The 144,179-nt window shown below is 37.6% G+C and overlaps 5 protein-coding genes and 1 non-coding gene across 7 annotated transcripts; 4 read left to right on the top strand and 2 right to left on the bottom strand.

Annotated features, from left to right (window-relative positions):
* The first annotated feature begins 42,458 nt into the window (after positions 1 to 42,458).
* PRDX3 (peroxiredoxin 3) lies at positions 42,459 to 58,283 on the top strand. The gene is made up of 7 exons (XM_070945248.1): positions 42,459 to 42,590; positions 43,280 to 43,409; positions 45,081 to 45,222; positions 50,219 to 50,354; positions 55,105 to 55,208; positions 56,648 to 56,813; positions 58,124 to 58,283. Exons 1-7 carry the CDS (start codon positions 42,459 to 42,461, stop codon positions 58,175 to 58,177), a joined length of 864 nt encoding a protein of 287 aa, XP_070801349.1. The 3' UTR covers positions 58,178 to 58,283.
* A 3,630-nt stretch (positions 58,284 to 61,913) lies between these two features.
* On the top strand, positions 61,914 to 80,334 carry SFXN4 (sideroflexin 4). The gene is made up of 14 exons (XM_070945505.1): positions 61,914 to 61,978; positions 63,450 to 63,515; positions 65,742 to 65,813; positions 67,311 to 67,337; positions 67,446 to 67,500; positions 69,062 to 69,087; positions 70,674 to 70,727; positions 70,820 to 70,903; positions 70,990 to 71,052; positions 72,533 to 72,620; positions 74,066 to 74,181; positions 75,209 to 75,294; positions 76,668 to 76,776; positions 79,652 to 80,334. The coding sequence occupies exons 1-14, from the start codon at positions 61,940 to 61,942 to the stop codon at positions 79,727 to 79,729; spliced, it is 963 nt and encodes a 320-aa protein (XP_070801606.1). The 5' UTR covers positions 61,914 to 61,939; the 3' UTR covers positions 79,730 to 80,334.
* A 2,412-nt stretch (positions 80,335 to 82,746) lies between these two features.
* Positions 82,747 to 94,475, bottom strand: DENND10 (DENN domain containing 10). Of its 2 annotated transcripts, XM_070945503.1 has the most exons (9): positions 94,378 to 94,475; positions 92,250 to 92,446; positions 90,954 to 91,033; positions 89,594 to 89,742; positions 88,814 to 88,925; positions 87,930 to 88,030; positions 86,657 to 86,764; positions 84,722 to 84,816; positions 82,747 to 82,962 (listed from the first exon to the last, which is right to left on the bottom strand). In XM_070945503.1, exons 1-9 carry the CDS (start codon positions 94,421 to 94,423, stop codon positions 82,786 to 82,788), a joined length of 1,065 nt encoding a protein of 354 aa, XP_070801604.1. In that variant the 5' UTR covers positions 94,424 to 94,475; the 3' UTR covers positions 82,747 to 82,785. The 2 variants fall into 2 exon arrangements, with proteins under 2 accessions (XP_070801604.1, XP_070801605.1); XM_070945504.1 differs by lacking the exon at positions 92,250 to 92,446 and having other exon boundaries at positions 94,378 to 94,428.
* A 4,388-nt stretch (positions 94,476 to 98,863) lies between these two features.
* EIF3A (eukaryotic translation initiation factor 3 subunit A) lies at positions 98,864 to 130,550 on the top strand. Its single transcript, XM_070946467.1, has 22 exons — positions 98,864 to 98,969; positions 103,676 to 103,866; positions 104,208 to 104,344; positions 104,687 to 104,850; positions 105,110 to 105,309; positions 106,489 to 106,697; positions 107,042 to 107,213; positions 107,425 to 107,529; positions 108,992 to 109,090; positions 109,535 to 109,651; positions 110,710 to 110,895; positions 112,099 to 112,446; positions 112,944 to 113,048; positions 113,166 to 113,279; positions 114,055 to 114,177; positions 115,072 to 115,225; positions 116,570 to 116,754; positions 118,887 to 118,972; positions 121,085 to 122,031; positions 123,630 to 123,804; positions 125,518 to 125,702; positions 129,122 to 130,550. Exons 1-22 carry the CDS (start codon positions 98,921 to 98,923, stop codon positions 129,346 to 129,348), a joined length of 4,278 nt encoding a protein of 1,425 aa, XP_070802568.1. The 5' UTR covers positions 98,864 to 98,920; the 3' UTR covers positions 129,349 to 130,550.
* LOC139318901 (small nucleolar RNA SNORA19) lies at positions 109,217 to 109,348 on the top strand. Its single transcript, XR_011600552.1, has one exon. It is a non-coding gene; the product is annotated as a small nucleolar RNA SNORA19 (small nucleolar RNA).
* A 7,195-nt stretch (positions 130,551 to 137,745) lies between the features above and the next one.
* NANOS1 (nanos C2HC-type zinc finger 1) lies at positions 137,746 to 138,838 on the bottom strand. The gene has a single exon (XM_070946105.1). It carries the CDS (start codon positions 138,756 to 138,758, stop codon positions 137,877 to 137,879), a length of 882 nt encoding a protein of 293 aa, XP_070802206.1. The 5' UTR covers positions 138,759 to 138,838; the 3' UTR covers positions 137,746 to 137,876.
* Positions 138,839 to 144,179: the final 5,341 nt, after the last annotated feature.

The raw sequence follows: 144,179 nt of genomic DNA, 5'->3' as shown, positions 1-144,179 counted from the left end.
AATTTTCATCTCAAGAAGAAACTGAAGAATATACAATATATACACCATACAGTACATCTCATGGCTTTTGTGTTTACTCCCTTGTAAGCCCACAATATCTAGATCCAGAATTTTTTAAACAAAGATCTTTTGTTTTTGTCTCAAAAGGTGTGTTTTTTTTTTCAAAAAGCAACTGGGATGTTTTTTTCCCCCCTGAGGAAGATGTTTCGCTTCTCATCCAAGAAGCTTCATCAGTTCTGGCAGGATGGTGGGGGCAATGGAAGGATTAGTTTTGACAAGATGGGGGAGTGGGTTGGAAGGATCATATTTCTTTGCTGTCAACTAGTAAGTACTCTCCCTGAGAGCTCTTGATGCCACTTTGAAGTTTACCTGTGCTCTCAGGATCACCTGTATCAGAGTGCAAATGGGAGTGGAATCTTCTTGGAACTGCAGAAAGGATTGTGTTGTAGACAGGAGATAGGTGGTGTCTTAATTTCTTCCTCAGGGAAAAAAACCAGACCAGTTGCCTTTTGAAAAATCACTTTTGAGACAACTATGACCTGAATGACTGAGAATCTACACAGACATCTTTTGGTTTTGGTTTTTAAATTGCCACGCCATATAGAATGATTCAAGAAACTTCCATGAGCTAAAACGGAGAATAGCACTGTATCCCACTCAGATGAAATGCGCTTTCCAGTGCTTCCACAAAAATGGTGATGGTGAAACCAGGCAATAGGAAGATAAAGTTTAATATATATATTTTCTTAGGCCTGTGCCAGTCAACAAACCAGGAACAAATGTAAAATGTAAAGAAAGGCAGTAAGGATGCTGCTTGGAGATGTCTTGCAAGGTGAAATGGCAGAAACTAGGAATGTTTAGTCCTAAGAGAGAAGGCTGGTTGGTGGTAGAATAAATTGCTTTCAAACATCTGATAGTAATGTTACACAGAAGAATAGCAAGCCTTGCTCAACAGTGCAAGGCACAGAATAGTGGATATCAATTCTCAAAAAACAACTTCTCATTGAATATTGGTAAATGCTATCAAGTCGGAATTGCCATTCAGCTGTGGAATCAACAGTCAAGAAAAGAGGTGAGCTCCATTTTGCTGAATGTGTTAAGATACTGGTCATCAACCTATGAATCCCTGAGGGGGCCTGATGTTGTCACAGGTCCGCAAAGGGGGATCACAGCTGCTTGAAGAAATGTTATGATTTAAATCTTGAGTTAACTCTTGGGGCCATGAAACAAACAAAATGTTAAAAAGTTATGATATTTATGTAATCACTTACTGAGCACATCTAAATCATATTAAAGTAAGCAAAGTATCTTTACGATCCCCAAGGCATGTCACAATTTTGGAGCACCCCTAATGTTTGGAAATTGAAAGTTGAAAAATTTGACACGCCTTAGCACTGACCATGTAGTCATGGTCACAAAAGTTACTAAAAAGGGAGGGGGGTCCATGGTGAAGTAAAGATTGACCACCACTGTGTTAAAATATTCTGGAATCCTAGATACAGCAGAAGAATTAATTCCCCAAATGGTCGCTGCAGGTTACATCTTTAGCACACCATGGAATTTGCTCTCTCTGCGTTGTTTGGAATCCATATTCCACCACCTTGATGTGGTAATTTTTGCTTATAGTTTGGAGACAACATTTAGGCTCAAAGCAACTCTTGGCTTTGACTGATGGGCCAAGAGATAGCAGGGCCAACATCAATGAAGAGGTAGTGTCTATTTAAAAAAAAAAGCACAACCATCTGAATAATATTAACATAAATTAAGTAACTCCCTTTTTACAACCTTGTAATCCCTTAATTCAGGTTAGATTTGAGGCAACCTGGAAGCAACATACTTAAATCGTATAACATTATATTAAATTAAAAACATGGAATGTAAAATGCTTTATAAAATAAGTACAATACTGTGGCACTTTTGGAAGGATTTTGGCAGCCACATCCATGTTTCTGGCAGTCTTACATGGTGGACTTCTTTTCTATACCAAGTGTAGAAAGAAAGTAGCATCTATAGATTCAACAGCTGCAATATAGCTTGAAACCACACGTTTTTATTTCATTCAGGACACAGTAGAGTTTTTGCCCAGAGAATAAAAGCAGGAAGTAAGCAAGGAAGCTGATGGGAATTTCTAAAAGAAGAATCAAATAGGGAACTGGAAGTGCCATATTATATTAATTGTTCCTACGTTTAAACCTCAAACCTTCAGATAAGGAGTAAGATTCTGCAAGGAAATCACCCCTCACAACAATACCATAATTTTTTGCCCCCTACTAAATCATCCACAATATTAATTTTGCATCTAACATATGGCATTAAAAACAGACTGAATCTGGGGCATAATTTTCTTCTTCCTCCTTGAAAATAATCCTTCTATGAAATACATTTTCCAGATAGTTTGAAATTAGAGACAGGATTTTTGATGAGCGTAGGCGACACATAACAGAAACTCTGATAATACAATGAAGAGATGTTTTTATCCTCTCCACAACACTGCATAGCACTTAGTAAAGCCACAATGAAGAAAATTAATGTATATTAGTGTGGTGAAGAGTATGATTAGTGATGTAATACATTTACACAGACAGCTTGCCATCTCTGGCTCACATCACATTTTTAAGCAAGTTGCAACTGCCATAGGTTTGGGAGCATATTTTGATCCTAAAATGGTCTTACGCTCTCCACCTTTTAAAAATACTTTAGAAGGTTGACTGGGTAGTGGTATTTTGGACAGACATGCTACTGACCCCGCCAAAATAGTCTGGTTTTTTTTCATCACAGCTTTGGCATTGGGAAGTAGGTTTACCTGGACCTGCCTATAATTTCTGTGAATTGACTGAAGAATCTCAATGAACCCCTATTGCTCAGGCTCTTACTGGCAAGAGGCTTGGGAGCAGCTCACATGAGCCCCTTGGTAATTAGGGAGGCACGTTAGAATTAGAATCGTTTGCTAATTAATTCTTGTCATGTTTTGTCCTTTTTTTTTTCCTATCTTCAAAATGATATGATCCTGTTTTCATATATGCAACAGATTGGACTCATTGTTTGGATTCTGTATGAATCAAGGTGGTCCGATCACAACAACAGAACTTTAATCTATAGACCAAAACATCAGCTTATGCTTTCAGTGCTACAGCTGCACTTACTACAAGGATAGTCTGCGGCTGCTCTTCTGCACTTCAATGCCAATGTTGGGTGCCTTCCATGCTGGCCCCTTGCAGCACAGTCTGCTCCTCCCGAAGTAGCAATAGAAATAGCACTTAGATTTATATACTGCGTCACAATGCTTTACCGCCCTCTCTAAGCAGTTTACAGAGTCAGCATATGGCCCCTAACAATCTGGGTTCTCATTTTACCAACCTCGAAAGGATGGAATGCGGAGTCAACCTTGAGCCTGGTGAGATTTGAACTGCCAAATTGCAGTCAGCCAGCAGTCAGCAGAAGTCGTCTGCACCACCGTGGCTCAGTTTAGTGTGAGTAAGGTGGCCTCTTTCAGCCATGCCAGTTAGTCTAGGCAGCCACATCACTACCACAGTATGCACCTCATTAATAATCTGTGTTAGTAATCACACATTTTCTAATAAGTGGTCTCAGTTCTCAGAATTGTCAGTAATGACCCTGCTGGTTGAGGAATTTCTGAAGATGAAGTTCACATAACTGGAGAATGTTCATATTGTGGGTGGCTAGCTGAATAATCAGAACAAACAAGCAAGTCAAAGATGGTTGGGAAGAACAGCTGGCAATCACACCTTCTGCTTATTGATGTTTGTGGATAATGGAAAACAATAGGATTAACTGTGCTGTGACATTTTGCCCTTCAAAATCCGAGATGTCAACTTCAATCAACAGTACCCAATATGTTCAATGGCAATATATTATGTGACTTGTAGTTTAATAATCAAGACAGCATTATTATGTCAAATTTGGTACGTTCCCAGTACTAATTCAAACTTCTTCTCCCTCCTCCTCTTCCCCCTCAAGTTATACTGGAAATATGGGGAAAAAAAGCCTAGCAATATGTGCCTAAGTAGTCGCTAAAGACAAAATGCCAGTTACAACTGTTTTTTACAACAACTATTTAGTCTGTGTGATGCTTCAAATGAGGAGGCAGTAAAAAGAGTAAGCCTGGCTTAAGGAAGTCCAGGTTGGGGGTAATTTCTTCTCTTAGACTTTTGTTTTTGATAAAAAAAAAAGTAGGTAGATATAGGTTATTTATTTATTTATTTATTTATTTATTTATTTATTTATTTTATTAAATTTCTATACCGCCCTTCTCCCGAAGGACTCAGGGCAGTGAACAGCCAGAAGATAAAACACAGAGATACAAAAATTTAAAATAGATTAAAAATGAATTAAATAATTTGGCTGAATTTAAAATACCCCATAATTTAAACAGATTAAAATTTGTATTTAAAATTTATATTTAAAAGGAGAGAAGATTTAGGCCAGGCCAGCTTGATGAAATAAAAACGTTTTAAGCGCGCGATGGAAGGTGCGCAGATCCGGGATCCTCCGTATCTCCGGGGGGAGCTCGTTCCAGATCGTAGGTGCCCCCACAGAGAAGGCTCTCCCCCTAGGGGCCGCCAGTCGACATTGTTTGGCCGACGGCACCCGGAGGAGCCCCTTTCTATGGGAGCGTACTGGCCGGTGGGAGGCTATTGGTGGTAGCAGGCGGTCCCGTAGATAACCAGGTCCTAAGCCATGGAGCAATTAGTAGCTATATATTTCCTATGGTGCTTCTTACAGTTCATATCTGCTCCTCTTACACAGAGAAGACCTTGCATGCTGGAATAATCAAGGCTCGCTGGTGAGACCCATTAGTTCCTCAGTGAACATGTCCCATAGCTTGTGTGGTGTTTTTCTGAAAGGTCTTTGGTTCTTCATGAGTCATGTTCTATCAATTTAGGTGCACCTTAGTGAAAATCTAATCTGTTCCAGATGAAAATTAATGCTCTTAACAAAAAAAACAATAATTCTTTAAAAAAGATTCTAATTTCTATTTGGATAACAAATCTATACTCTATTTTATAATGAGATTGCCCTGGACATGGTATTTGAGAAAATTATAACTCCAACTGCAGTATGGAAGCCACCTGTGCAGGACTCTTGGTCTCCAGAGTAATTAGCAATGAATCCTGAAGTCATACTTGTTTACTAACTAGTTACAATGTTTGAGATAGGGGTACTTAGGGAAGGTTGTATATATTTGTGTGTGTATGTGTATGTAAGTGGTGATCAAGTGGAGGTCTTTGGCAAGATCTGTGAATTGCTATATGCAATTCAGAGATGTTAGCTGTTCATTTAGTTGCTAAATTCATTTGTAGAATCTCTCGAAAGGGATCACTGTAGTCACCATTATGAGACCTTTTATAATGTCTGAAAGGTACCAAATGAGCTTCTAGTCCATAGGTGACATTATCTTAAAAGAAATCAACTTCAGCCATGTGTGAAGAATCACAGTGTAGTTATTGCCTATCTCCTTGGAAAGAAGCTCCTAATCTTGTCTTCTGGAGTTCCACAATCTGTCTTGCAGCCATAAGAACTGTGGCATGAAATGAGGCTTCCTGCAATGGCACAAGGCACCTATTCCCTTCCTTGAAACTCATGAATTCTCCTAGCATTCCTAGGGCCACCCACTTCAAATAAGGGTCTCAATACGTTGCTCAAATACCCTATGCAACCAAATGGAAGCTGCACATTCCTAACAGGAGTAACTTATTCTCTGAAGACTTAAATTTAATATTTCCATGGGATTTCTATAGAGCCTAGACACAAAAGGATTCTGAAAGATATTGCTGCCACCTAATTCATCCTATAAGTGTATCCATAATTTACATTAGATTACATCTGCTTATCTTTGCAGGTTTCATGAGACTTATTGGTTTTGCTTGCTACCTGCCTTGATATTTCCTTTGAGCATATGTGATGTTTTATGGATTAAAAACCTTCCTTGTACTAAACTACTTCAATAAGTCAGACAATGACATTTATTTCTGAAGTCTTATTCACCTTCCCCCAATATAGTGGTCAAAGTGGTAGCAGTGATAAAATAGCTAACAGGTAACACAGTGGTTCTCAATCTTTTCTTCACCACGGACTCCTTTTAAATACTTTTTGTGGCCACAGATCATAGCTACGGACCCCCAAGGCTTAACTCAAGATTTAAATCGCGGACCCCATGTGATGACAGTGTAGCCCCCTGGGGTCCGCGGAACATGGGTTGAGAAGAACTGAGGTAAAATGCTTAAAGCATAATCACTGAAATATTGACACTGCTTCTACTGTGCTCTTGCCATTATACCACATTGTGCCAAGCTGTATACTGAAACCATATCTCATAAACAAAGATGCATGAAATGGTAATAAAAAAACATTTTACACATGTCCAAAGGCATTCTGTTTCCAGGACAGACTCTTAGCCCTCAAAGTATTATTTAACCTTGGCTCCAATTAAACTATGTTTGGGCACCACCAAAGAAAAGTAGCCAAGTAGAAGAACAGGTTGCATTTTAAGCAAACTACTTAAGACATTCTGTTGAAGTAAAGATCTACAGTTGGTGTTGAGATTTTAGTTAAATAGAGCTGAAATGATCTGCCAAGTCTGTCACTTTACTGCACAATGATGTGGGTTTTCAGAAATTTTTGAACTGGAAAATTCTCCAGAGAAAAATTCTTATGCAAGAGAAAAAAAAAACTACATAGACTAATTACGCAGGATAATTTTTAATTTACATCAGAACATTTTCCAATGCAAATCACCCTGTACAAGTTAGCCTTAGAGAAATGGTCAGTAACCTGAAGTAAAAACACTTTCCAAAAGTTCATTTTGGAAATTTTCTACAGCACTGTGTATTACCAACTGTGTGAGGTTGGAACAACATTATTATTGTTTGCTTTATTTGGTCTCTGATGAATTTTGGCCTATGAAATAGATTTGTTCAATATATCAGACAATGTCCAATACATTTGGATAGGAAGGAAAAAAGGCTACCCTCAGCGAATCTCTTATCTCAGACCTTCATTATAATTTCTTTTTGGTGAAAGTCATGATGAACAGCCTTTTTCCAGCAAGGACACCTTCTCCATAATACTTCCTCCAAAGCCTTGAGGGTTAGAAATGGAAGACTTTTCCGCCAAGCCAACATTCAAAGTACATCAGATAGGAGAAATCCTGAAGGCTCCATGGATTTGCCCTCTTCACGAAATGAGACATAACACTGGCAAGGCATATTTTCTTGTTTAAGAGACTGGCATTGCCTGTATCCTTCAGAACATCAACTGTAAAACATGCCTCTTTGTTGTTTTCTTTAATTTACTGCATTTTTCGGACTATAAGAAGCTCTGAAGTATAAAACGCACCTAGCTTTTGGGGAGGAAAACAAGGGGAAAAAATCTGCCTCACAGCCATTTACCTCCTCGCAGCAAACAGCCTGGTCAGCTTCAGCAAAGACTGATTTAGCACAAGCTGCTGACTGGCGACTGGCCTCCCGGAATACTTCCTATCAGCTGTTCCAGGCTGCGGGGATTGGCACTGCCCATCACTGCCGTCGCCACCCATCACTGCTACCGCCTATTGCCACCTCAACACGTCCCGTTTCCGGCCTCCGCATGACTCCTTTCTGGCCTCTGTGTGCCCTGTTTTTGGCCTCTGCATGTCCCATTTTTGGCCCGTTCCAGGTGGCGGGGATATCAGCTGCCGCCTATCCCCACTGCCTGGAATGGACAAAAAACACCTGTGAATTATATAATAAGCAGGTTTCAAACAAACAAAAGGTGAGGTGATATTAGCTTCAGTGATCACAGGATACAGTATTTTACCTTTGGGGGTGAGAAGCTTGGATTATAAATTATTGTTACATTCTGAGTTAATATTGTGTCAGTCTTACAAGCAGTATTTTCATATGGAAGATATATCAAGCTCTTATAGACATCTCTTAAAACAGTTAATGCTACCTGGAGACTGAATTATGAGACTGATTAAGAACCAGAGCAAAAATATCCTGGCTATAGTTTTTGTTTTCAGAAACAAAGAGCCAGACAAAAAACGATCAAGAAATGTGTTGAGTTCATATATTAGTTATAATGGGGCTTGTTGCTATTGACTTTATGTGATGTGGGAATTCAGTCCTTCTAGTCTATAAACCATAATTTATGGATTAGAGTGATGTGGAAACTCTATTATAACTTATTTAACAACCTTGCCTCAACAATTGTGGTTATAGCAATGTGTGATCCCAACTCCTTTCTTTCCAGCTGATTTTTTTCCCCCAGTACACTTTGAAGAAAAAGCAACCCCTGGAGTTCAGAAATAGAATTTTTAATTCAAAAAGTTGCCAACATCCAAGTCAGTCAATCAGAACAGACCTGGAAGGGACCTTGGAGGTCTTCCAGTCCAACTCCCTGCGATTTCAGACAAGTGGCTGTCCAGTCTCTTCTTAAAAACCTCCAGTGATAAAGCACCCACAACTTCTGAAGGCAAGCTGTTCCACTGGTTCATTGTTCCCACTGTTAAGAAGTTTCTCCTTAATTCCAGGTTGCTTATTTTCTTGATTAGTTCCCATCCCTTGTTTCTTGTATTGCCTTCTGGTGCTCTGGAAAATAAGTTGACCCCCTCTTCTTTGTGGCAGCCCCTCAAATACTACATGTCACCCCTAGTCCTTCTTTTCTCAAGACTAGCCATACATAATTCCTGCAACCGTTCTTCATATGATTTCGTCTCCAGGCCCTTAATCGTTTTAGCTGCTCTTCTTTGTGCATTTTCCAAGCTCTCACTTTCCAAAATAAGTGAGATCATGTATCTTCTCCTTAATTTCCTTGAACTACAAAATCTTGCCGCTAAATGAAGAGGCGCAATTCCAAAAATACTGGCTTGGAAAATAGTCTTTTTCACAATACCGTGAATACTATATACGGCAAATAGCAGGATTGGAGCAGCCAGAATATTGCTACATACGTTAAATATAAATATCCTGAAACTGAAATTAAAGGATAGCTTCTTCTAAATGGTTTTAATCACCTCATCCCTATTCTATATTGCAAAAGTTATTATTATTTATGCCATACAATACATACATACATACATACATACATACATACATACATACATATATACATACACACACACATACACACATACATGCAAAAATGATTCAGAAGCACAACATTGTGGGGGGGGGAGAGGAATAATACTTTTATACAGCTGAAAATTCCTTCCAGAATGGATAAGCATTTTAAAAATTATTTCTCAGCTCCAAATCACAGGAAACAAAAATTTAAGTCTTTGTCTGAAGAAGGTAACACAAAAGGGAGTCAAGTAAATATCATGAATCCATCAGTTTCCATATATAGTGCAGTGTATCTGGACCAAAAATAAGGTCATCTATTTCTATATAATATGATTCTTTATGTTAAAGACCCAACCTTGCTATTAACATAGAGCACTTAGGGAGTCTGCCCAAATAGATGTTAGACAGGACTGGAATTCAACACCGGTGACCTATAAAGACTACCATGTCTGGATTTGGTAGTCTCAAGACAACTCATATTTTATCACAGAATTATCTAACATAACCTTTTCCATCATTTAAAAAGGGTGGTTTAGAGTGAGATTCTGTCAGTAAATTGACCCTTAGAGAAATCCAAAATGAAGAAGCCCCCATTTTATATGCAGAAGGTCTTAAGTGTAACTGCTACCTAATGCACCACATACTATATATAAGGAGAAAATCATTTAAATTTCCTCAGAGAGCTCCTGCTAATCAGAGAGAAACATTTATATTGGGCTACTAGATAAATAGTCTGAGGCAGTTTCCAGTGTTCCCAGGCAGACTCTGGAAGGAAGCCAGTTGCATAGCAAGAATCAACTGTCCTGTAAAGCCAGGACATGAGTACAAATTATTTGCCTTCTAAAAAAGAGGAAGCAGGCCAAAGGTTGCAAATCTGGTTTGACACCTGAATAACCCCTGCAGCAGGCAGTGCTGATGCCAGCTCTGAGTAATCACACCATGCTGCTTTTGATCAAAAAGCTGTAATGCTTTCCTTTACACTTCTGAAAAGCTAGAGCACTGAATCGTAGCGATATAGCCTCATAAGTCATGCATGCACAGGAAAAAAGATTCATCTATTTAAAAAAAAAAAAAACTTCTAGAAATTCCATGAGACTTAAATATTTGTTGGTTCGAGCAGTTGTCATTTTGACCACATTCTTTAGATCACTCCGTAATGAAAAGAATGACTTTAATTAGTTCCAGTTGTTCACGCATCAGTAGACTTTTCCACATGGACAGAGGGTGTTTTGCAGCTGCAAAGCTTGTTGGCTAATTGCTCGTGTTCTGTTTGTGTGCAAAACAGATAAAACCAAATTTAGAAAGAGTTGCCACCACATCAGATAAGAACAGACATATTTTCAATCAGCTGCTGCTGTTCCTGCTTAGCCTTTTTGGAATGAAGTAGTATAGCCACAGAATTCATGGATTGTACAAGGGTTGCATGACAAGTAACGTCTCCACCCCCATAATTTAGGTTACATAGGAATATTTTAATTAATGAAACACACACACACACACAAAGCTTCAAAATGAATTCTTTTGTTAACTGTATTTATTTTTTCACATAAACACCACCACTAGCTACACTTCTGTCAACAATGAACTAGCTTCTTCAAGCCATCACAAATTCACTCCACGTTTTGCGACTTCAACCAGGTCCAGCAGATGTTCATGAAGGTATTTCTCCAATTGTAGGAAAAGTTGGAACTCACATGGCACCAAAGACTGTATGCAGCTGAAATAAAATGGTTTGGTCTCACTTCGCAATTGTCTCTTGGGTGGCTCAGGAAGTACAAGGTCTCGTGTTGTCATGTTGCAGCACACTCTCCTTCTTGTATTTCCAAATATTGTTTAATCAAAGTTTTTAATGATACAGTGTAGTGCTTTGTGTCGATAGTGGTGCTAGCTTCAAAGAAATTTATATGAATAACACCATTTGAATTTTTTTAAAAAATCCATAATTCCTGCTACAGGGAAACGATGAAAAACCAAGCTATGGAACATCCTTTGTTTCCTTGCATGTAAAGGTTTGTAATGATATTCCATGCACTGGTGCTTTGTTTCTGGATCAAATGATGAACCTCTGTTTCAACAGCTGTCACAATGACAAGCTGCCACACAATGGTGGTATGAAGAAATTACCTTTAATCTCATAGCAGGACAACAACTCCTGGCAATTTTCAATTCTTGAAGTTTTCATTCCTGCCATTGGCATGTGACAACTCCTTCTTGTAGAAAGCTTCCAAATCCAATATTGAAGAACATCATTAAAGTGACATGCATATTTTATTTATTTGTTTCCTACCTTTTAAATTTTATAAATAACTCAGGATGTTGAGCATACCTAATACTCCTTCCTCCTCCTATTTAACCCAAAAGAGCTATGAGGTGAGTTGGGCTCAAAGAGACTGACTGGCAAAGCAAGGATTTTGCTGCATGCATTAAATATAAATGAACTGGAACTGAAATTAAAGGATAGCATATTCTAAATGGTTCCAACCACCTAATCCTCATTCTATATTGCAAAACAATGGGTATTATAACAACTTAGAAGCACAACATTGGGGAAAATAGAATATTTCATACAGCTGAATTTTTTTCCAGAATGGATAAGCATTTTAAAAAATTATTTCTCAGCTCCAAGAATAAGTTCATCTATTTCTATATAATATGATTCTTTATGTTAAAGACCAAACCTTGCTATTAACACAGAACACTCAGGAAGTCTTCCCAAATAGATGCTAGACAGAACTGGAATCCACACAGATGATCTATAAAGACTACCATGTCTGGATTTGGTAGTCTCAATGTTTTCATGGGATTTTACTTGCTTTATAACCCCTTCAAGCCCAATAATACTTATATCTCTACAGAGATATATGGTTGAAATGGAATATTTGAAATTCTGCTTTCCTGTATAGGTCTGGCTTCTCTTTTAGCCATGCAAAGTCTTGCAGAACTACCATCCAATGAACACACAGCTTTGGAAGGCTGCAGCTCTTCTACTCAAACCACACAATCTTGTAAAAAACATGCTATAAAGGCACTGACTTTAAAAAAGGATTGCAGAAATTCTGCATCCTGCTGTGATGTAATATCTTGGCCAGGATGGAGTGTTGAAACCTTCCTTCAGAAAACAGAAGCACTAGATCGCAAATATTGTTTTTCCCCTTAACTTAGGACCACAGGCAAAGAAAGTTGCAGATAAAGCCCAGGCAAGAACTAAATGTATTTCAATTCTATTTAATTATAATAAACCGTATTATGATTATTTTTTCACCATGCATTCTATTATTTTCTCTTCAGATAAATCAAATATTTTGTTAGAAGTTCTTGTCTGGAAAGGTCAGGCATCCGTATCCATGGATTTTAGTGTTAAGTGGCCCTGGGGTTGCAAAGCTTGTGCCACATGATAAACATTATACACAACATTCCAATTCATTTTCACTTCTTATGGAGAAGTATATAGGTAAAAACAGTTGAGATGCTCTGATGATTAAGTACAGCATATGCTTTCAGGACCTACAGTCTTCTTCTTCAGATGATAGCAAAAGTCTTGTGAGGTTATCCTTCTGAAAACTATAGTCAAAGTACAAAGTTTTAAAAAATATTTTACTAGAAAAGTTTATCAGAAAAGTTTGCAGGGTCGAGCTGAGGATTTTGTGCAATATCTGTATGACAAAATCGCTCAGATTCGAGAAGGGCTGGCCTCTGACTGGGTATGTCCGGACGGGATGACTGAGGCAGGTCTTGAGAGTGTTATCTGGGGGGAGTTCGATCCTGTGACTCCCGAGGACATGGACAGGATCCTGGGACGGCTGAACGCGACCACATGTTTATTGGACCCGTGTCCCTCCTGGTTGGTACTGGCCTCCCGGGAGGTGACGCGAGGCTGGCTCCAGATGATTGTTAACGCTTCTTTGGGTGAGGGGGTCCTGCCGGCCGCTTTGAAAGAAGCGGTGGTGAGGCCCCTCCTCAAGAAGCCCTCTCTGGATCCGGCTGTTTTGGCTAACTATCGTCCAGTCTCCAACCTTCGCTTCGTTGCGAAGGTTGTTGAGAGTGTGGTGGCGCAACAGCTTCCCCGGTACCTGGATGAAGCTGTCTATCTAGACCCGCTCCAGTCCGGCTTCCGGCCTGGGCACAGCACGGAAACGGCATTGGTCGCATTGGTGGATGATCTCTGGAGGGCCCGGGATAGGGGTCATTCCTCTATCCTGGTCCTGTTAGACCTCTCAGCGGCTTTTGATACCATCGACCATGGTATCATGTTGCACCGGTTGGCGGGGTTGGGGGTGGGAGGCACCGTTTTGCGGTGGTTCTCCTCCTACCTCTCCGACCGGTCGCAATCTGTGTTGACAGGGGGGCAGCGGTCGACCCCGAGGCACCTTGCTTGTGGGGTGCCACAAGGGTCGGTACTCTCGCCCCTTCTGTTCAACATTTATGTAAAGCCGCTGGGTGAGATCATCCGTGGCTTCGGGGTGGAGTTCCATCAATACGCTGATGACACCCAGCTGTATATCTCCACCCCAGGCCACCCCAATGATGCCCTTGAAGTGTTGTCCCAGTGCCTGGAGGCCGTGCGGGCCTGGATGGGGAGAAACAGGCTCCAACTCAACCCCTCCAAGACCGAGTGGCTGTGGCTCCCGGCGTCCCGATATAGCCAGCTGACGCCATCGCTGACTATTGGGGGTGAATCACTCGCCCCCACGGAGAGGGCTCGCAACTTGGGCGTCCTCCTGGACGCACGGCTGTCCTTGGAAGATCATTTGACGGCCGTGGCCAGGGGGGCTTTTTATCAGGTTCGCCTGATACGCCAGTTGCGTCCCTTTCTAGATCGGGACTCCCTACGCACAGTCACTCAGGCACTCGTCACCTCCCGCCTGGACTACTGCAACGCTCTCTACATGGGGCTCCCCCTGGGGTGCACCCGGAGGCTCCAGCTGGTCCAGAACGCGGCCGCGCGGGGGATCATGGGGGCGACGAGGCGCTCCCACGTGACACCTCTCCTGCGCGAGCTGCACTGGCTCCCGGTGGTCTTCCGGGTGCGCTTCAAGGTGTTGGTGACCACCTTTAAAGCGCTCCATGGCTTAGGGCCGGGGTACTTACGAGACCGCCTTCTGCCACCAATAGCCTCCCACCGGCCAGTACGCTCACACAGAGTGGGCCTCCTCAGGGTGCCGTCCGCCAGGCAATGTCGGCTGGCGACCCCCAGGGGGAGAGCCTTCTCTGTGGTGGCGCCTACCCTCTGGAACACCCTCCCCCCAGAATTACGCATAATAACAGACCTCCGGATTTTTCGTCGGGCCCTAAAAACCTATTTATTCCAACAAGCTGGGCTGGCTTGACCAAATTTTTTTAATTTTTAAATTGATTTTAAATTGGAAATGGTTTTAATTCGGCCAAAACATTTAATTATTTTAAATAGTTTTTTAGATTCACCATGTTTGTATATATGTCTTGTTTTTACCTTGGCTGTGCACCGCCCTGAGTCCTATTTTGGAGAAGGGCGGTATAAAAATTTAATTAAATAAATAAATAAATAAATCATAAACAAGCTTGCTGAGTCTGTGTCAAATCATCCATACTGTTATTTTATTTTTTATTCCTTAGGTTATTGACTCTACGTCAACATTTCCTTGGGATTTTGGATCCAGTTATTAGAGAATTAGCAGCTGGATAGTTGCATAGACGTGAATGCGTTACATGCATTTCACCCCTTCTATTACATCATGGATAGGATATTTGTACATACTGTACAATCACTTGATACTTAAGCTAATAGAACTTAACATATGAACAGATATCAGCTTTTGACAAATGAAGACAAATAAACTTGACAGTTTAAGTACAAGAAGACTGATCTCATATCTTTCCCATTAGATGACGTTTAAAACCATTCTACTAAAGCTGTATTCAGTTTCAGAAGCTGTAATGGAAACTGCTTTCAATTTCTTCAGTTATTGAGAGTAAACACTGCCAATAATGACTACTCACAGCTTACATTCCAGAAAACACTTGTAAAGTTTATTGTTAAACATAATGACCAGGCTTACAAATTGCATCGGGTCATGTTTTATTTAATTATGGCTTGAGAAGAAAGCACTAGGACTAGAGATTAATATGCATCAAACCATAAACTCTGGCGGACAAATCACAATGGCTGAATTCATAGGTCATGCTAAGCTAAAATTTACATTTTGGTTGAGCAAACGAGTAGGCAACAGTTTCCAACCTGCAGACCATATTGTTGTTTCTTGTTTCTTCCTGCTTCTGAGCCACAAGGGGTGGGGATGGTGGTATGTCACCGAAATAGACACAGTATGATCAAAATGTCTCAATTCTGTCCCATAATTTATCCAAAATAAGAACTCCCAAAAGCTGACCCTAATCTATTACGAGATGTCCTGGGATCTCCCAGGGGCATGCAGATAGGTCTTCTGCAGTTCAAGGATTGCCAGCCCAACTTAAAACTGAGAACAGTTATAGAAGGATTTCCAAAATGAAGTTTGGGCAGTAGGACATTGCTATTTCTTTACTGTAATTGTGTTTGAACAATATTTTATAAACTGTGCATTTTCTGATAGATCAATAAAGATTAGCTATATAAAACATCCTGTTCACAATGGGATTAAGTTAAACGGGTTTATTCATTTCAAATTTATGAACTATTTTCTCCAGTTATTTAGCTCTGTACTTAAGCTACTCTACTCTGTATTAAGCTACTGTATTTAAGCTGGAAGGCAGAAGCAAAAATGGAAAAGATGAATCTTTCCCTCTATTACATTAATCTTCTAATCTATTTCTCAGAAATAGTCTAGAAGCTGTGTGAGCACTACAACACTCATTTTTCAAACTCGATCGCCTCTAAACAAGCGGTTATCTTGAGTGTCTACACAAGTGCATTTTAAAACATTGGGACTTCTAAAATCTTTTTTACATAACTTGGTTTATTCTTCCTAACACCTACAATTGAGCTTTTATATGTGTGTGCAGTACATTATTTTATAGATATGTTGAGTGATTCCCCACCCCCCAGTTATGTGTTAGTTTTGAATCTTAGCGACCACACAGGTAAACATCTATGGAGATTCTCAGTCGTCCAGGTATGGTTGAAAGAAAGCACCTTTGGGACACACTGGTAGACTCTTTCCAGGATGATTTGGCCCATTACATCCTTCAGTAGTGCCCCAATCACTGCTGTAATCAAGTGGATCCACCTTGCCCCTAGTTGCCTTCTACCCCTCTTTTTTTCCACCTTTTCCAGCATTATAGACTTTTCTTGACTGTGAGTTATTGATAAAATGTCTTTACAATAATTTGAGCCTGGTCACTTATTTCTCAAATGATAATTCTGAATTGATTTCTTCTATCAATTATTTTTTTCTTTGATATCCAAAATACCAAATATCTTTTCTTAAAGCTAATGTTCATAGAATTAGGCAGTTCCTAATTGGATTGCAAAAACCAAGACAACCACTAGATGGGAGCAAAAAGTTAGGTTTTTCTGCATCTCTTTGATGATATTCAGTGGTGATCCAGATTTTTGCTGGCCAGGTATGATATGGCTACATAGCATTTCAGATTTATATTATATGCAAATGATGGAGTTTGTGATAAAAGTATTTTGCTTTAAATTCTGATAGATGAGGCCAAGTTGCTGAAAAATAAGATGATTAAGACAGGAGGCAAACTTTGTTTTTATAGTAGTGTTCGTAATGCAGTTTGGAGTTAATGTGTGTTTGAAAAATTAGTTAGCTTACTCATGCATGTTTTTCAAAAGTTAACAATAGAAACATGGGCAGATTTGTCCACGTAATTGTTGATATTCCTATTATCTACACAGACCAGAAGTCAATCTCAAAAATGTCAGGCAAGAATATGTCACAGATCTCCTTGGAAGCATCACAAAGTGAATCTAGGACTTTCTACATTCTGTTCTGTTCTGTTCTGTTCTGTTCTGTTCTGTTCTGTTCTGTTCTGTTCTATTCTATTCTATTCTATTCTATTCTATTCTATTCTATTCTATTCTATTCTATTTTATGGCTTTCTACATGCAATATATATGCTTGTGTGTGTGTGTGTGTGTATTTGTTTTCTTTCCTTTTCATAGGTTTTATGTGTATTTCTCTTTAGCCAGGTTCTTCCTACGTAAACCAAGATTTTTATGCAGCCCTAGTTCAGTGAAATCACAATCCACTAGTTTCTAGGCTTTTTTTCTGGCAGCCAGCAAACACTCTGCTGCCCATTGGGAGACTAAGGAAAAAAGCCTAGAAACTAGTAGATTGTGATTTCACTGAACTAGGGCTGCATAAAAATCTTGGTTTACGTAGGAAGAACCTGGCTAAAGAGAAATACACATAAAGCCTACGAAAAGGAAAGAAAACAAATACTGTACCTTTACAGGAAGGATACATGGGATGACGGTGTGGCTAACTGATGAGGACTTATAAGTCCGAAATAGATCTATCTTAGTCTTCTTAGTCTCCCAATGGGCAGCAGAGTGTTTGCTGGCTGTCAGAAAAAAAGCCTAGAAACTAGTGGATTGTGATTTCACTGAACTAGGGCTGCATAAAAATCTTGGTTTACGTAGGAAGAACCTGGCTAAAGAGAAATACATACATACATACATACATACATACATACATACATATAACACACTATTATATCTGTTTTGACATCTAATGTACCAACTAAATAATGGCTGAAATATATATCTAAATTGGTGTAGCAGGGAAAGAAACAAGTTAAATATTTTATAAGGTCTAAAAGAAACAGGACAATTGGGTTTACTTGAGTTGAAATGATACTTTGCAGCTTGTTGGTTAGTTTGGATGGAAGAATAGATACTGGTGAGAAATAGAAAGCTTTTGAAGTTAGAAGGACTTGACTTAAGGGTGACATGGATATTTATGTTAACTAGGGTTAATGTAACTTTAAAAATAATTTTGTTAGCAATAGCATTTAGCATTTGGACTTATATATCACTTCACAGGGCTTTGCAGCCCTCTCTAAGTGGTTTACAGAGTCACCTTATTGCCTCTAACATTCTGGGTCCTCATTTTACCGACCTCGGAAGGATGGAAGTCAAACTTGAGCCTGGTGAGATTCGAACTGCTGAACTGCTGGCAATCGGCAGTCAGCAGAATTAGCATGCAATACTGAATTCTAACCACTGTACCACCATGGCTCTTGAGTTAGAGTCCATATGCACAATATGGAATAGATATAAATCTAGGTTGTGCCCAAAAATACCTTTGTGGTTCTCAGCACAAGAAGTATTTTAAAGAGGAGAAATGATAAATAAACATAAATGATTAACTAACTCTGATATACCAGAATATTGCCAGAAGAATGTAAAATAAAACCAAGAGAAGAGTTGGCAGAAGAAAGATACACAAGTCAATGGTTTTCTTATGTACCGTTATTAGAAAAGTATGAAGTAGGTAAAATAATTTTTGATATTGAATTATATAAGATTGAATTTGAAACATAATTGTGTACAGATGATGAATGTGTTGACAAAATGTATCAATTTTTATTGAAATTTGAAACAGAAGAACAAGTATTTGTTTCTTAGAATATACAAATGGAATAGTGGGAAAATACGTGGTTGAAAGAACTGAAATATACATTGCTATATTTTTTAAAGATAATTTTTATAAAATGATGTATTGCTGGTATATATCACTGAAAAATTGTGTAGAATATATAAGGCAGAAATTTATGCTGGAAATGTAATCAACAAGAGTTTTATCATGCTGGATAGAGACACAAAACAGGTAAAGTATAGATGATTTTAAAGACTGATCAATAAACAATTGGAATAAAATCACGGAAGTTTTTATATATGATAACTGCAGTAGGATTATTATATGCACAAAGGTGGAAAGGTTCAATTTTAGACACAATATAGGAATGGATTATGAAGATAGCCAAATTGACAGCTTTGTTAAAGAAAATATATTGCCTAAGCTTAAAACTGAGTGTAAACCTTATTGATTTTTTACATGAAACAGGAAGAAAAATGAAAGTATGATATATGGTTCTGATGATTAAAAGAAATAATTATAGAAAAATGTAAGTAATGTTATAACCATAGAGCAAAAGGTTAATTTACATTTGTACTTATAACTGTTGTAAAAGAAAATTAGAAATAACTTTAGATTTTCTTTCTTTTTTCTGCATTTTTGTCTTTGTCTTTGTCTTTTTCATTCTTTTTTTTTGTTCCCTTCTCTTTATGTTAGTTCTTGTTACAGTAATTTTAATTTCTGTCTTACTTCTTTATACTATGTGTGTATGTATACACATATGTACATACATATACATACAAAAAATATACACATACATATGTTATTGTTATAGTTTCTGTCCTATATATACTGTGTATATAAATAATTATGAAATAATTACTTTCAAATTATAGCTAAAATTCAACAAACTATAATACGATTAAAACAGCTGAAAACTGAAATGCTGTTCCTGTGTCTATAAAGATCTGCATAAGAATGCAGTCCATAATTACAGTACCATTCCATTAACTGATTTTTTAAAAGTGCTAACTAAAATGCACTCTCCAATATTTCCTTTCTGAACCTGGTGCTCTCCAAATACATTGTGACTGTCAACTGAGAGACATCTGGAGATCCACACGTTGTTTTATTATTTTATTATTAGATCCACTAGATTTTTTATTATATTTAGATACCATCATACTAAAAAAAAAAAAATTCCCAGTAGTTTATATCAAAAACATAAATTCTAAAAACAGAACCAAAGTACTAAACTACCATTGTGCAATAAGTGCTAGGGTGACTGATTTATTTCCTAAACACCCTTTGGAAATTTTGGACATTTTAGAAAATATCGAAGGAAGATCTACATTAAACAAGAAATTTAAAAACTTCACCAAACAGCTTTTGACATATGATCTAACATGATGGCAAAGATATATATATATATATTTATTACCCTGAGTTTTGAATTGGTATGAAATTCATTGGGAAATCAGCTATAAACTGAAAGACGCACCCTTTAAAAATAGAAATGTACTACAACCATTGAATCCAGTGTTCTTCTTGTTACCTTTCAGATATGTTGAATTATAATCCACTAAAAATGTTCTAATCCCATAAAGACTAAGAGAGTCTCTGTCACTGAAGCTCATCTCAGATTGAAGTCCCAATTATCTTCATCTATTCCTCCAGGAATGAAATGTTTATCAATCTATTTCCATCCTACATTACTATACATAGGGCTCTCGGAAGAACTACCAATAAAATCAAAACAATAAAATTAAATTAAATATGGTAAAAAAAAATAGATAATTCAGATTAAAAAGACCAGGCGAGGAGCAAATTATGACTCCTTTCCTGAAAGTGGAAAAATGGCCGTTTAGTACATTCTAGACAGCTTAGCACAGAAACCCTATGAACATTTGTCATCAGTATAGTTTTGTATAAATGAAATAATAGAACAAGATAAAGTATACCCATATATCAAGTTCTGTTCCACACACTCATGGTAATCTTCCTTTGCAACGATTGCAGTAATACTTATATCCATAAAAAGGTAATATCCTCAGAGCCCAGAAACCTTGTGTAAATAAAGTAATATAAAATAGAATCAAAGAAATATGTAATCTCTGAAGACGGTTTGAACAAGTCACGAGATAGTCAAAACCCATCATCAAGACAGGTAACAAGAGCCAATTCAGACATTGCTTTTTCACTACACAGCCCTGGGAAGAAAAGCATGAAATGTATTCACATGACAGAACACGCGAATAATGTTTCAAGCATAAGGTTTGTCAAAACAGCATGTTTTAAGAAACCATAATATACTGGGTGAATCATTCTTGAAGTTCTATTATAACAGATAACCCAACAACCCACAGCTTGTAACCTTCACTTCACACATTGTCTAGCACAGGTTTTTCAAACTGCATTCTAGGGAATCCTAAGGGTATATACTAAAGGAAGGAAGGAAGGAAGGAAGGAAGGAAGGAAGGAAGGAAGGAAGGAAGGAAGGAAGGAAGGAAGGAAGGATGGAAGGAAGGAAATCACTTGAATGCAGCCAATTTTCTACCATTAAAACACTATCTGACCTGGGAAGGCGGATCTGGATTTTTTTTTTTATAGCAGATTCTGCAATCTGAAAAAAAATGAAAAATCCTGCTCTAGTACTCAGCAAATGAAGAAACAAATAAAAAATCTGCATGAGGATCACCCAGTTACTTAAAGCACCCCTACAAATTAAAGACATTCGTTGTTTTTTTTTACGTTCTTTATATGAATATAAAGAAGGCAATATTTATATCCTCAACCATCTAATAGTCATATATTTATTCCACATCTTATATACCGGTAATAAGATTTGGAAGTTTTTCTCAAGCCCTAAAATGCCTAATAATGTGCTGCCACAAGGTGGCTCCTCACAGATGTTCCGTGATCACTTTTCTCTCTTAGCATTCAGTCAGCAACTAGATTTCCTTCCTTGCTTAGAAATACTACGGCCTGATTCTAGGGATCCACTAGGGCTGAGATTAGACTCATTTATTTTTAATCCTCAATTCAAGCGTGTGGAAACATTGGACTGAAAGCTTTAATCAACATGTAAGGATGCACAGGAGATGAAGATCTTGTAGGAAACAGTTATCAGATTCTCATTTCACGTAAAGCAAATTGTTCTCCTACCTTTCTCCCTTGGCATGTGACCTCACCTTTTTTTTTTATATCCAATAATTAATTTCATAAGTATCTTCTGGGTTATTATGTAATGACTGTGTTCACTGATTGATCAATTACTTTTGATTATTAGATAGGGTCTCTAAGAGACACAGCCGCATAAACACCAGAAGCGGTTTTCTCGAATGTATATAAGTTATATTAATTCTACTACTACTTCAGTAACTCTTAAAAGGCTCCCTGAGGCAGCCATCTATCCACTTTTTCCTATCCAATTTAGACCAGAATCTTCAACCAAACGACCATTAGCCTGTATTTTTAAGCAGATAGGTGGTGTGTTATTTTTTTTAATTAAAAAAAAAACACTTGTTAAGGAAAGGTAAAGACAGAGATGCTGACTTTAAGTACCCCACCCACCCTTTGATTAAAAGACATTGTGTGGATATGGCACAAGGGGGAAACAAATGCCTCAAAAGGACAGCTTTTCCTGGAGGCAGATGCAATTGCTCATCCCAGACCTCCCCCCATTTCCCAGATAAGAAACACTCCCTTAGCATTTGCTAAACCCAAGACATCCAAGCACAGCTACAAGAGATTATAGGAACCTGCGATGCCAGCTAGGAGCTTGTTCTTTTTCATTCATCAAATGCAGTGAATGAAACCTCCCCTCCAAAGACTGCAAGCTGCGCGCTCAAGGAGCTAAGCTTTATCACCTTTCCGAAAAAGCCCATATTCTCCTCGGAGACGTTCGGGAAGACCCAGGAAGGAAAGAAAGAAGGGAAATCCAGAAGGCATCCGGTCATCGAAGCAGAGAAACCCTGCTTCCTTACCTGGGCGACCAAAGGTTGTAAAACGGATTCAGGATCGCTCCTTAACACGGAGGAAGTTCGGAATGGCCGTAATTCTGCTAATCGCCCAGGGCTGACAAGCAAGATCGTGGCTCCCTCTCTCCCACCCCACCCCGCTCCAAATATGCCCCATACATGTTCTATTTTGCAAATGCGCACACACAGCACCAAACTCCAGGATCTGATGAAGGAAAAAAAAAAAAACCACACACACACACACACACAAATAAATAAAACCACCACCAGATTTTCCCCATTCTTTAACCGGTGCTTTATCGTGCAGCTGCGGGGCGAAGGGGGGTTGGAAACGGTTAGGTTTTTCATGTGCAGTTTGCAAGGTCCAGCAATTGCCTGCAGCCCTCGCTACGTTTGAACCGCTCTCTCCCCTTTCTTCTCCGCCAGTTTCAGTGACGTGTTTAATGACATTGGTTTAAAATACGAGAAGACCCCTCCGAGCTCCTGATAGCTCGTGGTCCCCCCCTCTTTTTTTGGGGGGGCATACACACACACACACACACTCACTCACACACACACACCCCTCGTGCCATTGAGTCGATCCCGATCGAGCGCCCGAACTATTCGGACTGGCAGAACGTGCTTCCACCCGTGGAAAGCGAACCTTCGCCGCCGACCTTTCCAAGCACCATAAATCGAAGGCGAAATCCCGCACGTTTGCGAGGCGAGAGTGAAAGAGATGGGAGAGTTGGGCTGGGGTGGCGATCTTTGAGAAAGGAACCGCTTCTCCCCCAAACCGGCTTAAGCAGAACGCCTGGCTCTGCTTCCCGCAACCAAAGCCCGGGCTGGAAACACCGCCTTCACCCCCCCCCCCCCCAAAGCCCGTCTCCAGAACGAGGGGATCAACCGCACACGCTCAAGGATGCCGCCTTAGCTTCCCCCATCCCCTTCCCGCCTCCGCCGCTTGGCATCGCTTCGCACAGGTCGAAATGCGACAGGGCAAAGGGAGGGGTGGCAGGGGAGAGATGCTTGGCGCCGAGCGAGCTTTTACCTTCTCTGGCTTTGAGCAAAACCGTGTTGGCCACTATATTCTCCAGCTCCATTGACAAGCTCGGTCGGGACGCGCGGCAGCGGACGATGGGCAGCTTCCAGAGAGGCACTTGGCGCTTCGTCTTCACCGACTACGGCAGCGCGGCACCAACCAACCCCCTGCCCTTAGGGCATTCTTGCGCTGCTTTCTCTGGCTTCCTCCGACGAGGTCCTGCCTTGAGAAAGAACCACCGCTTGCTTGCTCGCTGGTTTGGCTGGCTGGCTTGCCCGCCTGCTTCCCTCCCTCCCTCCCTCTCCCTCCTCCAGCCCGAAACTCTTTTCTCTCCTTCGCTTCGCGGATCTCGCTTACTCCATTCTGGGCGCCTACATGTAAAAGCAAAAAAAAAAAAAAAAAAAAGGAAAAGCCCACCCTCTCACCGCCCCCCCTCCTCCTCCGTTGGGAAGGTTTCAGATGGGCGGGCTTCTCTCCCTCCCTCCGCGGGGGTGTGGTACTACGAAGCGGGTTCCGCAGCATTGCGCAGGCGCCATGCTCAACAGCTGGCTCGTTCCTCTGAGCGTGTCGGGAGACGTAGTTTTTTTTTTTTTTTTTGTAAAGGCTTGTGGGGAGGCGATGGGATTTACCGCCAGCATCCGTTCCTTGCAGAGCACATGCAGGCGGTCCGGGGTGGTGGGGCGGGGGGAAGGGTGGGTGAGCACTCGGATGCCCGATCAGGTTTTTCAGAGGCTTTCCTGGGGTAAGGATGATGGAGCAACTCCAGAGTATAAAGGGAAGCGGAAATAGTCTGGTTTTTTTTAAAAAAAATATTTATAATTCTCACGGTTGAACGGAGGAAAGATCATCATGATTCATAATCCGTTCCAGGACTATCAATCTGCTGCTTTGGTTTAATGAAATAAGCTGCTGGTGAAAATATTTTGACAGCTCCTCAAATGCTGTTATGTTTCTAACGTGCACAAGTTCCTGTTAAGTGAACAACGAAAATAAATTACATGGAAGCCAAATGAATTAGGCACAACGCCTGTGGATCGTTTTAGCACCTTGAGCTCCACTATGGTTTTGGGAATAATAGGACTTGTTGATCTATAAGTTTTGACTATATGGCTTGCTTTAACCATGTTGACCGAACACTAATGAACCCATTTTTTTTTAATTGATTAAACTTATATTTTGCTGCATTCGGACAAAATTGGGTGCATAAAATATAAGAGGTTATGGTTTAAACAAATAATGGCATCAGAAAACCCCAATTAAAGCAACAAACAAGGAAAACAGGGTAGCATAATGCCCTCTGGAAAATTCCATTTTCAGTCATTTCCCTAAAGCCCACAGGCTGATCTCTATAAGACCATCCCAGAGCTACATTTTAGCCTAGCCTCTCTGGCTTCTGGAGAGATGGAGACAGTGGTGGTTTTCTACCAGTTTGCCCTGCTTCGGGCGAACTGGTAGCAGCGTCGGCGGGAGGCTCCACCCGCCCACCCGGACGTCATCACAGACGCTCTGTGCATGTGGAGAAGATTTTGTGCATGTGCAGAAGCGCCGTAAATTATCATTGTTGATGGTATCAAAAGTCACTGAGAGATCCAAAAGGATGAAGAATAATGTACAGCTCTGATCCAGGTCCCAACCCAAGCCACCCAAGGGACTCACTAATGATTCTATTGTCCCACATCTAGGTCGGAACCCTGCCTGAAAAAGGCCCAAATAACCTTCTTCTGGAGCGCTGTGAAGTTTGTCTGCCATAATTGTCTTAACAACCTTCCCTAAAATGGTTGGAGGCCAAATGATAGTTATCCAAAACTCTTAGATCCTGTAATGGTCTCTTCAAAAATGAAGGTCAGTGAGTGCAGGGTGACAAAATTGGCAGCGTGATAGGATGAGCAAATTGCAGGCAGCAAAGCTGGCAGTACAGGGTGGCAAGACTAGCAGAAACAAGAGTGCAAGGAATACAAAATAGAGATAGAGATGTGGGGAGATAGGTGGTTGTGGGGTAGTTAAAAGGAGACAGTCCTTTATCTTGCTGAGCTCAGGGCTGGGAGGAACTAAGCTAGAAGTGGCTTGGATTAGGGTGGATTCAGTTAATGACAGCTGGCATTACTGTTGTTAAGCAATGCAGTCATATGACATCATGCTTTATGACTGCATTGTTTAGGGATGGAAATTCTGGTCATAATTAGTCATAACTTGAGGACTATCTGTACTTTTGCTCCTGTCCTGCCTCAGGCGACCTTCCAAATGGATACTGTTTATCCTAGGTTTTCATGATACACTGAAGCAAACTAGCAATATACCAAAATATGCTGAACTAAAATCAGTTTGTGCCTTTGTGTGTTGTGTGAATAGCTGTAATGTAAAAAAAAAAAAAAAAAGCATATGAAGCAAAGAAAGTATTGTTGACTTCATGGACAAGTTCATGCAGATTTCTTTGAAACACGAGAGGAGGGTTTGTCATTTTTTTCCTTCAGTCTAATTTAACATCCTAACTGTCCCCAAAGGTCTCTCATTCAAGGACTATCCAGGTCTGACCTTGATTGCTTTCTGACCCTGGATGACATTAACCAGGTACTGCTATTTGTTGAGGCAAAAGGATTTATCTGGTGGTAAAATGATACTCTTAATTATATGTATTCAGTTTGATAGCTAGGGATCCGTCTTCCCTAATTAAAATAATGACTAAAACTTCCAAGTAAATATGACTAACCCTTCAGAAATTATGCATATTTGGAAATATAATTACTTGAAAATAGTATTTGGATAATGGATCGAATTATAGAATGGCAAGACACGGAGCTGTTATTAGGAATATTCTACTATGCAGCATGAAACAAAAATATATGATTTCATGTCACAGCCATTATGAGGCCTAATATAATTTCCAACTGATAATACACATCAAAATCTTTAATTATATGTACTGGATGTATGTCACACATCTCTAGGAATTTAAGATAATCCTGCTTCCATAAAACAAAGATAGGTATGAGATTGTTTGGGTTGAAAAATAGTAGTTGACCTAAAGTAACCTAATTAGCTAATGGGCGAGTTTGCACAAAGCAATGAACCACAGGCTACTAAACCATATTTTAGTCAATTGACTCATGGTTCAGGTTATCAGGCTATAAACTCTTAACTGTCAGTTAACAATGACAGTTTTTCAAAATTTGGAATGTGTCCACTGACCTAAAAAATATAAGGGATCTATGGCATAAACATTTAGGATAACAGCCCATTTAACCATGGATACATGGAATATTGCTTCAAGAAGGTATTTCTAGAAGGGGCAGAGCCTGAGAGTGGTGTCAAGAGAGGACTCAGTATCCTTGTGTTCCCAAACGTTCCAAGTCCAGCCTCCCTTTGAAATCCATTGACTCTTATCTAGTGCCAATTTAGTGCTGACCATCAGTTGACTAGATTCTTGTGTATAAATTTGAGCAATAAATCTTAACATAAGGTCCTGATTCTCTATGCCTGACAGTATTGAGCAAAAATATGAGTTAAAAGAAACATGTGGGTAAAACCCTTCTCATCTGTAATCTCTGAAGAAATCCTGATTTTGCCTGAAACCTTCAAACCATCTATTTTTTAGTAGTTAAGATCATTTCCTACTGTATTGTGTGCATTTGGCTAATGGCTGCTATAATGAGTTTAGCTAATAAAAAAAAATCAATTTACTAAAAGGTAAAATTTCTCTATCCCACCCCCAATACTATCATTGAATGTTTTGTTTTGTTTTCCTGGATAGATGAATAAAACCACGGCATACCAGGCACTTCTATTGTTATAAATATATTTAAATGCTTGGAGGAATAAGTGGGAACCAAGGCAATCTAAAAAATCAAGATTAGACCTAGGAGTGTTTGCTACCGGTATGTTTTGTAACATGCTACCATTCCTTGTGTAGGGCTTTTGGTTTTGTTTTGAATGAAATGGAAAAATAACTAAATTTGGATTGGGCATGAGGCCAAACTATGCCCATGGTGCCAGTTTGGGACCAGGGCCTATTCTAAATATGTAACAACTCTTTTTTTGTTTGTTTGTTTTCACAATGTTTTTATAATATCTGAAGATTACCTGCCCATATGGAGTGCAAAGAAACTTGCCGTAGAGTGCCATGGTGAAGAAAACAAATCCTGTCTTTTGTTAAAGCATCTGACGCTACCTCTATTTTCAGAGGATGGAGAGGTTCTGATGGCTTATTTTTAAGACAAGTTCTAATTTCAGTGAAATAAAGTGGTAATGCCATCTGAGTTGCTTCAGGAAAAAAATTTTGCAATCATTAGTAACTTAGAAATCACTTTCTGGTTTTATAGAAGAGGTTCGTTTATGCTTTAAGTATAAACTGAAACTGAAGAGTGGCCTATGCAATTATTCCTACTATTAGATCCAGAATGGGACAACTCACCATGGTCAACTCCCTGTGGCCAATCACCTTAGCCAATTCGTCATGGCCAGCTTGCCGTGGGACAATTCAACCATTCAATTTAATTATTTAAAATAATTAAAAATATTTGACATCCTTTCTTTAATGATTCTATTCCACCATTTCTTCAATATTAGTGTAACTCTTGTCCCACAGCGAGTAGAGTAACTCTTGTCATGCAGGGAGTTGGCTATGGCAAATTGGCCATGGTGAGCTGGCTGTGGCAAGTTGTCCTAGACCTATTGGATTGCCTACAGTTTAGGTCATTTAGGAAGAGAATTTCCTGATTGCCTAATTCCACATTTTCAATAATTCTGGCACAAACATGGAGTCTGCCAACCAATTAGGGTGAATCACATGGAAAGCAGTTTTAAATTATTGTAAAGATCACATGGAAGCAATTTTCAGTGGCCTTTAACATAAGTGGAAGTTGCTGCAATATATGAACCAACCCTAGTTGTGTCCTCATGCTAATCGGTGCCTTTTCTTGTAGTTAAATCTGTTTACTTAAAACTATTATGAAATCTCATGAGAAATATGACTCCAATGCTTACAGTTTGGAAGCAAGCATATCAAGAACCTCTTTTAATTCTTGCTAATATTAACAATCTCAGTTCAACCACAGTTGTGCTTGAAGTCCATTTAATTGACCAAGACAATATCCATGCTAGACCTTGAGTTGTACCAAAGTGCCATCTAGTGGCATTCCTATATCAAACGATGAAGCAAGTCTGTGGCTAATCTTTGTGGCAAACATGTCACTAATTGAATTAAAACAACAGCAATGTGATCTGCACAATCATTTGACCTAAAAAAAATGGGAACCCAAGTGATAAACTTATGCCATTCATGTTTATTGAGCTGGAATTCTCATTAGACTTAGTTGACATGACCAATGTTATGGGATTATAAAGATGTAATCCAAAACAATTTACACACACACCAAAAAGCATTAGGTAGTACTGTATTAACCTAGTGAAGAATGTATATAATCAATGTGTCTCAGCAATAATTTCTTAGACTTTCACATTTATCTATTTGAGTTTCTAGTATATATTGTCTTCCAGGAAGTATTTTATAGATTTATATTTATGGTCTGCCATTTCAGAATATTCTATCCCAAAGAAGTGTAAACAAAAGAAAACATTCTAAATTATGAAATAATTTTGCTTCATTTGGCAAAACTGTAAATAAAACAGAAGAGGGCTAGGAGAGAGAGAGAGAAAAGGACTGGCTTTTGTCCAAGTCATGAGGCTGCATTTAGTTACAGTCTAGTGGAATGTGGCAGGAGACAGCAGACATGCAAATTGGACTATAAAAGACTTGAGAAGGTTTCAAGTTGCACATCTTCAAGGATTGCTTAGGAATTTAAAGAGAAAAGTAGCCGGGTCCTCATTTTTGAACGTATAAGTTGGTCAGCATACAAGTCCTTGATGGAAGCAGAAATAAACTTCTTTTATGTTTGTGAAATGCATCAAATGGGCATTTATGTCTATAGGATGGCCCTTTTTATAAAATGGATGGGAAATACTAATTTAGGTTAATGGTGAATTGATTAAACCATATGATATTCAGAAAGGAACAAAAGAGGACTGTCACCTGCCTCCTTTGTTGTTTATTTTAGTTCTTGATATTTTCATTAGAAATATTAGACGAGAAGATAATCGAGTTAAAAATAAAAAACGAGACCTTTAAATTGAGAGTTTTTGCAGACTATTTGGTTTTGATCTTACAGGACCCTCTAAAAGGGATTGAATTTCTAATGAGAAATCTGAAAGAGTGCATTAGCAGCTTTGAGATTAATATACAGAAAATAAAGATGTTGATTAAAATATGACTGCACAAGATCAAGATGTCTGGATCTGAATAACTCGGGATTCAGAATTGAAAAAAAGATTAAATATTGGGGTATGATTTCAACTAATATGAGCTGTATTCTATATCAGAATAACTATGCTAAGGTATGGAATGAAATTTAAAAAGATATGCTGAGCTGGAAAAAATTACAACTGTCAATGAAAGGAAGAACTTCCTTGGCCAAGATGAATGTCTTACCTAGAATCTTATGTTAATTTCAGACATTACTTTTACTGATGACTGGCATACTATTTAAGCAATGTCAAAAAGAAATCTCTAAATTTGTTTGGCTAGTCAAGAAATCAAGAATTGGATATAAACTCCTGCAGGATGTTCAAGAAAGAGTTAAAATCTTTCAAAAAGCAAAACAGAAACAATATCATAGGGAAAACCAATGCCTGCAGGACAGTGATGGGTTCCTCCCTGTTTGGCCCAGTCGGTAGCCGTGACAATATGACATCACCGAACCGGTTCTCTTTGTTCGGAAGCTGGCCCCCCGCCCCCCGCGTTATTACCTTTTATTTGCCCCTACCCCCAATCTATTGCTGCCTTCTGAGCCCCAGCTGATCGGCTAGAAGGAAAAAAACTGTTTAAACTCTTGCCGTGGGGCTTCAAAGGCAGTGTGGTGGTACCGGTGCCTCCAAAAACAAATGAGTAGACCGGTACAGCTCTGCAAGCACTTAAAAGCCTGGTAGACCAGTACCTCTGCCAAATCCTAAAGAATTGTCACATGACCATCAAGCCACGCCCACAGAACTGATAGGAAAAAAATTTAGAATCCATCCCTGCTGCAGGATTCTGGTCTTTGTGGGCATAAATACGCTTCAGTATATTTTCCAGGGCCTTCACTGCTTATCTACCAAGTATTAGTCTGTGGCATACCTCTGGCTCCTTGATTTTTCATATTTGCTCCTAAAAGGCAGTTATGTGTCTTGTCATTGTGAAGGCTGGTTGCTGAACCTTTTGTATTAGTTTGGTTTTCTTGATTTTTAATCTTAGATCTATTGTTTCCCACTGTGTTCCTTGACTCCTTTGTTACTAGAGCTTGCAGATAATGTATTATTCATTAAAGAATAGGATTCTGATTTTCTGTCGCATTCTCAGAGAACTTCAGGATATCTTTTAATGTTCATTTTTAACTTTATTTTGCTGAAAGCCTGCTGAGAGTATTTTGTGTTTGTTCTTTTCTCTTATACATTGCTGAATTATTCTGGAACCTACCTGACAATTCATATTTTCTCATTTTAAAAAAGGCTTCCAAAAGCAGTTTTATTAGATTTTTTAATTGAATTCAATGGAAGCTTCAAGCTATTGATAGATAACCATATAATAAATGACAGGGTCTTTATATCACTTTGAAAATAAAACAGTGTGAGAATCCCACACGCTCCATGAGAATTCACCAAAATTATTTTTTTATTTCGAAAAAAAGAATCAGAAGCATTTCATTTTCCATTAAATTGAATGAGACTTGGTGAAAAAAGTTAAACCTTAATAGGATCTGTCTGGTGTACCACCTTTAGCTAAACCCCCCTCCCCACCCCCGGATTCTTAGCCACCAATAGTACCGATGCCTTTCCAGAGAGTTACACCTCCAGGAATAGGCAACATGCAAGTTTAGTTCATTAAAGAACATACTCAAAGTCAATATTTTGTCTCTAATGAGATTGGTTGATTTCTAACTTTTTTTTTTTCTTTAATTCATATGCCACCCTTCTCCAGAGTTTCAGGGTGACTTACAATGCGTTAAGCAATAGCCTTCATACTTTTGTATATTTATACAAAGTCAGCTTATTGCCCCCACAAACTGGGTCCTCATTATTGCACTTCAGTTTAACTACATGAAATTCCAACTTGTTGACTTCTCTCCATCCTAATACTTTGGATACCTCATTTAGAATTCCAAAGCAACTTCAGGATTTTTGGGTGAAAAGTAACCTTTTTTTTAGCTACTGTATGCTACCAGATCTGGACTGCAAAAATCCGGATGACCATAATATATAGAGGCTTAGAGATGTCAATCTCTTTCCTATCATCTAATGGTCATCCAGATTTTTGTAACATAGATTTAACAAGTTTAAGATGATACTATCCAGCAAGATACACTAAAATATATTATAGTAGGATAAAGCTACCCTGCTAACAGAATTTTATATGAAAATATGGAATATCTGTATTTCCCTTTCATGCATCATTGTAAATATGGAGTTCATGTATCATATTGAATCTTAATTTAATTACTTATGGTTACAATTACTTATGTTACAATTTATTTTTCAGAAAATATTAAACATAGTTTACAAAGTTACAAACCAAAATGGCTGGGTTGGCATGGTACTGCATATAGAAAACAAACTATACATGGGCTTGGCATAAGGTATGATGCAGGCCAGTTCTGACTTCTCCAGCGTATTCTTGTTACTAGTCTGCTTGTTTGACCAGCTTTGGAAATAATGGGGTAAATAATTCCAACAAAAGAATTGTTTCAAGTGTTGCAGTCATTTATTTTGATGCATCCAAGTCTTTCAGGAAAAAAACAGGAATAAAGATACACTCCAGATAATATCTAGGCATTGTTAAAAAGTTTTGTTTTGTGGTTGCATCTTTATAATTTTTTTATATTGCCAATGTAGGGAGCCATATTGTTTATTAAGTAGGCATTTGGAAAACACACACACGGATTTTTTTCTTGATGAAACATCAGTATTCTTGTTTCAGTATTCATTAGTCAGCATTGGTGTTTTTAACTCATACATTGTCTGAATCAATAATATCCCCTTCTCACTTTATGGCTTACCATAGCATTCTCCATGTTAGTAGGAAATTCTGAGATGCCAAGGTTGGGAAGGTTTGTGTAACACAACATATGAATCTAGCCTTCCAATCTTATCCTCTGCAGTACCTTCAAGATGTTTTGGGCTGGAATGTTCAGCACCTCAAATCACTATACAGATTAGGCCTGATGTTTGAAATCTGCAGTTCAAATTCTACAGATGGTGACAGAATGAAAAAAGCTACGTATCTCATACCACATAACATACTCTATGTAGCATAGTGGCTAAGGAATGATGACCCAGCCATGGAAGCACACCAGGAAACCCAGAGCCAAGCACTGTCTCTCACATAACACTACCTCATAGTGCTGCTGTCTTCAAAGTTCTGTGTATATTGCTTTAATCTTCTGGAAGAAAGTTGGAACCATTAAAACACATAAAAACAAAATGGGACTAGCTTATCTGATTTAGGAAGAAACCATAAATGGAAGAACATCATTATGTTTTATGTATTTTTTTTAAAAAAATATCAATGGGATATTTTACAATATTTTTCTGCTGCCCTTACAAAATTCATTAAATAGTCATTTCCATTTTTAAACTCAGAAACAAGCTGTTTTTCCATGACTGACACTATGACTTGTTTGTAGATAATCAGCATTAGGTGCAGCTCTCCCAATCATTATATCTGTAAAATATCATATCTGATGGTTGTTTTGTTTGTCCTGCAGCTATTGAGTATTGAACATTATGTCATGAGACTGACAGCATTCTTAAAAAGGAGGCTTAAAAAAGCTCGCTTCTAAGCATAGCTATAGAATGGCTTCTGAATTACATGCTTTCCATTATCAGCTTTTTAAAAAACTGATGCACGGCCAAATGTGTTGGATACCTCTTACATGTATATTAGGGACCATGTCAGGAAGTACAAGAACTGTAGCAGAGAAAGTATGAATAGGCTCTCCTTCAGAAAAATCTTATCATATTATATGAACATTCATACTCTTTGTTGCCTGAAGGAATTAACAGATATGTGGAAAAACAACTAAGAAGGCAAAGTGCAGGGAATGATAATAAATGGATTAGGAATCTATGGCCTTAGAGGTGTCAATGAGGTACAAGCTCAATAGTGTATCTTTTCTAATTTGCCATTGTAATGGTATGTGAGAATGACCTTGGGAGACAAGGGAGGGAGAAAGATGCCACCTAGGAAATGATCAGGTAAGAGGCAGGATAGCCCACAGCTGTATAATAGACAGAGAAAGAAACTCTCTTAATTTATCAGATGGGAAAAAAGCAGGAGTTTCGTACTTTGTAAGATTATGTTAACGTAGCTTTACAATAAAGTAGAATTTACTCATCTGGTCATGGTTCATGTTTGGACTGTACCTAAGAAGGCTGCCAGCCATGTAGCCTGAGGTTACTGGCAGTTGTTGCTCAGCAGATGGGAACAACTAGAGGTTCCGGTCAACTAATAAATGTTATAACAATTACTTATACACCCTGATACAGTTATACTCCGAGCACAAACAAATCATTTCTGTTATGACGTACATTCAATCTGTTTGAATAAGAGTAGAACCTTTAAACTTTAACTTTAGTTTATCAGCCTTTATTTACTCTATGCAAGGGCAGTTAAAACCCCCTATCTGCATGTTTAGTTAGAAAGAGATTTTTTTTTTAAATAAAAACTAAGTGATTGTCAGATAAATTTCATTGGAGCAGGGCTTGAGGAAAAATGGAACATTCAAATTCTGAAGGCATAGAGAGAACGGGTGGGGGGGGAAATCTCCAGTAAATCTTTGCTGCAGGATCGTTCAAGAAAGAAGGGGTGTTATATTTTTCATTTTGGGAGGAACTTAAAAAATGCCTTTTGGTCACCACAAGCTGTAACAGTGGTGATAGTGGTCATCTTTCAGAAGACTACCAAGGAAGCGTTAGTACATTTTTCAGTATATAAACCTGAAATTTGGCCTCCCTGTAATGAGAAATGAGGACGGATAAAACGAAGGTCTACGTTATGAGCTGTTGCAGCCGATGAGTCATCGGCTGAGTGGGCTCTTGCAGGTCTGCAGCTGTGAGTACTGCAGCAACAGACTGTCTCCTGTCTCTACAAGAGAAGGGGGGGGTGTATAAAAAAAACCACCCCAATTTTCAAACTGCGTTTTCTCAGATGAGAAATACAATTTTAAAATATTATCCGCAGGAGGCATTCTTACATACCACCCTACCCTTTATGGGAGTCAATGGCCCCATTGTTGATATACAGCTCGGGCTCCAGAGAAGGCTTCTGCAGTAAAGGATGCTTGTTGGATCTGAGTAATTCAGTAGCTATTAAAACACCCTGAAGGGTCCCAACTTCCATGAGCTTGTGGTGGTTGGAAAAATAATAATAATAATAAAAAAAAAAGATACAAAAGCCTTTAACTGACCGATTGGACAACATTTATAGAGACGCAAGCAACTATTTTCCAAAATGAATCCTAATAAATGCCATTCGAAGCCAAATGATTGCCTCCCAGGATTTATTACTGCTAGTAATGTACCCAAAATTACAAACAAATGACATCAGTGAAATGTAATTATGTCTGGCAGTTGTGGTTCATACAAAATTGATCCAAATTATATTCAGGAAAGTTTTTTAAGGAAAAGTTTCCCCCCTTCCCTTTCTGTAACATACAGTTCACAATTGTATCTCATTATACTTTTTAGTGCCCTCTTCCCTTAGAATAACTTAACAGTCTGCCTGTCTTCAATTATTTGTGAAGGCTACGTTGAGATTACAGTCCTACAAACTGACATATTGTCTCAGCATTCCATGATGTGTCGTAACAGTGGGTTGGGAGTGTACTGGCCTCCTGTACAACATCTGGCAAGCAGCCCGTCAACCACTGTTTTTATTGAAAGAGTATGCTGCCACCTAGCCACATTAAGAGGGCAATACATCTTGTTTTAAAAAGCTTGATAGGCTTTCAAATTTAACATTTTATATCTGGGAATCTCTCCCAAGTCCTAGTAAGTTGCTTCCTTGTGATTCTTTGTGTTCATATGTGTATTTGTGCACATGCACCTGGAAGGTATCAGTGAAGTAATTTGGGAATATACACCCAGAGTCACCAAATGTGTAAATGTCATCCAGCGGTCCAATGAAAGTAAGCTGCCAGCTATATCAACGAATTGTGATATAAGAAGCTGTTGGAAACTGACAATCACTTTAATAATGACAAAGGCATCATTTCATACTGCACAGGAAAAGGGTATAATAAAACTCCTGTATTTTATCAAGAAAACCACATGGATCAAGAAAACTACATTGAAGCTTGATTCAAAGAAACAGCTAGCACAAGTATTAAAAGGAAATGGAATTAAAATGGAAGATTGGGCTGGAAAATAGGAACAACAGGCTACAGATACAAGCAGACTATAACAGAACAAAGAAAACAGCAAGAAAACAGAATAAAGAAAAGACCAAGAAAAGAATAAGAAGATCAAAGAATATCCGATCAAGAAATATCACATAGAAACAAGGAAGATTAAGGAAACACTGGAAATAATAAAGCAGCAAATAACATCTGTAGCCAAGGTCAGCAGATAGGAAGATCAAACTGCACTCTATAGGCAGAATCTGCAATTTCAATTGAAGCAGAAACGTTTTTATCAATCCATTAATGGAGAGACTGCAACGAACCATCCAACACCTGACAACAAAGAAACAGTGCAGTTCTGGGCACAGATATGAGCCAACCCAAATAAATACTTCAAGAATGCAGCTTGGCTAATAAAGAAGCTAGAACAGCAGAAATGGTGGGGGGGGGGGGGAAAGGGGAAGGAAGATTGCAGTAGAAGTGAAGATGAACTGCATGGTTTTTGGTTGAAATATTTGACTGGTCTTCATTCACTCATTGCCAAATAGTTTAACAACGTACTATCATTAGATATGTAGTTAGAGTAGTGCACTGGACTCAAACTGATCTAGAAGCCCTGTACAGGAAGACCAGAATAATAATAATGATGAATCATGCTCTACATCCACGCAATGACACTGACAGACTCTATTTACCAAGGAGCATAAGTGGTCATGGAAATTTGCAAGTACACCAGATAGTTAAGGAAGAAAAAAGAGCTTTGGAAAAAATATTTGAAGAGCAGTGAAGAAGATGTATTGAAATTAGTATACCATGAAGGCTAATTAAATACCAAAGAGACCAAAATGATCTATAAGGAAGAGAAGATAAAGAATACAACAGAGATTGGGCAAAGCAAAACACAAAAAAAACTAGCAGCCAAAGCAGATATCAGGACCTGGCAATGGCTAACAGCAGGGAAATTCAAGAAAGACAGGGGAGCTAATTCTGGTTGCACAGGACCAAGTCTTATGAACAAATACATGTAAAGTCAGAATTGAGAAGACAGTATGAGACAACAAATGCCATCTCTGCAAAGAAAGTGAAGAAACAGTGGACCACCCAGTTAGCTCCTGCAAGGTCACACAGACTACAAACAGATTACAAATAACGGCACAACAAAGTAGCAACAATGGTGTATTGGAATAGCGGCAAGAAATACCACTTGCCTGCAAGCAAAGTAAACAAAATAATAAAAAATGAAAAAAGCTAAAGTATTCTGGGACTTTAAAATTCAAGAGAGAAGCACCTGACACATAGCACCTTAGACTTAACCACTGTTGATAATAAAGACATTGCAATATCTGGAGACAGCAGAATGTAAGAGAAAGAACTGAAGAAAATGACAAAATACAAATACTCACAAATAGAAGTGTAAGAACTTGGCAAAAGAAAGCAAAGGTAGTACCAATAGGTGCAATCCCAAAAAATACCTGCAGTACCACTTGAGCATGATAGGCACTGACAAAATCACCACTGTCAATTGCAAAAAACAGCTTTACTTGGTATAACTTACATCCTGTGAAAATATCTTTAATATTATTAAAAAAACATCGGTCTATCCCAGGTCCTTTGGGAAGGACTCAATAGGTTGAAAAAAAAAAGTGCCAAATCCAGTCTAACCCTCTGGCCAAATGTGCAACAAACCATAATAAATTTCGCTATCAAACAGCAAAAAATGCTAATAAAAATCTTATATTTGCTTTATACAGATGATCTGAAGCTTTATGGAGAATCAGAAAAAAAATCCAGTCATTAACAAAAGATTTAAGAATTTTTAGCACATATATAGCAATTAAATTTGGCATATAGTAGCTACTGCTACAGTAGCAGTGTATTTATTGCTACAGCAAGTAATAGCAATAAATCAAAGTAAAACTGTGAACAGTATTGGAATTGAAATGCTGAATGGTTAAACAATCATGACTCATCATGATTAAAACCTACAAGGAACAGGGTATTTTACAGTTACATTAAAATATCAAGCATGGGCAAGTTAAAAGTGTAATTAGTAAAGGATAAATAGAAACAGTGAGAAAATTGCTAAAACCAAAATTGAACGGTAGAAACACCATCAAAGCCTTCAATACCTGGCCACACCTGTGTTATGATATGCTGCTGGAATTATTAACTGGACACAAGGTGAACTGGACTGTTTGGATTGAAAAAACAAGAAAATTACATCCTCAGAATGATGTTGATAGATTATATTTATCCTGCAGAAATGGAGGTAGAGGTATACCTCAAGTAAAAAAATTGTTAAAGAAGAAAATCATGCATTGGCTGATTATGTAAAAACACCTAAGAACAATCACTGATACAAGTTAAAAATTGAAATTTACTGAATGCATAGAAAACAAAACTTGAATATTGAAATAATGTAATAAACATGATAGAATATTGGCACGGGAAAGCATTACCTAGTCAATTTCTACAAAAGATTGAGTGGAAAATGGATAAAGATAAAACTTGGCAAAGGTTTACAAGTGAAATATTAAAAAAGAAACTAAAGACTTGAATTTGGCTGCTGAAGAGGAAGCTTTTTGAACCAATGTAATCCAGGCCATAATTGAAAAACCATGCAGATTGTGCAAAGCAGCAGAAGAAACAGTAAATCATATACTCAGCTTGTGCAAGAAGATCACACAAACATATGATAAACAGCCTCATAACACAAATACGCCAAAGTTATTCACTGGAACATCTGTAAAATTATCAAAAGCCAATTGCCCAGACTCCATCCCTCAAGGGATTATGGTGTCATTAAAAGATGATGATACAGGTGAAAAAGTAGTAAAAAATAAGCAGAATAAAATATTGTGCGATTTCCAAATACAGCCAGATTTAACTATGGTTGAAAAGACAAAAGTGTGATAATTGATGTTGCAATATTAGGAGATAATAGAATACAGAACTTGAAGAAATCATAAAGTATCAAGATCTGAAAATTGAAGTTAAAAGATTATGGCATAAACTGGTAGCAGTAGTTGCAGGGGTCATTGACAAATTGGGTACCATATCAAAACATTGTGGACAGCACTGAGAAAATCTATGCATTGACAAAATTTCAATTTGTCAATTACTGCTTGGATTTGCACATATACTATGTTGATACATTATAATATTTTAGGTTCTTGGGAAGAGCTCACATATAAATGCCACCACCAGCTAAAGAACTGACAGCTGTGATTTCACAATGTTGTTTATATAATAATAGTAATAATATACATAGACCTCTAATATGACAGTTATTCAAGTTTTTGCCCTAAGTACTGATGCAGAAAAAGAGGATACTGACTACTTGTATGGTTAAGTTCAAGCTGGAATCAACAGAACATGCAAGCAAGAAGACTGAAATGCCAGGGTTGGAAATAATGAGAAAAATATTTGTTGAACTATATATGGATTAGAAATAAAAAATAAGCAGTGGACCAATTTATCTGTTTCTGTCAATCCAATTATTTTATTTACATTCCTACTATAATCTTCAGACAACCAAGATGACATTTATATAACTAGACAACATCAGATAGAATACACACAAAATATCAAATTAACTATATTAGTGGTACAAGGTTGTGGAAAGCTCAGTTATAATAACAAAGATGTAGCCAAGGATTTATTGTGCAAAAGATGACGAGCTACTCATGGCAAGTTCCAAATCAAGCTAAAGGAAAAGAACAAAACCAACCAGTTTCCATAATAATATCTTAAGCATATACTTACCAGTTTCAAGCAGAATCTAGATAAAGAATCAGAAGCTGGAACAAAATCATTGGACCTGTTAAGGATTCATGTGAAAATAGACTACCATGTTTCCCCGAATAAAACCCTACCAGAAAATAAGTCCTAACCTGATTTTTTAGCATGCTCCTAATATAAGCCCGACCCCCAAAAATAAGCCCGTTAAGGTCGTAATCAGTTGTGTGTGTGTCCAGCACCGGAGGCAGCGAGGGCATGAGGGCCAACCATGACTGGCAGCAGCCACGGCCTGAGAGTGCAGGTGAGTTGATTACCTGTCCAAGCAGCAGGTGGATGCAGAGGTGTGAGGGAGGGGGGAAGCAGGCGATCTGGTTGTGTTATGTGGGCTGCGGGAAAGCCGAGTCAGTGGAGTGGAGCGGCCGGCCAGCCATGGGAGGCTCATCTTTGAATGGCAGCACCAGCAGCAGATAGAGGCAGAGGCACAGAGGGGGGTTGGGGAAGGCAGGCAATCTGGATGCGCCTCCTGGGCCATGGGAAAGCCAAGAGTCGATGGGATGGAGTGGGTGGGTGGTCCATACAACAGTCTCTCGGCTTGCCCACGGCCCACGCTGCGCGTCCAGATTGCATGCCTCCCTACCTGTGCCTCTGCCTCCATCTGCTGCTTGGACACGTAATCAACACATCTGCGCTTTGTGGGCTACGCAGGCTGCGCAGCCCCAGAATGCGCCAAGTAAGGGGCTGGCAGGCTGCAGCTAGACACCATAAGACTGTTTGCGCTCGCCACCTCTTGTGCACATGCCAAGAGTGGCATGCTCAGCTGGGCTGATCACCCTGATCTCCTGTTTCCTCCAAAATAAGCCCAAATGCAACTTTTGTAGCAAAAAATATATATGACTGGGTCTTATTTTCTGGGAAACATGGGTACTAAAGATCAAGAAACAGAAAAAAGCGAACTGGATCCCAGAATAGATGGTGATTATTACTAAAAAATAAAAAGAAGCCAAAGTCAAGAAGCACTGAATCATAACATCTGTAAAGAGGTAAAAATGGTAACAGATATTGAAAAATAAGACAGGTTTTCAAAATATTTTAAAATTCAGAAGGGATTTTCAGTCATGAAATGGTATTCTAAACTAAAGAACATCAATGGACCGATAGTAATTGATTCAAAGATCAAACAGAGATACAAGGAACATTGTGAAATTCTGTACAATGTGTATATCAACATCTAAGATATCTTATTTCTGCAACAGAAGAAAATACATGTACCTCAAGGATGAATTGTGGAATCCTTGCTGCTGTCTGAGTGTTTGCTGGTGTTTGCTTGCAGACTTTTCTGAGCTTGGCTGTTTGTTTTCCGACTCTTCATTACCCAATTAGGTAAAATCATCTGAATGTGGGATTTGCCCTGCCACTGTTGTTAGGGTGTGTGGTTTTCTCCTTGGTATTTCCTTGATTAGGTATGAACATGGACAAAGAAGTTAAAGGCTGGTGTTTAGACCAGTAAATTTCAAACACCAGCATCCTGGCTGGGGAATTCTAGGAGTTAAAGTCCAGATTCATCAAGTTTGAAAAACACTGCTGTAGGCCCTTGAGTCTGGCCAATTATGAGTTCAGACTGACTAGTAGGAAAAGATGGTCTGTTATTCTGCAGCCACATATTGCATGCTGTATGGCCCAAAAAGATCAGTAGTTTTGAATAGGTTACCTAGGAATGCACAATATAGTCCTTTGTTTTTATTCATCAAACAATGACAGGCTTACTAAGATCCCAGGCATGCCTTCGCAGAACATAGGTAACCACAACTTATTCTGTCAAACAATTATTTAATATAATTATTTAATGGGGATTTGTACCAAAAAAGATGAACTATTAGCTAAGACTAACACAGACTAGGTTCACATGTTAAATTAAATTATGGTTAGGTAAGATGTAAGTAAGTGTAACTTTCAGACATTGTGGGGACTGCACCACTAGAGATTTTTAAGAAAAGACTGGACAGCCAGCTGTCTGCAATAGTATAGGGTCTCCTACTTGAGCAGGGGGCTGGACTAGAAGACCTCCAAGGTTCCTTCCAACTCTGTTGTGATTGATTGAAAGATAGCTTTTATTGTCACTTTTTTCTGTGAACACACTGGCACACATTAAAAAAATGAATATATATATATATATATATATATATATATATATATATATATGTATATGTATATATATGTATATATATACCCTGTTTTCCCCAAAATAAGATATCCCTTGATAATAAGCCCAAATGGGCTTTTGAGCGCATGGCAATAAGGCCAAGCATTTATTTCAGGGTTCAAAAAAATATGAGACAGGGTCTTATTTTCGGGGAAACACGTATACATACATACATACATACATACATACATACATACATACATACATAACACACACATACACACACGTATGCATACACACATTAATCACAAGACGATTTAGAATATATAGCTATACTTTATAGTATTTCTGGGCATCCTGTGATGCTAATCTCAGCCGATTCTATGTGCAGTGCATAGTATCAACAGATGCCTCTCGTTTTCCGATAGACCCAGCAGCAAATTCAGTGTCAACTCGAGAATCGGACCGAACTACAAATTTTAACCGGGCCCTTTCCTTACCCTCGGGAAAACCCACATTGTGCAAGGTTGGGCCGATCCCACCCGCAGCTCTGCCGGCCTATCAAAAGCCCGCCCCTGGGGTTATGGGGATTTCGCGGCTCCTCCCCGGTACCTCCATCAGCCAAAGCCGGAGTGCGATCCGCCCCCTTCGTTTGCTCTTCAAGCTGAAAATGGCAGCCGTAACAGGGGCGCTCCGAAGGTTACTGAAACCCAACGTAAGTGCGACCCCCGCCTCGCTTGCCGCGCCGTCCCCGAAAAATGACCAGTGCTGACCCTCGGGCATTGCTTCGCTTCGGCAGGGCGGCTGCAGTCTTGGGGCTTCTCCCTTACAGCATGAAGGCCCCGCGGCGCTTCTCTCCCCGTCCTGTTTGCTAAATCCGGCGCGCTCTTTGCACGAGAGTAAGCCGAAAAACCTCGCAGGGTCTAATAATGGCTTGCTTAGGGGGCGAGGACCAGATTCCTTTATCGATCCCCTCGCTCCCCTGTCTTGAACCTTTGGCTGCTTTTTGCAAAATGGACCCATCACCGCTGCCTTCCCCAGATTTTCCTTTTACATTATATATGTATATTATATTCAAGTTTTTATATCTAAAAATTATATATATAATTTATTCCTCAATAGTTTATATATATATACATTATATATATATAATTTAAATAAGACCCGAGTGTCTCTTTCCCCACCCACCCCTCCTGCCTCTTTACTCATCCAGATCTTGGGAAATCCTCCATTCATGGAACTTGGGAGGAGAAACGAGCTCGATCTTCTCATGCTTTGCAGAGATCTTTCCCGAGCATCTCAGGCTGCTTCTGCTCCGCTGCGGTGCATCTTTCGCTTTCATGTTACCCTTTGGTCCCCGCTGCCCGTCTTCCTCTGATACCGAGCCATGCCCTCTTTTCCTAGGGTGGTTGGACCGGGGCCACCTTATGGAGAGCAAACGCGGTGGCCGGAAGGTGTTTATCGGCAGTGGCGAGTGGGCGGAAGTGCACGGCCGACGCGAAGCCCTCTGTGCCTCGGTTCCATTTCAGTACTAGTAAGTTGCCGGGTCTGACAGCGAATGAAATCGCTTATAATCAGCACCTTGCGATAGTTTCCGAATTGTTCACGGGTGAACTCTAAATCCTCGCTTAAAAACTTCTTCCCATGCTTACTGGCCAAGGGTCTGTCTCTTCCATGCATATTATCTGTTTTAGTCTGCAATCATTTCCATTTGCAGTGACTTAAAAAGCAACTAGCAACAGAGGAAATGTTGGATTATCGTGTGCAGATGGGACACATGTGCTCTTGTCCCACAAGGAAAGACAAAACCCGTGGGTTAAAACTATTAAGGAAAAAAATTTAGGTTAAATACCAAAGAAGACTTTTTTTGGCCAGTGGAATAGGCTGCCACTTGATGTGAAACATTTTTCAAATAGATTGGACAATCATCTTGTCAGATACTCTAGTCTAACACAGTCTTGGCAACTTGGTAGCATTCTGTTTTGGGATTCTGGCCCCTACAATCCACACATATCTTAAGGCTGCCTAGTTTAAAAAACAACTGTTCTAGTAGACACCAGAAATTGGACTAAGTAACCCAGAAGAGCCCTTCACCTCAATGATTCTATTACTTTGCTGTTTCCTTGGAATATATTCCAAAGTTGGCACAATGCTGTAAATTGTATTACTGTTTCTTCTATTTTTTCTGCTTTTCTGAAAAGCAGACCTGCTTTTCTGTTATGTCAATTGAGCCTAGGTTTCATAGGTGTGGGGTTCAACATGTTTTTACTACTGCAGAATTACTACCGTAGTTCCGACATATTATTTTAAAATTATTTCAGATGGGTATAAAAGGGGACAGCCATTCAATGGAAATATCAGGAAGTAAGGACTATGTATAGATACACAAAATATATACATCAGTACTACTAAATGTTACTAATAGTTTGCAAACAGACTGGTGCGTGGATATATCCGTATATTCAATTTTATTTGGCAATAAGTTAGTATGGTCTCATATATAGAGGTATCTACATAATTTGATTTTAAAATAAAGTTAAAATTTCAGGTACTGATAAACGTTTTTTCGTCATCTTCGTTGAGTTAGCCTTGGTGAAGGCAAGAATACTTTTCTTCCTATTTACATTAAGATTCAGGGCTACAAACTGCATATTTATATGAATCCTGGCCTTGGGTTGGAGCAATGCTGGTTTCCAGAAAAATAACCACCCTGAACATCAACCTTCACTAATTGGCTATCTGACAAATACGATGGGCTTCTTTCTCGTTTAGAATGGCTGATGAATCTAAAGGTCTTTTCCCAATAGTAGACCCTTTAGTGATTGAAATTATTGTGACATCCAAACAGAGGAGATGCTACAATATATTCAGTCATAACATGAACTAGATAATGAGCATAGATTATAGACTATAATGGCTAATTCACATCATACTGAAGTCTCAGCCTTTGGGGGAATTGTGAGAATATGTAATAGCACTCTTACAAAATGGCTGTCTTGGGGTAGGTGTAGCCGGTCACAAAAAATAGTTTTTAAAAAAGTATGTGATTGCTCACTATTATTTTTTTTTATGTTCTAAAAATGTTGGAGTACATTTACTGAGATGTTTGTTCTTTTTATGAATTTGCAAGTTAAGACTTTTGCTTGTTTCTAATCCAAACACAGTATCTGCATTGTAACACATGACTGTACCTAATGATTACTAGGTGTCGCGAGGTTTGTTCCTGCTGTCACTCAGCATGCTCCATTTTTTAAGGGGACAGCTGTGGTGGATGGAGATTTCAGGGAGCTCAGTTTAGATGACTTTAAAGGAAAATACCTGGTTCTTTTCTTCTACCCCTTGGATTTGTAAGTATTTTCCTATATTGTATCTCTTAAGTAGACTTGGCCTTCATGTTTTTGGCAGATAATCTTGTTCGTTAATTCAGCCTGACTTGCATTCTGGTTATCATGTAACAGTGGCATTCTTTGTGTACAAGTTCAGTGATAAGAAATAGGCCAAAGACATTCTTATAAATGCCTTTCCAGATTAAGGAGGGTATGTGTTGTTGATACTATTATTATCATCTCAAATTAATCCATGATAGCCTGAAGTTGTTTTGACTGTGATGGATTATAATCTACTACATTGTATGCCTTCGATGTTGTCAAGATGATTCTGGGGAGAAAGTGACTGGCCCAGTCATCTAGTGGACTAAAACCTGAATCTGCCCATTTCTACTCCAGCCTCCTAGCTCCTCCTAGCTCCTCCTACATTGGCTCTCATATTCAGAGACAGAAAAAAAAATGACTTGGAATATTAATTGCTTATTTGTCTAGATAAAGTGGTACATAATTTGTGGATGAAACAAGTAAATTATATAGTTTAGGCAAAAGGTTGTTGGATTAAAGGAATACACACACTTAATTCTTCAGTAATTTTGTTTTGCAGATGTGAGAAATTTATTGTCTCAATTTTAATGACCCAGATGCCATACAGTGGACAGTGCAGATTAGAAATTAGTGTAGAATAAAACCTGCTTTGAGCATGAATTGTAGGGTTGTGCAATGATCCAAATTGAAAGGGCAAATGTGATTCCAAGTACTGTATACATAGTATCTGAAGATTCCTTAAATCAAAGGCATTCTTTTCCAGAATCTTACAGTAGCTACTCAATTCCAGGAAAAGATGCAATTGTTGAGAGGTGCTACTTATAGACTTAGATGTACTCTAGATCACATTTTGCCTTTGTACAGTAACAGTATCTGGATATCTGCATATAGTGCTCCTAATGAATATTATTACAATATTGCATGAAGAGTCCAGTAAAATATTTGTAAAATATTTGTAAAATGTCAGATGCATTTGATTTATTTATTTATTTATTTATTTATTTAATTAAATTTTTATACCGCCCTTCTCCAAAATAGGACTCAGGGCGGTGCACAGCCAAGGTAAAAACAAGACATATATACAAACATGGTGAATCTAAAAAACTATTTAAAATAATTAAATGTTTTGGCCGAATTAAAACCATTTCCAATTTAAAATCAATTTAAAAATTAAAAAATTTGGTCAAGCCAGCCCAGCTTGTTGGAATAAATAGGTTTTTAGGGCCCGACGAAAAATCCGGAGGTCTGTTATTATGCGTAATTCTGGGGGGAGGGTGTTCCAGAGGGTAGGCGCCACCACAGAGAAGGCTCTCCCCCTGGGGGTCGCCAGCCGACATTGCCTGGCGGACGGCACCCTGAGGAGGCCCACTCTGTGTGAGCGTACTGGCCGGTGGGAGGCTATTGGTGGCAGAAGGCGGTCTCGTAAGTACCCCGGCCCTAAGCCATGGAGCGCTTTAAAGGTGGTCACCAACACCTTGAAGCGCACCCGGAAGACCACCGGGAGCCAGTGCAGCTCGCGCAGGAGAGGTGTCACGTGGGAGCGCCTCGTCGCCCCCATGATCCCCCGCGCGGCCGCGTTCTGGACCAGCTGGAGCCTCCGGGTGCACCCCAGGGGGAGCCCCATGTAGAGAGCGTTGCAGTAGTCCAGGCGGGAGGTGACGAGGGCCTGAGTGACTGTGCGTAGGGAGTCCCGATCTAGAAAGGGACGCAACTGGCGTATCAGGCGAACCTGATAAAAAGCCCCCCTGGCCACGGCCGTCAAATGATCTTCCAAGGACAGCCGTGCGTCCAGGAGGACGCCCAAGTTGCGAGCCCTCTCCGTGGGGGCGAGTGATTCACCCCCAATAGTCAGCGATGGCGTCAGCTGGCTATATCGGGACGCCGGAAGCCACAGCCACTCGGTCTTGGAGGGGTTGAGTTGGAGCCTGTTTCTCCCCATCCAGGCCCGCACGGCCTCCAGGCACTGGGACAACACTTCAAGGGCATCATTGGGGTGGCCTGGGGTGGAGATATACAGCTGGGTGTCATCAGCGTATTGATGGAACTCCACCCCGAAGCCACGGATGATCTCACCCAGCGGCTTTACATAAATGTTGAACAGAAGGGGCGAGAGTACCGACCCTTGTGGCACCCCACAAGCAAGGTGCCTCGGGGTCGACCGCTGCCCCCCTGTCAACACAGATTGCGACCGGTCGGAGAGGTAGGAGGAGAACCACCGCAAAACGGTGCCTCCCACCCCCAACCCCGCCAACCGGTGCAACATGATACCATGGTCGATGGTATCAAAAGCCGCTGAGAGGTCTAACAGGACCAGGATAGAGGAATGACCCCTATCCCGGGCCCTCCAGAGATCATCCACCAATGCGACCAATGCCGTTTCCGTGCTGTGCCCAGGCCGGAAGCCGGACTGGAGCGGGTCTAGATAGACAGCTTCATCCAGGTACCGGGGAAGCTGTTGCGCCACCACACTCTCAACAACCTTCGCAACGAAGCGAAGGTTGGAGACTGGACGATAGTTAGCCAAAACAGCCGGATCCAGAGAGGGCTTCTTGAGGAGGGGCCTCACCACCGCTTCTTTCAAAGCGGCCGGCAGGACCCCCTCACCCAAAGAAGCGTTAACAATCATCTGGAGCCAGCCTCGCGTCACCTCCCGGGAGGCCAGTACCAACCAGGAGGGACACGGGTCCAATAAACATGTGGTCGCGTTCAGCCGTCCCAGGATCCTGTCCATGTCCTCGGGAGTCACAGGATCGAACTCCCCCCAGATAACACTCTCAAGACCTGCCTCAGTCATCCCGTCCGGACATACCCAGTCAGAGGCCAGCCCTTCTCGAATCTGAGCGATTTTGTCATACAGATATTGCACAAAATCCTCAGCTCGACCCTGCAAGGGGTCATCCCGCACTTCCAGGTGGAGGAGGGAGCGGGTCACCCTAAACAGGGCGGCTGGGCGATTATCTGATGACGCGATAAGAGCGGCAAAATAGCTAGTTTTCGCCGCTTTTATCGCCACTAGGTAGGTCTTAATATGAGACCTCACCCGTGTTCGGTCAGATTCGGAGCGGCTGGTCCTCCAGCTACTCTCCAGGCGTCTTTTCCGGCGCTTCATCTCTCTAAGCTCCTCGGAGAACCAAGGAGCTAGGTGAGTTCGGTGCCGGGTCAGAGGCCGCAAAGGCACGACTCGGTCCAAGGCCCCGGCAGCCGCACTGTCCCAGGCGGCCACCAGGTCTTCCGCCGAGTCATGAGCCAGAATCTCAGGAAATGGCCCAAGCTCCATCTGGAACCTATCAGGGTCCATCAGGCGCCTGGGGCGGAACCACCTTGTCGGTCCCGCCTCCCTGCGGCAGGGTGCAGCGGTTAGAAAGTCCAGTCGAAGGAGCGAGTGGTCAGACCATGACAAGGGTTCGATGACTATATCCCCTATATCAAGGCCACTCAACCACTGACCAGAGACAAAAACTAAGTCCAGAGTGTGTCCCCCTGTGTGAGTGGGGTCATGAATTAACTGAGTAAGGTCCATGGCCGTCATGGAAGCCATGAACTCTCGAGCCACCTCAGACGTTTCACCGATGGATGGCAGGTTAAAGTCCCCCATGATGGCAAGTCTGGGGGTAGCCACCGCCACCTCGGCTATAACGTTAAGGAGCTCGGGCAGGGCCGTTGCCACGTGGCAGGGAGCCAGGTACGTGACCAACAAGCCCATCTGTACTCCATGACCCCACTTCACAAAGAGGGACTCACATCCGGCTATCTGTGGAACAGTGGTCTCCCTTGGATCTAGACCTTCCTTTATAATAACCGCCACCCCCCCCGCCCCTGCCCTGAGCCCTCGGTTGATGAAATGCACGGAAGCCTGGTGGGCATATATCCACGAGGGGGGCTCCCCCCTCATGGCCCAACCAGGTCTCCGTAATGCCCGCCAGGTCCGCCTCCCCCTCCTGAATAAGATCGTGAATGAGGGGGGCTTTATTAACAACGGACCTGGCATTGCACAGCATCAGCCGGAGGCTCTGGCCCTGAGAATCTGGACAGCCTGGGGAACAAGAAAAGCATTGGGGGCCGGAGTGCGCAATCGCTCTAAGATAGCGAGTGCGCATTCCCCGCACATGATATGGTCCCCAGCTTCCGCCATATCTGCCCCTCCCACTCACTATGCTGATGGAACAGCCCTCTTCAAATCGAACTCCAACCCCCTCCCCGACCTCCGGTTCTGCGTCCCTAGTGTCGCAGCCCTTCGCTAAGGCTGGTCTTGAACCCAGTGGATTTCCCCCAGAACCCACCCTAATCCCCCCGAACCCCTTAAAATTTTTGTTAAAAACCCACTAAAAAACCCACTTAAAAAACCCCTCAAACTCTTCTTAGCCGCATGCCATCTCTCGGGGCTCCAACGCCCGTCATCAAGATAGGCCCTCGATAACGAAGAGGGCCAAGCCTGCGAGAGGGGGGAGTCTCGCAGGGCATGATGCGGTATGATAGCTAAAACTGTACAAATTATAATTTGGAAATTGTATGATCCCCAAATCTTACATTTCTTATCTTATGTTCTGTACCTTATGTTTGCTATGATGCTGTGGCCTGTCCCTAAAAAAGAATTGTAATGAAACAGAGGTTGGAACATTTGTGGATTTCGGCAGCTTAATATGGAATACAGACTGCAGCATATTTTTGGATTTTTTGACAGTTATGATAAGGGAATGATAAATAGTGATCAGATAAATGCTATAAACATTTGATAGAAAATGGGGATTCAATTTTGAAGCAATGTTTTTGGCATCTTTTCTAGATTACATGTCATTATTCTTCTGAACTTTGTCTTTTCTATTTATGTGCCAAAGAATTATTTGGATAAGCAGGGTGCCTCAAATGGATAAATATTTCTTTTTCTCATACTTTGTACAACATAATGGTATAAAGATTTTTAGAGGCCTGTTCCATTCTTTTTCATTTTCTGTCTGTATTTTTTCCCCACTAGCACTTTTGTATGTCCAACAGAAATTATAGCTTTTAGTGACAAAGCAAATGAATTCCATGATGTGAATTGTGAAGTTGTTGCTGTATCAGTAGACTCTCACTTCTGTCATCTGGCCTGGATAAATACACCAAGAAAGGTAGAAATTAAGTTTCTTACATTATCACTTATTGTTGCATTATCATTATATTTAATTATATCTATTTATACAGCACCACAGACGCTAGCTAATTTGACTGACAGAGTTACTGGGATATCGAGTGTGGAAGAAAATTGCTTTTACTTATTTGGATATTTTTAAAAATTTTAAATACTTAAAATAATAAATACTTAAAATCTGTTTAAAAGTTAGATTCATCTTATTTACATTAATATTAGTTTGGTATATAAATATCTTAGTTTCTTAGAGGGCAATGTTTTAATAAGATTTTCTTAAAATGTAAACAGAAATTTGATCGTTTTTCAGCTGTGAATATTTATACTTTTCCTACCAGATAGGCATTTCACTTTCACCTAATAAAAATGAACTATTCATGGTTTCTGCTGTTTCTGAAATTAATTGAATTGTTGTGCTATTTAATTTTATTTGTGCTTTCTTCTCACCTGTATTGTGACTCAGTTATTTTCATCAAATGCATCAAAATTTGCATGAAATCATGATGTCAGTGTGCATATATCATAATTGTTGTATCGTTGTGACCGGCTTCAGACACCACTGTTCATTTTGTCTAATCTACTCTAAACCATAAGAAAAGTAGTGCCCAGTAAGAAAAAGAAAGATAAAACAGTCCAAATTATTATGCTTGGTCATTGTAGGAGAGGCCCAACCCCAAGGCCATAAGTAACTGATAGCTACAAAAGTTGCTATTATTTTGAGTCTAATTATAAAATTCTGAAATGGATAATTATAATCTCTATTAGTAAATTAAAAAAGCAATTATGTGAAATATATAATATGCAATGAAGAAAACTAGTGTCTATTATACTGTTGTATATTAATGTGACTTAGTGGTCAGATTTTAATCATCTCTTAGAACATTCCTCAAGTGGGACTGTTGATTGAAATAGTAGTTCTTTCTTGCTGACTTAAAAGAATCAAGTCTCCTGGAAGAATTTGGAAGGCCTGGAAAAATTGTATCTTGTTCTTACCTATTTCTTGAGCTTTTCTGTCTTGGGGTTCTGTTGTTTTATTCTCTAGAAGACCTGGTATGTAAACTTGTGCCCTTTTATCAATCAAACCTGTAAATTGTCAGAGTCCTAGATTAAAATCTGTGCTTCAGAACACTGGCCTGTACTTTAAAATCATCACTAAATTATTTTCATATCCACAAGTAATTCTAATATGAATGGGAAATGGGCTGAGGTTTTTAAAACATACTTTACTAGCTTGCGTATGCTACAGCCTTGAAGTCTGTCTAGTCTTCTAGCTAGATTTATGAGCGTGTGACATGATTTCCACAACTAAAATGCAAGTTGTGACCACACACTTTTGTCTAGAAGATGACCCTTAAACACTAATGAGGCTTGCTGGCCTTGCTTCAAGGACAGGCCATTTTATCTCCTTGGCTCTGTGATGTAGTTAAATTGAGCAGATGCCCAATGCCTTATTATTAAGACTCCTGGATAAAGGCAGCTGTGCAGGTGTGCATATATTTTACTAATATCAAAATAACAATTAAAATTTACAATTTTAAAATTAGATGGTTGAACTTTTATTTAATTTATTTAATCTATTATTTTATTTTTTATCCCACCTTTATTACTTTCTATAAATAACTTGAGATGGCAAACATATCTAATACTCCTCCATTCTTCTATTTTCTCCACAATGAGTCTTTGAGGTGAGTTGGGCTGAGAGAGAGTGACTGGCCCAAAGTGACCCAGCCAGTTTTCATATAAGTCTAAGGTGGGACTAGAACTCAGTCTCATTGTTTCTAGCCTGGTTCCTTAACCACTAGACCAAACTTCTATTGGCAATATTTGATCCCCACAGTACAAAACAATAAATAAAAGCTTTTTATTTCTGTTTATTTTAATGAAAAACCACTGTAGCCTCAGCATAATTGGATTTATGTCCTTTCATATGAAAAAGGCAGGTTGGTTTTATATAGGCCACCCTACCCTATTGTGCCCATTTGATGGGTGAAACCACAGCTCCCACTTTTAAAATCAATTGCCTTATGAATTATGAAAACAACAACAATGTTCTTTTTTTGGATAACTTTAAAATTTTATTTCCAAAGTTAAAATACAGAACCAAAAAAACGGAAAGGAGAGAAACAACAACAAAGCAAAAACTGAACAAGACAAAAACATCGTGTAAAAAACAAATGTGTGTGTGTGTGTGTGCGCGCGCGCACACACACACACACACACACACACACACACACACACACACACAGACAGACAGGATCCATCATATAACAATTCAGTAACCCACAAGTGTTTTCCCAAACACCAAAAGAGTTTTTACTCTTGCTAGCTATAATATTTTCCTTTTTGCCATCTTGGAAAGAAGATTCTATGAAATACCAAAAGATTTTCAGCTCTTTGCTTGAGGTTTGGGAGAAATGGAAGCTGGGCTGTATGTTGCTGGGTTGCCTTTTGTATAGAAAACTCTAAGATAGATATATTTTCTCATGTATCACAATAGCTGGGCAGGACAGATGCTGATTACTTTAATCTCTTGCTGGTTAATCAGGACACTTCTGTGTCAGATTTCATAGACACTTCTGTCTATGAAACATAAACTGGTGCTCCAAGTGAGGAACTAAACCTTACTTAGGTTTCCAAAACTCAATATATTTTTCTTCTTTTTTTCCTTTCTTTTTTCTCCCCCTCTTCTGCCTTTTTTCCCTTTTCCTTTTAAACATACGCATGCCATTCTACATATTGTTGAACCTATATTATCTTAATCCCAACAAATCCTAGCAGACCTTCACAAGTATTAGACTTAGCATAGCTTTATATCCTAATACAGAGAGTCCTTGACTTAGCAACAGGGTTTTTAAGTGGCTTGTTGAAGTTAAAATGGCACTGAAAAGTCACTTATGACTGTTTTTCACACTTATGACCATCGCAGCATCCCTGTAGTCATGTGACCAAAATTCAGATGCTTGCCAACTGACTCAGCAGCATCCTTCAGTCATGTGATCATCTTTTGTGATCTTCTGTTAAGCAAAGTCAATGGGGAAGCCAGATTCACTTAACAACTTTACTAACTTAACAACTGCAGTGATTTACTTGACAATTGTGGCAAGAAAGATTATAAAATGGGGCAAAACTCACTTAACAGCTGCCTCATTTAGCAACAGAAATTTTGGGCTTAATTGTGGTCTTTGGGTTGAGAACTACCTGTAATGTTTTATTAATTATTTATTAATATCCTTGTATCGATATAGTTATCTGTAGCATTTAGATTATCCATTGTAAAATTAATTGTAATTGTTTAAGTTTCTCTCATGTTTTAATTCCCATACCCAGTAATTTTATGTTAATAATTCTATATTTGCCTCATTTTATTATAACAACTTATTATTTTCACTTTCACTATAACACTTATTATTTTCATAAGTGATTGTTATAGTATTGATCTGTGCTGGGCTGTGAAAGAAATAATTAATAATTATAGCTCCCAGAGTGCCAGCTGACACAGAAGCTTCTGGTTTATGAAAGCTAGTATAGATATTCTTCATATATGTTATTTATCACACAATGTAAAACTGTTCTGGATTAGAACAAAATTTGAAGTTTTCTTTCTAGACATACTTAAATAGATCTTTCTTGGAAGTTTTAAAATGCAATTGTGGCATCTACCATACTTTGGTAGTGTCATTTATACTTTGATAGCGTATTTTTCCCTCCCAATTATTTAATTTAATTTATTTATTTATTTATTTGTTCAACTTGTATGCCTCCTTTCTCCAAAGACTCAAGGCGGCTTACAATGCATTTAAAACCATATATAAAACATTAAAAGTTAAACATAAACCATAAAAAGTTAATCTATTTCATTACATTTATTACAGCTGCCCAACAAATATTATAACTTTGGGCAGTGCCCATTACATCGCTGAATGGTGGCTAAAGACCTTCAACATGTTTTTTTTAATAAAAAATGTTGTGTAATCTTATCATTTATGGTCTATTTTAATTTGTATATTTGTAATATTTAATGCTAATAAACATTAATATACTATACTATAATATAGGAAATATATTAATATAATTAATATTATATTAATATATTTAATAAGGATCTTGTAGTAATTCTGTGTACAAATCTGAAGAAATAGGCTTTATTTGGGAGTAAGGAATGGTTGGAAAACAAGGAATTATGTTATTTCTGGAGTCTACAACTTTTCTCTCTAATATTTATATCAAGGTACATTGCTTAAAAATAATAATAGTAATAATAATAGTGATGATGATTTATTTTTTATTTATTATTTATTATTGAATTTCTATACCGCCCTACTCCCGAAGGACTCAGGGCGGTGCACAGCCATGAAATAAAACACATAGATATACAAAATTTAAAAATTTAAAATCGAATAAAATGAATTAAATAAATTTGGCTGAATTAATACCCATAATTTAAAATACCCATATTTTAAAATCCATTAAAATTTAGAATTTACACTTAAAAGGGAGAAGATTTAGGCAAGGCCAGCTTGATGAAATAAAAGCGTCTTCAACTCGTGGCGGAAGGTGCGCATGATGATGATGATGTATGAAAATCTGTCTTATATTGATGTTGGATTTTCTTTCTCCAGCTTTTAATGGTTGTTTGTGAGGGATATATACTCACTTTTAATTCATCATCTTTTGATTAATAGTAAAAATCTGGAAGGCTACAGAAAAGCTAAAATGTTTGTCTTTTTCCTTAGACTGGTGGTTTAGGCCACATGAATATCCCACTACTATCAGATTTAACAAAACAGATTTCCCGAGACTATGGTGTTCTCATAGAAAGCTCTGGGATAGCATTAAGGTAAAGAATCTTGTTACTTACCTTGAACGTCTCAAGTAAGATAGGATAGGGATTTATATATGATGCCATAAAATACTCGAATAGATTTTAATTTAGTACACTGTGTGAAGTTGAGTGTTGCAGTTTGCAAACCTAAGTTTCTGGTTTAGTACATTGTGTGAACTAAATCTGTCTCTTCCTGAAGCTTGCAGGTAGTCTATGACTTTGGGCTGGAAAAAAAAGAGGGGAGGGAAATAAGCTTCTTCTGCTCTTTTCCCCTTTTTCGCAGCACCAAGCTAGCCCATATGGACCAGGAGTGCAACACAAAGGGGCATTTTCCATGTTCTGTTGCCTTTGACCTGCTTCCCCCCCCTCCACACACTTTTTTTACAGCACAAAGCCAGCTCCATACAGCCTAGGAGTATGATGCAAAGGGACATTTTAAAATGCTCCGGCCTCTTTAAAGTGCTTTGTGCTTCTTCTTTTTTTTCTTTTTCACTCTGTAGACCAGTAGCCAGGCCGGCCACAGCTTGTCAGCAGTGGGAGCAAGAAGGCAGTGGGACTATGAAGTGCTGGACAGCAAGGGTGACTAGGACTTGGTTGGGGTGGCTGTACCTTCCCTGGGCACGGCAAGCAGAGTTTGGTTCTGGAGCTGCTTGCCGTCTTGCAGAAGAGAAGAGACAGGACTACTTGTATCAGATAATATTTTCAGCAGATTCTTAAAATGCTATTTAACCCGCCTTAGCCAACTAGAGAGAGAGAGATTAATTTTATAGGAGCAGTAACTTTACACACACACAAACCACAATCAATAAGAGTTTTCTTAATCGTTCACAAGATTTTAAAAAGAGTTTGAAAAATACTTTATTTATAGAATGTAGTACAGAATAAAATACTGTATTTTTTTTTTTTTTTTGCTGGAATCTGCTGGATAGAATGTAAGACTGGGAATATGTTAGGTCTCTCCTACCATGCAAATCTAAGAGCTGAAATTCCCTCTTTATCTACATAACTATCTATGAATCTGTGTCTGCCTTGATTACAGTTGGTCAGTTAAGGCTCTTTTAAACATTTTCATGCTGGTAAACGTCATATATAAATTTTCATATATAAAAGATAAATGTGACATCTATTACTGATGTGCAGTATTTTTTTTCTTGCTGTATTTAAACTGACAGTCTGTTATGGCTTGAGAGTATTCAGAGTAGGTATAAATAATAATTTAAAAGACTAGTGGAAAATACAGTGGAGGCTACATTAACCTCTCAATAGAATTAGAACTGGCTCTTTTCAAGCAAACAAATTACATAAATTCAACTGCCTTTCTCTAAGCTATCTGGTAGAGAAAGAAGACGGGGATACCGGTAAACATGACATCTCAGTGTGTGTTTTATATTGTAAAGCCATTTTTGCAGGAAATACATTTGTAATTTAAAAAGATGCATTTACTTTTTTTAAAGGGGTCTTTTTATCATGGATCCTAATGGCATCGTCAAGCATTTAAGTGTCAATGATCTCCCAGTGGGTCGCAGTGTAGAAGAAACACTTCGGTTGGTGAAAGCATTCCAGTATGTAGAAACACATGGAGAAGTCTGCCCAGCAAACTGGATTCCAGATTCCCCCACGGTATGTTATTAAAGCTAGTATGAAAAACATAATGCTCCTTGTTTTAATTATAGAAAATCTTTTTCCCCCTCAGTATCTATAATTCTCCCATGCACTACTACTATTGCATGCCAGGTTATTTAGACCTGCTCTCTTCCTTATGATTGGATACCAGTATGAGGGAAGAAATTATCTATACAATGTAGTCCTCACTGCACAACAGCGATTCTGACTGCAATGTCCATTGCTAAATGGTGTAGCCCTAAAGCGTGATGTGATAAGTGACCACTCTGCTTAGCAGTGGAAATTGTGTGGCTGCTGTAGTTAAGAGAGGATATCGTAGGGTTGCCATTTGCAACATTCTGCCGGCATCCTCGTTGACTTTGCTTGTAGAAAGCTGACAAGGAAAGTTGCAAATGGCAATCACATGGGCATGGGATGCTGTGATACATAATTGAGGACCGGCCACCCAGACCACAATCAAATGACCACAGAGGACACTGTGTTGGCTGTAGATCAGTGGTGAAATCTAACATTTGTTACTACCGATTCTGTGGCCATGGCTTGGTGGGGGAGGGGGGGGGTTAATGTGACTGGGTGGGCATGGCCAATTTTTAAAAAACAATCTTTTAAAACCATTTTTTCTACAACCTCTTCGGCGAACAGGTTGTAAAAAAATGCTTTCAAAAGGCTCTGACGATCCCAGCTGAGTTGCCTGATCGGCAGAGGCTTTTTTTCTTTTAAATGCCTCTTCCGATCAGGCAACTCAGCTTGGATCATCAGAGGCATTTAAAAGAAAAAAAGCCTCTGACGATCAGGCAACTCAGCTGGGATCATCAGAGGCTTTTAAAAGCCTTTGAGGATCCCAGCTGAGCCGCACGATCATCAGAGGCTTTTTTTTTTTACTTTTAAAAGCATTTTTTCGGCCAAAGAAATTGTACAAAAAATGCTTTTAAAAGTAAAAAAGAAGCCTCTGATGATTGTGCGGCTCAGCTGGGAGGGGGGCAGGGATTTTTGCTACTGGTTCTCCGAACCACCCGCCTCCATCGCTACCGGATCTGGTCCGAACCGGGAGCATTTCACCCCTGCTGTAGATCCTACGAATTGGTTGTAAGTACTGTACTTGTTCACTATCATTGAACAGTTTTGAACAGTTGCTGAATGAATTGGAAGTAGATATGCTTTTAAGTTCCTTACTATTCTTGTAAGAGATAAGAAAGGGATGTTTGATATTTATGTGCATAGGGACTCTGTATAACATTTAATTAATTGCCTTGATCGAATGCATAATTCAATACTTACCGTATTTTGTAACTCTTTTTGTTTTGCAGATTAAACCAAACCCAGAAGATTCAAAAGAATATTTTTCAAAAGTAAATAAATAGAATGATGACCTGTACGGGCTTAATGATTGAATCTATTTCCTGACGCCAAAATCAAACACCTGTGAGACCAGCCATGATTACAATAAAAACCACAGAATGTTTTCTACTTTGCTAACATGAATTTCTAAATGTTCACAGGACTTTTGCCTTCTTCCATAGGTGAATTAATTTAATCCCAAATTAGTTTAAATAGCACAGATATCCTACAGAAAATACTAGAAAATAATTCTCATTTAAGTAAAATGATCTGCATTTTGTATTTAGTGTGGAAAAATGGTGATGTTCTTTAGTTTATTTTAGTTTGTAGTATATTCAGGTTTCCTATCTTCATAAACTTAATGAAACTATAACCCAATTAACACACATTCAGTAAATTAGTTGCATTCATAGCATGAATCTTCATGCCTCATTTTTTCACTCTTTTGACAAACCACCACCACAGGATGTCTCTTTGGGAATTATCTTTGTGATCTAATAATGTAATAATCATTATTATTCAGCATAATAAATAGGCTATTAAATATTTTGGAATACTGAAATGAAAACATTAAAAAATTAAGAGTAAATGAAGAATATACAGTATGCTATTATTTTATAAATAAAAAGAAGAAGTTGTGAGCCAAAGTCTGTTAATACCAACACTAAACTTTCGCATGTTTTGGAAATGTTGCTGTGAATATTTAGTAATACTTTGAGTATAAATTTTCAATACTATACTGATGGAATATTAATTATATAGAGAATTTATTATTGTGAAAATTGTTAGAGCTTATTTTTGAACAAGATTTTTCACATCACAATTAAATGCATAACTGAAAGTTAGAAACTATGAAAGAACTTCAAAAAGAAAACTGGATTTTGCATAATTACATGTAGTCTCACTTATCCCACCAGTATATTTTTTATTTGCTTTCCCCTGCTTTGATGCTCAATGCTCTCTGTACTAGCAGGATATTCCTAGTAATCATTTGTGGGAATGCATGGAAGCACTATTTGTATGAACAGGTGTTGCACGACTGGTCTTTTATGAATAATTGCTGTGCTTTATGCAGACAGCAATTCAAGAAGAGGATGTGGCAGCCATAGAAATGAAACTAACTACATTAGTATTGGTGCCACATAAATGATGCTAGCTAAATCGATATCAGTGCCATCTCAAAATACTTGTTTCTGATCATTGGAACTTCTATGCAATCTTTTACAACCCACAAGTCTATAATTCTCCCTGATTCATTTAGTTACATTTATTTGACTGAAATTCCATTTTTTTCTCTAGGAGGTCTGGATAGTTTAAGCAAGTATCTCTCCTATTTCATTCCCACCCCAGCAACCCTGTGAAAACTAAAGAGAAATTTCCTGGCAGAACAATTAATCAGTGGAATGACTTGCCTCCAGAAGTTGTGGGTGCTCTTTTTTAAGAGATTGGACAACCATTTGTCTGATATGGTATAGGATTTCCTGCTTGAGTAGGAGGTTGGACTAAAAGACCTCCAAGGTCCCTTCCAATTTTGTTATTCTGTTCTCTTATTTGTTAAAGAGGTTGGTACTTTGCCCATTGTTATCCAATGAGCTCTGTGATCAGTTGAGTTTTAAATTGGGATTTCTCTGGTATTTTGAATTGAAAGCTTATTGTATCTTTTTTTTTTTCTATAAGGGGGAATGGCATGATGGTGTGACTAACCACAAAGCTCTGTTAAACAAACTGGAAAACAGACTGGTAAAATTCTTCTAGCACAGGGGTGTCAAACTCAAGGCCCATTTTTGCTGACAGTGTTGCAGGAGGCCGTCGCAGCCGAAAACAAACCTCAGGAGCCCGTTTTCACTGGCAGAGCGCTGGAGCCAACCCAGGCACCCCTGACACGAGTAACGTTGAGCTGGCCAGTCCCCCTTGCCCCCCCCCGAGGTCAAACACAATGCTTTCTGCCATCTCATCCTTTTAGGTCAGTGTCCTAACACAGCAGTAGATTCATTTTTTCCTCAGAAAATGAATATTTTGAACAGTTCTGGAATTTAAAAGAATTCTTGGAAATTATGTCTTGCTCAACATTCTAGTTTCTTAATTTTGTTATACCCACCCCCATTTTTTCAATATTAAAATATTTTTTTTTAAACAAGGGCATGAAATCTGGTAGGCACTAATGGAAGGGTCTATAGTTATCATAGAGGTGGGTGAGGTTATTCTGTTGGAAAATCATATATATATTTTTCTGGATGATTAATGGCCTGATGAGGGCCGAGTTATAAGCCTTTTGAGCACATGGACATCTTGAAAAAGGAATAAATAAAATTGCATGATTGGTCACATCTGTTTCTGCACTCACAAGCTGGGATAGTGCTTATGTGCACAATAACGTACATTCATTTTCACGCTTCTGATTAATCCTTGACTGAATTACTTGGCTATACCCTTGAAAATGCTTCTGTACCATTAACTCCGCATAAGAAAATTGTTTGGAAAGATTACATATTCAATATACAGGTTTATTATTATTTATTATTCATTTGACTTGATGTAATTATTTCTGAATAGCTGTGAAGCTGCATAAACCATTTCCTGTCATTGAATATCCTGAAGGAAGTACTCTGTGACATTTCTCATTCTGAAACATGACACTCTCCAGAACATAGGTTTTTTTTTTTTGTGTGTATTTTTGGTAGCAAGATCATCATATTCTTATCAGCATGCTCTAGATATGCAAAATACGGGAGAACATAAGTGAGTCTGTGAATTTGATTTTCTGGCCAAATCACCCAGAACATAAGATTTGGCAACATACCAATGCTGTGGTGATTTGGCAGCATACAAATTTTAACAAAGATGATAAAAGAGATTGAACTACGAGAATGCCATTTGCATCTGGGTGATATTGAGAAAGCGCTTGATTTGACTGAATTAGCTCAATACAAAATATCCAGATTTGGTGTGTTTCATATACGATTTATTATTCGGTTTGTAAAAATTGCAGATTCTGTCATTTTTAAAGGAAAGTTTTTTTTTTTTAAAAAAAAAATATTTTGTCTTTCGCCTGGGGTGGCACAACAGTCATCTATCTGGCTAGCTAGACTGGAAATCCAGCTCTTGGATTCCCTTCTAATTCAGCGTATTGCGGGAATTGACGCAGGTGGGTTACCCACGTCGTAGTCAGCGCGATGCAAACGTACTGCACGATTCGCGCTATGAGCCAGTAAGCGCGCAGTTTGATCCGAGCCAGAAACGTTCGCTTCGCATAGCACACGGTCGTCATCGCGTCGCGTGCCAGATTCACACAACGCGTACATTAGATCAGTTGCCCAGTCCCTTAAGTTACGCGAACCCAGGCTAAAACTTCCTATCCGTTCATTGACAAGCCAACTGCAGTTTTGATAATGACTGCAATTGTTTTGATTTCAAAAACTAAATGCAAAAGCGTGTTGCATTTGGGGTGTTCCTATATTTATTCCTAGCCTTGAAGCTAGGGAGGACTGTCACTCCGCTCCACATATTTTGCGACTCTGCACTTGCCATCCCCCCTTTTCCCGACAAACGGGGGAGAATCTTTCCACGGGGATTCGAGTTTTGCGGGTGAAAATGGGAGTGTTTGAAAAACCCTTTGAAAATCAAATCGGCGTCCGAGGAACAAACGAGCAGCGGTGAGCATGAATGACGTCAAAGGCGAGGGAGGGGATGATCCCACAATCGCGAAAAGCTCTCCACGGGTGGGTGGGTGATTTTGCCGACGTTTTCCGGAACCAGCCGCTTTCCGGCGCGACCATCCGAGCATCATGGATTTGAATTTGCAGTTTTGGAGAAACGAGGGTCAAGTACGGATCACTGTAAAGCGTTATGCCGCGGTCGCAAAGGGGCGGGGATCAACTTTCTAGCGCAGCCTGGAAGTGAAAAGATAAGCCTGGCGGGAATTGTGGGTGGGGGGGAAGCGAGGCTTTGCCCTCGGCTGGCGTGTGGAAAAGGGTGATCGAAGGACTAAATGGCTTCGCCCTCGCCCTGCAGCCGTGGAAATTGAGAGGCAGGAAAAACCGGCGGGTGAGGTGGAAAGAGTTATTTCTTCGATCCGGCAAAATACAGAAACTAGGTTTTAAAACAAGGAAGGAAAAGCAGCACAGCAAGAAGTATGACATTCCCATTCCAGAACACTCAGCAAATTATTAAGCCCAGTGTGATAAAAACATAGTGTAATAAATGAGAGCACGCTAGATATATTAAACGTGTTCTTTCCTAAAGTCTACTCGGAAGTAAGCCTTGTTGATTTCAATGGAGCTTACATGCTTTTTAATGGATATAGTATCACACCCTGGATATCTGGATTAAATGGCATTTGTATGACTACAACCACAAAGCCTTTCAACTGTCCTCTATCTTTTTTGAGTGGGCATAATCTCATTGCCCTAAAGAAAAGGAATACTCTTTGATTGTATCTGAAAATTTGGTCCTGAGACCCATACAGTTTATTTTAAACTGCTTTGCAGAGTTCTTGGCCCTCTACTGCAAATATTTGGAAGCAGAAGGAAAGGGAATGGTTTCTGGATCTGTTCTGTTTGCTCTTAAGTGAAACCTATACAACATTAAGGGTGAGAAAAACAAAACAAATATCCCTTTGGATTGTACTATAGGAATCCTGAAATGTACTCAGTTTTTCTGTGTTGCCCGCTATCAAGACAATAGGAGAAAGAAATAGAGACTGTATGCCTTCAACTCTGAGAGAATTGTATTCTAAGCTCTGGGTTACCCTCTGGATAACAGTCCAACATTTGGCGTTCTCCTTGCCCAGTTGATTATCAGTAAGTCTAGTAGAATTGTAGAACAGGTGTGGCTTAATAGAAATGACTTTTATATGAGCTTGTTTTTGCAAGTAACACTATAATAAAAGTTGATAAGTTTAATATTTTCCCCTTAAAAACAACCCATTTCCCCATGCTTGCAAAACAGATGAGGATGAAAGAATATTTTAGCCCCATACACCTGTCCCCCAGTTGATTTTTCTTCTCAAAACGATGTGATCCTTTATTTGAGTTATTGAGTTTCCATGAATCACATACCAGAAAGATCAATCATGAAGTTTCAAAGGGTTGTGGGGTATGCTTTTGATGGATGACTTGACTATGCCAGGTATCTTGTTTAATCAAAAAAGCACAGGTTTGGGCTAATGGAGAGCAACTTTGGCTTTGATGTGTGGATAAAACTACTGGATTTATGTTATTGGGCAATTTTGACTAATTTCAGTATCAGTGCAAAAATATATTCAAGCTCAGGTATCTTTTAAATGTCTTTCTTTAGACTTTTTACGAAAGGTTGAAGCACTGGATAGAAATTTTGGACCCCTTCATCATATTTACACGTGAGGTAAGGAACCTAAGGGTAAGGATATTGAAACTTGAAAGTAAGCTATAAAGATTTCTGTGGGCATGTTCATATGACATTAAAAATTTACAGGTAGTCCTTGTTTACTGATTGCCTTATTTAGCAACCATTTGAAATCATGCTGAAAAAAAGAGTTGATTGGATTGAGATGGCTGGCTATAGAAATTGAATAAATGACAGCTTTGTGATCAATCTTCGAATTTATGACCATCACAGCATCTCACAGTCACATTTGTGTGTTTTACAACTGACTTACGATAAGCAAGTGAATAGTGAATGAACAAGTAAAATGTAAATTGCAGTCACAGAGCTTAATGATGGAGTGCAAGTCCCAATTGTGATCTCAGATTGAGGATTACTTTTAGATCAGGGGTGTCAAACTTGTGACCCTCGGGCCTAATGTGTCACACGCAAGCCACGCCTACCTTGGCTCCTCAAAGGAAAAAAAACATTGCATTACATTGTGATACGTCACGGGACACAATTTAGTTTGACACCCATGCTCTAGATGCTGCATCAGCTGCAGCCTGGTCTTTTCTTCTTGGCTATTTTAAGGTAGCTAACTGAGCAACATTACTTTGTCTGTTTGCTTTTTTCTTCCAACCTCAAATCAAGGCAATTAATATTTTGTTCGGCATCAGAGCTACTATATAAAGGATGTGGGGAAAATGAATGTTTTTCTAACCCTTTAAAAAAACAAAAAACTTTCTTGCATGCGTGGGTAAATGGAAGAATAAATTTTGAAAGTGGAGTAGTGAAATATAGCTTCTGAAACAGTTTGTAGCCATTCCTGTAACCTGTTTCATTTCCCTGGAGCAACAAGAACCATAAATTAACCATTAGTTTGAGACTGGCTATAATGCTAAACCAAAGCTAGATCAAATAAGTCAAGTGCAAGCCACAGTTTCAGACTGCATCATTAAGACAAAGAACCTTAATAGTGCGTAACATTTTCTTGATTCAGACAACATACAAAATATAACCACAAGGGCCATGTAGATGGAAGAATAAAATCAGGCAGCTTGCATAAAAATGATTGTTAATGTAACATGCTTGTTATTTTCCCACAAGTTTTCAGTCACGGTAATATTATTTTAAAGAAAAAATAATAATTTCAAATTTTTGTTATGTGTAATAACAAATATTTGAAAGAAAGAATTTACCCACGTGTGTTGGCTTGCGATACACAGAGCGAACCACTGCATTGCACCAAATTCAGGCTGTCACCAAAAAGAGCAATTCTGGTTGCTTTTAGCTTTGAGGCTCCTTGCACTTAACAGTCAAAAGATACAGGTACTTCAGCTTTTTTTATTTTATCTATATATAAATAAATATATATATATATCCAACCACCAGTGGGAAAGAAATAGTGCTGTTTGATTCATAGTCAATATATTTAAGGAAGATTGAAATAGGTTCTCTGCATGAATACATAAATGGTTTGGGACTGGAAAGAATATGCTATAGTAGATTACTGATCTGGACTCCTGACATTCTTCCTCCCCTTGAAAAGTCTTTCAGATCAGATTGGAGCAGGGGTGAAATGCTCCTGGTTCGGACGGGATTGCCCGATTCAGTAGCAATGACAGCAGGTGGTTCGGAGACCTGGTAGCCAAAACCCCTGCCCACCCCCCATACCCAGCTGAGCCGTACGATCATCAGAGGCTTTTTTTTACTTTTAAAAGCATTTGTCTTTGGCCGAAAAAATGCTTTTAAAAGTAAAAAAAAAAAAGCCTCATGATCGTGCAGCTCAGCTGGGATTGTCAGAGCCTTTTAAAAGCATTTTTTCTACAACCTCTTCAGCTGAAGAGGTTGTAGAAAAAATGTTTTTAAAAGTAAAAAAAAAGAAAAGAAAAAAGTTGGCCACACCCACCCAGTCACATTACACCCACCAAGTCACATCCACAGAACCGGTAGTAACAAATTATACATTTCACCACTGGATTGGGGTGGCAGCTCTGGGAAAGAGAGAGACAAGCCCCTGATGCTTTCTTCTGGATCTATTTGTGTCCTAGAAGCTGCTCTGAGTTTGTCCTTTCACCGTCTACTGTGAAGAGTGGAGTAGAGAAAAACCATAACCAATACTGGTTGATTGTATTTTGTGTCGCAAAACATTCTGTGGAAAAAAAATGATAACATCACAAGAAAAAAAATGCTTATTTATAGAAAAAAAACTCCAGTTTAATTCTATTTTTCTTCTAAATGCAGGCGGACATTAATGCATCGAGAGATCTTTTACTGAATACTGGAGAAAATGTCACGTCTTCACAAGATAAAAAGGTACAGTGATGTTTTGAACATATTTGTATATTGCGGTGTGCATTCTAGTGTGCAAAAATGATTAGGTTTCTCATTGCTGTGCCCTGATATGTAGGCTGAAACTTGAGGCACAGAGAGAGGAACTGATTTCGTAACTGTCTTCATTCTGATCCCAACTCCCAAGTGAGGACTAAATAGTGTCTTCTCCCCAAGTGAGGCTAAATACTGGCTTTGTTCATGTGATGTTGTCTGTAAAGTAGTCATGCATTGATACTACTGAACACATTTCTAGTGTGACATCAATAATTACCCCTGTCCCGTGACAACCACACTTTGAATATAGTGATCTGAAAAGAAGCCTATTAATGTGAGCAGTTTTTGTAGGTTCTGTGTAACCATGTATCTCAGTGATATGCAGTCTCGAAGTGTGGGCAAAAGAACATAGTTCAACAGAAATAACATGAATAGAATTTCTAATGTATCTCCAATCTTTTTAAGATCGGAGACTGATTTTGTGGAAGACAATTTTTCCAGAGCTGAGAGGGGGAGGGAGTTTGTGTGCTATCTAGATTCTGCACATACACAGATTAAGCTTTGCTTGCTTGCATGGCCCTGTTCCTAACAGCCATGAATCGGTACCGGTACGTGGCCCAGCTGTTGGGAAACCCTGTTCTATACAGCCTGTTTCGTTTCCACTCATAGAAGTCCATAGGTATGAATAAGTGTATCCTAATGTAAAAAAGATCAAATAGATGCTGAAAAAGAAATAGAAGTATATAAAGTTTGGGGAAGCCATAAATACTGACAGAGCCACAAAGGCACCTTGTAGGAGAGACGGGTGGCACAAAAATTTAATAAATAAAAAAAAGTTTATTAGTTTTAAAAGGATACTATAAAAGAGTGACTGTAATCACACATCACAGCAAGTCAGTAATGCTGGCTAATGTAGGCTTATTTATTCCTAATAATATAAGTGGATCAGCAAATCTTCAAATATTTTTCTTTAGATTGTGTTGCATCTGGACTCCTGGTTGGGTCAGCCAAATATATTCTAGCTTGCTCTTAGTTTATAGGGACCAATAAATAAGAATCTTAGGTTTAAAACACAAGAAATTTATCTAAAGACACTAAAAAGTGAAGTGAACAAACTTTGAGTACCAACCCAGAATTCATTCATGACAAGCCAATTTTAATTAGTTCTGAACTTACAGAACCTTATTACTTCTAGGTATCATATATATCTATATTTTATGATCCTATGATTTAAATGTCACAATTTCTTTAGATGAGTTGAAATACAACTTGAATGAAGCTGCCAGATTAAAAAAAAAGTGATCTAGGATATGGGTTATGATATGGCAAATTATGTGCAAAAGCATCATCGAAGGACAAAAAAACCCAAAACATTTTAAATAACCCCATCAATAGTTCTTGAAAAGCTAAGCCATTCCACAATACATATTCATCTATAAAATAGTACCTGACCTATTTCTAAAATACTCCTTTCCAATGTTTTAGGTCAGAGATGCCTGGAAAATAAGTCTGGTGAGTTTTCCTATTACATTTAAGAATTATTTTAACTTGTTCTTTTCATTTTTTAGTAGAGATGTCCCATAATCCTTTGGGATTATGTATGTATTTTTCTTTCTTCAGAGCTGCGTGAATTCCAGCACTGGTGATACAATTCCATTCTACTTTAGAGGAGGAGGTCAGTTTCAAATATCATTTTATTGCAATTTGAAGTCAGGTTTTTACATAATTGTTTACTTGTTTGATCACCCATCTTCCATTCAGAAACTCAAGGAACTGTATATAAATCCCTTCTTCTTATTTTATCTCTTAACCACCACCCTGTGCAGTGGGTGGGGACATTGGAAATGAAGGGTCCAGCAGTAGCTTTGGAGCTCTGTGATTGATGATGGATTTCAATCTAAGCCTTCCCATTTAGAATCCACCACCTTAATTACTTCCTCACATTGTTATTAGTACTGATAAACTGATGAATAATAACAGGAAGGAAAATCAATTGTCATATAAAAGTTATTATTACTGTTATTAATGGAGATCATCCATAGCCTGCATTTATTTTCTTGTATTCCTGGAAAGCATGTTAGAATATGATCTCAATATTAATTTATACATTTGTTTTTATTGTTGATTGTGAGTTGATGAGTATGTGAAGTGAATATATTCCAACAGATGCAGACTAGCATTATAAATCATGCTAAATTTTAATGTAGTTTGCTTAATTTGGGCTTAATGTTTTGCATGCAGTCAGCCATTGTAGTTGGTAAACAAAGATTGTGGCTTAGCTTATTGTGTCGACTCTGGTGGTTGCAGTTTATTTAGTAGATTGTAGTTGAACAAGTTGCACGGTTTAACTAGATATCTAAAGTAAATAATTATATATGTCTTCTTAAGTGCCATAATTATTATACATTAACAATATCATAATTAAAAAAATAGCCCACTCCATGATTTTTAAGGCTTCATTGTCAATTTTTAAATCTTTGAGTTTAGCAATATTTGTCTTGTTAGGACTTGCTTCCAGCATGTAGGAATGAGAAGAAAATTAATCGAAAATCTGTTGCATTATTGAAGCAATTAATTCCTAGAGTACAATTTTGCCTTCTTTTAAATAACAGACAACCTCTAAAACTTCCATTGCTTATTTAGCATCAGTAATTTTCTAAAGTAATGAAGTATAAAACTCAAAAAAACCCAAAAGGTTCCATAATTCCATGTTTTTTATTATACATACAGGTAGTCCTCGATTTACAACAGTTCATTTAGTGACTGTTCGAAGTTACAACAGCACTGAAAAAAGTGACTTATGACCATTTTTCACACTAATTATCATAGCAGCATCCCATGGTCACGTGTTTTATATTCAGATGCTTGGTAATTGGTTCGTATTTATGACGGTTGCAGGTATCCTGGAGTCATGTGATCCCCTTTTGTGACCTTCTGGCAAGCAAAGTCAATGGGGAAACCAGATTCACTTAACCGTTTTACTAATTTAACAACTGCAGTGATTCACTTAACAACTCTGGCAAAAAGAGTCGTAGAATGGGACAAAACTCACTTAACAAATATCTCACTTAGCAACATAAATTCTGGGCTCAATTATGGTTGTAAGTTGAGGACTACCTGTAGTGCCTAATTTATCATTACTGTATATGTTGTAATTTTTATATTTCTATCACTCCCTTCGATGGACTTGTTCAACAAATTTGCTAACTGCACAGTTTTCTTTCATTCTTTCAAAGCTTTTGTGTGTATTTCTGCTTCATTGGTGAGTAACAATGAAAGTTTTCAGAATATATGTATTGGAGTTTTAAAATGAATAAAAATATAAATCTTGATACTATTGTACTAATTGTTCCATTTTTTAATTGGGCTCAAATTAGTCAATATAATTTGCATGCAGTGTTTCAGTGCAGAGGTAACACATATTGCTGACAATTTCTGGAGAGCAAACTGGTCTTTGCACCAGTATAATCCAAATTGGCCACACAAAAGAGGGAGATACTGGCAATTTCTGAGTCACCTTCGATTCACAGGATACAACATTTTTTAAGAAAAGATCCCATTTCCTCCTAAGCAGCCCAGTGATAATCACATAGCACAAAATGTTGACAGATGGAAAGGAGAAGAAAACATGACTGGGAGAGGCTCATAAAATCAACAAACATAAATGAGGAATAGAATTTGGTGGGAGGGAAAAATAAAATAAACTGCTTAGATGAAAGAAGAAGTGAGATAAAAAAGGGACCTGAAGGCTGACAAAACTATTCCATTCGATAGCATTATTCATTAGTACATATTGGGAAAGTACTTTAGAGCATTTTCATATATAATATATTTCATATGATATATATTTTATATAATTGTGAAATGCTTTTTTTCACCTCAAAATATTGAAGAATTTTTTTAAGGTAGTCAAGATTGGACTCAAGCACATTTAGCCTCCAAGTACTCTAAAGTAGACACAAAACATTATAGGCCCATTGTAAATACATATGCTGATTCACATGAGTGTATAGATGAAGGGATAAAGGTATAGATGAGTGTATAGATGAAGGGATGCGGTGGCTCAGTGGCTAAGACGCTGAGCTTGTCGATTGAAAGGTTGGCAGTTCAGCAGTTTGAATCCCTAGTGCCGCATAACGGGGTGAGCTCCAGTTACTTGTCCCAGCTTCTGCCAACCTAGCGGTTCGAAAGCATGTAAAAAGTGCAAGTAGAAAAATAGGGACCAACTTTGGTGGAAGGTAACAGCATTCTGTGCGCCTTTGGCGTTTAGACATACCGGCCACATGACCACGGAGACGTCTTCGGACAGCGCTGGCTCATTGGCTTTGAAATGGAGATGAGCACCGCCCCCTAGAGTCGGGAATGACTAGCACATATGTGCGAGGGGAACCTTTACCTTTATAGATGAAGCAGCTTTGTAAATATAGGTGTTGCTTTGTTTTTTATTGTGCGTGAACACAGTTTTATTAAGATTATTGTGATGTGTAAATTGCCATAACCCTGGCTTAATTTATCTTATCCCAAAAAATATGGAGGCCAAAATACCATTTGAATGTTTTTAAGGGCAGTGGTAAAATAATATGTCTGGCAGAGTAAAGTGGTGCTACCAATAGAAGATGTGGTAAGTTCAAGCTTCTTTAGATTCTATTGACTGGAAGTGAAGTGACTTGGGAGCAGTTACCTCACATGGGATCCGTGGTGCCAGTAGCAAATTTAGATTTGGGCTGGATATCTGCTTCTGAAACTATATGATGGTACTGTAGCAAATTATAAAATGATCTGCTAGTGCAGGTATGTATCTTTGCAATATTGTCCGGATGTGTTTCCCATGTAAATTTCTATTCACAGGCTGCAATTGCTTCCTTGCCATACAAAACATTTTTCTCATCGTTTTCCCGGCAGGTACTGGCCAAACCATTCACTTTTATTAATTTGTTTAGATTAATTTATTAACTCACATTGATATTATGCATTTGTAATCTCAACTTTTACAGTTTGTTTTCCATGCATATATTGGTGGATTCAGTTTGGCAAACAGGAATTCTGTAAAAAGACCATTGAAGAATGGTGAGAAAAATGTAAGTATTTGTGGCAGATTGGAACAGATTTTTTTGCAGTGTAGAGAATGGGTGTATTTTCATGGTGTCACATTTTTTGTTTACAGAAATTTCCATGGAAACAGGCATTTCTGTCTGTTGGAAGCACCCCAGGTTTGGCCTTAATAGGAGTATGTATTGCCAATTTCTGATTGATTTTTGTTTTCTAATTATGCTTTTCTTTCAAGAAAAAGTTGCATGGATTCATATTTGGAGCTATTTGTTAATTTATAGATGGTGCTGGTAATCTGATCTAAAGGTTTTCCAACATTTTTTTCTAAATGAGAAGGAAATTTATGTTCAGCATCCTTGTTTAAAATTGCCTCCAACCATATGTTCAAATTCAATGGGTAATGGCTAAATTTATCATGCTTATTCATTGGGATGTGAGCTAAATTTAGTGCTGTTTATTTGTATGTGTTCATGGTTTTCCATAGATTTTGTAGTGTCTCTGCTCTTCAAAGCTTGATATTCCCAATCTCTTGTTGCCAGACTCAAGTCTTTTTTGCCTAACTATTTATTTTTACCATGTCTGCATTGATAAACAGCAAAATGCCGTGGAGAGCATGTACTAATGAGAGAGAAAGACAGTCTGTAGAGTTTATTATGTTTGTTTAGTTTCAGGATCTATAATTAAAATATCAGTATTTTAAACATGCATAGGCTAAGACTAAGACTCATACCTGATCAGAATACCTCTAGATTGCTGTTCGATTTTCTTAAACTATCAACAGTTAACCTATTTATGACCTGAGCTGACTTGCCCCTTCCTTTCCCCCAGCCTTTATGGTAAGAGTCAGCAATCTACAGCTCAGAAGCTGGATCTGGACCACCAACCAAAATCATCCAGCCCATTGTCCTCCAAAAATATATCCAAAAAAGTTTGGAATTCTACCTCAGACTTGATGTATAACTGCACTGCTGTATATTAACAAAAATTAATGTTTTGGATGGGTATTATAAGCCCATGTATATGTGTTTATGAATTACTCCCAAGTCATAAGATGCTCCTTGAGACTCTTCTGAGCACAGTCTTACATTTTCCTTTGACCATGGCTCACTTTCTTCTAAGAAGCCTGTCTTTAAGGTTTACCCCAAAGACTCTTCCTAGTGCCAGAATATTCATGCAAGAGAGAGAGGGAGAGGCCATTGGCTTACAGACTTGATCTCTGGCCTTTGAGTGGTAGAAGTTTGCCAATCCCTGCTCTTGTGGCTGTAGGAGGCCTGATGGTGGTATGATGTCACTAAAAGGGACAGTGCTACTTTGACTGTTGTGTTTTCTGGTTTGGAAGACTAGGAGTTAAAGGGCAGAAGAGGCACACTAAACTTAATAAAAGACTAATATCCTATTTTAGATCTTATTTTTAAGTGGAAGGGGGACCAGAAAAAAATGAATATGGGCTTACTGAGGATAGACTTATTAACATCACCATGTCCAGATTGATAAACAGCAAAGTGCCGTGGAGAGCATGTACTAATGAAGGAGAAAGGAAAAGAAATCACCCTTTTCCCATGAAATAAAGCAAAATAACAATGTCATTGACCTCTCTCACCCTGTCTCCCTTTCCCTGTCTCCCTTCACCCCCTCCCCCCCCAACCTGTTGTTTTTAGACTCTCCCACAATATGTTATAGAGCGTAAAAAGTCACTAAATACTCCAGGGCATTTCTTCAGCAAGTTCATGGCAAGTGCTTTTTTTGGTGAGTAAAAGAGTTACAGTTCTTTAAAACATTAGTTACAGGTGTTATCTTATGTAATTTTTGCTGTGTTTTATCAGGTATAAACATTCTTTCAAATATAATATTTATGTTGTAAACATATTAACTTGAAAATGTGACCATGTTGTTTAAAAATTGTCCTTGTTTGAAAAAAACCTAATTCAAATGTTGACAAACACTGCATATTAATAATTTATTGCTGGAAATCAGCTACAGAGGTCCCACTTTGTTGTTTTATTATCATTTATTTAATAAGCCTCATGCTAGAGGAAAAAAATTACATTTTAAAATTGTGAATAGATTCTAAATACTGGGCATATTTCCTAGAGATGTTCTTTTAATACAAAGCAATCATTCCAATTATGTTAACAATTTTGTTCATATTATCCCTAAATGTGACAATAACAGGGCAAGACCAAATAACATGAAGTAATATCATTTGTACTGGATTTACCTCTAAATCTTGCTTAATAAAAGTATAAAATTTTGTCAAGAAGGTGGTTTTCAAGTGTTTTTGCAGCCTTTCAGATATAAAAATCCTGTTGATTGATAAAATATAAGATAGCGATTCCAGTCCAACCCATTTTTATTATTAATAAAGAGCCAAACATGTTTAGGCAGAGGCTTAACACATTTTATGGGAGTGCCATTGTTTGGTTATCCTACCCAAAGATTGCTCTTCTTTTATCCAAACTTCTTTGATTTCCTCCTGAAGTTCAATGACAAGAAACTTTAACTATTATGTAGAATTGATAACGTAATTTCAAAGGCATTGCCTCAGATTTCTCATTCCTATAGTTACCCTAAATATCTGGAATAAATTTAGCCCATTCTCCTTGAAATAATTGTAGTTACAGGTTGTTCACACATCCGTTAGTTTCAAACTCCCAATTGTTTTAATTCCCAGTTTATTCTGATAAAAGGGGGTGGGGCTTTCATTTAATTCAGAAGGTCACATGGTAAGCTTATCAGAATTTCCAATAATTAGCATCTATTTTTTTATGCATTATTGTACATCACATACATCATATTACTGCTTCCTCCGGGTCTCTGTGGGTGCGTCCATATATTTTTTTTCTAAAACTGATGCAGAAAATTATGAAGAAAATTAGAATACTAGAAAATTATGCCAATTTGACTGAAGTTTCAATATGAGCCAAGTAAACACTGGAAACTAAACCTTCAGCAGTTTCTGCATAAATCAACTGATTATCAAAATCATAATTTCTGGAAGAGACTCCAACAATTGCAGCAGAATTTAAGCAACAATGCATTTCTTTTTGTGTTTAATTCTACAATGTCCGCCACAACTTAAGTCACTGTTCTGCTTTGCTAATATAAATGTTATCATATGAATTGAAAGTTAGGACTAATAATCCTTGTTTACATTTCTCACCAAGCCTGATCTCCTCCCCTGTTCTCTGCAGGTGTTCTCTGTGCATGCAATGTGTTCACAGTCAGGAACTGGGAACGTGACAATGGGATTAAGGTCATGCATAGCACGGGTGAAGTTATTGGAATGTCTCAAGTGGCAGGGAAAAAAGTAAGTGAAGGAACATATGTTTCCTCTGGCTTGGTTTCCCCCGTTCTGTTCCATTTGAACTAAACACTTCTATGCTCAATTAAATTAAATCATCACAGGGATATTAGCCATTTAGAAGGAAAGCCTGTCAAAAGCTATTATGACAGCTATTCATTACTTCTATTAAAGGAGGCAATAGATAGTTTGAGCTACTGGAAATAGAAGTGGAAAAATGTAATTATGCTTGTATCCTGCTTGTGGATTTTTATTTGGCTCTTGGATTAGACAGGCATTTGATCTGATCCAGCATGATTATTTTTTTTTGTTCTAAATTTCTGTATTTTACATTTACATTTAGTAGCATTCTCCCCATTATTTATTTACTAGAATTTCCTTATGAACATGCATTTGGTGTGTTTCTCCCCCAAAAGGGGAAATTTTTGGTTTGGCCCTTTGTTTTATGGGGCTTCCCAGGCTTTATAATCATAATAAATAAGACTAATTGCTTTGATTGTAATTGTCCATTTGTTAAATCCATACTGGTTTTGAAGACTGGATTGTCTTGTCTTGTGATTTTTTTTCATTTAGTTCCAAAGTCATTGTTTCCTTATACTATACATTTGTGACATATAGCTTATCTAATGGAAACACATATTCTGGTAGCCCTCATTATGACAAAGATGGCCTCAGCAGCATTTTAGTGGATTTGTAGTTAGGATAAAACTGGTTCTTTAACATTGAGAACATTGAGATGTACAACTCCTAGTTCACATTTTGCTAAACTGACCGATGCATTAAGTTTAGTGATACATCTACTTTGATTTTCAATTCTACCAGCCATCCAGCAGCTCCAAAAAGTTGCCCATAATACTCAGCACTGGCCAACCTCTGATGCCACATTAATCGGACATGCTTGCTTTGGAAGGCCAAAAACTTTTAAAATGTGGTATCCAGATTAATAAAAATGCAAGCTCTTAAGAGACTTGAATATATTGTGATTCTGACTTTCCTTTTGTATGCATATCTGTTTTTTCCCCCTTCTGCATAGGCTGTAAGAGAAACAGCATTATCCAGGGGTATACTCTTTGGCGTGCCAATGATTATTTCTGAAACTACTGTGTATCTCATAAATCGGTAAGATAAATAGGTTTCCTCAACCAAATAAGCAGGAAAAAAGCAAATACCCATTATCAATAATGAAATAATATCATAACAGGGGAAGTATAACCTTCTGTTAGCCCATCTTGAACATTGGCCAATTATTTCTTAGTGAAATAAGCAGCTAGTTGAAATAAGCCTGGCTGCTGATTCTTCTTGTCTAGAAGAATTTAGGACCAAATAAGGTCTTCTATATGGTTTACAGAATCTGAAGTACCCCTGAATGCTCTGGGAAATTTTTCAGAAACTGTGGCTATTAATTCTATTAAGATTTGGATTGATGCAATGCGAAGAGCTGTCAACATTAGCAATCCAGATAACACTGATCGCCTATTAACTACTTGGTACAATTTCCATGATGGTATTCTCCTAAACCATTTAAGAAGCATTTAAAACAGGTGGACAATGATGTCCCCTTTATGACTTGTGGACTTCAACTCCCAGAATTCCTGATCCAGTATGCTTGGCTCAGGAATTCTGGGAGTTGAAGTCTAGAAGCCATAAAAGGGCCATAATTGCACCCCCCCCTTGATTTAAAAGATTACTTCTATCTTTTAAATGGTGAAATCAGAGAGACAATAAAAATGTTTGTTCTTCTAAAATGCTTTCTATATTTTATATGTCCATGCTTTCAGGATGTCATACTGGGCTCTGAATCTGGAAGAATATTTTTGCAGTCCACCTTTCCACTCCCACCCATCAAACTGTCAATATTTGGCAGCAAACCATCAAAGGAAATGTTGGGCTACATTTATTTTTATTTTTATTATTATTATCATCATCTCTTTTATTCATTAAACATGAAACTCAGTCAACTGAACATTTAAAAATGTGTCACTAATACTATTGAGTGGTGCTAATGGTTGATACGGGTTGCTGCCAGCGTCCTAGGTATCAACCAAGTATCTTCTTAAAATGTATGATGTTCCGAGTAGTGCAGTTTTTTGCAGTTCCGCTGGTGTTATCACAGGAAGCTGCAATTTCTTGATGTGTAATGTAAAATTCTTGGACATGGTATTATTATTGTTATTATTGTTATTGTTATTATTATTATAAAAAAATATCCCTTCCAAGGAGCTGAAAGTTCCTTGCCTTTCCTTTCAATTAGACTTTAGTATCTCCATCCTCCCTATAGTGCTTGGCAGCCAAAATAACAAGAATAATTAACGGTAAGTAGTTGTGGAAAGTGTCCTTGTATCCATCTAAGAGTCCAGGTTATCAATGGTTTTTTGGTTTTGGGGGAGCAGCTACAAAAAAAAAATCTGTACTGTTAAGTCAGTAATTCCAGACATCTTGAAGTTTTATCGGTCCCATGCTGTGTAATAACATGCCCTTACAATCTTTTGCAGCAGAAGAGTTTTACCACAACCATCAATGTTTTTGAGAGTGTTCCTGGTATATTTTTTCTGTTGGTTAATACTACCCATTTCATTCAGTTGGACTCCACAGTTAAGAGAGGTAATAAGCATGTTTCATTTTCTTTGCCACTTTCAATAATCGGGTAGATCAAAGGGGTAAATGGCATTGCAAATTAGCAAAAAATATAAACCCTGACGAATAAAAATTAGGATTATATTTGCTGTGTCTCCAAGTAAAAAACCATTTGTTTAATGGTGATGCAAGCTCTCAGAAACTATAAGGATTGGAGTTGGACTACAGGTAGTCTTTGACTTATGACCACAATTGAGCCCAAAATTTCTGTTGCTAAGTAAGACTTTTGTTAAGGGAACTTTGCTGCATTTTACAACCTTTCTTGTACAGTTGTTAAGTGAATCCCTGCAGTTGTTAAATTAGTAAAGCGGTTGTTAAGTGAATCTGGCTTCCCCATTGACTTTGCTCGTCAAAAAGTTACAAAAGGTGATCACATGACTCTGAGACACTGCAGCTGTCATGAATATGAATCAGTTGCCGAGCATCTGAATTTTGATCATGTGACCATGGGAATGCTACAACAGTCATGTGACAATCAGTCATAAGTTCCTGTTTTCAGTGCCGTTATAACTTTAAAGGGCCACTAAACAGTTGTAAATCAAGGATTATCAGCACAGAGATGTTCACAATTTCCAAAGTTTAACGTTTGTAGAGATGGAAATTTAACAGATAGGGGACCAATATAACCTCCTTCAAAAAAGGAGGATGGAAAGTACTTAGATGATTTTAGATGATTTAAGTGCAGTATGTAGCATATTACCATATTTTCCTAAACATTTCTATTGATTTCAGAGGATTTGGGAGTATTTCAGTATAAGAGACAAGATTTTTATTATTATTTTTTTTTTATTGCAAAAGTTTTACAATTACATTTTCACCCCTTTCCCCCCCCCACCACCCACCCCAAACTTCCCAACCTCCCTAACCCTCCCTAACCCTCCCCTCCCCCCAGACTTCCCTATATTATACTCATATCTGGTAAAAAAATAAAAAAAAAACCCTTAATATAAAACTTGTGTAAAAACTTGAACCCCTCCCTCCCCTTTATAATTTTTCTTTTTACCCTCATTACATTAAAATATTTCTAATACATTATTTTCAAACAAAAGCTATTTGATACTTTCTAGTTTGATATTTGTTCTGAACATATTCTATCCACTTTTTCCATTCCCATTCATAAGTCTCTTGTGAACAATCTTTTAAGTATGCTGAAATCTTCGCCATCTCTGCAAAACTGGCCATCTTCAAAGTCCATTCCTCAATAGTGGGCAAGGCTTCATTTTTCCAATATTTACCTATCAACAATCTTGCTGCTGTTATCATATACAATATCAGTTTTGTTTCACCCAATGTAAAACCCTTAACTATACCCAATAAAAACAATTGTGGAGAGAATTGAATTTTTTTCTTCAAAACATTCTGCATGACCCACCAAATTTTTATCCAAAAAGCCTTAACTTTCCTACAGGTCCACCAAACATGATAATACGTAGCATCCAAACATTCACATCTCCAACATTTTGGCTGAACATTAGGGTACATACATGACAACTTTTTGGGATCTAAATGCCATCTATAAAACATTTTATAGAAATTTTCCCTCAAATTCTGCGACTGTGTAAATTTAACATTCTGAACCCAAATTTTTTCCCATGTTTCCAACATCACTGGTTCTTCAAAATTTTGTGCCCACTTAATCATACAATCTTTAACTAATTCAGTTTCTGAATCCCTTTCTAACAAAACATTATAAAGCCTTTTGATATGCATTGGACCTTTCTCTTTTATATGTCTAACCAATTCTTCCTCGTGCAACATAATACCAATTTTTTGGTCCTCTTTCCATCTCAATTGTAATTGATTATATTGTAACCAAGTTAGATTAATCCCTTCGTCCAACAGTGTCTGCAATGTCTTCAGCTGCCATCTGCCCGCATCTGTAAAAAGAACCTCTTTGTATAAAAAACCCCCGAGTGACATTATATTTGTATTCCACAAAATATGACCAAGATCCAGCCATAACGGTATTTTATAATCCCATTTGAATCGGTGCTTCTTCCAAACTCTCATCAAAGAGTCTCTAAGTATATGGCTTTTAAATACTTTATCAACTTTGTCATCATAAAATAAGTAAGCATGCCATCCAAATTCAAGATCAAAACTTTCTGCATTCAATATTCCAGCCTTTTTCCTTCCAAACCAATCACTTGTTAAAGTTAAAGCTGCTGCATCATAATATAGCTGTAGGTTTGGAAGTTTAAGACCTCCTCTTTCTGGAACATCTTGCATAATTTTCAATTTCACTCTCGGCTTTTTCTCGTTCCAGACGAACTTATTCACTCCAGTTTGCCAGACTTTCAATTGTTTATCGCTTTTAAGCACCGGAATCATTTGAAACAAAAAAAGAAATCTTGGCAAAATGTTCATCTTAACTGCTGCTATTCTTCCAAGTAGAGACAGCTGCAGTTTTTTCCAAGTCTCCATGTCTTTCTGCACCTCTCGCCATAACACCTCATAATTATTTTGAAACAATTTCATGTTTGATTCTGCAACCTGAACTCCTAGATATTTTACCTTTGGTACAATCTCAAAACCTGCCCTCCTTTCAAGCTCGTGTTTACGATCTTGTGTCATGTTTTTAGCTATCATTTTAGTCTTTTATTTTTATTTTTTATTTTATATATTTTATATATTTTATATATTTTATATTTTTATTATTGATTGCCTACTCAATTGTCTTGTCTTTTGCATTACTAATTCAGAGACAGCAAGGTGAGATTTTGATGTAAATTGTAATATTTCAACATCCTATGATTTCTGTAACTCATGTCTTTGTACAGAAGTGGATCCAAGTGGTTAAAATAATCCAGTAAGAAATTTAAAATGTTCTCTTATTTTTCAGATAAAGCGAAATGAGCTTGAGCCTGATCTTGTCTCTTCCACTAAAGAAACGACGTTTTTTTTTTATAGGGGAGTTTAATAAACACCTTGATGGTTTTCTAGGATTGCCATTCTTATAATGATGAAGGCGGCTTTTATGCATAAAAGAGGAACTCTGGTAATAAAGTGAAAGTTGGTCTGAAGTATTTTGAATCAACTGTAACAAAAAACTAAAACTAATTAGGGGTGGGATGGAAAATAATCATGTTCTTATTAATACTTCTCTGTACAGAAAGGATTTGGTTTTGTGATCTACTTATGCAGAATAATAAAAAGGCCGTTATTCAAAAAAACAGATCTCTTATCTAGAAATGCAAAATTGCATTGCAATCTGACTTATACCTTTTTTCTTTTAAATGGAAGGAGAACATATGCGATAAAATGAGATATTGGATTATAGCTGGGGACCCTCACATTCAAGGCCATTCTTATCCATGGAAAATTACTCTGATTTTCTATTCCTACTCTTTCTTTCAGCCCAACATGTTCCTTTTGGAGAAAGAAGTATTGCGTATATTGCTTAGGGCTTCTGGAGAAAAGACAGGAAATAAATAAAATTAATTATATAGAATAAAGTCTGCCCTGGTCTATATTTTTGCTCTTCTAATGTGCTAACCCTTAATTTAACTGATAACTTAGTCCTTTTTACAGTCTTTAGTGGGGTGAAATTCACTTACCTTCCTTACCGGTTCTCAAATGTGCACGCACCGCGCTCGCTTCGCTTACATACCATCATCCGAGCATGCGCAAAGCCTTCTGTGCATGCACAGAGGCTTAAAATTGTCACAAAAAAGCAACATCATGACATCTGCGCGGGTGGGCGGAGCCTCCCACAGCTGCCGCTACCAGTTCGCCTGAGCCGGATAGAACCATCTGAATTTCATCCCTGGTCTGTAGCCCATTTCCTAGGATTGCTGTAAGTCTGAGGTTCAGCCCTGTCTTTCTTGGGAATTCCTAACGCCAGAACCTATTTCAGGTGAGCAGATGTTAGCTAAGTGCTCCTACTTGTTATGACATAGAACAGGGATGTCAAACTCGCGGCCTGGATGCGTCATGCGCTGGCCATACCCACACCCGGTTTAGTGAAGGGGGAAAAAGTTGTGATACGTCACATGACGATGCGAGTTTGACACCCCTGACATAGAACCACAATTGCTTACAAAGAAGTCCCTTTCTTGTATACTCAAAATGGGAGCCAACTATTAAATGCATAAATCAATCTTTTTTAAAAAAAATGGAATTTGTTTTTCTCCTGTTTGAGTGGGTACAATAGGCATTATGGGCTCGATTACAACAGCCTTCTCCATCTTTCTAAGAGCTACCAAGTTGTCAGATTTTTTTGTGTGTGTTTCTTATAGTTAACTATAAAAAAATAAATACAAGGATGTATTGATTTTAAATGCTGATTGATAAGGGAAATATTCTGTATTTCATCCACATATCGACAATGAAGATAATACTATCAAGGAAAAAGATAGTCATATAAAATTAAATTTAGTTGGTTTTTAAATTTTTAAATTATATATTTTTGTACAAAAGCGAGTAACACATTCCTGAAAATAGGAGGTGCTCTGGTCATATTCATATTCTAATTTGATTTTTTTTATCATAATTGCACATTCTCCTGTATTACATATATGCAACTCATAAATCAAAAACACGATTTTCAATATTGCTAGTATATATCATTGATCATAGTTAAACAGTATTTCATAAAATATTAGTAGAAATAAGTGTGTTTAATTTAAAAAAGTCTACAATCACATGCAAGGGTATATGTGAAAGCAAGAATCATGTCAATTTTAAAAGCAAAGTGCTACTGCATAGGCTCCACTGTTAACACATTTTTTTGTTTAGATTTTTTATTTATTTTTTTATGAAACCTCTTAGTTTTATAATAGTTTTGAATTAACAAGCTAAACCTTCTCACAAAAATGTGTACAGCCAAATGTCAATGGCTATTGAAGGGAAAGGCAAAGTTAAGCAATAAAAAAATCCAGTCGTATATTCATTCTGCAAAATATCAGATACATGCTGACATCTTACAACCCACAAGGAGAGTAGCTTAAGAAAAACAGGAGGCAAGAATTACAGTAAACCTCCTGGTCCCTTGAATGAGGAAAAAGAATTTTATAGCTGTCTTCCTAAAAACAGCAGCTACTGGGTATATTAATATACATATTTGCCCTATTCAATAGGACTGTTTTATAAGTAAACAGCTCCCAAACTCAATCAGGATTCATCATCACAAAAACTTGTACATATTCTTATTCTAAAAGCCCAAAATCCACCTATGTGAGATATGGCTAGCAGGCACATTGAATATTTGGCAGTGTAGCAATAGATGTAATCTGTCAAACATCCACAGATTGCTTGTGGGAAGTTACATTGCATATACAACTCTTAGGTTCAGACCCAAAGGTGCTTTTTCAAGAGGCAATTTAGGACTTTCTGGTTTTTCTTTGAAAACATTTTGCTTCTCATCCAAGAAGCTTCTTCAGCTCTTCAGAAATGTCTTCAAAGAAAAACCAGAAAGTTCAGTTGCCTCTTGAAAAAGCACTTTGGGACAACCATGATCTGGATGACTGAGAATCTCCATAAACTCTTAGGTTCAGAGTTGAACCTTCAATAACTGAAGCTCTAACTTTCAGCCTCTTTGCAAGTTATGGATGTGCTAAGACTAATTAGAATAGGGACAGTCTGCTAGGAATCCTTATGGTTGTGTTCCCAAGACACAGTACTTGGATGTGCCAAATTGAAGAGGGCTTATTTGTGTACTTCTAAGAATGTTCATGTCATCAACAATTTGATTATTGATTTCTATTAGGATGCTGATTGGGCTTGGCAATTACTATTTCATCTTAATGCACAGCTCAAACCATCGTGTCTTCAAGTCTTTTGTAGGAAGAACTGACAATGGTATACTACAGTCAATGTTTTATGGCACACTGATGTAATTTCAAATCTGTATCATTGCTTATCCTCTCCAGAAATGTATATTTTTTTTAAAAAAAATCTTCCACAGAATTCTTTACATAAGCATTATAGTAAAGAAGATTTTGTTTTTAAGTATTCCGCTGAGGTTTATTAACAACATCAGATTTTAAGCATTTGTTCAGCTGCTGCCAAATGATAAAGAAAATTTTCCGTTGCTGGTGGGAATCGCTTTTGTTTCAGTGCTTCTAAGTTAAGTGATGGCTTCTCACCATCATGAATGACTTCTGTGAATGAAGCCAGATTTGTCAAGATTTCCTTTGTCTTCAATGAAACATCCTGCAGACACATTTTAGAATAGAGAGAGCAAACATGAAATAGTTGGTAAAAACAAAAGCTCCTCTTACTCTGAGATTTATCAGCCTATGTTAGGTCAGTATAAAAGTTTGGTAAAAATAATAAAGGTGGGATACAAATAAATAATAGTAAACCAAGTCCTATACTCTTTTCTGAGATGGAATACTTTTGGAATATTTAAGCTAAGTTTAGGTAATTTCATATTACTGCTACTATTCTGAATGTTGTCAATATATGAATCTCGTGGATTCACACATACAATCACACAATGTCTAGGCTTATGCATAGCATTTGAAATGTGTTAGATGGTATTAGTGCCCTAACTCAACTACTTTTTTAATTAGCATTTTAGAACATTGCATATATCCTGCCAATTGTGGCTTATCAAAAGAAACGTGTAAACAAAATGGTAAATATGATGCATGAATTCAAATTATTCTCTATAGACATAATGGATAGATAGACATGCAGCTTTCTGATAAGGTTGTTTTCCAGTGCTATTTGAAGATGCCACGGACTACAAATATATGTGGTACACAATACACAGTATTTGTTCATCATGAAAAAGGGGGGTAAGGTGCCACGAGTAATGCATAAAAGTAGTCCATTCATTTAGCGACTGTTCAAAGTTACAATAGTAACTGCACAAATGGTATTTAAATTGCCTTTTGGAGTTCTGACAGTTGTAGCATCCCTGCAGTTATGTGATTATGATTTCTAATGTTCCCTGCTGGTTTGCCACAAGTAAAGTCAATGGAGAGGCTGGCCAGAAGTTGGGAGTCATAGTCAAGTGAGGTCTTCACACTTAATGACCTGCATGGTCCTTACTTAACAATGGAATTGGGACTGTCAGAATTTCTGTTGCAAAGTGACACAGTCTGGTGATAACACACTTTACAATGATGTTGCTAGCAATGGCAATTCTAGTCCCAATTGCCATTGTCCCAGTAGCCAGGGGCTATCTGTATAGTTAAAAGAAAATGAATTATCAAATGCAGAGACCTGTGTGTGTAACTATGTGTTTGGCTGTAAACATCTGAGAAGCTGAGACGTCAAGAAGATAAGCAGGAATATAATGCAAAAAGAGTGAGGCTGTATAATGCATGGCAGGACTAGGATTTTTTATCTTAGGTTTTGAAGGATTTTAAGGGTTTTTTGTCTTTTTCTAGAACCAATTATTATTATTTGAGGTTTTATGTTATAGGTTTTTTGCTTCTTATCTCAAAAACATGCATTTTAAAATAAATTAAGGAATCAAAAGTAGCAAATATGGTCAAAGGATATTTCACTGATTGGAAAAAGAGTTACTTTGAGGCCACAGATGACCCATTCCTACTTCAGATTATCAAGGGGTAACCAGCTCTGCTCAACTTTTGACTCACATATTTATTTAAAAATAAATTAAGGTGGTGAATATTTCCAATTTAATTTATGAAGAATTTACAGTTCTACATTATGTATAGATTGAAGGAACAGTGGCTTGCTTTAAATCAAATTAATTTCAGTTTCAGGTATGTTATCCAGCTTTGCTAAAACAGCAGGCTTTATCTTAAAATAAAAGCCGGTCTCTTCTCCGCCTTCCATAGAAAGACAGGTAGCCTGAAGTTTTGCCAGAGCTCAGTCAGTCATTTAAACAATCTTAACCCTGGCTTAAATACTAATAATTGTAATTCTAAACCAGGAGCATAATAGTTTAGATAACAAAATAATATTAAAGGCTGAAATAATACAGAAGTTTAACCTTTATAACTTGACTGTTTGATTTCTCTGGATCTTCTGCAGACTGAACGATTAGCTGACCAAGTTCTTTATGCAATTTTCCCATTGTCATTGCCTCTGAGAAGAAAGAAGTACACTATCACTGATTTGTTTATGTAAAAAAGGAAAATAAACATATAACTCCAAAACAGAACTGCAATCACAACATCAGAATTTGGGTCAAAAGACTATATCACCATTCAAAAGACCACTCTGCCCCACAAAAGGTACACATCTATAGATCAAGATTTCTTCATACTGCATTCAATGACAATGCTAAAATTTTGCTTCTTTGTAATTTAACAATAGAGCTGAACTGATAGAATTTCCCCATTCTGCTATCTTTCAGGATTCATATTTCAGTTTCTGTACAGTAGCATCATTTCTCCCAATCAGAAAAGAACACTACGTGGTGGCATTACTTTTATCCAATGAGACAATTAAATGAAAAATCCCAAGATAACTTTTATTTTAATTCTTCCAAACCATTCCTTTAAAGTAAGTATTTTTCCCTATCTTTTTCCATGTGCGTGGATCAAGAAATTAGCAGCAACATTAAAAACTTACATCTTAGTTCATTCCATCTTATGTTAACAGTTTTCTGAGTATTGGAACAGAGGAATGCACTAAAACCTAGAGGAGGATATTGAAATTTCCCACACCACCTTCTACATTTGGGAGGATATTGGAGACTTGACAGGAGAATTAGAACAGTAAGGCAGAGGGAGACATTATAGAATGCCATTACACAGGATTCTTCTTCTTGCTTTTGGCCTTATCCTAGGGTCCTGGATGCCAAATTGGCTTCAATCTGCTAATACCAATAATAAGATCATGTTCCTCCATTATCTAGGTACAAGTAGAACTGGTGCAAATAAATTAAACCCTGGTTGGGTGAAAATATAGAAGTTCCTCATCAAAAAACATTTGTTCTCCCAGGCCTTATGTGCCTAGCAGCTATAATACCAAGGAAGTGGCTTGTAATGTTTCTCTTGGAAATCTTTACGGTCATCAGATACACTGATGTAGGACTGGATATTACACCATGTATTTTTGGTTGGCCATAAGAGAATGGGGTCTGATGTTGAAATTAATGGCCATCATGACAATTACGAGCTTTCCTTAGGAGACCAGAGCCCAATTCATACAGGAAGCTATGCATTACATCTTGTCTTTACTTCAAAGCAGTTGGAACAAGTTTGACAGAGGGGACATTTCCATCAATCTTTTGTCATGATCAGATCACTTCTTAATCAATGTGATACTACAGGTAGTCTCGTTTAGCGACAGTTCACAGGGGGGTGAAAAAGTAACTTTACGACCAATCCTCACACTTACAACCTTCCCAGGTCTATAAAGCAAAGGAAAACTAAAGTAAGATTATAAATTCAGCTGTGGCAATTGTTTCACTTAGTGACTTGAGTTGCCAGTCCCAATTGTGATCGCTAAATGAGAACTACCTGTAGTCAGTTCTGGGGATTTCCAGAGGGGAGAAAAATACTAATTAGGACTTTTGGCCTTAGGTGCCTCAAAATTCAATTACTTTTAAGAATTTTTCCAGTGCTTTGGGGGTCAATTTTATAATAATCATATTAACTGATTATAATAATCAGTTTATCTCTGGAATTGCTCTAGAGTTGTTTCAGAAATGATTCCTCTTAGTAATCAATCTAAGGGGTCTTCTTTATTTTCTAAGGAACTCTGGGAAATGAATTGTCAGAAAAAAAAAGGAGGATTGAATTTAATTGAATATGTCACAAGCCCAGTTTGAGCTTGGATGTATTAGGAGTGAAGGACCATTTTTAATGATTAAACATTATTTTATAATGTAGTCAGACACCTAGAATCATATCCCATATGCAAACAAAGACATTTTTATATCTGTATATGAGGAAAGTAAATGACATAGCCTACAAACCTTTTGCTTGGTGTGAAATGGTGATTTCACTTTCAGCCAGGTTGACATACACATCATAAAGATCTATCCTATTGTTCATTTCTGAATCTATACATCCAGCAATGTACCCTGATAAGAAAAGATTTTAGTATGTTTCAGTAAATGCATTCTCACTAGAAGTACTTTAATATGGGGTTCTTGGTGGTCCTGAGCTTGGTTGTTTTTTTGCAGATGTTTTAATTACCAAACTAGATACCATCATCAATGCTAGTAGAGAGTGAGTTTTGCTCTCATTTTATATACTAATGGCTTGCCCTGTCAGTGTTGGTGGGAATGGCCTTGGTGATTCCTTCATTGGGATATTGTTTGCTTCTGGATTGTTGTTGTAATGTCAATCTTGGTGTTAATTTCTGCTCATCTAGGTGTTGAGTTCTTGTGAGGAGGTCTTTTGGTTTTTTTTATTTCCTTTTTGGCTTTTTGATTATCTCTTTTGAATTGTATGTTGATATTGTTCTCTATGTGCCCGTTGATGGCCGATTTGTGTGACTCAAACCAAAAGACCGCCTCATCAGCAATCAAACCCTAGATAAGCAGAGATTAACACTATATCAACAATCTATAAGCAAACAATATCCCAATCAAGGAAGTACCAAATAGCCCAAATCAAGGAACCAACAAGAACACTAACAAGTCCCACCAACTCTAAAAGGGCAAGCCACTAGTATATAAAATGAGAGCAAACCACACTGTACTATATATTGATATTGTATAGTTTGGTAATAAAACATCTGCAAGAAAATAAACTCAAGAGAGTACCAAGGATCCCAGAGTTCAACTTGAGCTACAAATATTCTCTTCCATTACTTTTATATGAATTTAAGAAGTTTACAATGACTTTTATTCATTTTATAGTCTTAAACATGCATGCTAACATTGGACAACTACCAGTATCATAGGAATTTACCTAATAAATAATAGGTACCGAATTCTATATTCATAGTCCACTATTCTACAAGAAACTCCAAGCAACTATTTTTTGCAATAGGTAATTAGGAGGAATTGTCCAGTACTGCAATTTCTGAACATCTGAGCCTTAGTCAATTGTTTGACCTCAGTGACTATGGTAGTGATCCTTTACTAATATTTATAATATTTGAATATATTATTATCTGCCCATAATGACATGGATGGTTATATAGATTTAATAAATAATGAACTATTTTTTCCGTTACCACAAAAGTTAATTTAGTCATTCTGTTATGTAATGGTGATTGATATCCATTATCAATAATACCTGGACACATTTTTAATGCTTCTAATTCATCATCATTCAGATGTATGTATGAATGAAGAATTGACCAATCTTGTCGGTGCCACACTAAGGCTGGTAATGCTCTAAAAGAAAAAAGTTATATTATTTTAGTACAATGGCTCATATCATCTCCTCAAAGGATGCACTAATTGGTCTTGTACTCATTGTCTAGCTTACAATGGGATCAGGACTCTAAATCATATGACATAATTTTAGCCATAGATAGTAAGTCATCCAAAAGATGGAAGGACGTTTCTTTATAATATACTATATGGATGGATGCATGGCCAGCAGGCATTCTCTTTAAAACTGGAATTTTACAAAAACAAATACATTAAGTGTTAAGAAATGTTTTGAATATGTCAACACTGTTGAGCATTGCTTTTACAGAATCTATAAATCACTATTTATTTTACAAAATGATTAACCACAATAGTGGATAAGTACACAAAGATTACTTTGACAATATTAACAGGACCAATTATCTTAACAGACTGTTGTCTGTTTCAAAACAAACTCATTTCATGCAATGGCTTATTCAACAGTTTTGTCAAATTAGGATTAGTTATAAATCATAATCACATTTAATAACTGCACTGGGGGATCCAATACCTCCACCAAAACTGAGAAGCCCAAACTACTATATGTACAGAGAGCAAAACCTCACTCCCTTCTAGCACTGGAGATGTTACCTCAACATATATTGAAATTTCTTCAGGACAGAGAGCACCAAGGAATCTACAAGTGATGCTACTTTATTCATATATATATTCATTTCTTTTAGAAATAAATAAGAAAATGTGGCCGGGAGACTTGAATATGAAATTAAATGAAGGAGTACCTTTTATTTCATCAATGTGTTTTACCTTGTAAATTCGAGGATAGTTTCTATTCTTGGGTGATATACTACAATTCTTTTCTTTAACATGAGTGCAGTATACAGGATGACTGTTTCCATTCCAAACTGAAACACTATATCTAGGACAATCAGAAGTTAAACAGAATCTTAATATAACATAATAGAATTCTGTACAATTAACAACATAATTATACAATTATAATTTACTTAAATTCACTTTTTATGAAGAGGCAAAATTTGTTCAGCTTTTACAGAATACTTCTTACCTTATATCAAGCTACAGTTTGTTATTACATCTATATCATGGCTTGTTTAACTCATAATAGATTCACCTAACATGCCAATCCATTGTTTATAAGTTCCAATGTCTAAACCAATAATGCATTTATCTTACTTTTTTTTAGAATACAAACACTCTGTATCTTTTACATCTTTTTGTTTTTGAAAGAGTCAGGCCGGCTGGCTTTTATTAAAAACCATCCTACCAATTCAATTGATGCCAGGGTGTTATTTTTCTCAACATCTAGAGGGAGAGGACACAAAAGGGAAACCCAAATCAGGCTCTGAAAAACTCTTGGGACTCCCAAGAATCCTCCTATGCGGATGTCAGCCTTGAGAAAAAGCTAGTGATGCAACTAAGCATGACCAGTATTTCGAAAGCAATGGTTGTCATGCTTTCAGGGTCTGCTTACTTGGAAATAAATTTCATTGAAAGAAAGGGAGTTTATTTTCAAGAATGCATAGTTTTAACCTGAGCTGTATTACTGATTTTTTTTTTAAATCTCACCTTTGACTGAACCTGCAAGATAAGCTTTTCTGATATCAAAATCTTTGCTTAGGAAAGAACCATTTTCTTCACTCTGACAAATCCCCTTTGTAAGGACAGAAACGTAACTCTCCATCATTTTTACAGGAGTCCCATATTTCAGATATATTCTGTAAAATAAATAGAGCTTCAGTAATCTGGGCCAAAAAGAATAAATATAAGGGATTTTTTTACCCATGCAAACATTCACCCACTGCCGTTTTGCAAGACTCACTAAACCCCACAATGTGACTTGTGCTCCTTCCTCTTATCTTGCTTATTTTGCAATCAATAAAACTTTCTGTTCAGAGGATTTCTTACAATTAATTTCAACATCTTCATATTTTTATAATTTATAATTTTTAAACACTACACTTTATAATTTTTTAAACACTACACAGGATATATTCTTTCAAGTCCATCTAGCCCCCATAACTTTCTAAAATCCACATTCTAGTTTCCTTTTTGCTGTTTTTCAAAAAAGTAAAGATTTTTCTTTTTAAACCATAAATGTATATCAGTGTTTCTATCATCCAAGGTGGAAGGTAATTTTCTTAGTGATATAGTAGAGCTTGTACTTTGGAAGACTCTTAATTTCAAAGAAGTTAATAGTAAGCAGCTTTCTAAAGTAATTTGGAGAGAAAGTAGGCAAACCCAATGTCTCCCAGAGCTCTCAAACCTGCTGTAGATCTCTTTGCAGAGAGATTCTGTATGGAGCAATCTTGTGGGCAATCCCTTTTCTTCTCCTTGATCAGAAGAATTCTGAGGAGTCAATCCTTTCACTGCTCCTATTTCCACCATAGTCATTAGCTTGACAAAAAGCAAAGCCATGTTCAGTCCACCATTGCTGATTCTCGAAGTATTACCACTATTAGCAATAATCTAACCTGGATATAGTATGAATATGGTTAAACTGGTTTTTCTCCAGGTAGATATTTTATTTTTTTTATTTCTATAGCCAGCTAGAACTGCTGTACATGAAATTCTACACGCAGTTGGAACATGATCTAAATCATGCAGGAAAAGAAATCTTGCTAGATTTATTGTAAGTAATGTGTTTACAATAGAACTACATTTGAGAAGAAATGCACTTCAACCGATTTACTTCATGAATGGTTTCCTGTTTGAGAACTGCTAGTAGGATACTATTATGTGTCATTTCTGCAGTTTTAGTAAACCTTTTACTCACTTGAAATAATAAGTAATTATATGTATAATTATTATGATGGTAAGTAATCCCTTCAGAAATGTTTTCATCTCTTAATTGGGAATACATCGCTGTGCAAAAGGTTTAGCTAATAAACCATGCAGTTATAGAAAACGTATCAAGCAATATACACACCTACAGAGAATCCTAGAGAAGGCTGCATACTTTTCCGGATTGAAGTCTTTAGTTGTCAGAACAATGGAAAAGTGGGTCACCTATGCAACATACAAAAAAAAAAGTTAACGTCCAAATACTTTTTTGTAATATAATAATATAAACAACTGGAAAGGCGAGACAATTTGGCAGATAAAGTTGCTTAGATTTACTTAAGAGCGGGACTTCGACAGGGAAGCTCCAATTGTGGTATCTGGGCAGTGACTTGTGGGGAAGATTGTTGAGAGTAGTTAGACTGCAGAGGATCTTGAAGGAAGTAAATTATCTGGACCTGTTTCAATCAGAGCTGAGGCCCTTTCATGGGTCCATTGAGTGCATTGTTTTTGCCCATCCCTAGAATGGAAGGCCCTTCAAGAAGTCACTCATGCCCTATTCCCCCTCATGAATGAACACCTGTAACATGATGTATATGAGGCTGCTTTTGAAAGCCACAAGGAAACCATAGTCCAGAATGCTACAGTGCAGGTAGGGATGAACGAGTATACCAGGATATGAGCTGCACAGTTGCCAATTGGCTGCTGGATGCAATTCAAGGTACTGTTCATCATCAATAAAACTTTGTGTCTCATAAGATCTGCTTAACTGAAGAACTGCTTATCTTCAATAGTTCTGCCTACTTAATAAGATCAGGCAGCTTGTTTATTTGAAAGGCTCTGGATCATGAAACAATGTCATCTATTGGGATATAGGATGTGTGCCTTCTTAGTTGTCATACCTGCCACTTGGAGTAGCATTTCCCTCAGGATATGTATAGCTCCCAACCTGATGGAGTTCCAGAAGTCACGAAAAACATGGCTTTGCTCCTAAGCCTAGGGGTAGGATGGCTGCTGAGCCCATCAGTTTGCTTTGGGGTATTTAGGGGCATTGTCATGTTCCTTCTGGATGCTCAGAATTATTCATTTTTGTTTTTGTTTTTGAACTACTGAGCATCATCAGGAGCTAGGCAGCCTCCATGTTTAAATCAATCAATAAACTAAGTCTACTACATCACTGAAAATTTATGGATACTCGCTACACAGTTACATCTTGAAAATAATGCAAACATCCAGTTTAACTTCAGTTGATGCAATATAAAAACAGTTATTTTTTTTTCTATCACAATTTTCCAAATTGCTTTTGTTATATGTATAGATATAGCGTACTGATAGAGTATCCCTTATGAAATCAGCAGACGTAAAAATCCAATTAATCATAGAATAATGAATGTGTAAATAAGATTTTTCTGTCAAGTCCCCTTTCTCCAAATTTCATTCTTACCCTTTTCAAGGTAGAAGCCTCTGGAATTTCCATGGTTGTAATGTAAAACCATGTTAGTTTGTACTGACCAAATAAGAAAGTGTGAAGCTGTTTATTCTCATCTGTAAGGCAGCATTTTCTCAATAAGAGGTCTCTGAATGCAGTCGTTATAGAAGGGTAACACCAAACCCATAGAGCATCTCCATTGGTATCTTTTTCTATGGTGGAAAGATGTTCACTGTGAGAATGCCAACAGCAGCAAGGGAGTAAATTGATCAGTTAATCAGATCCAATTGTGCATTCAATTTAATGCCCACTTTTATTACACATTTTAAAATTATCCATTTCTTATGTAAGCCTTAATAGTTCAGGAAATTAATTCAGATTTATGGTAACATACATACATGTATTTTAATCTGAAATGTGATATTAATCTGGAACAATTTTATTAAAAATATGAATAATCTCTCTGGCCTATAGCCAGGGCAGCAAATTCTATATTTTAGCTAAAAGCACATTTAATTTAAAACGATCACAAACTGTATTTCCTTATCTAGACTTCCTCTTTCCTTTGACGTTTTCCTTATATTAAACTTTACACTGTACTCTTCTTGTAGCAAGAATCTCCTCTACTAGAATTCGTAAAAAATAACAATGCATTGAGTGTGCTAAATAACAATAATAATTTATTTGTTCAGTTTTCCCATTATTATTTCTCTGCTAAGTGAAGATAAATGATGGCAAAAAAGTCTTCCTAAGTGAAGCCTTGATTCAAGAATGATTTCACATCAAGGGAGATCTAGTAATTGGTGACAAACTAAAACGTTTATCCTGAGCATTTTTATAGCTTATCTACAACCAGCATTATATGGGGAAAGCAACATTTATTTAAATCTTTCCTGTGCTATTAACTGCATTCTATTACTTTTCCACTCTCCACTCAGAAAAGGATTGGGATTTTAGATAACCAGAAAGGGGTCTTTTGCAAATTAGAGGCTTTTTATAAGACCTTTTTGTAAATTAACAGGAGATGGGTGCAGGTACATTCACTCAACATTCAGAGCCACTATTACTTTAAGCATACCATAATTAACTGCAATAGCTAAATTCAGAGACCACCCTAAATTATAAAGTGGATGGATTTATTCTAACTTGTTACATTGTGAGCAATGCTGCCTGTAAAGTGTCCTTTAAATCAAGTTCAACTTCTGATTGGCTACATTGGCAATAATACAGAAGTAGTTTTGTCACTGCCTTCTTCCAGAGCGTTTCCTTTTTCAATTCACCACCATGCGATTTGCTTTGATCTTCTATGTCAGTATTAAACAAGATTGAATCTTGAACCAGTTTTGTTTTTTTTATTTCCCCACGGTGGCCTAGGCGCTGTGCTCTAACTGTACTTATTAAAAGATAAGGAGGTATTTGGATAACAGGGGTGATAGTCAAAAGAACCACCCTAGAAGAATGAATACTCCTCCACTCGTTTATTCCTGTATAGCAGTGTTTCTTAACCTTGGAAGCTTGAAGATGGGTGGACTTCAACTCCCAGAATCTGGGAGTTGAAGTCCACCCATCTTCAAGCTTCCAAGGTTGAGAAACACTGCTGTATAAGGTGAGGGAGCATGCAAAGTCGTTTCCCCCCCTTTTCCAGTCTTCTCTACTCCTTCTGCATGGGCATAGACGGACCTGAGAGAGTGCAACAATCCTGTTGGATCATGCATATCACCAAAGGCAAAACCCTTAAGACTCTACTTGAACCCCCAACCCTCCAGTCTCAAGATACTATGGTTGATTGTATCAAAAGCCATCAAGAAATTTAGCAAGACTAGTAGAAGTGCATTTACCCTATTCATGATTTCCAGGAGTGACTAATGCTATCCTCTTTCCCCTAAAGCAGGTCCAAACTCTGACTGAAACAATTTTTAGGTTCACAGGGTGTGAAATTGGTCCAATACTTGGGGCAATTGGAAGAGGCGAAAAGGAAGACGTTGCCACTCATCTGCCTTACCCCCCCCCCACTGCTTCACGAACACACAATTTTTCCCGTTTCAGAATAGAAATAGGGAGGGGAAACGAGGGGGTGTTAACCAGCTCTCCCCCCTCAGCCGACATTCCCACAGCATGCAGCCAGGGACGGAGACGCGCTTACCAATCAAGCCTACACCCAGAAGCAGCTGAGCCTCCGTCTCTGCCATCTTTCTCCTCCCAGCGCCAGGATCCCTCCTCTTTTTCCTGAGAGACCCATCATGGGCCTCATAGCGGGAGAATAATGGAGTAACACGCCTCCTGGCTTCCGGCTTGATTTCGGTCTTCGCTTACAGAAACCAAGGCGTCCGTATGCGAGCGCTCCGCGAGACTTTTTTCCTCGTTTATTTTAAAGCCTCTGTCAGCGAAGGAAAACTTGTTTTTCCTAGCGGCACGGTGGTGCGAGGCGTGGAAAGAAAAATCAGCGCGCCACGGAAAGTCGCCTAGTCCACCTTTCTGCTGAATGGGGAATTCGTATTAGAGGATCCCATTCAGTTAAACATTTCTTTGGGTCATTGCTAAAATGTTCTTACTGCTTATTTTCCCTTCAGGCTTGTCCAGACTTTGCTCCCATGAAATGTCCATCTTTGAGTTCAGCTTTCCAGAGCGACAGAAACTAAGTATTTATTTAGCTGCAGATGTTCCGTGTGATCATACCACCTATTTGGGAGACGTTTCCCCCTCATCAATTCTTTGAGGAGTAATTTTCAGAGTTGTAATTATATATAATTTTCTGAATAGTTTTTATCTCAGAGCTATAATTGCACTCAACAATGAACTAAAGGGCCACCATCAGTGAGCTGTTGGACATTAATACTTGGTCTGTTGTGTGGATGTTTGGGTGGTTTAGGGGTGGAGAATTGTGGGTGGGAGTGTGTTTGGGGATTGTTATGTGTGTTGGACCTGGTCTTTGGTTGTTAAGTGAATTTTGTTGTATGGGTATACTGTGTATACACGTACAATGACAATAAAGTTATTTATTTTATTTATTTTATTTTATAAGCACTATTTTGCTTTACATCAATCGTGCTGCCAAGAAGCTTAAGACACTTAGCAATCCATGGCCATTAGGACTTGAATTCCAAGCTAGACTGAACATTGTCTTCCACAAATATTACATTGTATATATGGATTTAGTGCTCCTGATATCAACATACCTTCAAGATCATGGTTACTCCTGGCATTTCCATAATGGAGTTCAAAGGGCTGCCACAGAACCTCTTGTCTTAGTTTTATTTTAATATGTTTCAGAATGAGATTCTAAAAGCTTTCTGTTCTTGTAATAAGATTTGACCTCAGGGATTCTTCACAGAATAGAACCCTATTTTTTAACTTCTACATGAAGCCTCTGGGTGGAGTCATCATTGCAGTTTATGTAAATGACTTTCGATGGCTTACATTAAAAAATGAAATTCTATGAAAATAGAGAATAAAAAGGGCAACAACTCAAATTAGCAGAACGCTATCCAAAAAAGCTGTATTTGTGGAAAGCCAGGAAAGAGAGACTCAGCCTGATCTCCTTAGGGTGGCTTTTCCACAGAATCAGCATTTTCACGGAAAAGCAGTGACTCTTTGACTTAGCTCCCTGAAAGCATCAGACTTTTAGCAGATTCTCCCTGCTAGATGGCTGGAGAAAAGCAGCACTGTAAATTACATCCAGAAGCCAACTGACAACCAAAAAAAGGACCACAGATCTGTCATTTGCTCCTGGCATTGGCTGCCTAAAAATAGATAGGTTGTTGCATTTTGAACCAACTGCAGTATCCAAATATTTTTCATAGGCAAACCCAAACAGAGTGCCTTACAATAGCTACACAGGTAGTAATAAGGACATGTTACTATTGTCACAACCTCCTGCTCAGGAAATGCTGCAACAGGCAGAAACTGGAGTTGGGCAAAAGCCCCTCTGGCCATGGCTTTCACCTGGTGAAATCATGGGTCCAGGCATTTTACAAGATTGGGAATAAATATAGCTCCCGTGTGGGAGGGGGTATTTTTCCACCCCAAATGACCAAATAACTCCTCCTAGCATCTTCATTTCAATGTTGAGAAGCAGAGGAGACAAGACCAACCCCTATTGCACCCCACAAGTCAGGGACCAACCAAGCCAGCTTTTCTTCTAAACATAAATTGGAACCACCCACTAAGAAATATAATAGAATTTCTTTATTGGCCAAGTGTGATTGGACACACATTTGTCTTGGTGCATATGCTCAGAGTGTACATAAAAGAAAAGATACATTCGTCAAGAATCATAAGGTACAACGCTTAGTGATAGTCAAGTATTGTTTTCATCGCAAAACAATACTTTGAACCCCCAACCCTCCAGTCTAAAGATACTATGGTTGATTGTATCAAAAGCCATCAAGAAATTTAGCAAGACTAGTAGAAGTGCATTTACCCTATTCATGATTTCCAGGAGTGACTAATACGATCTTCTTCCCCTAAAGTAGGTCCAAACTCTGACTGAAACAATTTTTAGGTTTACCGGGGATGAAATTGATTCAATACCACCATTTCAAAAACCACCTGTAAAAGGAAAGTTGAAGATAGATCTGCCCAGGGATGGTTCTTTAGGAAGCATCATACTCTGGTTTCCTCCTGTGTTCCCAGCAGCTTTCCCTCCTGCAATGACAATTTCCCAGATCTGAGTGATCATTACCATCCCTGATTCCTCTACAACACTGGTCTGCAACCTTAAAACACTCAAAGAGCCATTTGGACCAGTTTCCCACAGAAAAGAAAACACCATGAGCTACAAAACCCTTCCCGTGCCTGACTATTTCTTGGGTGGCCACAAAACTAGCATATGTAGTTGAATTAAATGTTCTGTTTTCTTCTGAAACTTTTCTTGGATTTATCCATGGTTAGTCTACTGGGGGTTGAAAAGCTCAATAAATCATGTGCTGGCAGGTGTCGCACATTGGCAGTTGTGATGCATATTTTGAGTGACAGAGCCATAGCAGAGGGGTGAAAGAGCCACATGCAGCTCCAGAGCCGCAGGTTGCTGACCCCTGCTCTACAAGCTAAAAGGGAGAGGGATCCAGCCGAGTAAAAGACAACCAACAACTAAGATTATGTTCTATATTTTTCTTCAGAAGTAACAGACCTGAAGGAGTCCTAGATAACATGGTAAGACAATGCCTCAGTCACCATGAAAGATTCTGTCCATTACGTATGTATTTATATGGCTTGAACTGGCATGCATATATGCTTTCAGCTTACTTATTAGTCTAGTTTGATGAACTTGATTTAAAACCTGTCTTAGGATCTGGAGATCTTGGGAAGATCTAGATAAATCTTAATTAACTTTAATTTTTGGTTATCTTTGTAAAGGTATGTATTTATGTTGCAAAAATCATTGAGTTATTTTATTTATACTGATTTTAGATGTTTTAAGTCTTTGATATAGAAGTTTTTGAAATAATCAGAATTGCTTTTTCACGTGCATTAGAGGCATGAGAAAAAAGTAATACAAATAAGCCATCTTTGCATACTATGATATGCATATCATCTGACTCCATCATCCTATGCCCATGTATCCCAGCATTTGATTTTGAATGGCAAGCAAATTGAAGATGTTACATGTTTGTTGAATATGAATAGACTTTCTGTACACCTGACAGCCCTGATTTGATCCTAATTACATAGTTTCATTTACACTGAAGCACATAATCAGACAAATGAGTTATTAACTTTCTCAATATTGTGGCTGAGTTCATCCAGCATACTAAGTCATGAACTTACTGTTTTAAGTATTATCCAGATAGTTATGATTTGTTCACTAGATGTAGTTAAATTGTAGCTTAACAAGATACATTACACCACCTTGAAAATTAAATTATAGTAATGATTCTTTTTTGCAACAGAGTGCAATTTTGGAAAGGAAACTTTAGCTATTGGTGACCATTGTGCATCACAGTAAAATAAAAACGAAGTCCTTTAATTATTAAAGAAAAAAAAACATGGTTTAACTGATTTGTCATAGTGGCCTGGTTCTCAAAATATACTAGACAGTCACTCATATTTTGTAAACAATAATTATGTTTGCATACAGCACCTGTGGCTAAACAAGGATCAATGTAATGTCCAGCCTTTGTGACTTTCATAGACGAATATAGCTTTCAATTTGGGTTTTCCTAGTTCTGAGTCAGCATTTCATGGTCTAGTAGTTAGTAAGACTAGTCTATTGAATAGGAACCACAGCCCTCTTCCCTGACCATGCTGGTAAATGGTAGGATAGACACTAGCCTAGGCAGGTTAAGTCGTCTGTCCTTAACACGAAACAACTTTTAGGAAGAAGCTGGTCCCAAGGCATGCATAGACGCATTTCTGAATAATCATTCTGAAGCCAAGTTCACTAAGTAGAAAGTAACAAGCAAACACCCTCTCAAAATGAAGATAAAATTCAGAGCTGCACCGTTCCTTTCTTCTTCTTCATTCTTCGCCTTGTGAGTTAGCCTTCGCTCCCGCCGGCAGCCTGAACTTCCCGCACATGCGCACACTTAACTCGGGGGTGGGGATCACAGAGGCGCCGTCTAATCGGTTCTCTTCCGGGTACTTTCCTGCGTGAGCGTCACGTGACGCCTTCCCTTTCCGGCCTCGCTTGCTGTCTGACTGGGCGCTCCTTAGGGCTCGTTGCCGCGTGAGGAGAAGCCGTCGCCATCATGCCGGTCTACTTCCAGCGGCCCGAGAACGCCCTGAAGCGGGCGAACGGTGAGTGCGAAGCTCTGAAGGGTCGCTTCTATGAAGGCAGAGGCCTCCTCCGTTTCTTTTTCGTCTTCGCCTCGCCTCCGGCCGGGCTTAATGACGGGGATTGAGGCCTAAACTGCCACCAGACCCATGGCCACTCCCCCGCTTCCTTGCTTGGGGAGCGCGAAATGCCAGCCATCAGTAAAAGCCAACGAAGCCATCTATCCCACGAATCATTTTAACATAAATTAAGCCTTTTTGTCCTTCAGGCGTCGTTGCCACATGCCCTTTTAGCCGAAATTTGCATTGGGAGCGTGGCCATGAGGACAAGAGAACATTTTTCTTCTTCTACATAAGTCGCCATAAAAGCCAAGCATGAACTACGGCTGTCTCTGAGGACCGCCGCGTTGTGCTGGTCACATTTTACTCTGGTCGATTTCCCTCCCCCCCCCTTTCTTCGTCATGGACTGCAAATTTCAACGGACGACCTATTAAAATGTGCTTTCCCCCGAATATATTCACAGATCACTGTGTAGTCCCTAAAACTTGTTCCTATTTTCTAGAAACCGATTTATATTAGAGAACACATTGAACACTTTTTTCCAGGTTTAGTCTTTGCGTGATTAAAGGTAAAAAGTTATAAACACAGAAGGTGCAAGTCGTCTTGTCTTCTCCTTATCTCTCATATCTCAAGTCCAAAAAAATAATAACTGCTTAATATATGTAATTAAAATAAAACTCGTTAGAGTTGCTATAAGGAAGTGCTGACACATTGGGACTTAAGAACAATTCTTGGTTTCTAGTAGAAAAGCCAGTAGGGTGACCACCTGGAAATCACAAGGCTAGTTCAAAGGGACAATTACTTAGTATATTCTTATTTATTTATTTATTTATTTATTTATTTATTTATTTATTTATTTATTTATTTATTTATTTATTTTATTGCACTGTTGCAAAACGTTCATATATTTTACTGTCTTTAAAATAGAATTCATGGACATCATATTTCCCCAAACCTCTTCTGAATCTTTTGTATGGCAACCTGAAAATTCCAGTAAACATATGGTGTTAATGTATAGGGATATAAAAACTCCTTTTAATGTATATTTTTAATTGGGATATAAGCACTTTTACAAATTAAAGAACTATTTGTAAAAATTGTTTATCAAAATAAGTATCCATTGTAATTTGATGAAATTATAGTCATTGGCCAAAATCTATTGTACATCTGTTATAAACCAAAATTCAGTTAGATTTTGAATTTCAATTGAAAGAATTGGTAAAAAATAATGCAATAAATATATTTGAGTGGTTCTATTTCATATTGCTCAGTCCTTTTACCTATATTTTTCATTTTATTCATTTGTAAAAGATACATAATTTAGATATAACATGTTGCAGCAGTTTAGTATTAAAAAGTTCTTGACCATATTTCCTGTTTATCTTCAACACACCATACCGTACAATGTGAAATATGTTGATGACAAGCCATAGTTGAAAAATGGTGAATAGGATTTTACAAATATATGCATACAGTGTATAGGTATGGATAAATTTTGGCATTTGGATCTAAATCAGGGGCAGCTTATTTTTATTTTTATTCTGCCATTATTCTTTTTATCAATAACCCAAGGCAGCAAATCTGTCTAATTCTCCTTCCTCCTATATTCTCCACAACAACAACCCTGTGAGGTGAGTTGGACCGAGAGTGACTGGCCAAAAATCATGAAAACTAACTAGAACAACCAATAAGTTGTTTGCCAAATATTTAATCATAGTCTGGAATTTCTGAACAGCTGTTGAGAAATTTATAGGCTTGGAAAAATTGAAACTATGTATTGTTCATTTCTATCAATATACTAATGGTATAATAGCATATAAACAGTCTAACAACATGTAAATTACACTATTTTGCACAAGAGAGTTATAGAACAATATTTGTTTAAATATTACTTTAGGTCATTTTTATAAAGAATTCAGTGTGCCTTATTCATGAGGAAATTCACCCTGTTTAATACAATTTAATCATAGTACAAGTGCAAAAGGGTAAATCAGTTCTACAATTCTTGATTCATTACACATTGTTCTTACTGAACATAACACTGCAACTTTATACAGATTACGCTCAGTACTAGAGGGTGAAGCCTGATTAATATAACATTCTAAATTATAACCATTTGTTTGGATTCTACTCTGAATTAATTCCTGTAATAGAAACGTAAAAACAGAGGGAGGATTTGGACTGGGAATTGTGAATTATCTGTATCCAGCCATTCTGTTTGTAAACCATAGTTTTTACATATTTAGTACGCTGTGGAATTTATCCAATTTAGTGTGGTCTGATCAAAATATGGTTTAGTAGACATGATTTAGTATGCTATGAAAACTTCCAAAAAGTCAGGCTTATGAATTGCAAATAATAAAATCTTAGAAAAACGAAGAAGGGTAACACAATCTTTGTACTTAACTAATGTAATTAGACAGTACTGAAATTCTAAAGATTAGGAAATATACCTGGACATTAAGTTTAACTATAACAATAGTCTATATGGCCTATACATAATCTTTGTTTTCTGAGGATTATTTTATAGGATTGTTCCATAATTCCTGTTAAATTTTATGAAACGAAGAAAAACTGCCTGTGTATAACTAAACTATAAGCTAGTTTTCCCAATTAATATGCTGTGTGTATTGAACTTCAGGGGTCATTATCTACAGCCAACATGGCAAACGTTTGAATGGAGCTGAATTGGAAATTATTTTTATACATTAATCAATTTCTGATGCAACACTTAAAATACCATTGAAAATTCTGATTTAACAAATCAACATTCTAGGTATTCTGCTTAAGGAAAATACAAATTCATAGCAAATTTTGCTTCCCTGTTTTTCATTCTACGTATGCAAACATAGGAAACATGTTTGCCTATACTTACTGCTATTTATCTAGTCTATAAAAAAAGCTAACGGGTAACTTTTAATTTTAATTTTCAATTCTTGTATGAAATAAAATAACTTAAGTGCATTTTCATAAACTGTAGAAGCCCATAAAAATAAGATATAATTTTATCTACTTTAAAACAATATACCAATAATAACGACAGCAAAGTATATATTCTGACATTGACTAAAAGTTTTTTTTATTTTCTAATTTATAAGCACAGTACCTATTTCTACATTTGGTAGTCTGCCAACAACAGTCAATTTCAAATTCAAAAATGCTTTTCTTTTAATTAACACAGTACAAAAAACACAAAAAGAGTACCCAAAATTATAAAATTGGAGGAAGCTAAAGGAACATGCAAGACATATATGAAGAATAGCACACACCGGAAGAGTCTGGGACTCACTTCCTCCCGCATGCCAACTCTTCCATTCGGTCGGGGGTGGGGGGTGGGGGGAAGGAAGTACTATAATATGCACCCCCACCCCCAAACCTCGCAGAGCATATCAGAAGGATATAATGGTCTATCCCAGGGTTCTTTAAAAATATTGCTTTCAGGATCTCTCCCACTTATAAAATTTATGGAGGACCCAAAAGAGCTTTTATTTGTATGTATTATATTTATCAATATTTACCATATTACAATTAAAATTGATGGATTCATAGTATATTTATTGAATTATTTAAAACAATATTAAGCTCATTTGATAATATCAAAATATTTTCATTAAAAATCTTATTTTTTATTAAAAAGTAATAAAAGTAACTTTTAAATTTTTGAAAGTGTCTTTAATATCTGGCAAATAATTCTGATTTTGCAGACTATTGAGAGAGTCTTGGGAACCCTCCTGTGTCCTCAGACCATTAGGAAATGCTGGACTTTAGTAAGAAACATCACTGAGACCTCTAATAGGAACTATAGAGGTAGATTTCCCCTCATCTCAATCCCCAAAAGTAATCACCCAGAGTGATTAGAAGGGATTACTGTGTGACAGAAATGAAAGGAAATAAGGAATAATGTTTAGCAACATATTCTTTTGTTTCTTCCTCAAATTATATTGATTTATTTTCAAACCAAAAAAACAAGGGCTGTTTAAAATTGATCATAGTGGGAATGAAAATTCAGGCATCATTGTGTAGCAAAGATTCAGCTTGCTTGCATTCAGATTCTATCCTTCAAAATAGGACCTGCACTAAAGGTTAATATAACCAAAGCACACTCAGAATCAGCTTCTTGAAATCTCTTTGAAACTTGGAATTTGTAGTTAATCTCCAACCTGTTTATCCAGTCATGAACATTATTTCACCTGTCAACCTACGGATATCTATAAATAGTTTGGAGCGTCTAAATTTTTCTGAAAATGTTAGGATAATTTATATCTTGAATTTTGAAAGTTGTTTATTCTGCCTGCCTGCCTGCCTTCCTTCCTAATTAAAATTATATACAATTAATTAATATTTAATTAACACAATTAATAAAGCAGTATTTAAACTTAAAGAAAAAATAGAAATCAGAAGTAAAGAAAAAATATGGAAAAATCCCAAACAAAGAGAAAAAAAAGGAAAATATATTTTACATATATTATTTTAATAACCAAGATAATTATATAATTATGCTGGCTACTTACGACTGATTCTTATTTTTTATAAACATTAACAGCTTGGTGCTGTTTATAAAGCTTAATTTAATCATATATAACAGTTCATTCCTTTATAGCTTAAATTTTTAAAAATAGACAAGTAGTCTTCAATGGAATTGAGCATTAACCATTGTTTATTTTTCTAGAATTTCTTGAGGTTGGGAAGAAACAACCTGCTCTTGATGTTCTGTATGATGTTATGAAAAGTAAAAAACACCGAACATGGCAAAAGATCCACGAACCAATTATGCTAAAATACTTAGAATTGTGTGTGGACCTCCGGAAGAGTCACCTGGCAAAGGAAGGATTATATCAATACAAGAATATATGCCAACAGGTAAAACTTCTAAAGTTTAATTATACTAATAATTGGAAAGTAAATATCAGCATTTTAATAATAATTAAATGTAGAGGTTCTGGAATATACATATTTGGTATCTTATTACATGATCCGATCATTTGAAGAATAACTTGTTAGGATTCATCTAGGTAGATATATTTCATATTATAATTGATTTCTGTTATTAAGAAGCTTCTTTGGAACCTGAACAACAGAAGAAGGCTTTCGTTGTCTTATTACTGTATGAAGTTAATATATTTTATTGAAATTTGAATTTCCTACATAGATTTTATCCCTGATTAAGAAAAGCTACTTTAGCTCTTCTGATTTTGATACAGGTAAATATTAAGTCCTTGGAGGATGTAGTACGAGCTTATTTAAAACTAGCAGAAGAAAAAACTGAAGCTGCTAAAGAAGAATCTCAACAGATGGTCCTAGATATAGAAGATCTTGATAATATTCAGACTCCAGAAAGGTAAAAGTGATGCTTACTTTTGATTACATTAATTTGGTTCATATTAAATATATTTATTTTTAAATAATCCTACTTACTTGTTATCTGGTTCCCCTCACATGAATGCCTTTACCAAACTGAATCTTTTCTGGATTAATCTGTGTGTCGGATTATATTTTAGCATTTTAATTTGGAGTCATGGCAATTTTACATCTGTCCTCCCCAAAATTTGCTTTATAAGTCCTTCATAGATGTGTTTCTGCACTGTAATTTTTCTTGATTATCACTTGATCTGTTGTAACAAGCAAGAATAATGTGATAAAATATCCAATTATACAATATAAAATACTCTTTGTTTCTTAGTGTTCTCTTAAGTGCTGTAAGTGGGGAAGATACCCAAGATCGTACTGATCGGTTACTTTTGACTCCGTGGGTTAAGTTTCTGTGGGAATCATACAGGCAGTGTTTGGATCTTCTCAGAAATAATTCTAGAGTGGAGAGACTGTATCATGATATTGCCCAACAAGGTAACATTTAAACTCTGCAGTATCTTTGTGTAATACATATGTGATTGTCAACTTCTGATAGAATGACTTTTTCTTTTAAACAATGAATTATAATCTTTTCCTGAAAAATATTTTAACAGTGCAATTTAAAAGAAAAATCTAGCTTTTCATTAAGAGAATAAGTGGAAGAAATAACTCTCTCCAGTTTATTGCTGTCAGTAATATTTTTAGCATGTTCATAAGTGTTAAAATATAAATTTGGAATAATTTAATCTTGCAGCTTTCAAGTTCTGTTTGCAATATACTCGTAAGGCTGAATTTCGCAAACTCTGTGACAACTTACGAATGCATTTGGGTCAAATTCAGCGTCATCACAATCAAAGTACAGCAATCAACCTCAATAATCCAGAAAGTCAGTCAATGCATTTGGAAACTAGACTTGTACAATTGGACAGTGCTATCAGCATGGAGTTGTGGCAGGTACATACTTAATACAATACCAAAGCATTGTCATATTTCTTCACATTTAATTTTAAATTCCATTTTATGCTTTGGGCCATTTTAGTCAGCTATTGAAATTGCTTTACTATCCATGCCTGATCTACTTAATGATTAGAATTGATCTGAGACAAATTCAGCTGCCCAACTACTAATATATATATATTTATATTTCAGATTTAACATGTGCATCTTCTCCAAAAGTAGATCTTGGAAATAGATTTGAGCCATTTTCAATACAAGGGTGGTTCAAATTGTCCAGGATGTAAATCAAGAAGACATGGCTTCTAAGGCAAAGGAATGTGAAAGGAATGGAAGGAGAAAGGACGGTGGAGAAATTATAGAGAAAAGGGAAGGAGGACTCAGAAGATGACTGGGGAAGAGATCACAGTGATTGGAACTATAATAAGAAAACAGTAGGCAGGCTCCCAAGTTACTGAAGCAGAATCATTGTAGAAGTTAGGAGCTGCCCAGAAAACTTCAATGTAGTGATAGAGTAACTTCTGTAAGGGATAAAAAGGACCCTATACAATGGGCAAGACAAGATTGTTGTAAATTATTTGGAGGGTTGAGAGACAGAGTTTAGAAGCATTAGGATTTTTAAAACCAATTTTTATCCTCTCAAAACCAAGAGCAATTGGTGCCTCAGGATATAGCTTTTACAAATAACTCAAAGTGGCAGACATCCAACACATCCTCCTCCTATTTTTCCAAAAACAACAACCCTGTGACGTGAATTGGGTTGGAGAGAGAATGATTGTCCCAAGATCAGCCTACTGACCTTTCGTGGCTGAGATGGAAGTAGAACTCATGGTCTCCCTGTTTTCAGCCTGGTACTTAACTGATAGACCAAATTGGCTCTATTAAGTTGAACGCTGTGTGAGAGTGTGCAATATATTTCTCAATTTGAGGTTGATGATTCAATGGTTAAGGCAATGATAGGGGATGAATTAGGTGCAAATTTGAGTGCTAAAAATAAGTGGATGTACAATTTATTTATAATGGAGATTTTCCAGATAAATGTGCTTAGATTCAAGTAGTAATAATAAACACATGTATATTAAATCGGTCGATTAGATTTCAGTATGTGATATTCCTTACATTTTTTCCTTGTGGTAATTTGACATATAGTTCTCCTCCTCCTCCTCCTTCTCCTTTTAGGAAGCTTTTAAAGCTGTGGAAGATATACATGGGCTATTTTCCTTATCCAAAAAGCCACCAAAGCCCCAGCTGATGGCAAATTATTACCACAAAGTTTCTACTGTATTTTGGAAATCAGGAAATGCACTCTTTCATGCATCTACACTTCATCGTCTTTATCATCTTTCAAGAGAAATGCGAAAAAATCTCACACAAGAGGAGATGCAGAGGTGGGAAAAATCCATGGCTTGGAGCAATTTTGTTTTTGGGATCATTAATAGCAGTTTTGAACTTCCATTTAGCTATATCCAATATTATTTCAGTGGACTTTATAAAACAACAATGGAATTTTTCCTGCTGTATTCCTTGCATATACCTAACGTTGCTCAGGAAGGTGCGAAAAGATAAAAGGGTGTATGGCTGGAGGAGAGAATAAATAGATTGTTGACATAATGAATACACTGTTTTAGGTAAAGAAATATAGAGGTAGGAGAGTAGAAGACACTTCCTTAACTGTTTAAATGTAAACAATAGGGATTCTATCCCAAATTATCTTATTTCTCTCTCTTTGCAGGATGTCAACAAGAGTGCTTTTGGCTACTCTGTCAATTCCAATAACTCCTGAACGAACTGACATAGCTCGGCTTTTGGACATGGATGGCATAATTGTTGAAAAGCAACGCCGATTGGCAACATTGTTAGGACTTCAGGCTCCACCTACTCGAATTTCTCTTATTAATGATATGGTAAGTACGTTCCTTAAACATGTTTATGTTGCTAGTTTATGTTATTCAGGCTTTATTTGCAGCAAATGACATTTTAGCCCTTTACTTATAAATTAGAATATGCTTAATATTGATACAGGTGTATTGTAATCTTTACATTAAAATGTGCCTGTATGTGTATGAAATCCGATCTGAGAATAGTTAACAATTGTTTCTAATTCATGTTTCATAGGTGAGATTTAATGTAGTTCAGTATGTTGTCCCAGAGATAAAAGAGCTTTATAACTGGCTTGAAGTAGATTTTCATCCACTGAAGTTATGTGGCCGCGTATGCAAGGTAAGATTTTGAGACAGGTGCTAATGCAAATGATTTATAGTAAATGATTTTTTTTATTAAGTTGAACTGTGCAAAAAAAAGTGCTAGATCTTGATTATTGTGTGATTTTTTTTTTCTTATTGTTTATCTTATACAGCTTCCCATCTCACAACAGTGAACCTGGGCTAAGTCCTATATTGATCTGCTTGATAGGAGATTTTCTTTTAAAAAGCCTGTAAATGAAACAGTCTTTATTGTTGCCAATTCTTCAATATGTTTTCATTCTAAGAAACTACCTTTTTTAAAATTATACATAGCATTCAGAAGTATTTATTAATTAACGAAATTTTAGATGAATTTGCATTTACACAATTGGTACTGAATCAAACAGAGCAAATCTTAATTCTTCACTATTGATAGAGGTGATACTGGAAAAACTATTGCAAGATTTTATGTTTCATTACTATTCATGGAAATAGCAGTTATTTTTTGTTCAGCAGTATACTACTGACATCTAGAATTCCTTCACAATTGCAGAATACAGTATATTTTTTTTCTTAAGATTTATTAAGTAATAGATGATAATATATATCAGTGATGGTGAACCTTTTCAGCACCAAGTGCCCAAAATGGAACACGTGTGCACGCCGCAGCCCCGGAAACTCAAAGACCAGCTGGCTGGGGTGCATGCGTGCACTGGCCAGCTTCTTCTGGTCTTCTGGTTTCCAGTGTGCTCATGTGCACTGGCCAGCTGGTCTTCGTGCATGCTGGAACACCAGAAACCCAAAGACCAGTGGCTGGCGTACACATGTGCACCGGCCAGCTGGTCTTCGAGTTTCCCGGGCTCCGGCACACACGAAAATCAACTGGCCGGTGTGCATGCACTCGCCGGAAACCAGAAGAGCAGCTGGCGACAGCACACGTGTCCACAGAGTGCTCTGGGTGCCACCTCTGGAACCTATGGTGCCATTGGTTCACCATCACAGATATATATAGTCATTGATAATAATAGTTAAACACATTTAAACTTGATACATATTTGTTGAAATAGTGAAATTACTATTAGCACTGAACTAATTAATATTTGTGACTTTAAGTGCTTTTTTTCCTAGCAAATGTTATGCACATTTTTCAGTGATTGTCTCAGTTTGCATTAATTTTCATTTCTAGGCATGTTCCTATGTATTACTGAGACAGCAGTTGTAGCATATCAGGTGAGAAGCAAGTGCATCATATGTGTATCATTTGCCCTCTCCCTCCCTCCCTCCCTCTCCCTCTGTGTGTGTGTGTGAGAGAGAGAGAGAGAGAGAGAGAGAGAGAGGGAATGATACATATATTTGCACGAACGATAACCTGGCCAAGATTTGTCACTTTTGTTGTAATATGAAAGCATTAGTGGAAAGAAATAGTGTGAGCTAGTGAGAAAAACCTAACTATCTAAATCAAGCCTACTACCATTTACTGATGCACTGGTTCTGTGCAGGTTTTAAACTGGGTAAGAGATCAATCTGAGAAAGAGCCAGAATTGCAATTATATATTCCTCATCTGCAAAACAACACCATCCTTAGACTACTTCAGCAGGTATGGTTGTAAAACAATACTTTTAAAATATTGAATTGTAATTGTAAATGTTTTTCACTATGCATCTTTAATATATCCATATTATTAATTTATGTATCTGAATGCGTTAAAGGTCTTTTGATTCTAAAGCACATATCATTGACCTGCTTCCTTTGCACTAGTAAGCAGTGTTATTTCTGGTGTGCTAAAGGGAGATTGTGAAGGCTAATTAGCAGCTTTGCTTCATTTAGAATTGCTGCCAGTCTCCTTCGTACATGGTTGCTGCTCAAAATAGTGTATTTTTTAAAAAAAATAAATGGCAATTGTTAATATCAAGTATTATTTATATTTGAATAATTGTTGATCTTGAAGTTCTTAAAGTTGATTGAGTTCTTTAAAAAAATTGAGTGTTAGGAAACTGGTATGATTTATTGGAAAGAGATGAATATTTCTGTATTTTTGCAGGTGGCTCAAATTTATCAAAGCATTGAATTTTCTCGCCTGACTACTTTGGTTCCTTTCGTGGATGCTTTCCAACTAGAACGTGCCATTGTTGATGCAGCCAGACACTGTGATTTACAAGTGAGTGATCTGGACAAGAGTCCGATATTTGTACATATTTGTTGTTCTTTAAATCTGAATTTTTCATTATTAAAAACAGAAAGTAGCAGGTATTACATCTTATTGTCAACCTTCCCAGGTAAACCAGACAGGAAACATAAGTGGATAAATTCTATTTTTTTGTAAGGCTACATTAACAGAATCTTGCAAATCTGTAAATACAGATTTTCTCTCACCACTTTCAACTACCTGATCAATTAGGGTGGGTATTTCCTAAATTTCTTCCTCTGATCTTAAGCAACTGAGGGCTACCACTTTTACCTGATAATTTCCTAGACAGCATCTCTCCCCCTCATTCATCATTCATCACAAACCTTTATACTTATGAAACCAAACAAGCAGCTTCAGTATATTTTGCTTAAATGGAAGACAGTATAAAGTAAAAGCCCATTACTCTGAATTACCTTCTGCATACTAAAGTAGTAAATAATCCAAACGAGTATGTTCCCGAACTACTGATATTTAGAAGTATAAATGAACATAAACGCAATATCTTACTGAATAAGCTTTCTTTTTAACTCCTTATTTCTGGCAGCATATTTAGAAAGTGGAGCTTCAATGTTTAAGCTGTAATTCTGTGTTTGTTTATGGTGTACTCATTCAATGGAACTTAGTATATTATTGAATGAACATGCATAGCATCCTGTTAGTTGGTTAAATAGACATTAACCTTGCCAAAAAATGTGTGTGTTGGAGAAGGTAGATTGTTTCATTTTAGCTGTCTGTTGACATGCAGGTATGTATCATTTAAAAGCAGAATACAGTTTTATTTTAAAATTAGGTTTTCCATATGCAGGCTTGGATGACAAAAAATAGAACAGAACTTAGTGTTTAAATAATATGTCAATGTATTAACTGTTTTTGAAATGAATTCTTAGCATTCTAAGTATTTAAGAGCAGTAATATAGCAATTGCAATAGCACTTAGTCTTATATACAGCTTCACAATGCTTTTACAGCCCCCTCTAAGCAGTTTACAGTTTTTTATTTACTAATTTTTACTGACTTTACTTTTTAAAGGTTCGCATTGATCATACCACCCGAACGTTAAGTTTTGGGTCCGATTTAAACTATTGCACCCGAGAAGATGCTCCTCTTGGACCTCAGCTGCAGAGCATGCCTTCTGAGCAGATTAGGAACCAGCTGACGGCCATGTCATCTGCACTTGCAAAGGCTCTAGAATTTATTAAGCCACCTCATCTATTGGTAAATCATAGCTTTTGGTCTGCTTTTTAAAAATATTGTGTACTTTGGGGAAGCTTTGATGTGCTCAGTTATGATCAGAGTGCTGCTTCTTTTCCTTCTAATTCACATTTCTTGTTTCTCTAGTAAAATGGGGTCCTTCCCATGATTCTAGTCCCAATGGGTAAAACTCACACATGGGAAATAAAAAGGAGATGAAATGAATTATTTTACGATTTTTAGATACTAATCTCAGCTTAATTATGATAAAATAATCTCTATTGTCATTTTTTTTACTGTGACCACACTGGCACACATTAAAAATGAAATTCTGTTGCCCGCTGTCAAAAAAAGTCTCTCTGTGTATAGACACACAGACACACACATGTATATACACACACACACATATTAATCACTGTCCATTTTGAATACATAGCGGAAAGAGGAAACTTGAGAGTTCACAAGGTTGATACTATATTGAACAAAACTGTGAATCACAGTTCTGTTCTATTTAACTTTGTTGTTTTTCTAACAATTGGGCATATTTCCAAACAAAGTTGTTTCCTATGACTAAAGCCTTTAATTAGAGAAAATATGGGAGACGGCATTCTAATTGAAATTTCTAAGTAAGCAGCAAGATTTTATTAGAGAAAGTGATTTTAAAAATATTTTTATGACATGATATGGATATATTATGGTTATTGCAATCATTTACAAATGATTGACAATTTATTGTGATTTCAGTTATTTATTGGAAATCAGATCCTTGAATGATATTGCTCTAGATATCTCTACATTAAGATTAATCAGCAGCTGTAATGACAACATGAAGAGGGCACTAGTAATTTTTTTTTATTTATTATATCTCTGCCTTTTTACTTAAGAAAACCATGACTTATCAGAATGAATAGAAAAATATAAAATACTATTTTTAAATTAATCCAATTAAAATTAGTGAATAGCTAACACTGAGATGCATTTTTGCCATTTTATGAAGATGGGAGCTACACATACCTTCCTAGAGAGAGCATTCCATAGTTTAGCAGTGATATAGGAAATAGCCTTTTCCCATGTGTTAGAAAGCTCAGATTATAGCAATAAAATCTTCAAAATCGCCTTTTCTGCTGATCTAAATAAATAGTATTCTGAATTTTGGTAACGTATATTATCTTTTGTAGCATTTGAATCTCAAAAAATAATCTTGTTACGTTGTTAACCTTTATTCAGCTAGAAAAGGAAGAACAACATCAACAGGCAGTTACAGCTTACTTAAAAAATTCAAAGAAGGAACATCAGCGTATCCTTGCTCGCAGGCAAACTATTGAAGAAAGAAAGGAACGTCTTGAGAGTTTGAACATTCAGCGTGAAAAAGAAGAGCTGGAGCAGCGTGAAGCTGAACTCCAAAAAGTTCGCAAAGCTGAAGAAGAGAGACTGCGCCAGGAGGCAAAAGAGCGTGAAAAAGAGCGTATTCTGCAGGAACATGAGCAAATTAAAAAGAAAACTGTTCGTGAACGTTTGGAGCAGATTAAGAAGACAGAGCTGGGAGCCAAGGCATTCAAAGATATTGATATTGAGGTGAGGGTTATTTCTGTGTGGTAATGAGTTATTTTTTAATTTATGGCCTGGCCTCCTATTAAAGGCAATTTTTCCGAACAACGCATTGCCATGCTGCCTGAAATCTTTTCAGTTAAGAATAAAAGGATTGTAACTCAAAGCAAGTTTTCTGTTGCCACTATACTAAAATAAAGAAGATGATCTAGCGACTTCAGAGTTTCGGATTTCAGATTTGTGCTATTCTAGCATTTATTCCTCATTCTTCCTAAAGTGTGTATTCCCAGCTAAACATTCACCGGCTTGTCTTCCATCTTGTCTGGATTAGGTTTCTAACTTTAATGTATTTTCTCCAATTTGACTTAAAGTACTACATTCTATGATATTAAAATAATTGATAAGTATACTAAATGTTTCAAGAAAAAAAAAGTAAATGTATTATGGGAAATACAGTGTATTTAAACTGCAGAAATGTGTTCATACCCTTTTGAAATCTTTTATATTTTAATATTTATTATTAGGATCTTGAAGAATTGGATCCAGACTTCATTATGGCAAAACAGGTTGAACAGCTTGAAAAAGAAAAGAAGGAATTGCAAGAACGTCTGAAGAATCAGGAGAAAAAGGTAAATGAAAAGCCAATGTGGATGTAGGCAGAAAACAACAGCACTTACAACTGAACCGAAAACATTTTTGTTTTCTCAAGTTTTAAGAGAATTAATCAACTTTTTTAAAAAATCTAGATTGACTATTTTGAAAGAGCAAAACGTTTAGAAGAAATTCCACTGATTAAGACTGCCTATGAAGAACAAAGAATCAGAGATATGGATCTTTGGGAACAGCAAGAAGAAGAAAGGGTAAGATTTTGGAGAGCTTGCTTATTTGAGAAGCAATTCTTGGTAATATCATTATTTTTCTAGTAAACTTTCAATTCAAGTTAATTTGCTTGCCCACTAGCAACATTTCATGGACAAAATCATTATTGTTACTGTTAGTATTGAAAAATTCCAGTCTCTTAATTTTGTCACCACAGAATGCATATCTTCCAACAGAATAAATTATGTAAGCTATAAGTAAATTTACTTAATTGCTGTAAAGTTTCTCCAATTGTATAATGGCTAAAATTATGTACTTAATGCAAAACCATGAGTACATATACAGGTAGTCCTTGACATAGGATCTCAATTGGGACTGGAACTTCTGTCGCTAAGCGATGTAGTTATGTTTGCTGATTTTATGACCTTTTTACTGCATTCATTCGTTAAATCCAGCTCCCCCCTTTGACTTTGCTTATTAGAAGCCCCCTAGGAAAGTCACAAATTGTAATCATGGGACCCAGGATTCTGCAACCGTTGTAAATACATGCTGGTTGCGAAGCGCCTGTATTTTGATCATGTGATCCTGGAGTGACTGCAATGGTCATAAAGTGGACTGGTTCTGAATCACATTTTTTCAGTGCCATCATAACTTTGAATGATTGTTAAAGAAATAGTCATAAATAAAGGACTACATGTAACAGGCCCCTCAATCTTCAGTGTGAAACTTAGTCTGCTAAATTTTAGGCATTGGAATGTGAACATCATATACAACAGTATATTGATTTGATTTGATTTGACTTTGAATGTGTTGCAGATCACCACCATGCAACAGGAACGTGAAAAGGCTCTTGAGCATAAGAATAGAATGTCACGGATGATAGAAGACAGTGATTTGTTTATAACTAGGCTCAAGACTGCAAGGAGATCAATTTATGAGGTACATTTCATTTTTTGCTAAATATAATCCTACATATGGGATCTTTTAGTACAGTCATAAATTAGAATGGGCAGGCAATATCTTAAAAAATCAGCACCATGTTTGACATTTGGCAAAATGTCTAGGGTTTTGGCTAGGGTTGCCTTCAACATTCCCTGTTTGTATTTTTTATTTGAGTGTTTATCTGTATGTCTGATAAAATTCAGGAGAATGTGCAACTGTTAGAAAAAAATGCCCAGAGTTACCTTGAAGTAAGATAGGTGAGCAATAAATAAATAATAAACAAATAAATGAAACTGAGTTCCAGCATCAGAATAATTCTGCCTTGACTGGATTAAGAATATGTTAAAATGATGGTTTTGACAGACTTTCAAAATTCTCTTATAGTATTACATTCTATGTAGTACTATAATTTCTTTTTCTTGACCTTGTTTGCCTTTAAAGGTTAAAAGAAATGTTCCTCAATTCGCTTTCCCATCCTGCAGATTTGACTCTGCTCCTTGGAATGGGGCAATGGCTTGGAAAGCTACATTCAGTTCTTGAGTTGTACCACTTATATTTGAAATCTATTTTATATACTATCAAGCAACAAAAAAAGACATGAATATTATTTATGAAATCAGCATGAGTTTACTTTCTGTGGACAGTTCATAGTATGTTTACCTACATTTTGTTGTCTGTTACTCTACATCTTCATATTATTACAAGAACGTAAACAGTACTTGTTTTCTTGTATGGTTTTGTATAATTAGCTCTCCAAGTGGATAGAATCCCAGTGTGTTTTTATCAACATCTGCAAAGCTAGAATGTAATTTGGCATATATCCATATTTGATCTTCTGTGTGTCTTGGAACTACTATTTCTGTAGTTCCAGTTTAAGTATTATTGTTTCAGGAAAAACTTAAACAATTTGAAGAAAGATTAGCAGAGGAAAGACGTAATCGTTTAGAGGAACGTAAGAGAGAGCGCAAAGAAGAAAGACGCATTACTTACTATCGTGAGAAAGAGGAGGAAGAACAAAGGTTGCAAGAGGAAAAAATGCTTAAAGGTAAATGCTGAAAGGTTCTTCCTAAAGTAACACTCTTATCTATCCTCATCTTTCTATTTATACATATCTTATATTTATTAATAGTACCATATTTCGAAGTATAAGACACACTTTTTTTCCTCCTAAAAGAGGCTGAAAATTTAGGTGCATCTTATACTCCGAATGTAACCGCACCCACCCATGGGCCCCCACCCTTCGGCCTCCGTGCGTCCTCTTCCTGGCTGCAGAGATTGCCACCGACAGTGGCTTATGTTTTTGGGTTCCGCACTTTGCGTTTTCAGCCTCCAAACGCTCCGTTTGAGAGCCCTTCAAGGCTGCGGGGATCGCCAAAGCACATTGCCGCCCGAAAACGTGATGCATTTGGAGGCTGGAAACGTGACGTGAGGCGCCCAAAATGGCTACCTGGAACAGCTGCTGCCTTCTCTTATCCCTTCTGTGCTTCCCCTGCTTTTCTAATTGCTATTCCCTCCGACGATCAGCTGTGCTTCAGAAGCTGTTTTTTAGCCCCAACCAGCCCCAACCTCAAAACCAGCGAGCAAATTAATGTGCCGAAGCTGACCAGGCTAAGGACTAGCCAGATGAATACCTGGTAGGCAGATTCCCCCCCCCCAATTTTCCTTCCCAAAAACTAAGGTGTGTCTTATACTCTGAAAAATGCAGTAATTTTGCATAATTTTTTGGATAGATGTGTGTCATGGCAGCTACTAGAAGTAGACATTTGTTCAGTGTATCTGGCAAATCAAAATAGAGATAGTGTTTGATTCACTATCATTTGTTTAGTGCCTGTTCAAAGTTATAATGGTGCTAAAAAAAGCAACTTACAACCGGTCCTCATACTTATGACCCTTGCAGAGTTCCCGTAGCCACATAATTGTCATATGGGTGTTTGGCAACCATTGTAACAATCGTCACTGTGTCTGTGATCATGTGATTGGCATCTGTAAGTCAGATAAGCTTAACTCCATGCCTGCTATTTCTAATCATAGTTAGCCTGTTTGTAAGTGTGAGTTTCGACCTACATACAAATTTGAGTTAAAGACAGCTAGAAATCGAACTTGTTCTTTACCTGGGGACTATCTCTATTTTGCTCAAATGTTCTTACTGAATTGCTTATATTGGGAAATATGTATATAAAATTGCTACAGTAGGAGAGGTTCCATTAAAATATTTATTAGTGAGCCACACATCCTTAACTATTATTTATAAAATTGAATTTATTAAAGCTAACTTTCAAGCTGTGTAAGTGTGAAGTAATGTTCAAATCAGTATATTTGAAGATGAAATAGCCATTTTTAATCCAAAATGGGAAGTTGCTTTATTATTTTTTTATGATTGTATGGACAGAACAAGAAGAGAAAGAACGTGTTGAACGTGAAAAACGTGAACTAGAAATGCGTGAATATCAGGAACGTGTTAAAAAACTAGAAGAGGTAGAAAGAAAGAAACGTCAAAGGGAATTAGAAATTGAAGAGCGGGAGCGTCGTCGTGAAGAGGAGAGGCGGAATCTTGACGATCCACTTTCACGAAAGGTAAATAATTCTGATGAACTGGATTTTTCTGGAAAGCATATATTTATATACTACATATTTCCAGTTCAAATATTTCGATTAGAAATCATTTTAAGATACAGCTTCTGTGCCATTTAAACCTTAGCTTATTTTACAAATGTATTGATACAATATAAATTTATGCAAGGATTATTCAAAATAATATCCGATATTGTTCTGTTGTTGATTTAAACAAAGATGTTATTTGGTACATTGATACCTTGACTTTGTGTCAAGGTTCCAACTGACAATTCTAGGTAAATCAGAACTCCTAGGCCACTTGTTTCCTCAAAGAACTTCTTTATTGGGTACATCATATTGGCAACCAACTCTGAAACTTTCCCGCAGTTTTAGCATAATTAAACCAGCAATAACCCCTTTCCCAAGTGTCACTGGTCACATTGGCCAATTAGGTTAATCGGTGGACTCCTCAGGCACTCTTCTCCTCCTCCTCCTCCCATCACCAGGGAGATAACCTTGGTTCTCACGAGAAAGATTTTTATTGTGTCTAATAAGGCATTCCAACCTCCTTCCTCCCATAGTGTGTGGCAAGGATGAACTAGAAAAATGGCTTCTGCCAGGTTTAGTTTGGCGATGACACTTTGCTTATCAGAAGTTGGGAAGATTGCAAATGGCAATCGTGACTGAGGTGCTGTGATTGTCATAAATGTGTGATGGTAGCCAAGCATCGGAGTGGTAATTACACGATCCAAAGGCACTGTGATTGTCATTAGGATCTGTTACAAGTTATTTTTTTCAGTGTGTTGTTAGTTAATTGTAATTAGTTAACTGTAATAAAATGTTGGCAAGGTCATAAAATCTCCCAGGTGTAAGAATTGGTAGACATTTATATAACATTTTAAACATTATTTATTCTACTGTAACAGAGAGTCGGAAGTCAATGCTTCTTTTTGTCCTCCCCCCCATCTTTCCTCACTTCACTTTCCCCTTTCCCCTTCCCCTCAAGGTTCTTCTACCATGTTTCCCAAAAATAATACCCTGTCTTATATTTTTTTGAACCCTGAAATAAATTGGCCTTATTGCCATGTGCTCAAAAGCCCGATTGGGCTTATTATCAGGGGATGTCTTATTTTGGGGGAAACAGGGTATTTACTTTTGTATTTTATAATACTCTATAACTTAATAAAAAAAGAAATAAACACATTTTAAAAATTGGAAAAAATAGTTTGGAGAGTCAGATGGGTCTAAGCTAAATAAAAAAAAAAGATTGCATTGAAAAGTTGGAAAAGATGCATCAATTTTTAAAAAGCAAGTTCTGAGTAAATGGGCTGATTTGGATTTTCAAGATAATGTCTTCAATATATCACATGGAGCCCATTCACAAAATAGCTTCTGCCCCTAAAACCAAGCTAATTTTTTTTAACAAAAAATCATTTTTTTAATAATACATCATTTCTTCCTTGTTCTTTTTCATTTTCTAATCTGAATCTTTGTTTCATTTGAAATGCCTTATTACAGAAATGATGGTTTCTCTTATCTACATTTTGTACCATTTCAGAAATGAATTTCAAATATCATACATGTTACTGAGAGATGAATGTACTCTGCCATGGGAAACTACTATTCTTTGTTCCCTCTTTTCATTTCTCTTTTGTTAAGTAGTAAGTAATAATTGAGATTCCACATTAAGTGAATCACTGTTATCTATGTTGAACATGTATGTTTATCCAATGGTCTTTCAAGAAAACTGGAACAATTGTAGAACAACTGAATAACCAGTTCAGCTGTCTGGAATGAGTTACAGGTTGCTCTTTGGAGTCTTCTGCTTAGGAAAGAAAAAAAAAACTTTTCTAAAAAGAGGGGATGATAGAGAACGCCTCCCTCCACTTTTGTCTTGAAACGCACCCACTCTTTGCTTCCTTATGTGGGCTTCATCCCTCGGGGATGAAGTACTTGATAGAAAATTGATTGTCTACTCTGGCCATAGCATGTTCTTTAAACTTGCAAACTAGTTAGAAGCAGATTGTGTTTCTGAAACCATTCATAGGCTCTGTGCTTTTTTAAAAAATTGTGATAATTGATATTAAAATATGAAGTATTTCTAATCATGTTGATACTATCCTAAGGTTGCTTTTTATTGTGTTTAAATGTAGGAATCACGCTGGGGTGATCGAGAAAGTGATAATACTTGGAGAAGAACTACTGATCAGGAATCAGAATGGAGACGTCCCCCAGAAAGGTAGCCTATAGAATAATACTTAAGCAAACTATAATAGATAAACATTTCTTTTCTTATTCTGATAACCTGTGCAAGAGTATACATTGTCATCCAAAGAACATTGACTGGATATGGAACAATTTTAGTGGCCATTAATACCATGTTACCAGGATTCATTAGACGTTGCAGAACATTCTTGCAAACCTTAATAATCTTAGTGAAGATTCTCTTTCTGTACAGTTAATAAGACCAGGGAACTATTAATATATTCAATAACCAACTGAGTTTTGTGTATAACCATTTCAAGCAAATTGGCATATCTGACAAAGACTTGTCCTATCCTTCTAGGTTGGAATCATTTTGCTAAATAAATGGCTATATTGGCATCCCTTTCTCCATAGATTCTGTCTGCCCTTTTATATTTATACAGACTTTGCATTATACACATTTCAGAGACGAATACTCAAAATTACAACTTGTTCCAACAAATATCCTTATTTTCTGTTCAGATCTACACTTTTGACACTGTTCTATGTCTTTGCTTTAATATCTGGAGGCCATGGGTGTCAAACTCGGTCACGTAATGTATCGTGACTTTTTTGCCTTTGCGGAGCCGGGGTGGACATGGCCTGCATGTGACGTATCCGGCCCGTGGGCCACCAGTTTGACAGGCCCGCTGTAGGCTATTCTTCCAATATTAATGATTTCAATTTTTGTAATTCATTTTTGCATTCATTCATTCAAAATATTTATATAGCCACCCATTAGTGGTTAGTATGAATTCTGTGCTAGCTAAAAGTTTAGGTACTAGAATGTTTGCTTCTAAGTGTTAAAAAGTTTCAAACTAGAATAAAACCAATGCAAAATGATAACATTATTTGGAATCTGAGACAAATAAAATTACTAGTACTATAGTTCAATGGAAATCCAGTAAACATTAGCATATCAATGTGCATAATAGAATATCTGTTTCCATATATGAATATTCTGGAACATTTGATTTAGAATGCTCTGGGTGATTCCTTTTTCTTTTGTTAACTAGTTTATACACACTTTAAAACTGAGTGGCTCACATATGATGTTTTGGTAAGTTCACACTACTCATGTAGTGTGTAAGATCATGTTGTATAGATAGTCCTGACAGTTAGAACAATTAATCTGACTTGCCTCCAGAAGTTGTGGGTGTTCCAGCACTGAAGGTTTTAAAGAAGAGATTGGACAGCCATTTGTCTGAAATGGTAAGGTTTCTTGCTTGAACAGGGGGTTAGGTCCCTTCCAACTCTGTTATTCTATTATTCCTTTATTTATGACCAAAATTGGGCTCAGAATTTTGCTTGTAAGTTAGGGGCTGTTGTTAAGCAGGTCATCTCATTTTACAGCCATTTTTACAATGATTATGAAGCGAGTTACCACAGTTGTTAAGTGAACCATGAGGTTGTTAAGTGAATCTAGCATATCCAATGTGCGGTTTTTGCAGTTTTCTGCCAGAAAATGGCAGAAAAGTAGTAAATCATGGTCATTGACTGGGATGCTGCAACCAGTTGTAAATGCGAGCCAGTTGCCAAGCACCCTAAATGTGGTCACATGACTGCAGGTGGTGATGACGTATTTTACAATGGTCAGAAGTGCTTTATAGGCTGTAAAGGACTGTTTCTGAGATTTTCATAACTTCAATCAATTGTTAAGGTATTGGTTATTAAATAGAGATCACCTGTATATTTTTCTTATGCAGAAAGCACTTTTATTTAAGTGCTGAATACGATTCATGGTATCTAATTGAGAAGTTCCTGTAAACTGCAGATAGTAGTTTTGTTAATATTCCATTTCATGATATTGAAATTGAACAAATAAATTCTTTCTATTGGAAAACCAGAAAAACATGTGAACCATAACTTTTATTGTCTCAGAAGTTTAGTATTATGATTTCTAGAATACATTTTGCTATTTATACTCATCCATGGAAATTTGTGACTTCCTAATGTATGAATGTATGTATTAACATAGAGTTGCTCACAAAATTTTCGAGATGAGAAATCATGTGTAATTTATAGTTGTGTAGCTGTAATTTGCAAGAGTAACCCAATTATTTGGTTTTGTAAATCTGAAAATAAAATTCTGGCTTTGTTTTATTAGAGAGTGGCGGCGTGGGGAAGTACGTGATGATGAAAAACCTATACAAAAAGACGATGTGACTAAGTCTACTACTCCACAAGAAGACGGAGAGCCTACCCAGGAAGCACCAGAAGATAAAATACTGAAACAGGATAAAGAGGAAGAAAAGGATCCTAGCAAAGGCCTGGATGATGACCGAACCAGTTGGCGTTCAACTGGTGATGAGAGGGCCCCCAGGCATGGCTTGGATGATGACAGGGCCCCCAGGCGTGGTTTAGACGATGACAGGGCCCCCAGGCGTGGCTTGGATGATGACAGGGGTCCCAGGCGTGGCTTGGATGACGACAGAGGTCCCAGGCGTGGCTTGGATGATGACAGGGGCCCTAGGCGTGGCTTGGATGACGACAGGGGCCCCAGGCGTGGCTTGGATGATGACAGGGGCCCCAGGCGTGGCTTGGATGATGACAGGGGCCCCAGGCGTGGCTTGGATGACGACAGGGGCCCCAGGCGTGGCTTGGATGATGACAGAGGACCTAGGCGTGGCTTGGAAGATGACAGACCAAGTTGGCGTAACATGGATGATGACAGGGGACCCAGGCGTGGACTGGATGACGACAGAGGACCCAGGCGTGGCTTGGATGACGACAGGGGCCCCAGGCGTGGCTTGGATGATGACAGGGGCCCCAGGCGTGGGCTGGATGATGACCGACCTAGTTGGCGCAGCACAGATGAAGACCGAGGACCCAGGCGCGGGCTGGATGATGACCGAGGGCCCAGGCGCGGGCTGGATGATGACCGAGGGCCCAGGCGCGGGCTGGATGATGATAGAATTTCAAGGAGTGATGAGGATAGACGACCTTGGCGTAACACAGATGATGATCGAGGATCCAGAAGACTGGATGATGACAGAGGTCCCAGACGCGGAGATGATTCCAGGCCTGGACCTTGGAGACCATTTGGTAAACCAGGTAAACAAATTCATGCAAATTTGTTTGTTTGTTTATTTATTTAATTTGTATACCGCCCTTCTCCAACAGGACTCAGGGTGGTGAACAGCCATGGTAAAACACAACATATAAAATTTAAAAGCAGTTTAAAAGACATTAAATAATTTTGGCCATCAATTTAAAACAACCCAGTTAAAACCAATTACAAATTAAAACTGCAAGGATGGGATCAAGCCAGCCCGGCTAGATGAAATAGATGTGTTTTCAGGGCCCGATGAAAAGTCGGGAGGTCTGGTATCGTGCGTATCTCTGGGGGTAGGTCATTCCAGAGGGCAGGTGCCACCACAGAGAAGGCTCTCCCCCTGGGGGTCACCAGCTGACATTGTCTGGCCAACGGCACCCTGATGAGGCCCTCTCTGTGTGAGCGAACTGGCCGGTGGGAGGCTATTGGCGGCAGAAGGCGGTCTCGTAAATACCCTGGCCCTAAGCCATGGAGCGCTTTAAAGGTGGTCACCAACACCTTCAAGCGCACCCAGAAGACTACAGAAAGCCAGTGCAGCTCGCGCAAGAAAGGTGTCACATGGGAGCGCCTTGTCGCTTCCATAATCCCCCGCGCGGCCGCATTCTGGACCAACTGGAGCCTCCGGGTGCACCCCAAGGGGTGCACTGTTCACTGTCCGACTCTACTGCCAGTTCTGCAGGCTGCTGGCGGACCACAACACTAGGCTTTGGGGAGCGGCCGCCTGGAACCGGCTGAAAACACGACGTGCATACGGAGGCCGAAAATGCAACACGCGGAGGCGATGATTGGGGGTGATGTGCTGTGGTGATCCACACAGCCTGGAACAAGTCTAAAACGGCATGTGGAGGCTGAAAACGTAACACGCGGAAGTGGCGATCAGCGGCAATGTGCTATGGCGATCCCCGCAACCTGGAACGGGTCTAAAATGGAGCATATGGAAGTTAAGAACACGACACACAGAGGTCGAAAACAGCCGAAGGATGCGGGAGGGTGGGACTTCGGCAACATTCACTGTATAAGACACACAGACATTTCCACCCACTTTTGGGGTGGGGAGTGCGTCTTACACTCTGAAAAATACTGTATTTAAATTTTTAAAACTGATTTTGCTTTTCACACTTAAAGAAGCTGCTTTTTATGAAAAGGTCTTATTTGCATCTGTCATCATAATGTTCTGGGCAATTTGTGAATGAGATTTTCTTTAATAGTTACGATTTAGACCAGATGACAGTGTCTGGCAGCTATTTATTATAGACAGATTTAAATTAAAGTTCAAAACAATTTTTTAAAATTTATTTGAAATGTTTCCTACTTGTTAAACCTGAAAGCCACATTGCTTTCATATATTCATTGCTTTACCTCTGATTGGAAAAAAGCAGCATAGAATACACTCCTGGAAAGAAAGTTTTCCAATTTTTCCATATGACAGATCTGTCAGCTCCCAAATATTAGTCCTACCAGTCAAGTTCTGAACAATTGTGGGGTGTGGCAAAAGACATTGCAGGAATGATGGGAATTCGGCTAAAGAATGCAGGAACGGATATTCCACATGCTATTGAAATTAGCCTCTAAAAGTTGATGTTTTGCTGCTGCCTAGGTGGATGGAGAGAACGTGAAAAGGCTCGAGAAGACAGCTGGGGACCTCCACGGGATTCCAGACCATCAGAAGATCGTGAATGGGACAGAGATAAAGACCGTGATGAAAAGGAAAAGGAACGAGAATTTGACAAAGATCGTGACTTGGATCGGGAAGATCGTTTTAGGCGTCCTAGGTTAGACTTTATTACATTTTAATAGCATGTGGTGTTTTTTTTTTTTTCTTTATGAACCAGAAGATAGTTTTGATAGACAAGTGAATGTCTGGTATCTATGACAAGAAATATATGTTAAAATATGTGAGTATATGCATTTGTTAATCAACCATAAAGATATGTCTTTAATAATGTATTTTATTATGGCTTAAGTTTTAAACAAAATAGGGAAAGCATGTAGAGGATGATTTCTTAAATTCTTTCCACTCCTTTTATAAGCAGTAGGATATATATACAGTATCTGTATAGCCTATGTAACAGAATAATGTGTTGCTTTGCTGTGTGTGTGTGTGTGTGCGCGCGCGCACACACTTACTCTCCAGTTGCTAATTGGGATGCATGCATATATTTTGCTTCCGTGTGTTCTGTGATAATCTAATCAGGGTGATGTGTATGTGTTGCCACTGTATGTTAGTACGTGTACTTCTGCTTTCCTTTTTGCCTATTTTTGTACATTTATTATGTGTATGTGACTGGGAAGCATGAACTAGGTTTCATATCCTTCACTTTGAATTGTGTGACCAAGAGGGAGAGGGGCTTAGAATGGAGTGGTCACCAACACCTCTCCTGCCTCTGGATCCATTGGAGGAATTTTCTCCTAAAATCTGCAGGCCTCATCTGACCAATTTCAAATTCAATCTTTCTTTTGTTCCTTTTCCCACCAAACCACTTTGGTTCTGTTCTGTTCTGTCTTTAGCGACGTGCTTTGCTGATTGACAGACAGATGGACAGCAAAAATGTAAAGACAAAATCTAGAGTCCCTTTAACATATTTTCTCAACATTGCACTGGGTTGGAAATACTTTAAAAAAAAAATATTACAGAAACAATTTGCATGCTCACAAAAATTTAGGGACTCTTCCATTTTATAGATAGCCCTTGCTTAACAATGATAATTTCTGTCGCTAAGTGATGTGGTTGTAAAGCACAATGTTGCATGACCACATCATTTAGCAACAGCAATCCTTGCAGTCTCCATTGCTGTCCTTAAGTGAGGAGCACAAGACATTAAGCAAGGACCTCCTTACAGCTTTGTGCCAGCTTTGAACAAGCAAAGTCAATGGGGAAGCTGACAGGAAGTCACAAGTCGGGGGGGGGGGCTTGCAAGCAGGCTGGCACTGGGTAAGTGCCTACTGTGATTTGAAGGCAAACAGGCAAGGAGTAGCTGCTGCCAGGCATGGAACAGCTACCATGTCATTGGGTGGACATGTGCTACAGAGTGTAGCCTCATTGGGATAAAGAGCGGTGGGAGTAGGAGCAACTTAGCAGTAGATAGTTGTAATCTTCCTTGCCAGTTTCCCCATTGACTTTGCTCGTGTGAAGGTGAGTGGTGATCACATGACAACAGGCTGTTGCAACCATTGTAATTGTGAACTTGTTGTCCAGATCATGATCAATCACTGCTGGGATGGCTGAAACTTTGAAGACTGCTCATAAGTACACTTCTTCAGTGCTGTTGTACCTTTGGAAGCTTGCTACATAAGTGGTCATTAATCAAGAATTACCTGTATTTAATTTTTTCCAAGAGCATTTTAAATATCCCTTACATTTTTAAAAACTTTTTTTTGCAATGATAATTGCAATTTATATGAAAATAGTGATAAGTCATTCTCTTGCAGATAACCTGTAGTTGAAGATCCTTTCTTTAGGACTGATATAACTTTTATAATTAAAGGGATGACACTGGCTGGAGAAGAGGACCAGCTGAGGAAGCCTCTAGTTGGAGAGATTCAGGTCGTCGTGATGAATGGGACAGAGGTGGTCGTGACTCTAGAGACGACCGTGGTGGTCGTGATCTTCGAGGTCGTGTTGAAGAGAGAGAAAGGAGAGGACCCCCACCCAGAACAGATCGGGAAGAAGGTAGACTACTTCTACCCAATTCTGTTATTGTTATATAAATCCTATCAGAAACAGGGAATGCATTTCCATTACAAAAATGCAGGTGGTGTATATTTATCTATATATATATAAAAGGGAAAACCACTCACACTCTAATCACGAAATCTCCAGAACAGTAAAGTCTACAAACTTGAAAGTTGGCACGTATGTTCCTCTTGGCTTCTAGGTGCTCACTAAGAAAGGATTTTTCAAAATGACCATCAGATCATTAGTATTTCTTATATTATTATTAACACATACTGATGCTAATTGTTAGACGTTCTACTTCCCCTTCCAGCTTGAAAATAATTGGAGAGAATGGAATAGCATAGGACAGGCTTCTCTGGGGCAAGGCTGAAGGAGAGAAGGGGATAGGATAGGGAAGGATTCTGTGGGGCAAGGCTGAGGGAGAGAAGGGGAGAAGAGAGGCCGATCGTAATTACTCATTAATTTTCAAGCTTTAAGTGTCAATTTATCAAGTCCCATCACATAGTTTCATAGCGAAGCATGGGTATCCAGTTAGTTTTTATATATTTAATAAATGTATATGGACAACCATCTCATATGTATTTCTCATATGCATCCTTTTCTAGGAGGTTAATGGTTAAAAACAATTAAATGTAATAAAAACAAGTTTAGAAACATCAGAAATAACATAAAACAGCATAGCAGCTGATTTAACACTACCAAGACCAAGAAATGGGCTCACGTATACTAACAGAGCCCGGGCTTAATGACAAAGCCAAATTTTCCATGCCTTGCAAAAGTCCAGCAGGCTCAGGATAAATCTAATCTCTGAGGTAATGATCCAGAGAGCAGGTGTCATTACAGAAAAGACTTTCTTCCAAGGCCCTGTCAGATGGCACTCTCTTATAGATAGGATCCGGAGCATGCTTCTCCTGCTGGATCTCACAGTACTGATAGACACCACTGGGAGAGATGGTCCCAGAGGTAGTCCAGCCCCAAGCCATGAAGTGCTTTAAAGGTAACTACCAGCAGCTTGAATTACATCTGGAAGCAAATTGGTAGCCAATGTAGCTTGCGGAACAGACATACCACATGGCGCTGACTGACTGGTACGTGCAACTATCCGATCACCACTTTTTGCATCAGCTGACATTTCCAAACACTTTTTGAGAGCAGCCATGTTTGGACATACTGCAGTAAACCAAGCAGGAGGTAACCATGGCATGAGAGACTCTGAAACAGAACATACGTCACTTTGAACTAACAAATAACGTCACCAGTGACTTCATGTAGATGTTAAAACAGGAGAGGGGACATCACTGAACCCTGTGGCACTCCCCATAATAAGGGCCTTGGGCTGAACATCTCCTTTCCTATCAAACACCAACTGGAACTGGAACTGGTCCTGGAAGAAGGAGGAAAATCTGAATCCCCAAAGCCATTCCAGAATGGTACTATACTCAGTGATACCAAAAACGTCTGAGAAGTTAAGAAGAACAAGGATTGATGCATGATTCCCATCCCATCCTCACCAGAGATCATCCTAAAGTGCATTTAGTGCTGTCTTGGTTCCATACCTTGGCCTGAATCCTGACTGAAGAGACCAGATGATCCTCTTCTTTCAGACTTCTTTGAAGCTACTGCACAACCACCACCTTCACAACTTCTCTAGAAAGGAAAGATTGGAAACTGGATGAAAATTATTGGATGGCTTCTCAAGAAGGGGGTGAATCATTACCCCCTTAAGAGATTGTGGAATTATCCCCTCTCAAACAAGAATTAAGTACGACCAAGGCCCAGCCACATGTCACCTCTGAGGAGGCCTTAACCAACAAGAGGGACATGGATCTAATACAGATGTGGCTGAGTTAACAGCTGACAGAACACTGGCATTTTTATTTTATTTTTTTTTAATTTGATTTATATGCCGCCCTTCTCCGGAGACTCAGGGCGGCTTACAGTGCGTTAAGCAATAGCCTTCATACTTTTGTATATTTATACAAAGTCAGCTTATTGCCCCCACAAACTGGGTCCTCATTTAACCTACCTTAGAAAGGATGGAAGGCTGAGTCAACCTTGAGCCTTGGAGAGATTCGAACCAGCAGTAAATTGCAGGCAGCTGTGTTAATAACAGGGTGCTTTAAACCACTGTAGTACCAAGGCATTTTTCTTAAACCAATAGGATCAAACTCCCAAATAACCAAATCTTGCCTCATCTTTACAAGACCTGCTATAAACAGACTGCAATATAGCATGAATCTGAACAATTTTATCTGTCAGACATCATTGTTGGAAATATTGGCACTGTTAAAGACAACACTTTATGCTTTTTAAAAGTAAAGCAGAAATATTAAGAAATCACTTTATCAGCAATAGCACTTAGACTTGTATACCACTTCACAGTGCTTTACAGCACTCTTTGGGCAGTTTACAGAGTCAGCATCTAACTCCCAACAATCTGGGTCCTCATTTTACTGGCCTCTGAAGGATGGAAGGCTGAGTCAACCTTGAGCCGGTGAAGATGGAACCTCTGGCAGTCAGCAGAATTAGCCTGCAGTACTGCATTCTAACCACTGTGCCACCATGGCTCTTTCATTATCCCTTTTATTATGGAGTACAAAATCTAGTACTGGCTGTTTTGCAAAAATTGAGTATTCCATATTATATGAGTGGCCAGGAAAATAAAGCAGTAGTTTGCCAGTATAGTTCAACAGAAGGAGATATGGAAGAACGGGAGACGACAGAGAAGCATTCTGAGGGATTGGGTGCCCAGTTGTTGAGGTTTAAAAAGTTATCTGTCCATGTGGGGGTAACATGATGCTCTGAACTGACTTTCTTACTGTTCAATGTATGAATTACTTTGTATGGAGAACTAGAAAAAACTCAACTACTCATATGACACAAAAATGGGACAGAATAATGAAAATTTTAGAAAACAAAAAAATTCAAAATGATCTTGATGGGTTACTGAAATAGTCTGAAATGACAAATATAGACATTATCATAAATACTTAAATGTGAATTCATGCACAGAATCTTTATGGTAAATTGAACCATATGATCTCAATTGTCCTTCCCTACTCTACAATGCCATGATTATTTTCTTCAAGTTTGTACTTTCATAATGCCAGCTTTTGTAATACGTATAACCTTAATTTTGAATTGCAGTGTATTCTGAAACATTGCTGGTAGTACAGTGTTTATAGTCTTAAATTGTAGAATGTATTAATTCAACATGAATTACTTCTTATTCCTTAATTTTGTTCTGTGGTTATGCTTCAGTACTTTTTCTTCCTGTAATAGAAACATTACATTGTAAATTCCTTCAAGATATGTTTTAATTCTAATCAGATTAAACTATTTCTTCTGGATTTTGATTCATTACATAGCCTAGTGAATGAAGTAAAGCTGAAATATTGCTTTTTATTTTACAGTGAGCTCATGGAGGCGTGGTGATGATAGAAAGGAAGAACGTGAAGAACGTGAAACAGTTAGAAAACCACCACCTCCTGCTGCTCCTACTCCTGGTCCTTCTGTTTCCAAAGAACGCGAAAAAGAGGGTGAGAAAGAGAAAGCTTGGAGAACAGAAAAAGAACGAGAAGCCCTTCGTCGCATTAAAAATGAAACTGATGAAGAGGGTTGGACCACTGTACGACGTTAAGTTCAAAACCTGAATATGGTTTTAATTGGTGTTTTGCATTGATTTGATAACAGATTATAATATTGGTGCTTTAAGAGTCTGAATTTGAATTCTTTAACAAAGTTTTCTAGAAATGAAAGCATGAAACCCTTACTTGTATGCAAACTGATCATGCACAGAACTTACAACTAATAGTTGGAAATTAAATACTGGTTATCTAAAATTTCAATTGTATGTCACAGATCACTTGGTGGTAAGAATAAAAAAATAAATTCTATAGGTATCTTTGAGTGGCATGTACATCTCAGTCAAAAACAAAACTGATTTTTATGTTAACTAACCTTATACCTTAAAATGGATATGGCCTGCAAAGCATATGTTTAAAGCAATGTTTCTGGTTCCATAAATAAATGACTTTGTAAGGCTGTACAGTCTAAAATTGGTATTTGATGGCAGAGGTTATTGCTGGTAGTATTATTGGATTCAGTATGTTTTAATTTGATTTATATAGAATAAATGTCATGGGTCTTTAGCTATGCTGGGAATTTTTCTTTTGTTTATTTTCAGTAGATTCTACTTGAATGCACAGTTTTATCAAGCCATTTGCAGTCTACTTTTACAATGAGTGCCACAGTAGTATTGAAACAACAGGCTTTTAAAATTGAAAGTATTTGAGTAATCTTTTTGCTGAGCATTTTTTTTCCTTGCTTTGTATAGACACTGCTCTTTCTGGTATTGGTAATCTCTGCCTTTTGAAACATTTATATAGTGTCATTTCATATACATGATCTGTGGAGGAATCAGTCACTCCTCCTTTCCTTCTGAATTTCTTGTCTTCAGGGTAAGTGCTTTACCTTTAAACCAAGTGCTTTGTAGTAAGAGTGGGTTGACTTCAATTTGGGGCTGAAATAGCAATGTTAGTGATTGTTTTTAATTGAAGCCAACACAGAACTTGCTGCTATGTGTTAACTTCAATGATAAATAAACTTAAAAATCTAACCTAGAATTTTGTTGTGACTTTTTAATTGATGTTTCAGATTTTCATAAACCTTTCTTCTAACATATTTGAGAAAATAGCCTGATTGAACTTAACATATCTATTCTTTTTCCAGCAGTCTTTTACCCAGTGAATAAGTATCTTTTTAAATAGTTGTCTGTTGGAAAGAAAGTGCTAATAAATTCAAATACAAATAAAAAAATCAGTAAAAATGAATGGAAATATATTTTTCATATTCTCAATGTTATTTTAATTAAAATAAATGTGGACTTCTTAGTTGTCTTCTTAATTTATATATCAAAGTATTATGGTTTGAGACAGGAATGCCACTTTGCATTGTTAAATATAAATTTAGGGATGTTATGTAGTTATGATAGGCATCAAGAAAGGTTTTTTTTCTATTTCCAGTGTTTCTCCTGCATTTGTAAAAAAAAAAAAAAAACTTGGGTGAAAGACTCAGTAATGAAAACTTCACTGAAAAATAAACATCAATCATTCAAATTATATAATTAACAGCATTTGTCAGAAAAAATCAGTATCTTAGATCTTGAATATAACATTGCAAACCTACAATATAAAATAGATTGCACAGCATCCCTTTGATTCTTAGCATTTAGAGTGTGCATACATTATTAAAAAATCATGCTATGCTATTAAAAACAGCTAAGATAGAAGAACTGTAAAAATTTTCTTAATTGATTTTTTGAGATCAGGTTTTACATTTCATTGGGGAAAATGTTAATGTTTTGCATTTCCTGATTTTATTTAGTTTTCATAGAAACTGGAAGATTGTAAGAGGTTGAGGAGAAAGATGTATGCTTACCACATTTTACAGTTAAAATCTTATCTCTTTCTGATTCAGTTCCTGTCATGATGAATAATTACTTAAGTAAAGCAGTTAACTTTCCCTTTATGGAGAAGCTACCATCACTTGTGCAGAACAAATTAACCTCAAAATAAATATGAAAAAAGGACTGCATACAGTTGAGACCTTCCAATTTTGTCTGAAACTGGTTTGATAACAACTTTAAAACACTGAAAAAAGAATGGTGATTTTTTTTACAACATTCATTCAAGACTATTATCAGGATTAATATCTGTCAAGTTTGCTAATAGCAATATATTTTATCCCAGGAGTTTGAGAAATTCACTTGGAATCATACTCCAAGAATCAGGGAAAAATCTAATCAATTTAATAAAGATCATTTTTTAAAAATATCCCTTGTTTCTGCTAGTGTAGCTCCAGTGTGGACTAGTTTAGGATGAGAAAACCTAGACAGCCAGCATAGATCCTCAAGTGAGGATCACAGAGATCAGTTAAATGCTTGATTAGATATAACTTGGGAAAGTGCTAACTTATTAACTAACTGCTACCTTTATTTTTGAGCATATTTCACTTTTCTTGGAAATGCAGAAACAATCTGGATAAGCAATGGGTTTTTAAGATAAACAGATTTTTTTGAACAAAAAGTGGTTTTGCACAAATATGGAAAAAATGCAGTAGTGGTATAACACAGTAGAGTACAGTGAAAGGTAATTTTGGCTGAACATGACCTGATTGAGGTAAAAATGATTGAAACAATCAGTACACTCAGTTATTATATGCTGTCTTAAAATTTTTAATCTTGCAGAAGCAATACAAATTAAGTGTGTTTTTTACTTTAAAGTTGACAGCAAGTACTGCTGGGAAATTTCATCCGTCAATCAAGTTAGTCATAGAAAGATCCTAAGTTATCCTGATATGGTCGTCTGCTAATGAGCTATATCATCCTTATTTAGCAGAATTTCTATGCTACCCAATAATAAAATTCTGAATGCCTTATATCAGAGTTCCCCAACCTTTGCAGACCAGGGAAGAACGGGGGAAGGAATGGTTACTGGCAAGCTTGCATGTGCAGCCCAATTGCAAACATCTTGCAGCCCACTAGTGGGACAAAGTGTGTGTGTGTGTACGAGGGGAGGGGAGGGAGGGAGAATCACAAAAACATTTAAAAAGTGATTTGGTAATAGGCTCAATCATTATTTCAAAAATCTAATAACTAATGACTGAGATCAGTCCTTTTTGAGTAATCATACTGTATAAATGGATAGTATACATTCAAGTACCTTTGAAAAATGTTTCTGCTCTTAAAAAACAATACTCCTTTGTGAAAGTAAAGTTAAAATATTTAGATTGCAGAAAGCAGTCTTAATACAGAAATAATTAGCCTGTGATCAACGAATATGTACAGGTAGTCCTTGACTTAACCATTTGTTTAGTGATGGTATTAAGTTATAGTGGCATTGAAAAAAGTGTCTTATGACCATTTCCCATATTTTCAATGTTGCTTCATGTGATCAGAATTTGGATGCTTGGCAACTGGCATGTATTTATGATGGTTGCAGTAGCCTGGGGTCATGTGATCATCTTTTGTGACCTTTTGACTAGCAAAGTCAATGGGGAAGCCAGATTCCCTTAATCGTATTACTAATCTTACTGCAATGACTCATTTAACAACTGTCTTGCTTAGCAACAGAAATTTGTGGTCGTAAGTTGTAGAATTACTAATGGAGTGAGAACCTTTATATAAATCCAAAAAATGATTAGAATGAAATATGAAACAACGTAGTGCTCTGTAGTGACAAAAATGCATTTATTCTCCTCTAGTACTTGTTTCTTCCTTTTGAGCTTCCCTACCATGAGTAAAAAAATAGTTGCTGTAAAGCTTCCATCTCACTCCAGTCTATGAGTCCTTACTGTTTCTTATTTGTAACAAGATGGTAAACTTCGTTGGTGATTAAGAATTTTCCCAAGTGCATAGAAATTACATTATTCATAAGTATACATCTTTTACGGTTTGGATTATGTAAACAATTTTAGCATGAGGTGACCTTTTATTATTCTGGTTGTTTTAACTACAAACAATGAAAGCAAAACTATTTTTCAAAAATAATTTTTGTAAACAAATTCTGAAAACAAAATTTTATCTCTCCTGACAATTTTATGTCAATTTTTAATAGTTTCTATTACATCCAAATTTATAATACGACACTAAGAATGTTCTTTTAAATTATTCAGAAAAGTTGATATACATGTTAATACATAGTATATATATATATAACATTTTTCTGAGACTTATTCAGGAAATGATAAGGAAATATATTTATTCCCACATAACTTTACCTTCATATGTGTTTGATTGTGCATCTGGCAAATTCAACATTTTGAACTGGGTTTTGGATTGTTTAAAATAATTAAACACTTTATTCAACCAAAATGTTACAAAAATGAGCTTCCATTCCACCTGCTCAGTAGATAAACAAAATAACATTTGATGTTTCTCTCTAAACTAACTTATCTTAATTTTCAGTATTCCCATTAATTTCACTAAAATTACTTTCAAGGAATTTTGCTTAGAATATACAGTAAGATGCTAAATCTTCATTCTGGGATAATGTTTCAGTTACTAAATTTACGGTATGTACAGATGTCAGTAGTTTGTTAAAGAACAGAAGCATTGTCAGTTGCAACTTGATTAAAATTGCTTACTTTACAGATAGAAATATGTGTGTTGTTACATTACATAAATTGGATACATCTAAATCAATTTTTCTAACTTTAATATATTGCATAAACCTAATAACATGTGTTCTAATAGCTGATTACCTAGAAGTATATCTTAAAGTTAACTATTATAGAAGGCTTAAATTTTTGATTTATTTAAAACCAAATTTTTGAAGTAAATATAAGTAATCTTTCCCTCAACAGCCTCTGTGATTTATTAACTATGTCCCCAAATTTGGCTGCAGTCTATCAGTGCTTCCAACAAAACCAAGTATGAAGATTGAAATTTTTTCAAATTCTTTCTGCCTGTACTTTGCCCTAAGGCAATTTGATTAATTTACTTCATTTGTATAACTCAGGACTACAGATTCCCAATAATTTCTTTTACTAATGCTATAATAACTTTAAAGGAATAAGGCCTATTAAATATACATTAAATAGAATTTAAGAAGATTGTGTAGGACCTGACAATATGTTCCTAAACAAGTTTTCATTTCCAGTGTTCTAAATATTTAAACTTTTTTCTTAAAAGTACTCCACGTCTTTCAGTATTTTATTATTGAAGGGCAAATATTCACAGCAAGCCTGCAACAGGAATCTTACTGAGGAGCCTACAGGTGCCTTCATTGACATAGAGTGAAAATTCATTCTAAAAACACGTAAAAACTTAAATCATATGTGCGAAGCAAGAAAGGCTGCAAAAATTTGAAACACATTTAAAACAAGGTTACACCGTCCATCTTCATTTTCCAAGGAAATACACAAAACCTCCATCCTTGAAGTTTGATTGTATGCCATCTGTCATCCATCTCTATAAATAATGCAGCTGAACTCTAAAGATGCTCATTCACTTAAAAGATTCCCAGTTTTATAACATGCAACTGTATTCACACAACTTGCCAAGCTGTTATTAAATGAGCCAGATTGGCTGATTTACACATGCTAAATCAAATTATATTTAACCTTAGATTTTTCTGAGAGCCTATTTCCCCATCTGCTTTATTTTAAAGAAGCATTATTTTAATAAACTTCCCAATTGGGTGCTTTCATATATGGTCTATAATTCCCAGGATTTTCAACAACTATTCACACATCTAGAGGGCAATGAAGTGTAATCTTTTAGTTGTTGAATTCCTGCTTTAAAGTAATTGAAGCTCTCTACTCTGAAATAGTTGGCAAAAGACTTCCAGAGGAAGAATAGTCGACTGAAAATGGCTCAGTGAAAAGCAAAGCCAACAAGTGTGAAGAATAAAGGAGAAGTCTAGAGATCATCCAGAAGTGCTCTAGAATCTAGAAACTCTAGATTCTAGAGCATGAAGGAGCAGCAGTTGCTCCTTCATGTGGTCTCTGGTGGGATTTGAGAACTGGGAGACAAGGGAATAGCTACAAATTATTACTCAAATTGCAGTCAGTGCCTTTAAAAGGATATTAAGTTTGCATACTTTCCTAATCACATTTGGAATTTGCTTATTATTTTCAGCAATCGACCTTTGAAAGTGAAAATGCTGAAAAAAAGAGTGATTTTAGCCACAAGCTTATAAACTTATTTTTTTTAAAAAAATATTCAAAAATGTCCTGTTAACTTTAAGATTTTAGAATTATAAAGAATATTTCCCATGGGAAAATGCTTTTGTTTTGAATAAGATTTTAAAAATTGGACTCTAGAAGGAACTAAAGATTAAAGGAGAAAAACACAAACTTGAAAATACGATGCCAGATATTCTAAACACTGGAAATATTGAATATTTTCAAAAAATTGAATTAGAAATTGATATTAATAACATCTGCCTCTATGGATAGACTGTGTCTAAAAGATGTTACAGAAGAGGAACAAGTTTTACCTGACAAGACAAACTGAGTTGAAAGTATTTACAAAAGACAGGCTGTAATAATGATATGGAAAAACATGCTTCAATTGCCATAGAAAAGAAACTTGTTTTAATAATTAAAAGGGACATACAAACAATAAACCAAAGAGTGACCTGGATATTTTTTCTATTTTGGATTTATAAAACAGTCTTTTTTAAAGTTTTGAAGAATTTCATTCAAAAAAGAAAATCAAGTTCTGTGATATTTGAATGATATTTGGATGAAAGATTAAGATTGTAAAAGTAAAATGATGGAATATAAACTTGGTTAATTTGATTATTACTGTAATTTAAGAAGACGTAAGAAGTTACTAAAGTTGCTAAACTTGTGATGAATTTTGAGACTCATTTCATATATCTTTTTCTTTATTATTTTATTATTTCTTTGTGCTTTTCCTATTTTTCCCTTTGTACCTATTTTTCTATCTTTTTGTATTTTTACTATTATCTTTAACAAATATTACTTGAAAAAAATGTAATGGTTAGCAGAGAAAACAGATCAGCCTTTATTTGGTACTCTAGTGACATTCTCTGTAGTTCGGAACTCCTTGTAGCACTTTCTACAAACTTGCTAAAAATATTTTTGGAGTGTAGCAATCACCTACTGTGTTCTCTGTGTGTGATTATATATGTGTAAAGTAAGCACTATATAATTTGTTTAAATAACAAGCGCTGTTAGTTTTACAGTGCTAGTTTCAATCTTATTAACAGCATGTATCTTGTTAAAAATGGCATGCTACTCATATGTGGAAAATATAATTGGTAGACATTAACTCTATACCTGCTGTAGAAAAAAATCTCTTAGATCATGTTGAAACTAACTCTAGCTTTCATGCTGGAAACCAGTATCAAACAGTACTTATTATACGGAAGGAGAAAATAAAAGTATAAATGTTTGGAGCAATAAATCAGAACCAGCTTTTTATTGCTACATGTTCCATTTGTGGATTTATATCTTGAAAATACATACAGTATTTCCTTTTTGCTATTACTTCCATTGCACTGGAAGAGAGAACTCATTTGCTTTTGTTTTCAAATTATACAGGGATGTTTTTTCTGATCCCTTGTTTCTTATGGTATACTTCGAGAACAGATTTTTGTATTGACTTAAATTAGGCTGCCATTCTGATACTACCCTACTTACATTGTAGGATAAAAAGAATCTATATGGCATGCAGTTCATAAAAGCTTATTTACCTTTTAATAAAAATTGTTAGAAAAGGCACTACCGTCATCTGGCATTAAAAAGGCATACTGGTAACTTATCAGATTTGATTTTTTGTTGCTATCCACGTTACAAATGTGTGTGTATGTATATATAAATGTATGTATATGTGTGTGTATATATATATGTATATATGTGTGTGTGTGTGTGTGTATGTGTATAAAAGCATACATAAAGTGCAGCCTTTTTTTTAAAGTACTCAAAATATTGCTTGAAGACAATGAAGACAGCAAAGGAAGCAAATGCCAATTCAACACATTTAATAAATGACCTTTCCAACCTTGCTTTATAACCATTGTAGGACCAGCCAAACAGCTCTTTAAAAATTATTTGATTCATACATATTACTTAAAGTTATATTACGCTGCCTCATTTAAAGACAGTATTTTGTTTATTCAAAAGTGCTCCTTTCCAGCCAAGAATATTAAACAAAGCTACAGCAAACGGAGCATATATGCCTAAGAGATATCCTTAGTCCCATTTAAAAATCAGGTAAGTTTCACAATAAACAAATACAGTACCTGTCTAAACGGTATGTTATAATTCTTAAGAATTAATTTCAGAGGCCAGGCTCCCTGGCTACTACATATACAAACTAGAAACTATACTCAGTTATTTGATACATAAATCAAGAACATCTCTCTGTACATTCTACGTCTTCATATTTAAATATATTAAGAAACATCATTTGATTACAATTGGTATTTAAAAAAAAACAACCAAAAAAGGAAATGCCTTTTTCTTTATATCCCTGTAGAGGGCACACGCGCGCAAGAGAACAGAAAATAATAAAATGAAATGAAATGAAATCGTCGTGGATATTATTTTTGTTTTCTTTCCTTGATCCAGTGTTTTTGATCCGCAGTCCCGGTCTCCACACAAACACTGACGCGGCCAAGGCTCGACAACCGCCCCCTAGCGGAGCTTCTTGCCCAGGATATGCCGGGCGTTTTTAAGCGGTTGTTTGGGGGCGCTGCCGTGCATTTTAGACAAGGGGCAATACTTGATGGTGTGCGCGTTGTCCCCGCTGGCTCCACAGAGAGGGCAAGTGTATCGCCTCAGTACCGGGCACAAGACTCTGCCGTCGGGTCCCTTAAGGATGTGCGTGGTGTAGAGAGCCACGGCTTCTTTATTATTCCGGCAGAAAACGCACACTTGCAATTCCGGCTTCAGCAACCTGGAGGCGCTTTTCGGAGGAGCTGGCAACCGGCCGTCGACCACCAGGCGGCCGCCCCAAGCGTGAGGCGAGCGATCTCTTTCCAGATGGTCAGGGGAGCAATTGAACACTACCGAAGCCGGGCTGGCTCTGCCGGAGAAGGGGCTAAAATCTGCGAAACGCTCCTCCAGCAGGTTTTCGCTCGGGCTAAGGTGATGATGGTGATGGCGATGATGGTGCCCGCACAAGTCAAAATCGTGCAAATCCAGGGAGTTCTGGAAATAAGGGGCTCCCACTTCGTCGTCCTCGTCGTCTTCCTCCTCTTCCTCGTCCTCCTCCTCTTCCTCCTCCTCCTCCTCCTCCTCGCCTTCCTCGGTCGCCGGGACCTGCTGCACGGTGGCCGCCACAACCACCGAGGAGGATCCGGTCCGAAAGCCCTTTTCCTGCTGGCTCACCGCTTTGGTGATGAGCGTGGCCAAACCCAGGTAATCGTTCCAAGAGTTGAACGCGTTCCCGTAAGCGCTGTGGCTCTTCGCCGCGTACCTGCCGCCTCCTTGCAAAAACTCCACCGGCTGGTGGTGGTGGTGAAGGTGGTGGTGGTGGTGGTGCTTCTCCAGCTTGCTCGGGTGGAAAGCCTCCATCAGGAGAAGAAGAAAAAAAAGACCCCGGACCGCTCGCGCGTCCCTCCAAACAACAACAACAAAAAAACCACCACCACCAAAAACCCCTCCCGCTTTTCGCAGGCGAACGGCGGCACCAGCCCCGCGAAGAAGAGTCGACGAGCAAGCGAGCCGCTCACCAAAACAGCAGCTGAAAACTCCTCCTCCTCTTCTGCGAAGCTTTTAAGCGCTTGCAGCTGCTGAAATAGGGAGGGGAGGGGGAGAACCGGCGGGACAGAGGAGGCGCAATCCTTGAGGCTGCGCTCTCATTGGCCAGCAGCCAAAGCTGCCCCACCTTCCCTTGCCTGTCATTGGCTGAGGTGCTCGGGTACCCTGTTTCATCTCTTCCCAACGGGGCGTGTAGGCGTTAAGGGTTGCCCCCTTGCTCGCTGCTTTAGCTCGGAGCAGGTAGGTGAGCCGCGGAGGTTTTGAGAGACCGACCAATGGAGGGTCTCTTTCTTTTTCCCGTAGTAATATTAGAACGAACCCTGGAATCCTTTTTTCACGGTGAAAACTCATTCAGTAATTTTCAGAACTAAGTTTATTTTATTTTTTTTATTTCTTTGCTGCGCTGGTAAGACTCCAGGTGTGGTTGAATTAGAACAAACCAACATGGTAAAATCGAAGTTGGCTTCACTTGTGAGAGTTTAACCGAAGTCTGCTCTAACCTTTTCCAAAGGAGAGGAGGAAATATTGCAATGTTGGGCATGTGTACAAAAGATGCACCCAATCAAGACTCTTCTTTTTCAGTGTCCTCTATAGGCAACACACAACTCCTTGCTTCCTTGTCTGTGTGTGTTTGGCAAGCAGATGGAGGTGGAATCACTGATTTGTACAGAAGACCTGTGTGCTTTTGCAGGGATTGTGCCCATGCACTGTTTACAAAACTTTATTTCTTATTTCATTGTCATCTTACCCCATATGCCAAGCCACAAAAGCAGGGTTATGCTTTTATTGCCTCTGTTTTGCCTTCTAATCAGTCTCCGTCCTCCAATATCATACATTGAACTTGTGAAGACCAGAAAGATGCTGGCCATCTGTTCTGGAGAACTGGGTAAACTCAGAATTGATTGACTGCGTCCATGTATCTTTTCTTCGCTGGCAGCACCTCACTGTCTCTGAAGGCACAACCAGATGGCCACATCAAAGTGTTTTCCTCCAATTTGTGAACTAGCAGGATAACATGGCAGTAGAATCACTGATGCCCATGTTATACTTATTGGTCAACAAATAGGCAACATACTGTTGGCAGAGTTGGATTTCCTTCCTGATTTAAATGAGTTCTATGCAGGACTCATTGTCTAGTGATTTCTCAAAAGCTTGTTCAATGTTTTGGGAAACCAGGTGCAAATTCTTCCAAAATAGTCCTAAATCCCAGGTATATAAGATGCTTGCACAAGACTTGAGAAACATTATAAAATATCCCAGTCAGGCATAATACAGGGAAAAAATGTTTCTGTGGAAGCCACTGAGGTTTAGTCTATCACACAGAGTAGTTACATAGATAGTAAACTACAGTAGCCTAAAATGACTAATATAACCAGGCAGATCCCATCAATAAAATGTGCTATCACAACCATGGCAAACTTTGTATCAGGAGCAGAGAGAAAACACTGTTGTAGACAGCTGAAGATAATGAGCTGATTCAGCTGTGGTCTGATCTGAGAAGGAGGCATCATGAGAACACATGACAACAATTATGGATGTTCATGCTGTGATTAGGGGGTGTGGTTGACCCCCAGCAGGGTTCATTTATTATACTAAGCCAGGACTTCAAACTGCAGATCAGGCTCCACCGAAACAGACGTAAGTCAGCATGGTAGTAAGGCTTGTCATTTTGAGTATTTTAAATCCCAGGGACTATTTCATTGCATTCATGCATAAATTCATTGGAGTATGAAAATTACTGTCCCAAGACATTTGCTCCTTTGCAAACTCAGTGATTGTGGTTTATAAGCCATGATTTATAGCAGGAGTAAGTGACCATTTTTGGCCTCCAAGGACCTGGCTTGTATTGTGCTTGTGTCACTAGGGAACATTGCCTTTTGATACTAGGATAAATGGGAGATGCATTGTCAAGAATCTGCTTTACCTCATTTTTTTAATTTAAGTGCTGGTGAATTTTCTGCCAGAATTTGGGATGAATTGGGGTTTCTTTAGGAAGCAGTATGAAAGTCTTCACAATATTAAATTGTATTAAAGTATATTTAAAATTACATTTCAAATCTTGGGTTCTGCAAACCCAAAAGGGTAGCTACCTTGGTAACATCCTACTAATCTATGATTCTGGCTCGAGAGATGTATTTTTAGATTTAGCATGTGATGTAAACCCAGAGAGACAGTTTGGTCTAATGGTGAAGACACCAGAAAGCAGGAGATTGTGAGTTCTAGTCCCATTTTAGGCATGGAAATTGATTGGGGGACTTTGAACTAAACCACTCTCTCTCATCCGATGACATCAGACTTGGGCAACAAGCCAATCAACCAATTCTTTTTGTAACCAATGGTTCAAAACCTAGAGTGAGCTGAAAAAAGCAGACCCTGGAATTGGGGGAAAACTCTAGTTATATAAACATAACCTCTATAGGTTTGAGGCCTAGCAAACAGCCTACCGGTAACTGAAAATGAGAGATGAAACTGAAATAAATCTCAGATATCTTGTAACTTTTGTATAAATGGATTTTTGCAACTGTAGGTTTTGAGAGTCTGATATCAAAATTGAACTAAAAATTTCTGTGGCTTGTGTGGTAACAGTAAAGGAGGCAAATTCCAAACCTACAGAGAGATACCTCTTCCTTCTCTTTCCTGCCCTTCGATGATTGTCTCTGCCCAAGCGTTTTTCTGGAATGCAGTCAAAAGATTCATATACAGGTAGTCCTTGACTTATGACCACATTTGAGCCCCAAACTTCTGTTGTTAAGCAAGACAGTTGTTAAATGAGTTTTGCCCCATTTTACGACTTTTCTTGGGGCAGTTATTAAAATCAGTACAGTAGTAACATGGTTGTTTGGCAAATCTGGCTTTCCTATTGACTTTGCTTGTCACAGGGTCGCAAAAGATGATCACATGACCCCGGGACTCTGCAACTGTCATAAATACATGCCAGTTCCCACACTTCTGAATTTTGATCACGTGACCACTGGGATGTTGCAGTAGTTGTGAAAAGTGGTCATAAGTCACTTTCTTCAGTGCCATTGTAACTTCAAACAGTCACTAACTAAAGGATTGTAAGTTGAGAACTACCTGTACACTTGACATGTATTTAGGACAGTTGCAGTGCCCCAGGTTCATATGATCACCATTTGTAACCTTCCCGGTTGACTTCTGACGAGCAAAATCAATGGGAGAAGCCAGATTCATTTATCAACTACAGTCATTCGTTTTACAACTGTGGCAAACAGCTTGTAAATTGGGGCGCATTCACTTAACAACTGTCTTGCTTAACTTTGGGGCTCAATTGTGGTTGTGAGTCGAGGACTAGCTGTATTGCACTATCATGTAAATTCTTTAATCACAATAATTAGAATAACTATAATTATTCTAATTATAGTTAAGGATCACCTGTACTTGAACCTCGGTATATAATCCCATCAAACTAATTAGAATTATTATTCTAATTATAGTTTGATGGGATTATATACCGAGGTTCAAGTACAGGTGATCCTTGAGTTACGATCACAATTGAGCCCAAAATTTCTTTTGCTAAGTGAAACATTTGTTAAGTGAGTTTTGCCCCATTTTGCAACCTTTCTTGCCACATTGTTAAGTGAATCATTGAAATTGTTAAATTAATAACATGGTGGTTAATAGAATCTGGATTCCCCATTGAGTTTGCTTGTCAGAAGGTCGCAGAAAGTGATCATGTGACCCTGGGACACTGCAACCGTCATAAATATGAATCAGATGCCAAGTGTCTGAATTTTGATCACATAATCATGGAGAGGCTGCAATGGTTGTAAGTGTGAAAAACTGTCATAAGTCACTTTTTTCAGTGCCATTGTAACTCTGAACAGTTACTAAATGAGCTGTTGTACTACCTGTACCACACTAAGCCAAAATAAGCTACATTATGATTCTGCTTACAGAACACACTGAGACAGAAAATTGCCAACCTCATTTCAGTCTACAATGTTGGATGAACCTATATTAGTTCAATGTGCTCTGAAAACCCAAAAAGCTGAAGTAAATTAAATTTAAAGCTACCAAGGAGTCTGTTGCAGAAAACCATTTGAGCCCTAGATGGCATCAAAAAGAAATGGAAAATCACTCTTGGTTGACACTTAGTAGTTGTTTTTTTACAGCTCATTTTACCGATTTTTACAGCCCATTAATTTTTTTTTACTTTGTATAAAAGAAAAAAATAAAAAAAGAAATCCATGCCTAAAATGAAAAATATGAAGGGAAAGTAGAAAGAGGTATACGACTTATAACAAAACTCACCATTTTCAAATGCACTATTGAACAATAGAGATAATACAGTCTACAGTTCCATATTGCCAATAGACAGCCAGTTCAAAAGTTGAAATTGAACACATCAGTCCAAGAATATAGATCTCATTTGGTACAATCACAATAGAATAACATTTTGCTTTGCTCAGTGCTTGATAAAAACATGATTCTTTTATGTAACCCAATTTATCATTTTTTCTTACTGCATAACTGCATTTTAAACTTGATTATATTGTTCCAAGCTATATAAATATAGTTCATTATAAGAGCCATGGTGGCACAGTGGTTAGAATGCTGTACTGCAGGCTACTTCTGCTGACTGCCACTCCCAGCAGTTCGATTCTCACCGGCTCAAGGTTTACTCAGTCTTCCATCCTTCAGAGGTCAGCAAAATGAGGAGCCGGATTGTTGGAGGCAATATGCTGACTCTGTAAACCACGTGGAGAGGGCTGTAAAACACTGTAAAGCGATATATAAGTCAAAGTGCTATTGCTATTAGATTTGCATCCCAATTTAATATATAGATACTAACTCAAAATAAGATCATAGTAGGGAAAGCTCACATTTCATATACTTCTGTCTACTTTTCTAGTATAGAGAATTTGATAATCAATCTTTCTTGGGCATTCTCTGGAATATCCAATCAACATGAAAAACTTTTGCGAATTAGCTTCTACTTAGGTTGATAAGAAAGATACTAAATATATGGTAACCCTACCAAATGTAGTGTAATAAATGAATCCAAACCAGTGTGTCCTTTCTAATATAAAGTATGTGTTTTAAAGGAATTGCTTGCAAGACGTCTGCACTCAGATGGGGAAAAAATCACTTAACAGCCCTTGAAGTTTGAAATCTTGGAAGTGTGTTCACTATGATGACACTGCAAAAATTAAAGATAATCACTAAAGTTGGCTTTATAACCTTATTGGCATGTTATTTTAAAACCTCTAATAG

The sequence above is a fragment of the Pituophis catenifer genome, unplaced genomic scaffold (genome assembly GCF_029215685.1).
Source record: "Pituophis catenifer annectens isolate HBS135680 unplaced genomic scaffold, rPitCat1.0.hap2 SCAF_6, whole genome shotgun sequence".
NCBI classification, from domain to species: domain Eukaryota; kingdom Metazoa; phylum Chordata; class Lepidosauria; order Squamata; family Colubridae; genus Pituophis; species Pituophis catenifer.
Note: the sequence above shows the minus strand (reverse complement) of the source record. Positions and strands in the feature narration are given on the sequence as shown.

Excerpts from the sequence above, each read along its gene's own strand:
- PRDX3 (XM_070945248.1), top strand. The coding sequence starts at position 42,459 with ATGGGGATTTCGCGGCTCCTCCCCGGTACCTCCATCAGCCAAAGCCGG. Across the intron at positions 43,410-45,080 it reads TCGGTTCCATTTCAGTACTA|GTGTCGCGAGGTTTGTTCCT; the intron begins GTAAGTTGCCGG and ends AATGATTACTAG. Across the intron at positions 55,209-56,647 it reads AGCTCTGGGATAGCATTAAG|GGGTCTTTTTATCATGGATC; the intron begins GTAAAGAATCTT and ends CTTTTTTTAAAG.
- SFXN4 (XM_070945505.1), top strand. The coding sequence starts at position 61,940 with ATGGATTTGAATTTGCAGTTTTGGAGAAACGAGGGTCAA. Across the intron at positions 70,728-70,819 it reads TCTCATCGTTTTCCCGGCAG|TTTGTTTTCCATGCATATAT; the intron begins GTACTGGCCAAA and ends CAACTTTTACAG. Across the intron at positions 70,904-70,989 it reads TGAAGAATGGTGAGAAAAAT|AAATTTCCATGGAAACAGGC; the intron begins GTAAGTATTTGT and ends TTTTGTTTACAG.
- DENND10 (XM_070945503.1), bottom strand. The coding sequence starts at position 94,423 with ATGGCAGAGACGGAGGCTCAGCTGCTTCTGGGTGTAGGCTTGATTG. Across the intron at positions 88,031-88,813 it reads ACTATCCTCGAATTTACAAG|AGCATTACCAGCCTTAGTGT; the intron begins GTAAAACACATT and ends TTTTTCTTTTAG. Across the intron at positions 82,963-84,721 it reads CAAACAGTCAAGTTATAAAG|GATGTTTCATTGAAGACAAA; the intron begins GTTAAACTTCTG and ends ATGTGTCTGCAG.
- EIF3A (XM_070946467.1), top strand. The coding sequence starts at position 98,921 with ATGCCGGTCTACTTCCAGCGGCCCGAGAACGCCCTGAAGCGGGCGAAC. Across the intron at positions 103,867-104,207 it reads ACAAGAATATATGCCAACAG|GTAAATATTAAGTCCTTGGA; the intron begins GTAAAACTTCTA and ends ATTTTGATACAG. Across the intron at positions 118,973-121,084 it reads TGGAGACGTCCCCCAGAAAG|AGAGTGGCGGCGTGGGGAAG; the intron begins GTAGCCTATAGA and ends TTGTTTTATTAG.
- NANOS1 (XM_070946105.1), bottom strand. The coding sequence starts at position 138,758 with ATGGAGGCTTTCCACCCGAGCAAGCTGGAGAAGCACCACCACCACCAC.